Source organism: Bombina bombina, chromosome 5, assembly GCF_027579735.1.
Source record: "Bombina bombina isolate aBomBom1 chromosome 5, aBomBom1.pri, whole genome shotgun sequence".
NCBI classification, from domain to species: Eukaryota; Metazoa; Chordata; class Amphibia; order Anura; family Bombinatoridae; genus Bombina; species Bombina bombina.
The window spans coordinates 1,101,012,963-1,101,157,141 of record NC_069503.1 but is presented as its reverse complement, the minus strand read 5'-3'; positions in this window follow the sequence as shown (position 1 = coordinate 1,101,157,141).

Sequence of the window (144,179 nt, the reverse complement as noted above, 5' to 3'; positions counted from 1 at the left end):
CTACACTTTGTACATCTCACTGGTTATCCCCCTGTTCAGTGAGTGCATGCCTACACTTTGTACAGCTCACGTATTATCACCCTGATCAGTGAGTGTGTGCCTACACTTTGTACATCTCACTGGTTATCCCCCTGATCAGTGAGTGAATGCCTACACTTTGTACAGCTCATTGGTTATCCCTCTGTTCAGTGAGTGCATGCCTACACTTTGTACAGCTCACGTATTATTCCCCTGTTCAGTGAGTGCGTGTCTACACTTTGTACAGCTCATTGGTTATCCCTCTGTTCAGTGAGTGCGTGCCTACACTTTGTAAAGCTCACGTGTTATCCCCCGATCAGTGACTGAGTGCCTACACTTTGTACAGCTCATTGGTTATCCCCCTGTTCAGTGAGTGCGTGCCTACACTTTGTACAGCTCACTTGTTATCCCCCTGATCAGTTAGTGCGTGTCTACACTTTGTACATCTCACGTGTTATCCCCCTGATCAGTGAGTGCATGTCTACACTTTGTACATCTCACGTGTTATCCCCCTGATCAGTGAGTGCGTGACTACACTTTGTACATCTCACTTGTTATCCCCCTGATCAGTGAGTGCGTGCTTACATTTTGTACAGCTCTCTGGTTATCCCCCTGATCAGTGAGTGCGTGCCTACACTTTGTATAGCTCACTGGTTATCCCCCTGTTTAGTGAGTGCGTGCCTACACTTTGTACAACTCACTGGTTATCCCCCTGATCAGTGAGTGTGTGCCTACACTTTGTATAGCTCACTGGTTATCCCCCTGATCAGTGAGTGTGTGCCTACACTTTGTACATCTCACTTGTTATCCCCCTGATCAGTGAGTGCGTGCTTACACTTTGTACATCTCACGTGTTATCCCCCTGATCAGTGAGTGCGTGACTACACTTTGTACATCTCACTTGTTATCCCCCTGATCAGTGAGTGCGTGCTTACACTTTGTACAGCTCTCTGGTTATCCCCCTGATCAGTGAGTGCGTGCCTACACTTTGTATAGCTCACTGGTTATCCCCCTGTTTAGTGAGTGCGTGCCTACACTTTGTACAACTCACTGGTTATCCCCCTGATCAGTGAGTGTGTGCCTACACTTTGTATAACTCACTGGTTATCCCCCTGATCAGTGAGTGTGTGCCTACACTTTGTACATCTCACGTGTTATCCCCCTGATCAGTGAGTGCATGACTACACTTTGTACATCTCACTTGTTATCACCCTGATCAGTGAGTGCGTGCCTACACTTTGTACATCTCACTTGTTATCCCCCTGTTCAGTGAGTGCGTGCCTACACTTTGTACATCTTACGTGTTATCCCCCTGATCAGTGAGTGCGTGACTACACTTTGTACATCTCACTTGTTATCACCCTGATCAGTGAGTGCGTGCCTACACTTTGTACAGCTCACATGTTATCCCCCTGTTCAGTAAGTGCGTGCCTACACTTTGTACATCTCACTTGTTATCCCCCTGTTCAGTGAGTGTGAGCCTACACTGTGTATATCTCACTTGTTATCCCCCTGTTCAGTGAGTACGTGCCTACACTTTGTACAACTCACTGGTTATCCCCCTGATCAGTGAGTGCATGCCTACACTTTGTACAGCTCACTTGTTATCCCCCTGATCAGTGAGTGCGTGCCTACACTTTGTACATCTCACTTGTTATCCCCCTCATCAGTGAGTGCGTGCCTACACTTTGTACAGCTCATGTATTATCCCCGTCTTCAGTGAGTGCGTGCCTACACTTTGTACATCTCACTTGTTATCCACCTGATCAGTGAGTGCGTGCCTACACTTTGTACATCTCACGTATTATCCCCCTGTTCAGTGAATGCGTGCCTACACTTTGTACATCTCACATGTTATCCCCCTGATCAGTGAGTGCATGCCTACACTTTGTTCAGCTAACGTGTTATTCCCCTGTTCAGTGAGTGCTCACTGGTTTAGTGAGTGCGTGCCTACACTTTGTACAGCTCACTGGTTATCCCCCTATTCAGGGCAGGCCTTTGGGCAAGGCCCCGCACCGGATTAAAAAATAATTTATTTTTTTGTAATATTTTTTTAAATATATATTTATTTATTTTTGCCGCCATTTTTAATTTTTGCGCACCAGGAGTGCAAATTATCCAGGGGGATAATACAGCTCATGTATTATCCCCCTGTTCAGTGAGTGCGTGCCTACACTTTGTACAGCTCACTGGTTATCCCCCTGTTCAGTGAGTGCATGCCTACACTTTGTACAGCTCACGTATTATCACCCTGATCAGTGAGTGCGTGCCTACACTTTGTACATCTCACGTGTTATCCCCCTGTTCAGTGAGTGCGTGCCTACACTTTGTACAGCTCACGTGTTATCACCCTGTTTAGTGAGTACGTGCCTACACTTTGTACATCTCACTGGTTATCCCCCTGTTCAGTGAGTGCATGCCTACACTGTGTACAGCTCACGTATTATCACCCTGATCAGTGAGTGCATGCCTACACTTTGTACATCTCACTGGTTATCCCCCTGTTCAGTGAGTGCATGCCTACACTTTGTACAGCTCACGTATTATCACCCTGATCAGTGAGTGCATGCCTACACTTTGTACAGCTAACGTATTATCACCCTGATCAGTGAGTGCATGCCTACACTTTGTACAGCTCACGTATTATCACCCTGATCAGTGAGTGCATGCCTACACTTTGTACATCTCACTGGTTATCCCCCTGTTCAGTGAGTGCATGCCTACACTTTGTACATCTCACTGGTTATCCCCCTGTTCAGTGAGTGCGTGCCTACACTTCGTACAGCTCACGTGTTATCCCCCTGTTCAGTGAGTGCGTGCCTACACTTTGTACAACTCACTGGCTATCCCCCTGTTCAGTGAGTGCGTGCCTATACTTTGTACAACTCACTGGTTATCCCCCTGCTCAGTGAGTGCGTACCTACACTTTTTACAGCTCACTGGTTATCCCCCTGTTCAGTGAGTACGTGTCTACACTTTGTACAGCTCCTTTGTTATCCCCCTGTTTAGTGAGTGCATGCCTACACTTTGTACAGCTCACGTGTTATCCCCTGATCAGTGAGTGCATGCCTACACTTTGTACAGCTCACTGGTTATCCCCCTGTTCAGTGAGTGCGTGCCTACACTTTGTACAGCTCACTGGTTATCCCCCTGTTCAGTGAGTGCATGCCTACACTTTGTACAGCTCACGTATTATCACCCTGATCAGTGAGTGCGTGCCTACACTTTGTACATCTCACTGGTTATCCCCCTGTTCAGTGAGTGCATGCCTACACTTTGTACAGCTCACGTATTATCACCCTGATCAGTGAGTGCGTGCCTACACTTTGTACATCTCACTAGTTATCCCCCTGATCAGTGAGTGAATGAATGCCTACACTTTGTACAGCTCATTGGTTATCCCTCTGTTCAGTGAGTGCATGCCTACACTTTGTACAGCTCACGTATTATCACCCTGATCAGTGAGTGCATGCCTACACTTTGTACAGCTCACGTATTATCACCCTGATCAGTGAGTGCATGCCTACACTTTGTACATCTCACTGGTTATCCCCCTGTTCAGTGAGTGCATGCCTACACTTTGTACATCTCACTGGTTATCCCCCTGTTCAGTGAGTGCGTGCCTACACTTTGTACATCTTACTGGTTATCCCCCTGTTCAGTGAGTGCATGCCTACACTTTGTACATCTTACTGGTTATCCCCCTGTTCAGTGAGTGCGTGCCTACACTTTGTACAGCTCACGTATTATCACCCTGATCAGTGAGTGCGTGCCTACACTTTGTACATCTCACTGGTTATCCCCCTGTTCAGTGAGTGCGTGCCTACACTTTGTACATCTCACTTGTTATCCCCCTGATCAGTGAGTGCGTGCCTACACTTTGTACAGCTCACTGGTTATCCCCCTGTTTAGTGAGTGCGTGCCTACACTTTGTACAGCTCACTTGTTATCCCCCTCATCAGTGAGTGCGTGCCTACACTTTGTACAGCTCATGTATTATCCCCCTCTTCAGTGAGTGCGTGCCTACACTTTGTACATCTCACTTGTTATCCCCCTGATCAGTGAGTGCGTGCCTACACTTTGTACATCTCACGTGTTATCCCCCTGATCAGTGAGTGCGTGCCTACACTTTGTACATCTCACTTGTTATCCCCCTGTTCAGTGAGTGCGTGCCTACACTTTGTACATCTCACGTGTTATCCCTCTGTTCAGTGAGTGCGTGCCTACACTTTGTACAGCTCACGTGTTATCACCCTGTTTAGTGAGTAAGTGCCTACACTTTGTACATCTCACTGGTTATCCCCCTGTTCAGTGAGTGCATGCCTACACTTTGTACAGCTCACGTATTATCACCCTGATCAGTGAGTGCATGCCTACACTTTGTACATCTCACTGGTTATCCCCCTGTTCAGTGAGTGCGTGCCTACACTTTGTACAGCTCACGTATTATCACCCTGATCAGTGAGTGCGTGCCTACACTTTGTACAGCTCACGTATTATCACCCTGATCAGTGAGTGCATGCCTACACTTTGTACAGCTCACGTATTATCACCCTGATCAGTGAGTGCATGCCTACACTTTGTACAGCTTACGTATTATCACCCTGATCAGTGAGTGCATGCCTACACTTTGTACATCTCACTGGTTATCCCCCTGTTCAGTGAGTGCATGCCTACACTTTGTACATCTTACTGGTTATCCCCCTGTTCAGTGAGTGCATGCCTACACTTTGTACATCTTACTGGTTATCCCCCTGTTCAGTGAGTGCGTGCCTACACTTTGTACAGCTCACGTATTATCACCCTGATCAGTGAGTGCGTGCCTACACTTTGTACATCTCACTGGTTATCCCCCTGTTCAGTGAGTGCGTGCCTACACTTTGTACATCTCACTTGTTATCCCCCTGTTCAGTGAGTGCGTGCCTACACTTTGTACAGCTCACTGGTTATCCCCCTGTTTAGTGAGTGCGTGCCTACACTTTGTACAGCTCACTTGTTATCCCCCTCATCAGTGAGTGCGTGCCTACACTTTGTACAGCTCATGTATTATCCCCCTGATCAGTGAGTGCGTGCCTACACTTTGTACATCTCACGTGTTATCCCCCTGATCAGTGAGTGTGAGCCTACACTGTGTATATCTCACTTGTTATCCCCCTGTTCAGTGAGTACGTGCCTACACTTTGTACAACTCACTGGTTATCCCCCTGATCAGTGAGTGCGTGCCTACACTTTGTACATCTCACTTGTTATCCCCCTCATCAGTGAGTGCGTGCCTACACTTTGTACAGCTCATGTATTATCCCCCTCTTCAGTGAGTGCGTGCCTACACTTTGTACATCTCACTTGTTATCCCCCTGATCAGTGAGTGCGTGCCTACACTTTGTACATCTCACGTATTATCCCCCTGTTCAATGAGTGCGTGCCTACACTTTGTACATCTCACATGTTTCCCCCCTGATCAGTGAGTGCATGCCTACACTTTGTTCAGCTAACGTGTTATCCCCCTGTTCAGTGAGTGCTCACTGGTTTAGTGAGTGCATGCCTACACTTTGTACAGCTCACTGGTTATCCCCCTATTCAGGGCAGGCCTTTGGGCAAGGCCCCGCACCGGCTTAAAAAATAATTATTTTTTTTTGTAATATTTGTTTTTTTTTAAATATATATTTATTTTTGCCGCCATTTTTAATTTTGCGCGCACCAGGAGTGTAAATTATCCAGGGGGATAATACAGATCACGTATTATCCCCCTGTTCAGTGAGTGCGTGCCTACACTTTGTACAGCTCACTGGTTATCCCCCTGTTCAGTGAGTGCATGCCTACACTTTGTACAGCTCACGTATTATCACCCTGATCAGTGAGTGCGTGCCTACACTTTGTACATCTCATGTGTTATCCCTCTGTTCAGTGAGTGCGTGCCTACACTTTGTACAGCTCACGTGTTATCACCCTGTTTAGTGAGTAAGTGCCTACACTTTGTACATCTCACTGGTTATCCCCCTGTTCAGTGAGTGCATGCCTACACTTTGTACAGCTCACGTATTATCACCCTGATCAGTGAGTGCATGCCTACACTTTGTACATCTCACTGGTTATCCCCCTGTTCAGTGAGTGCATGCCTATACTTTGTACAGCTCACGTATTATCACCCTGATCAGTGAGTGCATGCCCACACTTTGTACAGCTCACGTATTATCACCCTGATCAGTGAGTGCATGCCTACACTTTGTACAACTCACTGGTTATCCCCCTGTTCAGTGAGTGCGTGCCTACACTTTGTACATCTCACTGGTTATCCCCCTGTTCAGTGAGTGCGTGCCTACACTTTGTACAGCTCACGTATTATCACCCTGATCAGTGAGTGCGTGCCTACACTTTGTACAGCTCACGTATTATCACCCTGATCAGTGAGTGCATGCCTACACTTTGTACAGCTCACATATTATCATCCTGATCAGTGAGTGCATGCCTACACTTTGTACAGCTCACGTATTATCACCCTGATCAGTGAGTGCATGCCTACACTTTGTACATCTCACTGGTTATCCCCCTGTTCAGTGAGTATATGCCTACACTTTGTACATATTACTGGTTATCCCCCTGTTCAGTGAGTGCGTGCCTACACTTTGTACAGCTCACGTATTATCACCCTGATCAGTGAGTGTGTGCCTACACTTTGTACATCTCACTGGTTATCCCCCTGTTCAGTGAGTGCGTGCCTACACTTTGTACATCTCACTTGTTATCCCCCTGTTCAGTGAGTGCGTGCCTACACTTTGTACAGCTCACTGGTTATCCCCCTGTTTAGTGAGTGCGTGCCTACACTTTGTACAGCTCACTTGTTATCCCCCTCATCAGTGAGTGCGTGCCTACACTTTGTACAGCTCACGTATTATCCCCCTCTTCAGTGAGTGCGTGCCTACACTTTGTACATCTCACTTGTTATCCCCCTGATCAGTGAGTGCGTGCTTACACTTTGTACATCTCACGTATTATCCCCCTGTTCAGTGAGTGCGTCCCTACACTTTGTACATCTCACATGTTTTCCCCCTGATCAGTGAGTGCATGCCTACACTTTGTTCAGCTAACGTGTTAAACCCTTGTTCAGTGAGTGCTCACTGGTTTAGTGAGTGCGTGCCTACACTTTGTACAGCTCACTGGTTATCCCCCTATTCAGGGCAGGCCTTTGGGCAAGGCCCCGCACCGGCTTAAAAAATAATTTATTTTTTTTTGTAATATATATTTTTTTTTTAAATATATATTTATTTATTTTTGCCGCCATTTTTAATTTTGCGCACACCAGGAGTGCAAATTACCCAGGGGGATAATACAGCTCACGTATTATCCCCCTGTTCAGTGAGTGCGTGCCTACACTTTGTACAGCTCACTGGTTATCCCCCTGTTCAGTAAGTGCATGCTTGGGGGTCGATCCGATATAAAGCGTCGCCCGCAAAAGCCGGCGACGCCAATAATTGCGCGGATTTGGTATCCTATATACGGCGTAAGCTAGAAGTTACGCGCGTATATTTCTGCCGTCGCCCGCAGTTTTTTGTGCCATAGGCAGGTATACCAAACCCGCGCAGTTTGGTATCCAATATGCAGCGTAAGGACTTACGTGGCGAAAATGGAGAAAACTTACTCCATTTTCACCTCGCCACAAAAAGCAGCCGTAAGAAGCCTTACGCTGACTATTGGAGCCCCGTAACTCCCTAAACTGGCTGCTAAAATAAACCTAACACCTAACGCATGCGCAATGTCTATCTCCCTGTCAACCGCGATCTGCTAAAATAAACCTAACACCTAACGCATGCGCAATGTCTATCTCCCTGTCAACCGCGATCCCCCCCCCCCCCCGAAATCCCTAATAAAGTTATTACCCCCTAAAACGCCGCTCCCGGACCCCGCCGCCATCTACATAAACTAACCCCCTACTGTGAGCCCCTAAAACCGCCGCCATCTACCTTATCTATCCCGTAATCTGACCCCTTACACCGCCGCCACCTATATAAAAATTATTAACCCCTAATTTAATCTACCTACCCCGCCGCCAGCTATGTTATCTATATTAACCCTAAGTATATTATAGTTAATATAGTTATTACATTATATATATTAACTATATTAACCCTAATTATATTAGGGTTAATATAGTTAATATAGTTACTATAGTATTTATATTAACTATATTAACTCTATCTAACCCTAACACCCCTAACTAAATTTATATTAAATTAATCTAATTCATTTATAAACTAAAATATTCCTATTTAAATCTAAATACTTACCTATAAAATAAACCCTAAGATAGCTACAATATAATTAATAATTACATTATAGCTATGTTAGGGTTAATATTTATTTTACAGGTAAATAGTTAATTATTTTAACTAGGTATAATAGATATTAAATAGTTATTAACTATTTAATATCTACCTAGTTAAAATAATTACCCAATTACCTGTAAAATAAATCCTAACCTAAGTTACAAATACACCTACACTATCAATAAATTTAATAAACTACAAACATCTATCTAAAAATACAATTAAATTAACTAAACTAAATTACAAAAAAAAACAAACACTAAATTACAAAAAATAAAAAAAAGATTACAAGATTTTTAAGCTAATTACACCTATTCTAAGCCCCCTAATAAAATAATAAACCCCCAAAATAACAAAAATTCCCTGCCCTATTCTAAATTAAACAAATTTCAAAGCTCTTTACCTTACCAGCCCTTAAAAGGGCCTTTTGTGGGGCATGCCCCAAAGAATTCAGCTCTTTTGCATTCAACAAATACAATCCCCCCCCCCCCCCCATTACAACCCACCACCCACATACCCCTATTCTAAACCCACCCAAACCCCCCTTAAAAAAGCCTAACACTACCCCCCTGAAGATCTCCCTACCTTGTCTTCACCACACCGGGCCGAACTCCTGATCCGATCCGGGCGATGTCGTCCTCCAAGCGGCAAAGAAGAAATCTTCCTCCGGCGATGAAATCCTCCAAGCGGCAAAGAAGAATTCTTCCTCCGGCGAAGTCTTCCTCCAAGCGGCAGCAAAGTCTTCATTCTTCCGGCGGCATCTTCAATCTTCTTTCTTCGCTCCGCCGCCGCGGAGCATCCATCCCGGCCGACTGCTAAACTTGGAATGAGGTACCTTTAAATGACGTCATCCAAGATGGCGTCCGCCGAATTCCGATTGGCTGATAGGATTCTATCAGCCAATCGGAATTAAGTTAAAAAAATCTGATTGGCTGATTGAATCAGCCAATCAGATTCAAGTTCAATCCGATTGGCTGATCCAATCAGCCAATCAGATTGAGCTCGCATTCTATTGGCTGTTCCGATCAGCCAATAGAATGCGAGCTCAATCTGATTGGCTGATTGGATCAGCCAATCGGATTGAACTTGAATCTGATTGGCTGATTCAAACAGCCAATCAGATTTTTTTAACTTAATTCCGATTGGCTGATAGAATCCTATCAGCCAATCGGAATTCGGCGGACGCCATCTTGGATGACGTCATTTAAAGGTACCTCATTCCAAGTTTAGCAGTCGGCCGGGATGGATGCTCCGCGGCGGCGGAGCGAAGAAAGAAGATTGAAGATGCCGCCGGAAGAATGAAGACTTTGCTGCCGCTTGGAGGAAGACTTCGCCGGAGGAAGAATTCTTCTTTGCCGCTTGGAGGATGACATCGCCGGAGGAAGATTTCTTCTTTGCCGCTTGGAGGACGACATCGCCCGGATCGGATCAGGAGTTCGGCCCGGTGTGGTGAAGACAAGGTAGGGAGATCTTCAGGGGGGTAGTGTTAGGCTTTTTTAAGGGGGGTTTGGGTGGGTTTAGAATAGGGGTATGTGGGTGGTGGGTTGTAAGGGGGGGGGGATTGTATTTGTTGAATGCAAAAGAGCTGAATTCTTTGGGGCATGCCCCACAAAAGGCCCTTTTAAGGGCTGGTAAGGTAAAGAGCTTTGAAATTTGTTTAATTTAGAATAGGGCAGGGAATTTTTGTTATTTTGGGGGTTTATTATTTTATTAGGGGGCTTAGAATAGGTGTAATTAGCTTAAAAATCTTGTAATCTTTTTTTTATTTTTTGTAATTTAGTGTTTGTTTTTTTTGTAATTTAGTTTAGTTTATTTAATTGTATTTTTAGATAGATGTTTGTAGTTTATTAAATTTATTGATAGTGTAGGTGTATTTGTAACTTAGGTTAGGATTTATTTTACAGGTAATTGGGTAATTATTTTAACTAGGTAGAAATTAAATAGTTAATAACTATTTAATATCTATTATACCTAGTTAAAATAATTAACTATTTACCTGTAAAATAAATATTAACCCTAACATAGCTATAATGTAATTATTAATTATATTGTAGCTATCTTAGGGTTTATTTTATAGGTAAGTATTTAGATTTAAATAGGAATATTTTAGTTTATAAATTAATTAGATTAATTTAATATAAATTTAGTTAGGGGTGTTAGGGTTAGATAGAGTTAATATAGTTAATATAAATACTATAGTAACTATATTAACTATATTAACCCTAATATAATTAGGGTTAATATAGTTAATATATATAATGTAATAACTATATTAACTATAATATACTTAGGGTTAATATAGATAATATAGCTGGCGGCGGGGTAGGTAGATTAAATTAGGGGTTAATCATTTTAATAGAGATGGCGGCGGTGTAAGGGGCTTACATTAGGGGTTAATAATTTTAATATAGATGGTGGCGGTGTTAGGGGCTCACTTTAGGGGGTTATAGATATAATATAGCTGGCGGCGGGGTACGGGAGCGGCGGTTTAGGGGTTAATAACTTTATTAGGTTGCGGCGGGGTACGGGAGCGGCGGTTTAGGGGTTAATAGCATTTTTATTGTTAGGCTAGTGAGGGGGGATAGCGGATAGAGGGTTAGACAGTGCGGGCTATGTTAGGGAGGCGTGTTAGACAGTGCGGGCTATGTTAGGGAGGCGTGTTAGACAGTGCGGGTGTTTTAGACTTTAGTCAGGTTTTATAGGCGCCGGCAGATTCTAACGTGGCGCAAGTCACTGGCGACGCCAGAAATTTGTACTTACGCAGATTTCTGGACATCGCTGGTTTGTCAGACTTACGGCACGTTAGCATCTGACGGCGACCTATATGGGATGGCTCGAGTTGCGAGCTGAAACTGCGGGCGACGCCGGTTCCCTCGCTTGCGCCGCAAACTGCGATCGATATCGGATCGCGCCCCTACACTTTGTACAGCTCACGTATTATCACCCTGATCAGTGAGTGCGTGCCTACACTTTGTACATCTCACGTGTTATCCCTCTGTTCAGTGAGTGCGTGCCTACACTTTGTACAGCTCACGTGTTATCACCCTGTTTAGTGAGTACGTGCCTACACTTTGTACATCTCACTGGTTATCCCCCTGTTCAGTGAGTGCATGCCTACACTTTGTACAGCTCACGTATTATCACCCTGATCAGTGAGTGCATGCCTACACTTTGTACATCTCACTGGTTATCCCCCTGTTCAGTGAGTGCATGCCTATACTTTGTACAGCTCACGTATTATCACCCTGATCAGTGAGTGCATGCCCACACTTTGTACAGCTCACGTATTATCACCCTGATCAGTGAGTGCATGCCTACACTTTGTACAACTCACTGGTTATCCCCCTGTTCAGTGAGTGCGTGCCTACACTTTGTACATCTCACTGGTTATCCCCCTGTTCAGTGAGTGCGTGCCTACACTTTGTACAGCTCACGTATTATCACCCTGATCAGTGAGTGCGTGCCTACACTTTGTACATCTCACTGGTTATCCCCCTGTTCAGTGAGTGCGTGCCTACACTTTGTACATCTCACTTGTTATCCCCCTGTTCAGTGAGTGCGTGCCTACACTTTGTACAGCTCACTGGTTATCCCCCTGTTTAGTGAGTGCGTGCCTACACTTTGTACATCTCACGTGTTATCCCCCTGTTCTGTGAGTGCGTGCCTACACTTTGTACAGCTCATTTTTTATCCCCCTTTTCAGTGAGTGCGTGCCTACACTTTGTACAGCTCATTGGTTATCCCCCTGTTCAGTGAGTGCGTGCCTACACTTTGTACATCTCACTTGTTATCCCCCTGTTCAGTGAGTGCGTGCCTACACTTTGTACAGCTCACTGGTTATCCCCCTGTTCAGTGAGCACGTGCCTACACTTTGTACATCTCATGTATTATCCCCCTGTTCAGTGAGTACATGCCTACACTTTGAACAGCTCACGCATTATCCCCCTGTTCAGTGAGTGTGTGCCTACACTTTGTACAGCTCACGTGTTATCCCTCTGTTCAGTGAGTGTGTGCCTACACTTTGTACAGCTCACGTGTAATCCCCCTGATCAGTGAGTGCGTGCCTACACTTTGTACATCTCACGTGTTATCCCCCTGATGGTTATGCCCTGTTCAGTGAGTGCGCGCCTACACTTTTCAAAGCTCACTGATTATCACCCTTTTCAGTGAGTACGCGCCTACACTTTTTAAAGCTCACTGATTATCACTCTGTTCAGTGAGTACGTGCCTACACTTTGTACAGTTCACTGGTTATCCCCTGTTCAGTGGGTACGTGCCTACACTTTTTAAAGCTCACTGATTATCACCCTGTTCAGTGAGTACGTGCCTACACTTTGTACAGTTCACTGGTTATCCCCTGTTCAGTGAGTGCGTGCCTACACTTTGTACAGCTCACTTGTTATCCCCCTGTTCAGAGAGTTCGTGCCTACACTTTGTACAGCTCACTTGTTATCCCCCTGTTCAGTGAGTGCGTGCCTACACTTTGTACAGCTCACTGGTTATTCCCCTGTTCAGTGAGTTCGTGCCTACACTTTGTACAGCTCACTTGTTATCCCCCTGTTCAGTGAGTTCGTGCCTACACTTTGTACAACTCAATGGTTATCCCCCTGTTCAGTGAGTGTGTGTGCCTACACTTTGTACAGCTCACGTGTTATCACCCTGTTTAGTGGGTATGTGCCTACACTTTTTAAAGCTCACTGATTATCACCCTGTTCAGTGAGTACGTGCCTACACTTTGTACAGTTCACTGGTTATCCCCCTGATCAGTGAGTGTGTGCCTACATTTTGTACAGCTCATGTTTTATCCCCCTGTTCAGTGAGTGCATGCCTACACTTTGTACATATCACTGGTTATCCCCCTGTTTAGTGAGTGCGTGCCTACACTTTGTACATCTCACTTGTTATCCCCCTGTCAGTGAGTGCGTGCCTACACTTTGTACAGCTCACTGGTTATTCCCCTGTTCAGTGAGTTCGTGCCTACACTTTGTACAGCTCACGTGTTATCCCCCTGATTAGTGAGTGCGTGCCTACACCTTGTACAGCTCACTGGTTATCCCCCTGTCAGTGAGTGCGTGCCTAGACTTTGTACATCTCACTTGTTATCCCCCTGATCAGTGAGTGCGTGTCTACACTTTGTACATCTCACTTGTTATCCCCCTGATCAGTGAGTGCGTGCCTACACTTTGTACAGCTCACGTGTTATCCCCCTGATCAGTGAGTGCGTGCCTACACCTTGTACAGCTCACTGGTTATCCCCCTGTCAGTGAGTGCGTGCCTACACTTTGTACATCTCACTTGTTATCCCCCTGATCAGTGAGTGCGTGTCTACACTTTGTACATCTCACTTGTTATCACCCTGATCAGTGAGTGCGTGCCTACACTTTGTACAGCTCATTAGTTATCCCCTTTTCAGTGAGTGTGCGTGCCTACACTTTGTACAGCTCCTTTGTTATCCCCCTGTTTAGTGAGTGCGTGCCTACACTTTGTACATCTCACTTGTTATCCCCCTGATCAGTGAGTGCGTGCCTACACTTTGTACAGCTCACGTGTTATCCCCCTGATCAGTGAGTGAGTGCCTACACTTCGTATAGCTCACTGGTTATCCCCCTGTTTAGTGAGTGTGTGCGTACACTTTGTACAGCTCACTGGTTATCCCCCTGTTCAGTGAGTGCGTGCCTACACTTTGTACAGCTCACGTTTTATCCTCATGTTCAGTGAGTGCGCGCCTACACTTTGTACAGCTCACTGGTTATCCCCTGTTCAGTGAGTACGTGCCTACACTTTGTACAGTTCACTGGTTATCCCCTGTTCAGTGGGTACTTGCCTACACTTTTTAAAGCTCACTGATTATCACCCTGTTCATTGAGTACGTGCCTACACTTTGTACAGCTCACTGGTTATTCCCCTGTTTAGTGAGTGCGTGCCTACACTTTGTACATCTCACTGGTTATCCCCCTGTTCAGTGAGTGCATGCCTACACTTTGTACAGCTCACTGGTTATACCCCTGTTCAGTGAGTGCGTGCCTACACTTTGTACAGCTCACTTGTTATCCCCCTGTTTAGTGAGTGCGTGCCTACACTTTGTACATCTCACTGGTTATCCCCCTGTTCAGTGAGTGCGTGCCTACACTTTGTACAGCTCACGTATTATCACCCTGATCAGTGAGTGCGTGCCTACACTTTGTACAGCTCACTGATTATCCCCCTGTTCAGTGAGTACGTGCCTATACTTTGTAAAGCTCACTGGTTATCCCCTTTTCAGTGAGTGCATGCTTACACTTTGTACAGCTCACTGGTTATCCCCCTGTTCAGTGAGTGCGTGCCTACACTTTGTACATCTCACTGGTTATCCCCCAGTTTAGTGAGTGCGTGCCTACACTTTGTACATCTCACTTGTTATCCCCCTGTCAGTGAGTGCGTGCCTACACTTTGTACAGCTCACTGGTTATTCCCCTGTTCAGTGAGTTCGTGCCTACACTTTGTACAGCTCACTGGTTATCCCCCTGTCAGTGAGTGCGTGCCTACACTTTGTACATCTCACTTGTTATCCCCCTGATCAGTGAGTGCGTGCCTACACTTTGTACATCTCACTTGTTATCACCCTGATCAGTGAGTGCGTGCCTACACTTTGTACAGCTCCTTTGTTATCCCCCTGTTTAGTGAGTGCGTGCCTACACTTTGTACATCTCACTTGTTATCCCCCTGATCAGTGAGTGAGTGCCTACACTTCGTACAGCTCACTGGTTATCCCCCTGTTCAGTGAGTGCGTGCCTACACTTTGTACAGCTCACGTTTTATCCTCATGTTCAGTGAGTGCGCGCCTACACTTTGTACAGCTCACTGGTTATCCCCTGTTCAGTGAGTACGTGCCTACACTTTGTACAGTTCACTGGTTATCCCCTGTTCAGTGGGTACTTGCCTACACTTTTTAAAGCTCACTGATTATCACCCTGTTCAGTGAGTACGTGCCTACACTTTGTACAGCTCACTGGTTATTCCCCTGTTCAGGGAGTTCGTGCCTACACTTTTTAAAGCTCACTGATTATCACCCTGTCCAGTGAGTACGTGCCTACACTTTGTACAGCTCACTTGTTATCCCCCTGTTTAGTGAGTGCGTGCCTACACTTTGTACAGCTCACTGGTTATCCCCCTGTTCAGTGAGTGCGTGCCTACACTTTGTACAGTTCACGTATTATCACCCTGATCAGTGAGTGCGTGCCTACACTTTGTACAGCTCACTGATTATCCCCCTGTTCAGTGAGTACGTGCCTATACTTTGTAAAGCTCACTGGTTATCCCCTTTTCAGTGAGTGCATGCTTACACTTTGTACAGCTCACTGGTTATCCCCCTGTTCAGTGAGTGCGTGCATAGACTTTGTTCAGCTCACGTTTTATCCCCTTTTCAGTGAGTCCGTGCCTACACTTTGTACAGCTCACGTTTTATCCCCTTTTCAGGGAGTGCGTGCCTACACTTTGTACAGCTCACTGGTTATCCCCTTTTCAGTGAGTGCATGCTTACACTTTGTACAGCTCACTGGTTATTCCCTTTTCAGTGAGTGCATGCTTACACTTTGTACAGCTCTCTGGTTATCCCCCTGTTCAGTGAGTGCGTGCCTATACTTTATACAGCTCACGTTTTATCCCCTTTTCAGGGAGTGCGTGCCTACACTTTGTACAGCTCACTTGTTATCCCCCTGATCAGTGAGTGCTTGCCTACACTTTGTACAACTCACATATTATCCCCCTGATGGTTATGCCCTGTCCAGTGAGTGTGTGCCTACACTTTGTACAGCTCACTGGTTATCTCCTGTTCAGTGAGTTCGTGCCTACACTTTGTAAAGCACACTGGTTATCCCCTGTTCAGTGGGTACGTGCCTACACTTTTTAAAGCTCACTGATTATCACCCTGTTCAGTGAGTGCGTGTTTACACTTTGTACAGCTCACTGATTATCCCCCTGTTCAGTGAGTACGTGCCTACACTTTGTACAGCTCACTGATTATCCCCCTGTTCAGTGAGTATGTGCCTACACTTTGTACAGCTCATGTTTTATCCCCCTGTTCAGTGAGTGCGTGCCTACACATTGTACAGTTCACTGGTTATTCCCCTGTTCAGTGAGTGCATGCCTACACTTTGTACAGATCATTGGTTATTCCCCTGTTCAGTGAATTCGTGCCTACACTTTGTACAGCTCACTTGTTATCCCCCTGTTCAGTGAGTGCGTGCCTACACTTTGTACAACTCACTGGTTATCCCCCTGTTCAGTGAGTGCGTGCCTACACTTTGTACAGCTCACGTATTATCCCCCTGTTCAGTGAGTGCGTGCCTACACTTTGTATAGCTCACTTGTTATCCCCCTGTTCAGTGAGTGCGTGCCTATACTTTGTACAGCTCACTGGTTATCCCCCTGTTCAGTGAGTGCGTGCCTACACTTTGTATATCCCACGTTATCCCCCTGTTCATTGAGTGCATGCCTACACTTTGTACAGCTCACTGGTTATCCCCCTGTTTAGTGAGTGCATGCCTACACTTTGTACAGCTCACATGTTATCCCCCTGTTCAGTGAGTGCGTGCCTACACTTTGTACAGCTCACTGGTTATCCCCTGTTCAGTGAGTTCGTGCCTACACTTTGTAAAGCACACTGGTTATCCCCTGTTCAGTGGGTACGTGCCTACACTTTTTAAAGCTCACTGATTATCACCCTGTTCAGTGAGTGCGTGTTTACACTTTGTACAGCTCACTGATTATCCCCCTGTTCAGTGAGTACGTGCCTACACTTTGTACAGTTCACTGGTTATTCCCCTGATCAGTGAGTGCGTGCCCACAATTTGTACAGCTCATGTTTTATCCCCCTGTTCAGTGAGTGCTCACTGGTTAATCCCCTGTTCAGTGAGTGCGTGCCTACACTTTGTACAGCTCACTGGTTATTCCCCTGTTCAGTGAGTGCGTGCCTACACTTTGTACAGCTCACTGATTATCCCACTGTTCAGTGAGTGCGTGCCTACACTTTGTACATCTCACTTGTTATCCCCCTGTTCAGTGAGTAAGTGCCTACACTTTGTACATCTCACGTGTTATCTCCCTGTTCAGTGAGTGCGTGCCTACACTTTGTACATCTCACTTGTTATTCCCCTGTTCAGTGAGTACGTGCCTACACTTTGTACAGCTCACTTGTTATCCCCCTGATCAGTGAGTGCGTGCCTACACTTTGTACATCTCACGTGTTATCCCCCTGTTCAGTGAGTGCGTGCCTACACTTTGTACATCTCACTTGTTATCCCCCTGTTCAGTGAGTACGTGCCTACACTTTGTACAGCTCACTTGTTATCCCCCTGTTCAGTGAGTGCGTGCCTACACTTTGTACAACTCACTGGTTATCCCCCTGTTCAGTGAGTGCGTGCCTACACTTTGTACATCTCACTTGTTATCCCCCTGATCAGTGAGTGCGTGCCTACACTTTGTACATCTCACTTTTTATCCCCCTGTTCAGTGAGTGCGTGCCTACACTTTGTACAGCTCACTTGTTATCCCCCTGATCAGTGAGTGCGTGCCTACACTTTGTACATCTCACGTGTTATCCCCCTGATCAGTGAGTGCGTGCCTACACTTTGTACATCTCACGTGTTATCCCCCTGTTCATTGAGTGAGTGCCTACACTTTGTACAGCTCACTGGTTATCCCCCTGATCAGTGAGTGCATGCCTACACTTTGTACATCTCACGTGTTATCCCCCTGTTCATTGAGTGAGTGCCTACACTTTGTACAGCTCACTGGTTATCCCCCTGATCAGTGAGTGCGTACCTACACTTTGTATATCCCACGTTATCCCCTGTTCAGTGAGTGCATGCCTACACTTTGTACATCTCACGTGTTATCCCCCTGTTAATTGAGTTCATGCCTACACTTTGTACAGCTCACATGTTATCCCCCTGTTCAGTGAGTGCGTGCCTACACTTTGTACAGCTCACTGGTTATCCCCCTGTTCAGTGAGTGCGTGCCTACACTTTGTACAGCTCACTTGTTATCCCCCTGTTCAGTGAGTGCGTGCCTACACCTTGTACAGCTCATTGGTTATCCCCCTGTTCAGTGAGTGTGTGCCTACACTTTGTATATCCCACGTTATCCCCCTGTTCATTGAGTGTGTGCCTACACTTTCTATAGCTCACTTGTTATCCCCCTCTTCAGTGAGTGCGTGCCTACACTTTGTGCAGCTCACTGGTTATCCCCTGATCAGTGAGTGCGTGCCTACACTTTGTACATTTTACGTGTTATCCCCCTGTTCAGTGAGTGTGTGCCTACACTTTGTACAGCTCACGTATTATCCCCCTGTTCAGTGAGTGCATGCCTACACTTTGTATAGCTCACTGGTTATCCCCCCGTTGAGTGAGTGCGTGCCTACACTTTCTACATCTCACTGGTTATCCCCCTGTTCAGTGAGTGCGTGCCTACACTTTGTATATCCCACGTTATCCCCCCTGTTCATTGAGTGTGTGCCTACACTTTCTATAGCTCACTTGTTATCCCCCTCTTCAGTGAGTGCATGCCTACACTTTGTGCAGCTCACTGGTTATCCCTTGATCAGTGAGTGCGTGCCTACACTTTGTACATCTCACGTGTTATCCCCCTGATCAGTGAGTGCATGCCTACACTTTGTACAGCTCACGTATTATCACCCTGATCAGTGAGTGCGTGATTTCACTTTATACAGCTCTCTGGTTATCCCCCTGATCAGTGAGTGTGTGCCTACACTTTATATAGCTCACTTGTTATCCCCTGATCAGTGAGTTGACTTTGTACAGCTCACTGGATGACTATTCTGTAGCTAGGCTGTGTGTCTGCCTTCTAGCATGACAATTGCAATTAGATGTCACAGGTCATGCATGCTTCACTTGTACAAGTCTACACATGAAATGCCCCTGGAGCTACACGCTGCTTCAACTTCAAACAATGCTCAACACTGACCTGTTCTTTATCAAAGGAAACCTAACTAGCCTGAGAACTCACTTCCACGTTTGTTTTTAAATGACGTAGTTTATAGAGAGACTGATAGGATTAAACATATATAATGCAGCATATTATTATACATTTTCATTTAAAAACAAAATATAGATTTCCTTTTGAGATGCCTATTAATGTTTATTATTAAGGGGACACATTTTTTCTTTCCTGATTTAGATAGAGAATAAAATTTTACAAATGTTTCCAATGTATTTCTATTATCAAATTTGCACGATTCTCATGTTATTCTATGTAGGTAGCTCTACATGACAGGAAATAGTGCTGCCATCTAGTGCTCTTGCTATTGTATAACATTAGTACTACATGACAGGAAATAGTGCTGCCATCTAGTGCTCTTGCTAATGTATAACATTAGTACTACATGACAGGAAATAGTACTGCCATCTAGTGCTCTTGTTAATGTATAACATTAGTACTATCTGACAGGAAATAGTTCTGCCATCTAAGGCTCTTGTTATTGTATAACATTAGTACTACATGACAGGAAATAGTGCTGCCATCTAGTGCTCTTGCTAATGTATAACATTAGTACTACATGACAGGAAATAGTGCTGCCCTCTAGTGCTCTTGTTAATGTATAACATTAGTACTACATGACAGGAAATAGTTCTGCCATCTAGTGCTCTTGCTAATGTAAAACATTAGTACTACATGACAGGAAATAGTACTGCCATCTAGTGCTCTTTTTAATGTATAACATTAGTACTATCTGACAGGAAATAGTTCTGCCATCTAAGGCTCTTGTTATTGTATAACATTAGTACTACATGACAGGAAATAGTGCTGCCATCTAGTGCTCTTGCTAATGTATAACATTAGTACTACATGACAGGAAATAGTGCTGCCCTCTAGTGCTCTTGTTAATGTATAACATTAGTACTACATGACAGGAAATAGTTCTGCCATCTAGTGCTCTTGCTAATGTATAACATTAGTACTACATGACAGGAAATAGTGCTGCCATCTAGTGCTCTTGCTAATGTATAACATTAGTACTACATGACAGGAAATAGTGCTGCCATCTAGTGCTCTTGCTAATGTATAACATTAGCACTACATGACAGGAAATAGTGCTGCCATCTAGTGCTCTTGCTAATGTATAACATTAGTACTACATGACAGGAAATAGTGCTGCCATCTAGTGCTCTTGTTAATGTATAACATTAGTACTACATGACAGGAAATAGTGCTGCCATCTAGTGCCCTTGCTGATGTATAACATTAGTACTATATGACAGGAAATAGTGTTGCCATCTAGTGCTCTTGCTAATGTATAACATTAGTACTACATGACAGGAAATAGTTCTGCCATCTAGTGCTCTTGATAATGTATAAGATTAGTACTACATGACAGGAAATAGTGCTGCCATCTAGTGCTCTTGTTGATGTATAACATTAGTATTACATGACAGGAAATAGTGCTGCCATCTAGTGCTCTTGCTAATGTATAACATTAGTACTACATGACAGGAAATAGTGCTGCCATCTAGTGCTCTTGCTAATGTATAACATTAGTACTACATGACAGGAAATAGTGCTGCCATCTAGTGCTCTTGTTAATGTATAACATTAGTACTACATGACAGAAAAAAGTGCTGCCATCTAGTGCTCTTGTTATTGTATAACATTAGTAGTACATAACAGGAAATAGTGCTGCCATCTAGTGCTCTTGCTAATGTGTAACATTAGTATTACATGACAGGAGATAGTGCTGCCATCTAGTGCTCTTGTTAATGTATAACATTAGTATTACATGACAGGAAATAGTGCTGCCATCTAGTGCTCTTGCTAATGTATAACAATAGTACTACATGACAGGAAATAGTGCTGCCATCTAGTGCTCTTGCTAATGTATAACATTAGTACTACATGACAGGAAATAGTGCTGCCATCTAGTGCTCTTGCTAATGTATAACATTAGTACTACATGACAGGAAATAGTGCTGCCCTCTAGTGCTCTTGTTAATGTATAACATTAGTACTACATGACAGGAAATAGTTCTGCCATCTAGTGCTCTTGCTAATGTATAACATTAGTACTACATGACAGGAAATAGTGCTGCCATCTAGTGCTCTTGCTAATGTATAACATTAGTACTACATGACAGGAAATAGTGCTGCCATCTAGTGCTCTTGCTAATGTATAACATTAGCACTACATGACAGGAAATAGTGCTGCCATCTAGTGCTCTTGCTAATGTATAACATTAGTACTACATGACAGGAAATAGTGCTGCCATCTAGTGCTCTTGTTAATGTATAACATTAGTACTACATGACAGGAAATAGTGCTGCCATCTAGTGCCCTTGCTGATGTATAACATTAGTACTATATGACAGGAAATAGTGTTGCCATCTAGTGCTCTTGCTAATGTATAACATTAGTACTACATGACAGGAAATAGTTCTGCCATCTAGTGCTCTTGATAATGTATAAGATTAGTACTACATGACAGGAAATAGTGCTGCCATCTAGTGCTCTTGTTGATGTATAACATTAGTATTACATGACAGGAAATAGTGCTGCCATCTAGTGCTCTTGCTAATGTATAACATTAGTACTACATGACAGGAAATAGTGCTGCCATCTAGTGCTCTTGTTAATGTATAACATTAGTACTACATGACAGAAAAAAGTGCTGCCATCTAGTGCTCTTGTTATTGTATAACATTAGTAGTACATAACAGGAAATAGTGCTGCCATCTAGTGCTCTTGCTAATGTGTAACATTAGTATTACATGACAGGAGATAGTGCTGCCATCTAGTGCTCTTGTTAATGTATAACATTAGTATTACATGACAGGAAATAGTGCTGCCATCTAGTGCTCTTGCTAATGTATAACAATAGTACTACATGACAGGAAATAGTGCTGCCATCTAGTGCTCTTGCTAATGTATAACATTAGTACTACATGACAGGAAATAGTGCTGCCATCTAGTGCTCTTGTTAATGTATAACATTAGTACTACATGACAGAAAAAAGTGCTGCCATCTAGTGCTCTTGTTATTGTATAACATTAGTAGTACATAACAGGAAATAGTGCTGCCATCTAGTGCTCTTGCTAATGTGTAACATTAGTATTACATGACAGGAGATAGTGCTGCCATCTAGTGCTCTTGTTAATGTATAACATTAGTATTACATGACAGGAAATAGTGCTGCCATCTAGTGCTCTTGCTAATGTATAACAATAGTACTACATGACAGGAAATAGTGCTGCCATCTAGTGCTCTTGCTAATGTATAACATTAGTACTACATGACAGGAAATAGTGCTGCCATCTAGTGCGCTTGCTAATATATAACATTAGTACTACATGACAGGAAATAGTGCTGCCATCTAGTGCTCTTGCTATTGTACAACATTAGTACTGCATGACAGGAAATAGTGCTGCCATCTAGTGCTCTTGCTATTATACAACATTAGTACTACATGACAGGAAATAGTGCTGCCATCTAGTGCTCTTGCTATTGTATAACATTAGTACTACATGACAGGAAATAGTGCTGCCATCTAGTGCTCTTGCTAATGTGCAACATTAGTATTACATGACAGGAAATAGTTCTGCCATCTAGTGCTCTTGCTAATGTATAACATTAGTACTACATGACAGGAAATAGTGCTGCCATCTAGTGCTCTTGCTAATGTATAACATTAGTACTACATGACAGGAAATAGTGCTGCCATCTAGTGCTCTTATAACATTGTTGCAGAACTGCTGCCAAATAGTGCTGCAGACACGTGCACACTTCTGAGCTTACATCCCTGCTTTTCTACAAAGGATAACAAGAAAATGAAGAAAAAATGATAATATAAGTAATATAAGTACATTGTAAAGTTGTTTAAAATTGTATGTTCTATCTAAATAATGAAAGAAAAAATGTGGGTTGTATGTCCCTTTAAGGTTAGTAATGGAAAGCTACTTCCTGTCAAGTAATAATGTAGGAAAAGTTGTACTTGTCATCCATTGAACAATAAATTATGTAACCTAAGTTGCGCAGAAACATGAGTTTTCTACTTAAAGCTACAGTCTACACCTTAGTGATCTTAAAGTCTTACCTTAGATTAAAGGGCCATAATATCCAAATGTTTAAACACTTGAAAGTGATGCAACATAGCTGTAAAAAGCTGACTAGAAAATATCTCCTGAACATCTCTATGTAAAAAAGAAAGATATTTTACCTCAAAAGTTCCTCAGTAGCCACCTCCCATTGTAAAGGATTTCTAAGCAGCATTTTAGTGTGTCTGTCCTGGGACAGCTGAAAGGATGAGCATCGTGAACTCTCATATTATTTCACCAATCAGGTAAAGGAAGCTTACTATGAAATCTCATGAGAGTTAAGTCAAATCTCATGAGATCACAGTAAGAGTTCATGACCTCAGCACTGCTGATGCTGATTGGCTGCTGTTCATTTCTTCATTTTTTTTTTATTTTTACCTGCAGCTGGGAGCAGGTGAAGTATAACTTTTTACACAGAACTTACTCTGTTGAGCTGAGGAGATTGTGAGGTAAAATATCTTCCTTTTTTACATAGAGATGCTGAGGTGATATTTTCCTGTCAGCTTTTTACAGTTATACTGCATAAGTTTCAAGTGATTTAGCATATGAGTATTATGTCCCTTTAAGCTGCTAATAGCCTTCTGCATCTCTTTCTATATCATGCAGCAGGAATGGTAAAAAAGTTATTTTAAAATGAATATTGTTTCTGGCCACTTTGAAATGGCTACAAAGCTCCGCCCACTGTTGACATCATGATCATGGCTACATCTAGACACTCTGCTGAATAGCATTGACAAGTCTGTTGAATCCAACTAGTGAGCCTTTTGTGATTGGACACCATATGCAGACCAGGTTGTGATGTCATGAGTGGGCGGTGCTTGGCAGCCATTTTATATTGGCCAGAAAAAATATTTTTTACTGTTACTGCTGCATGATATAGAAAGGGGGCAGTAGGATATTTGCAGCTTAATCTAAGTATAAAACTTTAAGATGACTAAGGTGTAGACTGACCCTTTAATGGGCCTTTATAGTCAAAAAAGTACATACTCTAATCCATTAGTGCTGATCATCATTACAAAAATAAAAAATATGATACAAATAAACACAAGATTCAGTGACATTATTTTAGAGCACTTGTGTTTATTTGTATCACATTTGTTTATTTTTATGTTTTAATTCACTGTCATTCTGTGAGTAGAAAGTGATTATTTACTGGGACAACACTCCCAGAAGTTTTAATCTGTATATGAAAATCTGTCTTTCAAAAAAACAAAGCTCTGAAATACATTTTCAAACATTCTTTTTTAGATAGAAGCCTCAAGTCTTTTTACTACATTTTAAATTAATATTATTATTATTATTATTATTATTAACATTTATTCGTAAAGCACCACCAAATTCTGCAGCACTGGGTACATAAGAAGTAGATAAATACGGGTATATGATGCCAATGTTAAAATAACACAAATACATAAACATTAAAGGTATAGAAAAGTAAAAAATAAAATGAGAATGATGTATTTCAATTTGAAATATGAACATTTTTGTATTATACTTCTATGAGCAAAAATGCTTTTAGTAAAAGTTAATGTTTTTCTGCAGCATACGCACATATCTTGTGAGGGTCCGTGCACCAGTATTCAAAGACCGCGCCCCAGAGAGTAAGTATTGACTTGTATGACACAAATTATGGACTAGATTACGAGTGGAGCACAAAATTGCAAGTGTGATATTTGTGCTCCACTCAGTAATACCGGCGCACGCAAATGTGCGCTGGTTTTACAAGTAAAGCGCAATGTGAACGTGACCTTGTGTTCTCATTGCATGGAAGCTTTGTGCTCACAAGAAGCTTTGCATATACATATATATTTACAGTGATAACACAGTCCCCATAGGCCGCTATGTAAAGGCACTTCACATGCCCTCACTTTAACCCCTCATAACTGCTTTGTGCAGTTATTATTATTTTTTTTAAATAATGATGCTGATATTTTATATTTTCATAAAGGGACTGTCCACTTTATTTGGGGGTCAATAGGGTCACATTTTTTTAATTAACTGATGTCTGACCTCTGGTTAATTTTCCTTAGTGCAAAGTGCTACTGCCAGCTCACTGTAGCATTAAGTAGCCACTTGAAATGGATGATTATTTAACGTGCACCCGTAAACGGGCACATTTTTAATCTAGCCCTATGCAATCAGAACCAATTCACACCACTGCCAGCTCTCTGAGAAGGCCTGGTGTTTGAATATTGGTGCATATGCCTTCACTGGATATGTGCATATGCTGCAGAATACCTATAATAACTTCTACTAGATGCATTTCTGCTAATGGAAGTGTATTGCAAAAATTCTTCTATTTCAAATTGAAATACATCCACACACATTTTATTTTTTACCTTTCTATCCCTTTAAACAAGACTCAATTCCAGCATCTGTCTATTTATCCAAAACATCTATATTTAATTATTGAAATTATCATTGACATAGTAAGATATCTAAATACATCCTTAAAAGTTCCTAATTACAGGCAGCATTATAAACACTTGTTGGAGTGTGTTGATACCGACAAAAATGAATTAAATACTCAGTCCTGGGGGCCGATCTATCAAGGGCCCAATGGCCCCTAGTGCCCCTGTTTCCGCGCGAGTCTTCAGGCTCGCCGGAAACAGCAGTTATGAAGCAGCAGTCTTAAGACCGCTGCTCCTTAACTGGTACGCTGCCTCTGAGGCTGAGGACGCCGATCCGCCCGATCCTATACAATCGGGGTGATTGACGGGGTGGCATTGCACAAGCAGTTCACCAGAACTGATACACATGATACACTACAGACTTAAATAAATCGCCCCCCTTGTGTGTACACAAACCAAAAAAAAAAAAATGTGCAATTGGACTTGGTGTTCCAAAACAAAAATCATTGTAGCCTGCAATATCAGAGAAGTAAAGTTTTGTGAGCAAATCTGTCACATTATGATCACATGATCAAAAGTACCAAAGATTATTTGAATAAACAGCCAGATGGTGGAATTGAGCTCTTTTGCGTTTTTGTTGTTTATTCGTTGTGATTATATATATATATATATATATATATATATATATATATATATATATATATATATATATATATATATATATATATATACAGTATTTATATATATATATATGCTTCTCCAGAAATGTAAATGTTTAGTGTGTGCCTGTCTTTTGTGATGTTATCGCTCAATTGATTGATGATGTCATGTATGATAAGATCAATAGAACCCACAGGGCACAGAGTTTATGTCTGAAATATTTTATCTTTTGCACATTTATGCTCTCAATAGTATTTCCTGGGTTTTTTTACCTGTGTTTTGGTTTTCACAATGTTTATTGACATTTTCAGAAATGTTTTACTTCTTGTGAGCTAAACATCTAAACTTACAGTAACTATATCCAACATTTCAAGATAATGTACCTCTTATTTCCAAAATGTTGTACCTTTCATCTATTAATAAAATGGAATGCATCATCTAAAGAAAAATATTTAAAGGGGCTAAATTATCACCATACTAAACCCATACTAATCATAGAAACTGTCCAACAAGGTTTCTGAGCTACTCAAATGTTTGTTATATTGTGTTGTGATTAGATGTAAAGTTTCAAGATAAAAGCGCAAGAACACATAGGTATGCAATGTCACTTTAATGTACTTTTTTGTCCAGACCACAGTAAATCACATAACCATTATCCATAGCCAGTTGTCAGTAAAACATTTATAGTTATGTTAATCACCTATTTTATATTTTAGCACCAGTTATTTTATATGCTATAATAATTTCTTTTTTAATTATTTTTTTGAATCACTGTAAAATATTCACCAGCTATTTAGTAATATTTTTCAGTCCATATGTATTGTTAAATCTATTAGATTGTCTTTATTCTTCTATGTCCCAATATAACTGTTTCAATATGACAAATAAATGACCCCCATATTAGGCACTATGTTTCGCTGAAATAAATACACTGACACCAAGAAATTGGATTATAAAGCCACAGCTTGCTTTATTGAAGACACAATAAATAATATTGAATTAATATTACCAATAAACATTTATATAAACCCCCAGGGTGCTTGCCCAGCCACATAACGTGCACCACCTTACAACCAAGATGGGCACGCCCCCATGTACCAAAGTTCTCCCCTGCTTATCAAACAGGAGGTACCAACAAACCCCATTCTGACCAAAGCCACAAATAGGACCCCCCCAAACACCCCCAAGCTGTGACATACCACTCAAGCCACATATACAGGGAGGGGGGGGTTGGAGCTTCTCCTTGCATGTTCAGGTCCTGGACTGCAGCTCACTTCCTATCTCTTCCTGTATACACCACTCACATAGCACTGCCCACTCTCCTCCTTCAATATTTTCATCACGGGTTTCTCTTGACCCCCATATTAGGTACCAGGGTGCCTGCTCACCCACAAAATGTGCGCCACCTTACAACCGAGATGGGCATGCACCCATGTACCAAAATTCTCCCCTGCTAATCAAACAGAAGGTACCAACAATCCCCATTCTGACCAAGGCCACAAATAGGCAAGCACCCCCCCCCCACAGCTCAACACCCTGTCAAGCACCGCCACAAAGAGGCCTTTATAATCCTAAACAAAAAGGATAGCAGATTCCAAACAACCACATGTCTGAAAATTGCTTCAAATGAAAACAGATACCAGAATCCCCTTCAATAAACCAAACAATATAGAAACTACCCCAAGAAACATAACAACAACCAGACACGCAAACCCACAAATTTGAATTTATGCCACTCTATTCACCATGCCACTATCAAAGCCATCCTGCAACCAATTCCCCTTCACTCCAACAAACTAATCCTTAACTGGTGAAAAAACAACCAATCATACTCTTGATCAAAACCAACAATGTTTCAACCTAACCCCCTTTTCCACACAATTTGGTTCAGACCTTCCTACAGCAAGGCCCAAAGTAAAACCCTTACCTATTACTATAACCCTGCACCCTGAACCTGAAAAAAAGGGGGGGGCAATAAACACTTAGCAATAACAAACATTGCTGATGATTCGCTATTAAAGAATATATCAGCCAATGCTTAAATTCTTATTTATTTATTTGTGACATATAGAGCTCTTTTTCTGTAATTACAAACCCAACTGGTGCTAAAAGTCCAGAAAAACAGGGGACGCCACTGAGTCCAGCTTGATAGTGAGAAAATATAAATCAAATTGAATCAAGTGAGGTGGATCCCAAAACAGGTAACCCAAATGATCAAAAGGACGGCTCTCTCCAATCACACAGATTTGTGAAAGTATTATACAAGAGTCAGACTAGAAGACAAAAAAGAAGAGGCGCTTCCATGTGTATATCGGCTATATACAAACAGGTAAATGGCTCAATCTCAGTTATACTAACAAAAGGAGCAGCACCCAGTTGTGCTAATAGAGGCAGACTGGAGTCTCACAGCGTTCCAGTTCGTTGAAACAGTAGCTCCAAAGATGCGGACACGGCACGTCTCAGGTGCAAAGCAGCTGCTGCTCAACTCGATCTAAGGGCACATTACCAGTGACCAGATCCGACTGGTCGTCAATGTAAGATGATCAAAGGAGATCAGGCAGTGATGGTTAAAAACACACTTTAATAAAATCATAAACCAAATTAAAACATGGTAGCACTCATAAGTGCATCAATGTGATACGCTATGAAATTTGAGTGCTACATTTTGAGTGCTACATTGTTTTAAGTTATAAGTGCTACATTGTTTTAAGTTGGTTTATAATTTTATTAAAGTGTGTTTTTAACCATCACTTCACATTGCCTGATCTCCTTTGATCATCTTACATTGCTGACCAGTCGGATCTGGTCACTGGTAACAAGCCCTGAGATCGAGTCGAGCAGCAGCAGGTTTGCACCTGAGACGTGCCGTGTCCGGATCTTTGGAGCTATGATGTCAGCAATTTTCTGTAATAAGTTGCAGATAGCAATACTCCACTATTCGCATATATATGAAAAGCCAATCTGGGCTTTAGTTTGCAAAAAATAATTCCAGTTACATGGACAAAGTTAGTCTAAAACACATGAATTGCAGCCGCAAACCGAGAAAACCAATTGAAAACCAATATATAGGACCGAAAGCCTTGAGGCAACATCATAATCCATTTCAAATGCAAAGAATTAAAAAAAAATCAATTTCCTAAACAAAATTTCAAGATAAAGAGGGGAAAAGACAAATACTGAAAATATAAAGCAAAGATGAGTCAAAAGACAAAACTAAACATTTTATATACCATGAACACAGTGATTACCATCAAATTAACCCCTAGAACACTAACCCAACAATGAATAATCTGCCAACCAAGTTAAATCAATACCTTACTACTATTTTATCTGGGAGACCTCTTCAAACCAAATTGAGCTAACTACCAACATGCATGAATACTGATCCAACACACTACACCTTAAAATCCCCCACAGCAGAAAAGGATTCCCCCTAACCAAAATAAACAAAATCAGAAAGAACCTCTGACAGATATGGATGCCCCAAAATATAAACTCAGCAATATCATAAGCCTTCAAACTTGAAAATAAATCCACAAGCAAGAAGCCACATTCCCCGCTTAACAACTAACCCAAATAACAGATTTGAATACTCAACTAAAATTTAATTAACATCAAATCTTAGCCAACTCCCTTACTTCCCCCTAAGAATCATTTCCCTTGAGAAAATTAATATTTCCCACATCAACCGAACAAACCAGATGGGTAACTACTCAAAGACCCCAGGTAACCCCATTCTTCCTATCCAACCTAAGGAACACTGTTTTAAATAACCAGTGTTCCCCAGGAGCTACAATCTGGAACCACCATGAACTACAACACCAGCATACATCCACCATCAGCGTACAAATATACGGATACATCCTTATCTACAGCACGTAATAGTACACTCCAAATGGAGCACCTCCCAACTCAACCAGCAAAGTCTCAGCCAAAATCACTACTACCCAACTAGAACCTCCAAAGCATCCCTACTGTCCACCCAATCCACTGCTAAATGCTGGCCATGATCCCAATGAGACCCCCTAACCAACCCCCACACCAATGCAATGTAAAAGAAAATACTTCAACCTCCTTACCAACCTACTACAAACTTTGTAATGAATATCCCATTTAAAACTATCTAGACCTGGTGTAAACATCCTAACACCTAGGCCCTCCTGCATAAACCTGCAATTTCCTTCTTACATTAACCTAATTCATGAGATTATTGCACAATCAACTGAACCACACCAAAACACCAGAGAACAATGACCTGAGAAAGAAATGAAAGTATAGGATAAACACAAATCAGTATTCTCCACTGGACCCCTTAATGTGTTCCCCACCTGACGGAACCTTGCTGCCCACCCAGCTAAAATTTAAGTCAGAATTCACGTAAAATTAGCCAATATTGAAATTTTCAATGTGTACTGCACAAATTATGATTAAATAAATTCATGTTAACTATGCAATAATTTGTGCTTAGAAGAATTGTGACAATATTGCAAAAATGGTGCTACCCCCACATGGCTATCATATGATGCCAACAAGCTGACAAATTTATTATTATTTTTTTTGTGAACTCTTCCCACCTTCAAATAATTATGTGGGGAACATAGCACGCTCTAACGATCTTGAGTGACAAGACCAGAAAAGAGAATTCTGCAAATTAGTTGCAGATCAAAAAGGCCTGAAAATCGATACGATAAGATGAGACACAAAAGGAGATGAAAAGGAATGGAAATAACTGGCAAATCAGGGAAATTATATAGAATAAAATGCAATTGCTAATAAGTGATGGTAACATAAAATGAAAAACTAACAGCTGCACATAGATTTGGAAAATTGACAGCTGCCAGAGAAACTCCACTGAAAGAACCCTCATAGAAGAAAACCAAACCTCACCACTTACATTTTACCAATCCAAAACCCCTAACCCAATATAACCGCTTGCAGCCACACAACAACCACACAACCTGAAAACCAACTATGCTACATCAACCAACCAACCAATGTTGGCCACCAGCAACTCTCTGCCACTGCACCAGAATACAAATCACTTTAAAAACACATACTGAATACAGAATATTAATCCCTGATGAGATAAATATATAAGAACACATGACCAAACCTACATAGACACACACATACAATTAAAGAGGCACACAAGTCAAAATCAAACTCCCATGATTCAGATAGAGCATTCAGTTCTAAACAACCTCCAATGTAATTCCATTTATAAAATGCCCACAGTTTATTATATTTACACTTTTTGGGGCTCCAGCTCCTACTGAGAATATGCAAGAATTTACACACAATTTGTGATTGGCTGATGGCTGCCACGTGATTCAGGGGGAGTGGAAATAGACATAACTTTGAAATTGGTCAGAAAATTCTAAAATTATTTGAAGATCAGACTATGAGGCCTATTTATGAAATGTCTGTCGGACCTGATCCGACAGTGCGGATCAGGTCTGACAGACATCGCTGAATGCGATGTGAGCTGCTGGTGCAACGCCGCCCCCTGCAGACTCATGGCCAATCAGCCACCAGAAGGGGGTGTCAATCAACCCGATCGTACTCGATTGGGTTGAATTGTGGCGATTCCTGTCCGCCTCATCAGAGCAGGGTCTTTAGACCACTGCTTCATAACTGGTGTTCCTGGCGAGTCTGCAGGCTCGCCAGAAACACGGGCCCTCAAGCTCCATATGGAGCTTGATAGATAGGTCCCTATGGAGCCGATTTGTCATGGCCTGTATTGTGCCTAATGCACCTGTTTCCGCGCGAGCCTTCAGGCTTGCCGGAAACAGGATTTAAGTAGCAGCATCTTAAGACTGCTGCGCCTTAACTCGTCCGCTGCCTCTGAGGCTGCGGACATCAATCCGCCCGAATTCATACGATCGGGTTGATTGACACCCCCTGCTAGCGGCCGAATGGCCACGAATTTGCAGAGGCGGCATTGCACAAGCAGTTCACCAGAACTGCTTGTGCAATGATAAATGCCGACAGCGTCTATTCATCCAAAGTACTTGTGAACTTACATTTGAAACTTACAAGCTCCCCTTGAGCTCCTAACAAAGAAACCTCGTAAAATTTGCTAATCCACAACCTGAACTGGTCTGCTGTCAAAACAGCCTTGTTTAGGAACCAGCACCGCCACTAGGCCATGGCAGCCTGCGCCAAAGTTATCCCCCTCCATCATACAGTCTACCAGCTTTTTTTATTATTAATATTGGTATTGGCTATTTGTAGAGCGGCAACAGATTCTGCAGCACTATAAACATAGGCGGTATATAAGGTAACATTTATAGGGATTAAATTGGTAGAGGGCCCTGCCGAGAGTCGCACTATTGTAGTCAGCTCTTATGAAGGTGATCTGCAAACAGTTGGGCTTACATGCTAAAGGGATTCATGGATAGTAATGGAGGAGAGGAACTGGTATTAGGAAAGGTTAGTGCAGGTTGTATGCATCCCTGAACAGTAGAGACTTTAGGGAGCGCTTGAAGATTTCAAAGCTATTGAAGAGTCTTGTGGAGCGAGGCAGAGATTTCCACAAGATGGGAGCCAGTCTGGAGAAGTCCTGTAAATGGGAAGGTGATGAGGTAACAAGAGAGGAGGAGAGTAGGAGGTTGTGAGCAGAGCGAAGGGGACAGGAGGGAGAGTATCTGGAGACAAGGTCTGAGATATAAGGAAGCAGTACAGTTGAGATTCTTATATGTCAGAGTCAGAATTTTGTGTTTAATCCTCTAGGCAAGCGGAAGACAGTGAAGGGATTGGCAGAGAGGTGCAGCAGATGAAGAGTGTCATGTAAGGAAGATGGGTCTGCGGGAGACATTCATTAAGGAGTGTAAAGGAACTAGGCGGCAGCTAGGGAGACCAGAGAGGACAGAGTTGCAGTAGTCGAGGTGGGAAAGGGTGAGAGAGTGGATTAAAATCTTAGTAGTGTCTTGTGTAAGGAAATGTCTAATTTTAGAGATGTTTTTAAGGTGGAAGCAACAGGATTTAGCCAATGATTGAATGTGAGAAGTGAAAGAAAGATCTGAGTCAAATGTGACCCCAAGACATTGGGGATGCGGGGTAATAATGGAGTTGTCGACCGTTATAGAGAGATGGAGGGTGGAGATTTTAGAAGAAGTAGGACAAAAAAGTAGCTCAGTTTTGGAGAGCTTTAGCTTAAGTTAGTGAGAGGATATCCAGGAAGAGATGTGAGAAAGACAGTTAGTGACATGGGTTAGCAAGTAAGAAGATAGGTCTGGTGCAGATAGGTAGATTTGGGTGTAGTTGGCATACAAATGATATTGAAACCCGTGGGACTTTATTAAGGAACCTAATGATGATGTGTAGATTGAGAATAGAAAGGGACTGAGGACAGAGCCTTGCGGTACCCCAACAGAAAGTGGCGATAGGGCAGAGGAAGCCCCAGAGAAGGCTACACTAAAGGTACGGTTAGACAGGTAGGAAGAGAACGTCCAGCACGGAGCGTCCTCTTCATACGGTCACCAACGTACACTGAATCTTCAATGCAAGGGAGCCTTTTCAAAATGGCGTGAGATGAGAGCTACTAAAATCCTACTGGCTGTTCAAATCAGCCAATAGGATGAGAGCTACTGAAATTCTATTGGCTATTCAAATCAACCCTGCCACTATCCATTCCCAGGGTCATGGAGCAGCGCTCCATTCCCCGTCTAGGTACGCCCCGTACCCAAAGCCGCTTGACACATCAGTGAATAGATGCAACGTCTGGTTGGAAATGGGCAGAGCCCTCCAGAGACAAACTCCATTAAAATGGACCAGAAACCTTTCCCACACTTTCAGGTCTTCCTTCATCTCTGAGGTGACCCTAATCCACTTTAATTGACCTCTGGGCCCTTTCAGCTGACCCTCCAAATGACGGTTAAAGACTCTGCCCATTGGGATGGCTCGTCACGTGAAATTAAGGAGACCGAGTAACGCCTGCACCTCCTTAATGGGGACCCTGTCCTCCCTGCGCACCTTCTGCACTACTTGCAAAAGGCAGGACACCTTGTCCTGCGGCAGTCTGCATACTGCCCACACCATATCTATCTCTATACCCAGAAATGTAAGACAAGTGCAAGGGCCTTGCGTTTTATCGTCCGCAAGCGGCACCCCAAATTTCGCCATCATGTCCTGCATTACCTCCATCAGCCTCTCACATTCAGCAGAACCCACCTGAACATTTGTTGCTGCCACTTACCCACTAGACCCAGATCCTCCCCACTCTCTGAGCCTGACCCGCTAGTGGATGACCCAGTGTCAGCATGTGTTATGTCAGGTGCACAGTACTCACTGTCCGCTGCCTGGGCTCCCTCATTCTTAGTCTGAAGTGCTGCTACTGTCTCCACCGGCTGCTCCCTGCTGGGTCCTGTAACCACCAAAGCACTTGGCGATCCTGTTTCCATAGTCGGTGCTTCTCTGTCACGTATCTGTGGGTACAAAATATTTTGGGGAGTACTCTGAGCCACAAATGAGGCCCCAAATTGGCCGCTCACATTTAGATCCCCCTGTCCTCTCCCCCCATTCATACCCAACGCTGCTGATCCTTATAAGCTCCTCTTGTCCCATCCCCTCCCGGGCGTGCGCACAAAACCCAGGGGAGGCCCAAGGCCTGTTGCCCTCACAGAGCGCGGCTTCCACCGCTCTCCTGATAATATCCTCTGTTATTCCCCATGGTTGTACATTCACCCCTGCACCCTGGAGACTTTGAGGCCCAAACATATTTTCCCCATGAGAAACGTGCCCCCTTGAGCCATCCTGCATACCATGCATACCAAAATGCATCATCGCCGCACTTTCCACCTCTTGCTGCACATAATCATCCCCTGCACCTGTATTCCTCCTTCCCCAGGTAACTGCAGGCATTCTGGGTGGACCACGCATGTCTGGTGCCCTCCCTTGAGCCCATCCACTCTCACTCAAGTCATCATGCCCCATGGGGCCCAAGTCAAAACCACTCCATGAGCCTTCCACCTCTCCTACGACATAGATCCCTTGATCTACACCACAAACCAGCTGACACCGCTGTGTCCCAGAGGCCTCCTCTGCTGTTTGGAGCTGCATCCGTGACCCGGAGACTTCCAACCTACCTGGGTTGCTCCAGTCACATGGGCCGTTGTGGAGTCATAGGCTCCTCCCCCAAGATGGCGCCTGTGCTCTTTCCCGCCCGAAGATCCCGAGGGGGAAGCTGCGTGACCCGCCATGCAAGGGGGCATGGCCAGATGTCCCTGAAGGGCCTGCCTGTGAAACCGGACATGACTCACCGCCACGCTCACCACCAGACCCAGGAGACTCCTGACCCTGTGCAACCCCCATCGGGCTCATCACCACGGTAAACATCACAAATTCTTTGCTTCATTCAAGGAAATGAATATTTATTCCTGGAATGAAACAAAAAATCAGTACAGAAAAGAATTCGGGAAATATTGCATAAAAACTGCAGCGAAAATAGCTGTATACGGTTTAAAATGTGGTACAAATCAAAGCCCTATAGAATTCCTTTCTATACTGAAAAATGCGTACAGTATGGCTGAAGACTACCCTATATTTGAAAGCTAAGAATTTGTGAATTTATTTTACGAAGCATTGCCCGGGCACATCAAGCTTAATTTGGCTAGAGATTTTGATGAGCACTGCTCTTGTGACTGGCTGATAAAAGAGAGTACAAAGTTATACTCTATTCAGCAGTCCGGTGAACAGGGGGTTAAAAAGGAACAAAGGACCAGCCCCAAAATTGTGTCAGAAACTAGGGTGTCACCTAGCCCCCTCAATTTGGAGTCTAAAAAGAAACCTGTTTGGAGGTGGCCTGAGAAAACAGGCCATCCCCACAAAGTGTTAACTCTGCCCCTCCCCCAACACAGTCTGAGGTGCAGAGAGAATATACTCAAAATGGGGGGTATACCCAAAAAATAGTTATCCGCAAAGAGATGAAAACCCACAAGGTTATCGGTATCCCCATAAAAATAAAAACCAAAAGTGGCGGAAATACTCTCAGGGTAGCCAGACACCCCTAATAAATAGTGCTCCCCCAAGACATTAACACTGAACAAATTGAACCCCAAAGACAACCACGTCAAAATAGGTACAATAGCTATGATTCTGAAGGATCCAGGAATCAATACCTTGGGATATAAAAAAATCGGTCCATGGGTAAAAATAGCTTGTCCGTTCAAGTGGGCCAACTCAGTACGCAAATAGGTCAATTGTGTACACTATTTTCTAATATGAGTCAAGCTTTGACCGCTCAGCACCCTAATAATCCTTTTTTAGGGGTACAGCCAGTGGCTAGCAGTGGGCCACAGACACAGTCATAAATACTGCAGTATTACCTGAAAGAGAGGGGAGAGATGATGAGCAACCTCAGGCTGGAAGCTCTAACAAATCTCTTCCCTTGCAGTTTTCTCCTAACTTTATTTCCACAGATGCAGTACACAGGAACCCTGTCAACCCTATTACAGAGGGAAGGACCGGTAAGAATGAGAATTCTTCTGCATCAGGTAACATGGCGTATTCAGGTAACACATGGCGAAGCCCCCAATTGTGTAAGCATACAAATTTTATGTGTGAAATAGTAGAAACTGCAGGGAGATATTATGTATTAGCTGAGCTCCAGGATTAAGTTACTAACCCTATCATGGGATTAATTGATACTGGATCTCAGGCAACTATTTTTATCCCACAGGTACTATACACAGCTAAATGAGCACCCCACACACCTAAGATAAAAGAATTTGATGGTTCACTAATATGTATTGGGGTGACTCTCTCAAAGTCTACGGTACGGCATGGTTAAAACTAAGGCTTGGGAACAGGGTAATAAGACACCCTGTCATTATAGTGGATCTGCCAACTGATTGTTTAATTATTGGTAGTGATCTCCTGAAACGGTTAAGCACCATAATTGATTGAATTATGTAATTTGGTCACAAGTAAAAAGACCTATTAATTATGAGCAGTCCAGTATATCTCACACCCGGCATAACTGTCACGTGGTGGAAGAGAAGCCAGATGCTGTCAAGATTAATTTCAGGAATGACTCTATACCTGAAATCACTATCCTACAAATAGATGATCAGACTCCTTTAAGTGGCTCTGATGGTAATACTTTTAAAATTTTGCCTGGAAAGATAGCAAATATTACCTTAGTTGGCGATGTATTAACCATATACCTCCACAAGGGGGACCCTAAATCCCCTAAAGGGGAAGATCATTTACAATTCCTCGCAGAAATTGCAAAAGTTAAAGAGGATCTATTTATCCCTATGCAAGTGCATGACCTTGGGAAAACCAAGTATGCCAAATTAAACTTAAAACAGGAAGCTAGCTACATAAACGAGAGTTTAGTAGCGCAGATCGCTGAACCTAAGGTGATTAAATATCTTTCTCCCCAAGACAACTGTGTCCATGACCTGGATGACAAGTGTGAAAGCTATAACATGACAGCTAAGTGTTTATTATCTATGTCCATAGGTAATAAATCAGAGAAGCACCTGTTTTTAGTTTTAAATACTCCTCATAATCAAATATATATTGGCAAACAATCTCTTACATAGATATGCCATACAAATAGATTTAATTAACCTTTGCCTCTGGAGCAGAACACAGAATTTTTAGGATGAAAATACAGCCCTAAAATCAAATCAACAATTGCCATATGCTGTGAATATGCAGGTGTCTATTGATGTTGTATTCCCTGCTGGGGCTGATAAATTCCTCTTACCCTTACAGGTAAAAAGAGGTCATAAATTAAAAACTTCTGAAACACTAATATGCATCTCCAATAGAATGCTAGATCTGAGTTTAACAATGACCCATACTTCAATGGTAAATATTGGAACTATTCCAATACATGTTATTGTGCATAACATGACCCCGCAGGATATAACCTTATCCAAAGGAACTACCATAGGATATGCATTGGAATCAAGTTATTACACTTTTGGATTCCAGAATGATGTAATTGGGCTAATACCTGAAGGATACTTAACTGAAGAACAATTAATATAACAATACTTTGCATCTATGCCAGAGGGACTATTTACAATTCAGTCTATTTATCCCTTCAGCTCAGAGGAAGGCATCTTTAAATTTGAAGAAGCCTCTCTAGTATTTGATCAGCCAATCAAAGATCAAGAATACCCCAATACCCAGAGTTATAGGGGCAATGTAATTTATGATCAAGGGGATCTCAAATCTAGATTGGAAGAAGCCTATGAGATAGGAGAGCCTGAAATCTTTCCTGGATTTCATCAAATAGTCGAAGAGCAAATATCTTTAGCTAATGGCTCTTCCAGTGATGATGAACGCCGACAGCTACGAGAACTCCTGATGAAGTACAAGGATATTTTTGCTAGGGATTCTTATGACTGTGGGACTACAGACTTGCACAATGCAAGAATCCAAACAGATCCCAATGCACCACCTATCTTTGTTAAACAAAACAGACTTCCTTTAGCCACATATGATTCTCTTGCAGAAATCATAAGGAATTTGGAAGAAAGAGGTATTATCAGACAGATGCATAGCTCTTATAACAATCCTATTCTAGGTGTTCTTAAGCCCAATGGACAATGGTGTTTGTGTACTGACTTAAGATAGATAAACAAGCGAGTGTACATGTCTGGCTGGCCTGTGCCATATATAGACCAGTGCCTAGCACAGATGCAGGGATCCAAAATATTCACTGCCATTGATTGTGCACAGGGATATTGGACCATAAAGGTACATGAAGAGGACCAGTATAGCTTGCATTCTTGTTCCAAAGGGTCCAGTATGCATTCCAAAGGCTCCCGTTTGGATACATAAATGCAGGACATAAATTTGCTGTATTCATGCATAAGGCTATGCTTGATGCACTGGAAAGGGGGACCTTATCTTATGTTGATGATGTTTTAATCAAAAGCACAGACTTTGAAAAACTTAAGAACTTAAACATGTCCTCAGCCAACTTAAAAGGGCAGGTGTCAAATTGTCCCTGCAAAAAGATCAATAGTGCCGCACTCGTGTAAACTTCTTGGGACATAAAGTTACTTCTGAAGGGTTAAATCCTCAGAAGAAAAAGGTGGAAGCTATAATAAATTCTAAGAGCCCAACTAACTTAAAGGAATTGAGATCATTCCTGGGTATGACAAATTATTCTCGCAAATGTATTGATAATTATGCAGAATTAGCTAAACCACTGCTGCTTCTTCTAAAGAAGGATGTGAAATGGCACCAGAGTGAGACTCAAGAGACAGTCATCAAGGCACTGAAGAGAAAACTCACTCAAGCACCTTGCTTAGCGCACCCTGAACGGGGTAAACCTTTCTACTTAGAGACAGGTTACACAGATATAAGCATGCGTGCTGTTTTATACCAAAAGCATGATAATATAAGCAAAGCCATTGCTTATGCAAGCAAAACTCTATCCCCAGTAGAAATAAAATTTAGCGATTGCAAAAAAGCCCTCTTATCTACTGTATGGGCTCTACAAAATTTTCACAGCTATATACATTATTTAATTATTGTAGAAATGGCCCACCAGCCTTTGCTATATCTGCAAAGTGAGAGAATAAGAGATGGGAATTTGTCTAATAGCCGCATAACAGCTTGGACTCTTTCCTTAAAAGGCTGGCCTTTAGAAAATCGTTACAAGCAAAATAAAAAGAATCCAGTCACACAGGGGCTTGCTGAGCTGCACGACTGTACTGCTTAGGATCATGGGGAAGAGTTATTAGAAGATTTCCTGGAGGAACAATTGCTTTCCCCGTATAAGATATACAATGAGGACCATTGTCAGATATTACCTGGGTATATGTTGATGGTTGTTCTTACCATGCCACTATTGAAAATGAGCACAGATTAGTCGCCGGCATTGGTATAACTTGGGCAAATGAATTCCCAGATATTTCTGTAGGTTTCAAAATTGGACCAAGATCCAGTCAAGTTGCAGAACTCAGTGCTGTTCTAAAAACCATTGAAATGGCTATTGAACAAGGTATTCATGAATTTGTGATCATTACTGACTCAAATTATGTGTGTGACAGTTTTGTTGAATACCTGCCAACTTGGAAAAGAAATGGAATGCAGAAAACTAACAAACCAGTCAAACATGGCAAGTTGTTCTGCGAGATTGATAATCTAGTGGTGACCAATGGGATAACCATACACTGGAAGAAGAGCAAGAAGCCTATTTATCAAGCTGTCAACCGCAAATACGCTGGAATTCCACAGCGTAATTGTGGCGAGCCTGATTCGCCCCATTTATCAAAGCCTATAGACCGGCAAAAGTTAAAATTTGTGACGTAACATACAATCCGCCGGTCTCAATCCGACACAGATCAATGCTTATGTCATTACAGATGTTCCGTATACAAATTTGGCACTATCTGACAACTTCTAACAGATACACTCACCACTATTCTGGCCCAGCGTACCGGGTTTTCAATCCGCCACCCTGGAGGCCGCGGATGCCATAGGAATCAATGGGAGTCTGAAAGCAGCGAAAGCTTATGTTCGATGCTGCCAGATATCCCATTGATTTCTATGGTAGAATAAAAATTACGTTTACACCTAATACCCTAACATAATCCCCGAGTCTAAACACCCCGAATCTGCCGCCCGACATCCCCGCCACCTACATAATGTTATTAACCCCTATTACGACACACCTGGACCCAGCCGCAACCTAAATAAATGTATTAACCCCTATCACGCCGCTCCCAGAAGAACCCGCCGTCACCTACATAATGTTATTTACCCCTATCCTGCTGCTCCCCGAGCCCGCCGCCACCTACATAATGTTATTAACCCCTATTCCGCTGCTCCTGGACCCCTCTGCAACTAAATAAATGTATTAACCCCTAAACCCCTTGCCTCCCACATCACTACCACTTACTAAACCTATTAACCCCTAAACCGCCAGCCTCCCACATTGCCATAAACTAGATTAAGCTATTAACCCCTAAACCTAGCAAGTCACCAACTTTAAATTAAAATTACAACATCCCTATCTTAAAATAAATTTAAACTTACCTGTAGAATTAAAATAAACTATTTTTAAACTATTAATTAACCTACACTAAATATTATACTAAAATTACATTAAATTACATCAAACTATTAATTAAACTACCCTAACTATTATACTACAATTACATTAAATTACATTAAAGTATATTAAACTAGTAATTAACCTACACTAACTATTATACTAAAAAATACATTAAACTATATTAAACTATTAATTAATCTACCCTATTATACTAAAATTACATTAAACTACAAATTAAATTAACTGTATTACATATTTAAACACCTACCCCTACTCAAATTATTTAAATCTACTATAAAGAATTACTAAATTACAAAAAAATAACAACTAAGTTACACAAAATAAAAAACACTAAGTTACACAAAATAAAAAATAAATTATCAAATATTTAAACTAATTACACCTAATCTAATAGCCCCATGAAAATAAAACAGCCCCCCAAAATAAAAAAAAACTTTAGTCTACACTAAATTACCAATGGCCCTTAAAAGGACCTTTTGCGGGGCATTGCCCCAAAGAAATCACCTCTTTTACCTGTAAAATAAAATACAAACACCCCACCCAAAACCCACCACACACACAACCAACCCCCCAAAAAAAAACCTATCTAAAAAACCTAAGCTCCCCATTGCCCTGAAAAGGGCATTTGGATGGGCATTGCCCTTAAAAGGGCATTTACCTCTTTTTCAGCCCAAATTTCCTAACCTAAAATTAAAACACACCCAATAAACTCTTAACAAAACCTAACACTAACCCCCAAATATCCACTTACAGTTTTTGAAGACCCGACATCCATCCTCAATGAAGCGGCAGAAGTCCTTAGCGAAGCCGGCAGAAGTCTTCATCCAAGCGGGCCAAAGTCTTCATCCAAGCCGGCAGAAGTCTTCATCCAGACGGCATCTTCTATCTTCATCCATCCGGCGCGGAGCGGCTTCATCTTCAAGACATCCGGCGCGGAGCATCTTCTTCTTACAACGTCTTTTGAAGGATGAAGTTTCCCTTTAAATGATGTCAACCAAGATGGCGTCCCTTACATTCCAATTGGCTGATAGAATTCTATCAGCCAATCGGAATTAAGGTGGAAAAAATCCTATTGGCTGTTGCAATCAGCCAATAGGATTGAGCTGATAATAGTTAGGGTAGGTTAATTAATAGTTTAATATAGTTGAATGTAATTGTAGGATAATAGTTAGGGTAGGTTAATTAGCAGTTTAATATAGTTTATTTTAATTCTAAAGGTAAGTTTTAATTTATTATAAGATAAGGATGAGTTAATATTTAATGTAAAGTTAGCGGGTTGTTAGGTAAAGGGGTTAATAGCTTAATTTAGTGGGGGGCTGGCGGTTTAGAGGTTAATAAGTTTAGTAAGTGGTAGTGATGTGGGAGGCCAGGGGTTTTTGTGGTTAATACATTTATTTAGTTGCGGATGGGTCTGGGCGCGGCAGGATAGGGGTTAATACATTTATTAGAGTTGCGGTGGGCTCAGGGAGCAGCAGGATAGGGGTTAATACATTTATTAGAGTTGCGGTGGGATCTGGGAGCAGCAGGATAGGGGTTAATATCTTTATTAGAGTTGCGGTGGGCTCCAGGAGCAGCAGGATGGGGGTTAATAACTATATTTAGTTACGGCGGGGTCCGGGAGTGATGGTATAGGGGTTAAACTTTTTAGTATAGGGGCTGTGTTTAGTGATGTCGTGAACAGTTCTGCCGCAAATAGTTCGCAGCGAACATAGCGCGTTCGCAGCGGACGGCGAACATATGCGATGTTCGATCCGCCCCCTATTCGTCATCATTGAGTAACTTTGACCCTGTAGCTCACAGTCACAAGACACATTCCAGCCAATCAGCAGCAGACACTCCCTCCCAGACCCTCCCACCTCCTGGACAGCATCCATTTTAGATTAATTCGGAGCCTGCATGCTTAGTGAGAGGAGGGACAGTGTAGCTGCTGCTGATTTAATAGGGACATCGATAGCTAGGCTAGTGTATTCAGTGTCCACTACAGTCCTGAAGGACTCTTCTGATCTCTGCTGTAAGGACAGCACCCCAAAAAGCCCTTTTTAGGGCTAGAACATCAGTCTGCTTTTTTTTTTTCCCTGTGTAATCTAATTTCAGCCTGCCTGCCAGCTCAGGCTCACAGCGTATACTGTGCCCACTTGCCCAGTGCGACCACTCATATCTGGTGTAACAGTAGTGTACATTTAAAAAAAAAAAAAAAAATTTTAATTTGAAATAATAGCAGTCATTTTCCTTCACACGTGTGCATTTGAGGTCCTGCCAGGGCACAGTGTGACACCAGTGCAAGTCATATCTGCTAAAAAAAGTAGTGTACATTTAAAATAAAAAAAAACTTTTTTTACTGTGAAATAATAGCAGTCAGTTTCCCTCACACATGTGCGTTCCAGGTCCTGCCAGGGCACAGTGTCACACCAGTGCAAGTCATATCTGCTAAAACAGTAGTGTACATACATTAACAAAAAAAAACCTTTTTTATTGTGAAATAATAGCAGTCAGTTTCCCTCACACGTGTGCGCTCCAGGTCCTGCCAGGGCACAGTGTCACACCAGTGCAAGTCATATCTACTAAAGCAGTAGTGTACATACATTTAAAAAAAAAAAAAAAACTTTTTTTACTGTGAAATAATAGCAGTCAGTTTCCCTCACACGTGTGCGTTCCAGATCCTGCCAGGGCACAGTGTCACACCAGTGCAAGTCATATCTGCTAAAACAGTAGTCTACATTTCAAAAATAAAACCCTTACACTACCTGAACGATACAACATCATACCTGATGTTTTAAAGCACGTTATTCCAAACAATTTAGGAATGTTAGGTGATTTATGCCCTTTATGGAATAAAACCAGACTCTGCATCAACTATGTAATTTTCCATGGGAGTTTGCCATGGATCCCCCTCCGGCATACCACAGTCCAGGTGTTAGTCCCCTTGAAACAACTTTTCCATCACTTTTGTCGCCAGAAAGAGTCCCTGTGGGTTTTAAAATTCGCCTGCCTATTGAAGTCTATGGGCGAAACGCGTCGTATGTGTTGGCAGTGCTGTTGTTATTACCATTGTAACAACTAACCATATCTTTGGAATCTCATTTGGAGTCTCACCTAATATTCCGGGTTACATTATTGGGACATTTTCTCTTAAGGAGCAGAGCCTCTGTATTGGGGAACACTGTTTTGGATATCCATTATACCAATCTGTTTTACAGCCCCCTGCGTGCTACTAGCACTAAGTGCAGGGCTTTCCAAAGAGGACCGGGAGTACAGCGCATAGAGGGGAGCGCAAGAATCGGCCTCTACCTTCAGCCGGAACACCTTTCTGTGACGTCAGACGCCAAAGCTGCAGTCAGCCCCGCTCGAGGTGAGGACCGGGCGAGGGAGTAAGACCAGCAACTGACAAGTCTACAACTTGGTAAAGTACACGGCTTTTTGGTGTTGACACACAAATATCTTACAAAGTAAGAGAACTTTGGACAACGGATTCTTTTCTCTAAACACTATATTTGGCAGCTACAGCTTTTCTCTAATAAGGCAGCTTGGTGGTATTTCAATTACGGAACACTGTCATTTGTTTTGGTGTTTTATAAATAACATTTATTTCTGCCTGAATCACAATTACTACATAGGCACTGCCGATTATCTTGTTTGTTTTTTAAACCTGAATTAGTTTTAGCGATCAATAGACTTTTTAGGATATTAGCGGTCAATAGACTTTTTAGGATATTAGCTTAATTTATTTTGGGGAGACGTCCCTTTGTATTTATATCTGTGATCATTAATATGTTTTATTAAATTTGTTTTAGTGTTGATACCTTTAGCTTTGAGCGCCTCCCTTATTTCCATTTTTATCTGTTCACTATAATCTAGACAATTGCAGGGATTTTTGTCTTTTAAGGGGGTGTGTGGTTATCAGTTTGGCCCAGCGCACCCATCTACCTTTTTTCGTTTGTTTTTAAAGTAGTGAGTGTACAGCCTGTATAACAGTGTAAATTTGCTGTCCCCTCAAAATAACTCAACACACAGCCATTAATGTCTAAATCGTTGGCAACAAAAGTGAGTACACCCCTAAGTGGAAATGTCTAAATTGGGCCCAAAGTGTCAATATTTTGTGTGGCGACCATTATTTTCCAGCAGTGCCTTAACCCTCTTGGGCATGGAGTTCACCAGAGCTTCTCAGACTGCCACTGGAGTCCTCTTACACTCCTCCGTGATGACATCACGGAGCTGGTGGATGTTAGAGACTTTGCACTCCCCCACCTTCCATTTGAGGATGCCCCACAGATGCTCAATAGGGTTTAGCTCTGGAGACATGCTTGGCCAGTCCATCAGCTTTACCCTCAGCCTCTTTAGCAAGGCATTGGTCATCTTGGAGGTGTGTTTGGGGTCGTTATCATGTTGGAATACTGCCCTGCGGCCCAGTCTTCGAAGGGAGGGAATCATGCTCTGCTTCAGTATGTCACAGTAAATGTTAGCATTCATGGTTCCCCCAATGAACTGTAGCTCCCCAGTGCCAGCAGCACTCATGCAGGCCCAGACACACTTGTCTTTGTACTCCTAACCTGGTTGCTGCCACACACTCTTGACACCATCTGAACCAAAAAAGTTTATCTTGGTCTCATCGGACCACAGGACATGGTTCCAGTTATCCATGTGCTTAGTCTGCTTGTCTTCAGCAAACTGCGGGCTTTCTTGTGCATCATCTTTAGAAGAGGCTTCCTTCTGGGACGACAGCTATGCAGACCAATTTGATGCAGTGTGCGGCGTATGGTCTGAGCACTGACAGGCTGAACCCCCCATCCATTCAACCTCTGCAGCAATGCTGGCAGCACTCATACGTCTATTTCCCAAAGACAACCTCTGGATATGATGATGAGCATGTGCACTCAACTTCTTGAGTGGAACCTCAAGAAGTTGAGTGCATATGCCTGTTCTGAGTGGAACCTGTCCTGTGACACCACTGTATGGTCTTGCCCACTGTGCTGCAGCTCAGTTTTAGAGTCTTGGCAATCTTTTTATAGCCTAGGACATCTTTATGTAGAGCAACAATTCTTTTTTCAGATTCTCAGGGAGTTCTTTGCCATGAGGTGCCATATTTAACTTCCAGTGACCAGTATAAGAGAATGTGAGATCGATAACATAAAATTTAACACACCTGCTCCTCATTCACACCTGAGACCTTATAATACTAACGAGTCACATGACACCGGGTAGGGAAAATGGCTAATTGGGCCCAATTTGGACATTTCCACTTAGGGGTGTACTCACTTTTGTTGCCAATGGTTTAGACATTATTGGCTGTGTGATGAGTTATTTTGAGGGGACATCAAATTTACACTGTTATACAGGCTGTACATTCACTACTTTACATTGTAGCAAAGTGTCATTTCTTCAGTGTTGTCACTTGAAAAGATATAATAAAATATTTACAAAAATATGAGGGGTGTACTCACTTTTGTGAGATACTGTATATATATATATATATATATATATATATATATATATATATATATATATATATATATATATATATACACACATACATGTATATATATGTGTATGATATATATGTATTGATGTGAAACATACTATATTGGATAAATGTCTGCTGTATAGAATAATAACTGCATTGGTATATATAAATATTAACCCATTTATTTCAAGATAAACACATTTTTCTTTGTTTTCCAGAAATCTAATGAACATTACAAGGGAGAACTGATGTGAAGATGAGATTTCTAAATAAGATGCTAAGAATTTACATATATATTTCATTGATTGATACTACCAGTCCTTCATAAAAATGCAACTGCTAAAATATGATAAGTAATGTACTCATGTTTCATATTAAAATAATCAGATAAAATGGCATTATATATTACCATATGTATTGAACACAGTTTATTAATACTGAAAATTAAAGTATATTTAATAAACATTAGATTACTAGACTGCAGCAGTATAGATGGCAAGACTGCATTTGTGATTATCTGCTGCCCCCTCATGGATTAAAACTGGTATGACAGCCAAACGAGTTGACTGTTTAAAACATTTGCAAATCCAAATGAGCCAATCAGGGAGGCGTCTCCCAAATAACCAATCAGGGACAAGCATCCGAAGGGCCTATCAGACAAGTTTCACAAATTATTAGAATAAAAAAGGGGGGGGGGTTGTATCACATGATATAGCCTCATGCAAGGGAATTTTGCACATTCATAGTGAAATCCATAGCCCAATGGTTATTAACCCTTTGAAAATATCAGTTATGTATTCAACAATGGGAATTAGAGCACCTATGCCAGTGTTGGCATCAATTTCTGTGCCCAAAACACCATTGGGCCAGGCTAAAAACAATTGCATGTCATGGAGGGGGATCTACTCTACATATATTAACAGAAAAATCAGTGGCCCAATGGTCATTAACACTTTGAAAATATCAGTTACTTATTCAGAAATGGGAATTACAGCACCTGTGCCAGGGTTGGCATTAATTGATGTGCCCAAAACACCATTGGTCCAGGCTAAAAACAATTGCATGCCATAGAGGGGGATCTACTCTTCATATATTAACAGTAAAATCAGTGGACCAATGGTCATTAATCTTTTGAACATATTAGTAACTTATTTAAAATGGGAATTACAGCACCTTTGCCAGGGTTGGCATCAATTTCTGTGCCCAAAACACTATTGGGAAAGGCTAAATAATCTACATGTCATGTAGGGGGGATCTACCCTACATATATTAACAGTAAAACTGGTGACCCAAAGGTCATTAACCCTTTTGAAAATATCAGTTACTTATTCAACAATGGGAATTACAGCACCTATGCCAGGATTGGCATTCATTTCTGTGCCCAAAACACCATTGGGCCAGGCTAAAAACAATTGCATGTCATGGAGGGGGATCTACTCTACATATATTAACAGAAAAATCAGTGGCCCAATGGTCATTAACACTTTGAAAATATCAGTTACTTATTCAGAAATGGGAATTACAGCACCTGTGCCAGGGTTGGCATTAATTGATGTGCCCAAAACACCATTGGTCCAGGCTAAAAACAATTGCATGCCATAGAGGGGGATCTACTCTTCATATATTAACAGTAAAATCAGTGGACCAATGGTCATTAATCTTTTGAACATATTAGTAACTTATTTAAAATGGGAATTACAGCACCTTTGCCAGGGTTGGCATCAATTTCTGTGCCCAAAACACTATTGGGAAAGGCTAAATAATCTACATGTCATGTAGGGGGGATCTACCCTACATATATTAACAGTAAAACTGGTGACCCAAAGGTCATTAACCCTTTTGAAAATATCAGTTACTTATTCAACAATGGGAATTACAGCACCTATGCCAGGATTGGCATTCATTTCTGTGCCCAAAACACCACTGGGCCAGGCTAAAAACAATTGCATGTCATGGAGAGTTATCTACCCTGTGTATATTCATAGTGAAATTAGTGGTCCAATTGTTATTAACCCTTTGAAAATATCAGTTACTTATTAAAAAATGAGAATTACAGCACCTATGCCAGGGTTGGCATCAAGTTATGTGCCCAAAACACCATTGGGTCAGGCTAAAAACAATTAAATGTCATGGAGGGGGATCTACCCTACATATATTAACAGTAAAATCAGAGGCCCAATGGTCATTAACACTTTGAAAATATCAGTTACTTATTCAGAAATGGTAATTACAGCACATATGCCAGTGTTGGCATCAATTTCTGTGCCCAAAAATCCATTTGGTCAGGCTAAAAACAATTTCATCTCATAGAGGGGGATCTACTGTGTGCATATTTATAGTGAAATCAGTGGCCCAATTGTTTTTAACCCTTTGAAAATAGCAGTTACTTATTAAAAAAAAAACATTTGCCAGGGTTGGCATATATTTCTGTGCCCAAAACACCATTGGGCCAGGCTAAAAGCAATTGCATGTCATGGAGGGGGATCTACCCTACATATATTAACAGTAAAATCAGTGGCCCAATGGTCATTAACCCTTTGAAAATAATAGTTACTTATTCAAAAAATGGGAATTGCAGCACCTATACCAGGGTTGGCATCAATTGCTGTGCCCAAAACACCATTGGGCCAGGCTAAAAACAATTGCATGTCAAGGAGGGGGATCTACCCTACATATATTGACAGTAAAATCAATTATATTAATCATATTGTTATTTAAATAAAACCTATATTTTTTATTTATTTTAAAGTCAATTTAAAGCAGTCTGACAAAAAATTGAATAAGAAACCAACTTCTATGAATAGGAAACAGAATATCATGAATAAGAAACAGCTTAAATAAGAAACCAACTTCCTTCTCGTCTCCATGGGGGCCATGAAACCACTTCTTCAATATTTTCATCCAGGGTTTCTCTAGATTGAAAATACTACAAGTTTTCAAATTCTCTTAAATGGCATTTGTCTAAGATCACCATAAACATTATAACATTTTCCTCTGAAGGAGAACATTTTAAAAATACTATTATTAAAATAAAAAAAAGCAATTTTGCTCATGCATTCAATGTGATCGTTTGCACACAAGCAGCATCAATTTAACTTGATGATGGAACTTTCAATAACTTGGTATCCTAAGTGAAATTTTAAATGAAACGTAAGTCCTGTCCTTCTCAATTCAAATTGATATGTATGAAAGAGAAATCTGAGGTTTATGTACAGTAGACCTATCATTTCAAGTAATGATACCCATGTGATGGTTAATGTAATTGGCCTTCTGATTCTTATCTGCTGTTAAAAGCTATGTTTCTTTTTCTACTATTTGAGTATTCTTGGATGTAATTTGTGGTTACCGTAGATCAGTCAACACTTCAGCATATTTTGAGTTAGAGATATAGGACAAAAATAGCAAAGCGCACAGTGATGACATCACTCTTCATCACAGTAGCACCTGCAACAGTTTGTAGCAAGTGAATTAACCAGAAGTCAGACCTCTGGTTAATTCATAAAATGTGCCTCAATTGCCCCCAAAATAAAGTGGTGTTCCTTTATAAAATAAAAATATATGACCATTTTTTTTATTATTAAATATAACTGCACAAAGAAGTTATAAGGGGTTAAAGTGAGTGGATTTGGGGTGTTAGAAAAAAAAAAGGCACTGAAATGTGCATTTACATTGTGGTCTATGGGAACTGTGTTTAAACTTGAAATATTTATGTATATGCTTATATACATATATCTTTTTGTGTTAATATATGAATATACACATATAAACACATAAATATATATGTATATACACATATAAAAACACACACATATATATATATATATATATATATATACATATAAACACATATAAACACATAAATATATATGTATATAAGCATATAAACACACACATATATATATATCTACAGTATATCTATATATATATATATACGTATATACACATATAAACACATAAATATATATGTGTATATTCATAACATATTTAAACTTTGCTGCCCATCGCTGCCTGACATACCCCCTATGCTGCACTAGGTTCTCTGCAGTGACTAAGAACGAGGCTCCCATTAGAGCCTAGCGAAGCACACTCTCATGAGCGCAAACCTTCCCTGCAGTGCAAACATGAGGTTGCATTTGCATTGCGCTTAACAGCAAATACCTGTGCACATTTGCATGCGCTGGTGTTACGAGTGGAGCACAAATATCGAGCTTGCAAAATTGCAATTTTGCACTCCACTCGTAATCTGTCCCTAATTATTTTCAATATGTTAATTGTTTTTTTTCACACACATTGGGCTAGATTACAAGTGGCGGGCTATTGTTAATATAGGTCACGATAACAAAATATCGTGACCATGCAGATTGCAGGTTAAAAGTAAACACGTTCACTCAAGCACAAACTATATTAGCGCATATCGGGTTTGCGCGAGTGAAGACCCAGTGTAAAGTGTAAGAGGTAAAAAAATAAAAAAAATATTAATACAAATTTGAATTATAAAATGTTATAATTATTAATAGGTATATGGTATATGGCAAGGTATTTGCCATATTAGGTATTAGTGTATGTCGCCCCTTGTGGATGCCCATAGTGGGTGTACATGCATTCGCAAAATATGGTACTAAAAAACTAAATTTTTGTATTGTTTTAGAGGAAGTGCAGAGGTAATTGTTTTCCCATTTTCCCGATGAATATTTTCTCAACTTTTATTTATGTTCTTTACAAAACTCAATCCATGATGTGTACATTGAACCCTATTAGCTTTTATTAATTATTGATTAATGATTTTTTATGCCCAATATAGTTCTAGTTTTACCACCTCTGCAGAGCCTGTAGTGTCTGCATAATATTTTAAAGAGATATTAATTATTAAATGTTTTCAGATTAAGATATACAATGTATTTGTAGTAAAGCCCCTTTGCAATACACTTTCATTATTTATTGTGCTTTTCCTGTAATTTAACGGGGCATGAAACTGATTTTTTTTTCTTTCATGATTCTAATAGAGTGTACAATTTAAACCAACTTTGCAATGTGTTTAATTCTCATCATACCCTGTGTTGATGCACTACTGGGAGAAAGCTAAGCATATTGGTGAGCGAATGACAAGAGGCATATGTGTGCAGAGCCACCAATTAACAGCTAGCTCACAGTAGTGTATTGCTTGTATGTCTTTTTTTAGACTTCCCCTTGGTGATCAGGATTGGACAGAAAAAGGTCACATATCACTTTCAGGCTTGACACTGACACACTTCTGAAACTACCAATCAAATGCCTGCACTTGGTTTTGTGTTATCGTGTAACTGCCTGCTTGTATAATTTAACTATAGGTAATATACAATGATAAATGAACAAATATATTAATTATTTTCTGCTTTTTCTTCAAATACACATTCATTGATTTGTTCTTACATTTTAAGGGCCATTTGTTAAATCTTGTATAAGAAATGCAGCAAATTACAAGAAAAACAATTAAAGGGACACAAAACCTATTTTTTCTCTCTCATGATTCAGATAGAGTTTGCCATTTTAAGAAACGTTCACCTAGATTATGAGTTTTGCGCTATAGAGGGTGCAAAATGAACAAAAGTTCTGTTATTTCACCCGCCATGGCGCTGCCATTACAAGTTTCTGAAAAGCCGCCTTGTCCGTTCGATATGGTGGCGATAAACTCTATACCACACAAAATCCAAGGGCTGTTTTCACGTGCTCATGCACGCTTTCACCATAGACATCAATGGGGAGAGAGTGTTAGAAACACCTGAAGAGCGTTACGCACCCCGTTGTTGTCTATGGGGAAAAAAAAATGTTACGTTTAAACCTAACACTCTGACATAAACCCCAAGTCTAAATACCCCTAATCTGCTGCCCCCAACATCGCAGACACCTAAATAAAGTTATTAACCCTAATCTGACACTCCCGACATCGCCACCACTAATTAAAGTTATTAACCCCTATTCCGCCGCTCCCCGACATCATTGTCACTAATAAAAGCTATTAACCCTTATTCCGTCGCTCCCCGACATTGCCAACACTATAATAAAGCTATTAACCCCTATTCTGCTGATCCCTGACATTGCCGCTACTAAATAAAGTTATTACCCCATAACCTCTGGCCTCCGACATTACTGCCACTAAATAAACTTATTAACCCCTAAACCGCCAGCCCCCACATCACAAAAAACTAAATTAAACTATTAACCCCTAACCCCCCTAACTTTAAATTAAAATTACAATATCCCTATCTAAAAATTAATAAAAACTTACCTGTGAAATGAAATCACAATTAATCAATTAAAATAAACAGGAGAACTTGCAAGCCTCCCAACATTTGTGGCTGGGAATAATGAACTCTGGAGGTTGATGAGGGCCTTCTGATTGTCAATAAATAATTGTATATAGATCATTTTGTTTAGATATAAATTCCTACATTTTAGTGCTTTGGGAAGGCGAAGTGATGATAAATATAAAGCCATATAATGTAAGCTTGAAATATTTAGAAAACAATGACCCCCATGGTGTTTAAAGGCTATTGGTAGTCTAGCATTAGATTAGGGGGTGTTTTTATTTGGGGGGGCTATTTTATTTTGATAGGGATTAATTTTAATTTTTTTATTTTGGATAATTTTGTTTATTATTTTCTGTAATGTTAGACTTTTTTATTTTTGGTAATTTTAGATTAATTTAATTTTTATTTTTTTATTTTTAAGTAATGTTATCTTTTTAATTTTAATTGCAACTTAGTATTTTTTATTTTAGGTAATTGAGATTAATTTAGGGGTGTTAGGTTAGGGGCCTTAGGAATTTAAATATTTTTTTGTGTTGTGGGGGTTTGGCGGTTTAGGGGTTAATATATTTATTAGGATTTATGCATTGTGGGTTAATGGCAGATTAGGGGTTAATAGTTTTATTAGGTTTATTGCGATGTGGATTAATGGCAGATTAGAGGTTAATACATTTATTAAGTTTGTTGCGATGCGGGTTAATGGCGGATTAGGGGTTAATACTTTTACTAGGTAGATCGCAATATGGGTGAATGGCGGATTAGGGGATAATAGTTTAATTCGGCATATTGCGTTGTGGGGGGTTGTTGTCGGTTTAGGGGTTAATATATTTATTATTAGTTGCAATGTGTCCGGATTGCGGATATAGGGGTTTTACGTGTCGGGTTTATTTTTGGGAGGCGGGTTAGACTTTAACAGAAGATTTGATATTTTTTTTATTTTCTTAGGCGCCGGCAGTTTCTAAAGTGCCGTAAGTCACTGGCGACTCCAGAAATTTGTATTTACGCTTATTTCTGGACATCGCTAGTTTATACGATTTACAGCACTTTATGAACTGCCGGCACCATATATGTGATACCCCGATGTGCGAGGAGAAATTACGGGCAGCAGTTACGCTGAAGCTTGCGCCGCATATGTAATCTCGCCCTATGTATAAATGCAAAGAGTGTTAAAGGGTTAATAAAGTTTGGTGGCAGTTAAAAGGTAAAGGGGCCTACTCACCCTAACCTGTTTTGCTATAGGGATTTTTTGTCAAAAAGAAAACTTTTTTCCACAAATGTTCAATTACTTATTTAATTTACTTGAAAATGTAACTAAGATTTTTTTTTTTAATATTGTCTATTTGCTTCTTATTATATAAATGCACTCTTTATAATAAAATGAATAGCTGCTGAAATGTGCATAAATGCATTCTAGTTTAAAATTAAATCATTTTTGCATTATATTTCCATTAGTACAAATGATTGTTGTAAATATTATAGTTTCAGAGGCATACACAAATATGCAACATGTTACTAGAGAATAAGGATTTAAACATCATGGCTGCTCAGAAAGCTGGTGGTGGTGTTTATTATGTGAGTGGTGACTTCATTTGTGTCATTCATGTCACTGCTGACTCTCTGAGAAAGGTGTAGTGTTTAAATGCTTGTGTAGAGCATACAGGATATGTGCGTATGCCGTGTAAAAACAATATTAACTTTTACTATAAGCTTTTTTTGTTCATGAAAGGACCTTTCTATCCTTTTAAATAAAACTATTTGATTTCATGGGTCAATTTATCAAGCTCCGTACGGAGCTTGATGCCCCGTGTTTCCGGCGAGCCTGAAGACCGCTGCTCCATAACCTGCTCTGGGGCGGTGAACAGAAATCAACCCGATCGAATACTTTTATGTTTCAGATAGGGCACGCTACATTGTATCATGTCCGCTCGCACATTAATAAATTGACCCCTATCTGTGATTCTACATTGACTTCTGTTATTTATTTTAAACAAACACTAAGAGGCCCATTTATCAAGCTCCGAATAGAGCTCGAGGGCCCATGTTTCTGGCGAGACTGCAGGCAGACAGAGATCGCTACAATTCAACCTGATCGAGTACGATCAGGTTGATTGACACCCCCTGCTGGCGGTTGATTGGCCGCAAATCTGCAGGGGGCGGCGTTGCACCAGCAGCTCACAAGAGCTGCTGGTGTAATGCTGAATACAGAGAGCATATTGCTCTCTCCAATCAGCAAGGTCTGTCGGACCTGATCCGCACTGTCGGATCAGGTCCGACAGACCTTTAATAAATAGGCCTCAATGTGTGAATGTTAAATATGCATGTTTTTAGATAAAATATATATAATTTGAATATATATTCAGAGTTCACTAAAAAATACAAAAAAATATGAATTTCAGAAGATTACTTATTGTTTATATTCTGACATTTACTTTAGCAAAAACAAAAGATTCCTTTGTTTTTTGTTATAGGGTCTTGGTTAGTCTCGCCCAGAATATTGTATGTAATTTTAAAAACCACTATCCCAAAAAAAGACACAGAATATATCATTTTTAGAAAGAAACATATATTTAGGATTTATTTTTTGTCCGATTGAACCACTTCAAAATTGTTACAAAATCTAAGGTTGTTATAACATCCAGCTTTACACTAGCATCACTTTATTTCAAGACAAGGGTTCAGTAAAGTTTTTCATAATCAAATAAAGCAATACACATTTGCTAATATGGTATATAAGTTTAAATTGTAATACATTTTACCTGTGTATATTAAATCATTCACATCTGGCCAAGCATTTGTCCTAATGTATGAACTGCACAGTTTTGAAGTGTTCCATCTCAATAAAGGGCTCACTATTCAGATGAAAGGTTTGGTTAAGGAATTCATTGTGCTCATTTATTTATTTTTAAATTTGGGTGCTTCTCTATCAGTTGCAAAATAATTGAGGTAGAAATTTCACAATAGAGAGATCTTACTAGACAGATAGGGCATGTGATTTTAAACAACTTTCCAATTTACTTTTATCATCAAATTTAATTTGTTCTCTTGGTATTCTTTGCTGAAAGTTAAACCTAGGTAGGCTCATAAACTGATTTCTAAGCCCTGAACGCTGCCTCTTATCTGAGTGCATTTGGACAGTTGTTACAGCTACACAGCGCTAGTTCATGTGTGCCATATAGATATCATTGTGCTCACTCCTGTGGAGTTAAATAGGAGTCAGCACTGATTGACTAAAATACAACTCTGTGAAAAGAACTGAAATAATGGGGCATTCTGCATACAATTGTAAACAACATTGCAATTTACTTCTATTATCAATTTTGCTTCATTCTCTTGCTATCCTTTCTTGAAGAAGCAGCAATGAGCTACTAGGAGCTAGCTGAACACAACGGTAGGCCAATCACAAGAGGCGTATATGTATGTGCCGCCACCAATCAACAGCCATGGACAGTTATGAGTTACACATGCTGCAGGGTGTGCAGGGAGGAACATGAATTGTGATGTCCAGAGCATAATGCATGTTCCACCCTGCACACCCTGCAGCATGTCTAACTCATAACTGTCCAGGAAAACATGACTGAAGAGGCAACTCTAGCTAGCTCCCAGTTCCTGAGCCTACCTAGGTATGCTTTTTAACTAAGCATACCAAGAGTATGAAGACAATTAGACAAAATAAGTACATTGGAAAATTGTTTAAAATGGTATTCTCTGTCTGAATCATAGAAAAAAAATGGGTTTCAAGTACCTTTAAAGAGACATAAAATCCAGAATTAAACTTTCATGATTGAAATACAGCATACATTAAAAAAAATCTTTTAAATTTGCATCTAATATCAAATTTACTTCATACTCTTCCTTTTTTTAAACATAGAGTTCAATTCTAATCTTTCTGATTTTTTCTCAAATGTTAGAAAAACAGGAATTACCATTTTCTCACAATCTTTCAAACACAGCCAACATTGTTAACCTATACTAGATTAGATCTCAATTCACTCTGAACTTCCTATAATGGAAGTTAATCACTGAAATAAAAAATGTGTCAATGGGGATAATGAAGTCTGTGTGTGTGTTTTGCAATTGGATAGAGTGGTGTTTATGATGAGTGTTAAAGGGACAGGCTACTCAAGATTTTTAAATTTTTCAAAAAAAGATAGATAATCCCTTTAATTAATATACTTTTTTCCTCTGGGGTCACCTTGTTTCTAAGCCTCTGCAGACACGCCTTATCTCAGTTCTTTTGACAGACTTGCATTTTAGTCAATCAGTGCGTACTCCTAGGTAATTCCAAGGGCGTGAGCACAATGTTATCTATATGGCAGACATGGAGTATCGCCCTCTAGTTGTAAAAAAAAATGTCAAAATCCCTTAAGATAAGAGGCGGCCTTCAAGGACTTAGAAATGAGCCTACCTAGGTTTAGTTTTCAACAACAAAAATACCAAGAGAACAAGGTAAATTTGATGATAAAAGTAAATTGGAAAGTTGTTTAAAATTGCATTTTCTATCTGAAGATCAATCATTGCATTTATGAGTAGCTAGAATAAGTTTACGCATTTCTTAAGATCCCGTATTCATAGCCTCACAGCATCATGGGTATACTGGGCATTTTATATCAATTATGTTTTTATTTAATTTTTAGTATTTTTTTTTTAATTTTATTTATAAATTATTAAGAAAACTTTGTTTCCCATTTTGTTGAGCTTTTCATATAAAATCAAGAACACTGCATGAAATTAATTTCCATAGAAATAAACTGGATTTAACAGTTCTCATGATTTAATTTGTGAAACCGCTAAGAAACATGTTTGAAATTATTGGTAAAAATTCCAAACCTCACTGTACAGAACAAGGTTTGCCGTTGCTAAATTTGTATTACTATAAGAATAAGGCAACACGAGATTTCAGAAACATGTTTTTTTTTAAAATCACACGGCTAGATTACGAGTTGTGTGTTAGGGTAAAAAAGCAGTGTTAAGAGGTCCTAACGCTGCTTTTTTAAGCCCGCTGCTATTACGAGTCTTGCAGGTTTAGGGGTACCGCACACTTCTTTGGCCTTACCACAAAACGACTTACGTAAACTTCGTAAAGTCTTTTTTCTATGGGACTTCCATAGCACTGATATTACAAGTCTGTCTTGGGAGGCCAAAAAGTGAGCGGTACACCCTACCGTGTCAAGAGTCCTAACGCATTTAAAAGTCAGTAGTTTTATGGTACAATGCCGTAACATAAAACTCATAACTAAAGTGCTAAAAATTACACTAACACCCATAAACTACCTATTAACCCCTAAACCTAGGCCCTTCCGCATCTCAAATACTAAAATAAACATTTTAACCCCTAATCTGCCGCTCCGGACACCGCCGCCACCTACATTATATGTATGAACTCTTAATCTGCTGACCCCAACATCGCCGACACCTACATTATATTTATTAACCCCTAATTTACCGCCCCCAAAATTAGCCGCCACCTACCTACACTTATTAACCCAAAATCTGCTGCCCCCAACATCACCACCACTATAATAAACATATTATCCCCTAAACCGCCGCACTCCCACCTCGCAAACATTAGTTACATTTTATTAACCCCTAATCTGCCGGCCCTAACATAGCAGCCACTATATTAAAGTTATTACCCCCTAAACCTAAGTCTAACCATAAACCTAACACTCCCTAACTTAAATATAATTTAAATAAATCTAAATAAATAACTAAATTATTCCTATTTAAAAATAAATACTTACCTATAAAATAAACCCTAAGCTAGCTACAATATAACTAATAGTTACATTGTAGCCAGTTTAGGATTTATTTTTATTTTACTGGTAAGTTTGTATTTATTTTAACTAGGTAGAATAGTTATTAAATAGTTATTAACTATTTAATAACTACCTAGCTAAAATAAAGACAAATTCACCTCTAAAATAAAACCTAACCTAAGTTACACTAACACCTAACACTACACTATAATTAAATAAATTAACTAAATTAAATACAATTACCTAAATTAAATTAGCTAAAGTACAAAAACAAACAAACACTAAATTACAGAAAATAATAAACAAATTACAGAAATTTAAACTAATTACACCTAATCTTATAGCTCTAGCAAAATAAAAAAGCCCCCCCAAAATAAAAAAACCCTAGCCTTAACTAAACTACCAATAGCCCTTAAAAGGGCCTTTTGCGGGGCATTGCCCCAAAGTAATCAGCTTTTTTACCTTTAAAAAAAAATACAAACAACCCCCTCAACAGTAAAACCCACCACCCACACAACCAACCCCCCAAATAAAATACTATCTAAAAAAAACTAAGCTCCCCATTGCCCTGAAAAGGGCATTTGGATGGGCATTGCCTTTAAAAGGGCAGTTAGCTCTTTTGCTGCCCAAACCATAATCTAAAAAATAAAACCCACTAAATACACCCTTAAAAAAAACTAACACTAACCCTTTGAATATCGACTTACCGAGAGATGTCTTCATCCAAGCCGGGCGAAGTGGTCCTTCAGACGGGCGGAAGTCTTCATCCAAGCCGGGCGAAGTGGTCCTTCAGACGGGCAGAAGTCTTCATCCAAGTGGGGCGGAAGTGGTCCTCCAGATGGGCAGAAGTCTTCATCCAGATGGCATCTTCTATCTTCATCCATCTGGCGCGGAGCGGGTCCATCTTCAAGACATCCGACGTGGAGCATCCTCTTCATCCGACAACTAAAACAGAATTAAGGTACCTTTAAGTGACATCATCCAAGATGGCGTCCCTTAGATTCTGATTGGCTGATAGAATCAGATGGCATCTTCTATCTTCATCCATCTGGCGCAGAGTGGGTCCATCTTCAAGACATACGATGCGGTGCATCCTCTTCATCCGACGACTAAAACAGAATGAAGGTACCTTTATGTGACGTCATCCAAGATGGCATCCCTTAGATTCCGATTGGCTGATAGAAATCTATCAGCCAATCGGAATTAAGGTAAAAAAATCCTATTGGCTGATGCAATCAGCCAATAGGATTGAGCTCGCATTCTGTTGGCTGATTGGAACAGCCAATAGAAAGCGAACTCAATCCTTTTGGCTGATTGGATCAGCCAATAGGATTGAACTTCAATCCTATTAGCTGATTGCATCAGCCAATAGGATTTTTTCTGCCTTAATTCCGATTGGCTTATAGAATTCAGCCAATCGGAATCTAAGGGATGCCATCTTGGATGACGTCACTTAAAGGTACCTTCATTCTATTTTAGTCGTCGGATGAAGAGGATGCTCCGCATCAGATGTCTTGAAGATGGACCCGCTCCGCGCCGGATGGATGAAGAGAGAAGATGCCGTCTGGATGAAGACTTCTGCCCGTCTGGAGGACCACTTCTGCCCAGCTTGGATGAAGATTTCTGCCCGTCTGGAGGACCACTTTGCCCGGCTTGGATGAAGACGTCTCCCAGTAAGTCGATCTTCAGAGGGTTAGTGTTAGGTTTTTTAAGGGTGTATTGGTGGGTTTATTTTTTAGATTAGGGGTTTGGCAGCAAAACAGCTAACAGCCCTTTTAAGGGCAATGCCCATCCAAATGCCCTTTTCTGGCCAATGGGGAGCTTAGGTTTTTTTAGAAAGTATTTTATTTGGAGGGTTGGTTGTGTGGGTGGTGAGTTTTCCTGTTGGGGGGTTGTTTGTATTTTTTTTTATAGGTAAAAGAGCTGATTACTTTGGGGCAATGTCCCACAAAATCCCCTTTTAAGGGCTATTGGTAGTTTAGTTTAGGCTAGGGTTTTTTTTTTGGTTTTTTTTTGGGGGGGGGGCTTTTTTATTTTAATAGGACTATTAGATTAGGTGTAACTAGTTTAAATTTCTGTAATTTGTTTATTATTTTCTGTAATTTAGTGTTTTTTTTTGTACTTTAGCTAATTTAATTTAGGTAATTGTATTTAATGTAGGGAATTTATTTAATTGTTGTGCAGTGTTAGATGTTAGTGTATCTTAGGTTAGGTTTTATTTTACAGGCAAATTTGTATTTATTTTAGCTAGGTAGTTATTAAATAGTTAATAACTATTTAATAACTATTCTACCTAGTTAAAATAAATACAAACTTACCTGAAAATAAAAATAAATCCTAAGCTGGCTACAATGTAACTATTAGTTATATTGTAGCTAGCTTAGGGTTTATTTTATGGGTAAGTATTTCGTTTTAAATAGGAATAATTTAGTTAATGATAGGAATATTTATTTAGATTTATTTAAATTTTATTTAAGTTAGGGGGTATTAGGTTTAGGGTTAGACTTAGGTTTAGGGGTTAATAACTTTAATATAGTGGCGGCGACGTTGGGGGCAGCAGATTAGCGGTTAATAAATGTAGGTAGGTGGCGGCGATGTTAGGGCCAGCAGATTAGGGGTTAATAATATTTAAAGGGACACTGTACCCAAATTTTTTCTTTAGTGATTCAGATAGAGCATGAAATTTTAAGCATATTTCTAATTTACTCCTATTATCACATTTTCTTCACTTTCTTGGTATCTTTATTTGAAATGCAAGAATGTAAGTTTAGATGCCGGCCCATTTTTGGTGAACAACCTGGGTTATCCTTGCTGATTGGTGAATAAATACATCCACCAATAAAAAAGTGCTCTCCAGAGTGCTGAACTTAAAAAAAAGCTTAGATGTCTTCTTTTTCAAATAAAGATAGCAAGAAAACGAAGAAAAATTGATAATAGGAGTAAATTAGAAAGTTGCTTAAAATTGCATGCTGTATCTGAATCACAAAAGAAAAAAATTGGGTTCAGTGTACCTTTAACTAATGTTTGCGAGGCGGGAGTGCGGCGGTTTAGGGATTAATATGTTTATTATAGTGGCGGCGACGTTGGAGGTGGCAGATTAGGGGTTAATAAGTGTAGGTAGGTGGCAGCGACATTGGAGTGTCAGATTAGGGGTTAATAAATTTAATGTAGGTGTCGGCGTTATTTATGGGCAGCAGATTAAGGGTTCAAAAGTATAATGTAGGTGGCGGCAGTGTCCGGAGCGGGAGATTAGGGGTTAATAATATAATGCAGGTGTCTGCGATGTTGGGGACGGCAGATTAGGGTTAATAAGTAAGATTAGGGGTGTTTAGACATGGGGTTCATGCTAGGGTATTAGGTGTAGATATAAATTTCCCCATAGGAATCAATGGGGCTGCGTTAGAGAGCTTTACACTGTTTTTTTGCAGGTGTTAGACTTTTTTTCAGCCGGCTCTCCCCGTTGAGTCCTATGGGGAAATTGTAGACTAGAAATACTATTTTGAATTTAAATGTCACATTCGACTTCGAATGTCACATTTGAATAAGAATATTACATTTATAAAACACTTATTAGACTAGAAATACTATTTAGAATTTATACAAACAAATGTGAAAACCAAAGACATCAACAGGAGTTGCACAGGTACTCACAAAAAAAGATGGCACTCAGATCGAGTGCAAGCGAGCAGTCTGACCTTTTGCAGCAGTCAATACGCTGTGAGGTTGAATCTTGTCAGGGACACACCAAACGATCATCGAAAAAGGCAAATCTTGATAGCCTCGCTGTTGGAAGAATCCCCTGCAGTTAGCATATGAGAGTCAGCGATCCTCCTAACAGGAAATCGGGAAAGCCACACAAGGCGCTATAGAGGACCGAACCAATGCGATCCGTGACGACTTTGTATCGCCAGTGTTAATATGTAACCAAAGAATACTTAGAGAGTATCATGTACATAAACATGTAACAAGTTCAGATGTACTGGTTAAAAAATAATATTACCTGATGAAACGGCCAGGAGCATAATGGCCGAGAAACACGTTGTATTGCTCTATTAAATATTTTTAACCAGTACATCTGAACTTGTTACATGTTTATGTACATGATACTCTCTAAGTCCTGTTAGGAGGATCACTGACTCTCATACGCTAACTGCAGGGGATTCTTCCAAAAGCAAGGCTATCAAGATTTGCCTTTTTCGATGATCGTTTGGTGTGTCGTCGCTTGCTGGACTGCTCGCTTGCACTCGATCTGAGTGCCATTTTTTTGTGAGTACCTGTACAACTCCTGTTGCTGTCTTTGGTTTTCACATTTGTTTGTACGACATCACACCATGAGGCGATCTCTTGTTTTTGTCTTCACCTTTTAGATTATCCGAATTACCACCGGTCTAAAGTGGAGCAGCCTTCATTTTGAACTCTTGAACTTCTCACATTGACTTTTTGGGATATACGTATAGTATTTTTTTTATCACCTTTTTAAATTTTTAGATTGGTATCCCCCCCCCCCTTTTTTTACACACCGTGTACCTAGGATATCATACCAAACTTTTTCTTTTTTTAGCATATTGCACACCAATCATTATAATTATTTTTCTAATATGTTTTATTAGCACAACATTGTCACATTGTACACTCTGTTTATATCACTTTTTATTGTATTCACATTTTATTTTATTATTTGCAACACTTATTTTTCTCCTCCAGCTGCTACAAATAGTTTTCAGGCGCACCCTATTGTATGCTTTATTGCCTACATTTTTTAACACTATTTAGAATTCGAATGTCACATTCGAATAAGAATATTACATTTATTAAACACAGTATTAGACTAGAAATACTATTTAGAATTCGAATGTCACATTTGAATTTGAAATAACACATTCAAATTTGAATATTACATTCATAAAACACAGTATTAGACTAGAAATACTATTTCAAATTCGAATGTTACATTAAAATTTGAATTTAGCATTCAAATTCGAATATTACATTTTTTAAACACAGTTGTAAACTAGAAATACTATTTCGAATTCGAATATTACATTTAAAAAACACAGTGTTAGACTAGAAATACTATTTCGAATTTGAATGTCACATTCGAATTTGAATGTCACATTTTAATTCGAATGTCACATTTGATTTCTAAAATATCATTTAAAAAAACACAGTATTAGACTAGAAATACTATTTCAAATTTAAATCTTACATTCAAATTTGAATGTCACATTTGAATTTGAATATTATATTTCGAAATTGAATGAATACATAGCTAAACTTACTATTATTCAAAAGAATATTTTCGAATTTTATTGAAAAATTCAAAAGACGAAAATTTGAAAATAGAATGTTAAAATGTTATATAAACATTTGATTCAAACAAACGAATGTATCAAAATTCATTTTAAATTTTGAATTTTTAGAAACATTCGCCCATCCCTAGTAAAGAGCTTGGTCGCCAATAAAAAGACTGAACGGTAATCTGATAAATTTTGATCACAAATAAGTGATTGCTGATAGAAATCCTGTTTAAAAAAATGAAATGCCTGCAACTTAGAATCATGAAAATAAGAGTAATAAAAGTAGGCTTGTGCATTCGTTTAGTTACAAATGCATATTATTAAAGAAAATACGGATATTCGTTTTATCTTCACAAAATGAATATCCAAACGAATGCACTAAATAAATTTAAAGGAAACTAGTATATACTAGCAAAATTTGTTAGGATACATTTGATTCCTTTAAATTATCTTTAAAGGCTCCCTTTATGAAGCAGGGAAAACTGCTCTGGAACCCTTGCGGGGCAAGTTCGCATATGCAAGCTTGCTTCTCGCAATGTAAGAAGCAGTAGTCATTAGACAGCTGCTTCTTACACCCTACGCCACCTCTGAGGTGGCAAGGGAAATCACAGAGAGCTTGCTCACTCTCTGTGATTGACAGCCCCTTTAGTAGCGCCACTGGTCGGGCGAATGAAGGGGCGGGCATTACACACTGCGATAAGAGTGTAGTGATATATACGGGCCAGCAGACGAACATATCCGCTGACTGTATGTAGCGAAGAAGGCAAGCGGACAGCTTTGCAAGTTGAGAAGCTGTCCACTCGCCTCTCTGTACATGGGCCCTATAGGTTAAATACTTACCTATGGGACGCTGGGGAGCAGCGCTTATCCTGATCATTAGCACACGCTACAATATTAGGAATTTTAGGAAAAGGTTCTAATGGGAGTCCAAAATTTTAGCAACAGGTTCTCTAACTTGTCTATAATACAGAACCTATAGCGTTTCTATATAATTTCTAAATTTTAGGAACAAGTTCTTAAGAACTGGTGAAAAGCTGCCTGGCTAATCAGTCTTTGCCCTGACATTGAGACTTCTCAGTCTGTGCCTCTGTTTGTGGAAGAAGAATCCTTTTGATATTTACTTTCTGGTTTTGTCCACAGCTGGTTCCTAATTCTGTTTATGTGTGATCCTTTTGCCTTAAAGTCTGAAGTGCCAAGGTATGAGCTTAACCTTTGCCCACCTGAACTCCCGAAGCCTGTGCTTAACCTATGCCTGCCTGGACTCCCGAAGCCTGTGCTTAACCTTTGCCTGCCTGAACTCCCGAAGCCTGTGCTTAACCTTTGCCTGCCTGAACTCCCGAAGCCTGTGCTTTACCTTTGCCTGCCTGGCCTGCCGAGGCCTGTGCTTAACCTTTGCCTGCCTGGACTGCCGAGGCATGTGCTTAAGCTTTGCATGCCTGGACTGCCGAGGCATGTGCTTAACCTTTGCCTGTCTGGACTGCCGAGCCCTGTGCTTAAGCTTTGCATGCCTGGACTGCCGAGGCATGTGTTTAACCTTTGCATGCCTGGACTGCCGAGGCATGTGCTTAACCTTTGCCTGCCTGGACTGCCTAAGTCTGTCCTTAACCTTTGCCTGCCTGAACTGCTGAGGCTTGTGCTTAACCTCTTGCCTGCCTGAACTTCTGTGGCTTGTGCTTAACCTCTTGCCTGCCTGAAATGCTGAGGTTTGTGCTTAACCTCTTGCCTGCCTGAACTGCCGAGGCTTGTGCTTAACCTCTTGCCTGCCTGAACTGCCGAGGCTTGTGCTTAACCTCTTGCCTGCCTGAACTGCTGAGGCTTGTGCTTAACCTCTTGCCTGCCTGAACTGCCGAGGCTTGGGCTTAACCTCTTGCCTGCCTGAACTGCTGAGGCTTGTGCTTAACCTCTTGCCTGCCTGAACTGCAGAGGCTTGTGCTTAACCTCTTGCCTGCCTGAACTGCTGAGGCTTGTGCTTAACCTCTTGCCTGCCTGAACTGCCGAGGCTTGTGCTTAACCTCTTGCCTGCCTGAACTTCTGAGGCTTGTGCTTAACCTCTTGCCTGCCTGAACTTCTGAGGCTTGTGCTTAACCTCTTGCCTGCCTGAACTGCTGAGGCTTGTGCTTAACCTCTTGCCTGCCTGAACTGCCAAGGCTTGTGCTTAACCTCTTGCCTGCCTGAACTGCTGAGGCTTGTGCTTAACCTCTTGCCTGCCTGAACTGCTGAGGCTTGTGCTTTACCTCTTGCCTGCCTGAGCTGTCGAGGCTTGTGCTTAACCTCTTGCCTGCCTGAACTGCTGAGGCTTGTGCTTAACCTCTTGCCTGCCTGAACTGCTGAGGCTTGTGCTTAACCTCTTGCCTGCCTGAACTGCCAAGGCTTGTGCTTAACCTCTTGCCTGCCTGAACTTCTGAGGCTTGTGCTTAACCTCTTGCCTGCCTGAACTGCTGAAGCTTGTGCTTAACCTCTTGCCTGCCTGAACTGCCAAGGCTTGTGCTTAACCTCTTGCCTGCCTGAACTGCTGAGGCTTGTGCTTAACCTCTTGCCTGCCTGAACTGCTGAGGCTTGTGCTTAACCTCTTGCCTGCCTGAGCTGTCGAGGCTTGTGCTTAACCTCTTGCCTGCCTGAACTGCTGAGGCTTGTGCTTAACCTCTTGCCTGCCTGAACTGCCAAGGCTTGTGCTTAACCTCTTGCCTGCCTGAACTGCTGAGGCTTGTGCTTAACCTCTTGCCTGCCTGAACTGCTGAGGCTTGTGCTTAACCTCTTGCCTGCCTGAACTCCCGAAGCCTGTGCTTAACCTTTGCCTGCCTGAACTCCCGAAGCCTGTGCTTTACCTTTGCCTGCCTGGCCTGCCGAGGCCTGTGCTTAACCTTTGCCTGCCTGGACTGCCGAGGCATGTGCTTAAGCTTTGCATGCCTGGACTGCCGAGGCATGTGCTTAACCTTTGCCTGTCTGGACTGCCGAGCCCTGTGCTTAAGCTTTGCATGCCTGGACTGCCGAGGCATGTGCTTAACCTTTGCATGCCTGGACTGCCGAGGCATGTGCTTAACCTTTGCCTGCCTGGACTGCCTAAGTCTTTCCTTAACCTTTTCCTGCCTGAACTGCTGAGGCTTGTGCTTAACCTCTTGCCTGCCTGAACTTCTGTGGCTTGTGCTTAACCTCTTGCCTGCCTGAAATGCTGAGGTTTGTGCTTAACCTCTTGCCTGCCTGAACTGCCGAGGCTTGTGCTTAACCGCTTGCCTGCCTGAACTGCCGAGGCTTGTGCTTAACCTCTTGCCTGCCTGAACTGCTGAGGCTTGTGCTTAACCTCTTGCCTGCCTGAACTGCCAAGGCTTGTGCTTAACCTCTTGCCTGCCTGAACTGCTGAGGCTTGTGCTTAACCTCTTGCCTGCCTGAACTGCAGAGGCTTGTGCTTAACCTCTTGCCTGCCTGAACTGCTGAGGCTTGTGCTTAACCTCTTGCCTGCCTGAACTGCCGAGGCTTGTGCTTAACCTCTTGCCTGCCTGAACTTCTGAGGCTTGTGCTTAACCTCTTGCCTGCCTGAACTTCTGAGGCTTGTGCTTAACCTCTTGCCTGCCTGAACTGCCAAGGCTTGTGCTTAACCTCTTGCCTGCCTGAACTGCTGAGGCTTGTGCTTAACCTCTTGCCTGCCTGAACTGCTGAGGCTTGTGCTTAACCTCTTGCCTGCCTGAGCTGTCGAGGCTTGTGCTTAACCTCTTGCCTGCCTGAACTGCTGAGGCTTGTGCTTAACCTCTTGCCTGCCTGAACTTCTGAGGCTTGTGCTTAACCTCTTGTCTGCCTGAACTTCTGAGGCTTGTGCTTAACCTCTTGCCTGCCTGAACTGCTGAAGCTTGTGCTTAACCTCTTGCCTGCCTGAACTGCCAAGGCTTGTGCTTAACCTCTTGCCTGCCTGAACTGCTGAGGCTTGTGCTTAACCTCTTGCCTGCCTGAACTGCTGAGGCTTGTGCTTAACCTCTTGCCTGCCTGAACTGCCGAGGCTTGTGCTTAACCTCTTGCCTGCCTGAACTGCTGAGGCTTGTGCTTAACCTCTTGCCTGCCTGAACTGCCAAGGCTTGTGCTTAACCTCTTGCCTGCCTGAACAGCTGAGGCTTGTGCTTAACCTCTTGCCTGCCTGAACTGCTGAGGCTTGTGCTTAACCTCTTGCCTGCCTGAACTCCCGAAGCCTGTGCTTAACCTTTGCCTGCCTGAACTCCCGAAGCCTGTGCTTTACCTTTGCCTGCCTGGCCTGCCGAGGCCTGTGCTTAACCTCTTGCCTGCCTGAACTTCTGAGGCTTGTGCTTAACCTCTTGCCTGCCTGAACTGCTGAAGCTTGTGCTTAACCTCTTGCCTGCCTGAACTGCCAAGGCTTGTGCTTAACCTCTTGCCTGCCTGAACTGCTGAGGCTTGTGCTTAACCTCTTGCCTGCCTGAACTGCTGAGGCTTGTGCTTAACCTCTTGCCTGCCTGAGCTGTCGAGGCTTGTGCTTAACCTCTTGCCTGCCTGAACTGCTGAGGCTTGTGCTTAACCTCTTGCCTGCCTGAACTCCCGAAGCCTGTGCTTAACCTTTGCCTGCCTGAACTCCCGAAGCCTGTGCTTTACCTTTGCCTGCCTGGCCTGCCGAGGCCTGTGCTTAACCTTTGCCTGCCTGGACTGCCGAGGCATGTGCTTAAGCTTTGCATGCCTGGACTGCCGAGGCATGTGCTTAACCTTTGCCTGTCTGGACTGCCGAGCCCTGTGCTTAAGCTTTGCATGCCTGGACTGCCGAGGCATGTGCTTAACCTTTGCCTGCCTGGACTGCCTAAGTCTGTCCTTAACCTTTGCCTGCCTGAACTGCTGAGGCTTGTGCTTAACCTCTTGCCTGCCTGAACTTCTGTGGCTTGTGCTTAACCTCTTGCCTGCCTGAAATGCTGAGGTTTGTGCTTAACCTCTTGCCTGCCTGAACTGCCGAGGCTTGTGCTTAACAACTTGCCTGCCTGAACTGCCGAGGCTTGTGCTTAACCTCTTGCCTGCCTGAACTGCTGAGGCTTGTGCTTAACCTCTTGCCTGCCTGAACTGCCAAGGCTTGTGCTTAACCTCTTGCCTGCCTGAACTGCTGAGGCTTGTGCTTAACCTCTTGCCTGCCTGAACTGCTGAGGCTTGTGCTTAACCTCTTGCCTGCCTGAACTCCCGAAGCCTGTGCTTAACCTTTGCCTGCCTGAACTCCCGAAGCCTTTGCTTTACCTTTGCCTGCCTGGCCTGCCGAGGCCTGTGCTTAACCTTTGCCTGCCTGGACTGCCGAGGCATGTGCTTAAGCTTTGCATGCCTGGACTGCCGAGGCATGTGCTTAACCTTTGCCTGTCTGGACTGCCGAGCCCTGTGCTTAAGCTTTGCATGCCTGGACTGCCGAGGCATGTGCTTAACCTTTGCATGCCTGGACTACCGAGGCATGTGCTTAACCTTTGCCTGCCTGGACTGCCTAAGTCTGTCCTTAAACTTTGCCTGCCTGAACTGCTGAGGCTTGTGCTTAACCTCTTGCCTTCCTGAACTTCTGTGGCTTGTGCTTAACCTCTTGCCTGCCTGAAATGCTGAGGTTTGTGCTTAACCTCTTGCCTGCCTGAACTGCCGAGGCTTGTGCTTAACCTCTTGCCTGCCTGAACTGCCGAGGCTTGTGCTTAACCTCTTGCCTGCCTGAACTGCTGAGGCTTGTGCTTAACCTCTTGCCTGCCTGAACTGCCAAGGCTTGGGCTTAACCTCTTGCCTGCCTGAACTGCTGAGGCTTGTGCTTAACCTCTTGCCTGCCTGAACTGCAGAGGCTTGTGCTTAACCTCTTGCCTGCCTGAACTGCTGAGGCTTGTGCTTAACCTCTTGCCTGCCTGAACTGCCGAGGCTTGTGCTTAACCTCTTGCCTGCCTGAACTTCTGAGGCTTGTGCTTAACCTCTTGCCTGCCTGAACTTCTGAGGCTTGTGCTTAACCTCTTGCCTGCCTGAACTGCTGAGGCTTGTGCTTAACCTCTTGCCTGCCTGAACTGCCGAGGCTTGTGCTTAACCTCTTGCCTGCCTGAACTGCTGAGGCTTGTGCTTAACCTCTTGCCTGCCTGAACTGCTGAGGCTTGTGCTTAACCTCTTGCCTGCCTGAGCTGTCGAGGCTTGTGCTTAACCTCTTGCCTGCCTGAACTGCTGAGGCTTGTGCTTAACCTCTTGCCTGCCTGAACTGCCAAGGCTTATGCTTAACCTCTTGCCTGCCTGAACTGCTGAGGCTTGTGCTTAACCTCTTGCCTGCCTGAACTGCTGAGGCTTGTGCTTAACCTCTTGCCTGCCTGAACTTCTGAGGCTTGTGCTTAACCTCTTGCCTGCCTGAACTTCTGAGGCTTGTGCTTAACCTCTTGCCTGCCTGAACTACTGAAGCTTGTGCTTAACCTCTTGCCTGCCTGAACTGCCAAGGCTTGTGCTTAACCTCTTGCCTGCCTGAACTGCTGAGGCTTGTGCTTAACCTCTTGCCTGCCTGAACTGCTGAGGCTTGTGCTTAACCTCTTGCCTGCCTGAACTGCAGAGGCTTGTGCTTAACCTCTTGCCTGCCTGAGCTGTCGAGGCTTGTGCTTAACCTCTTGCCTGCCTGAGCTGTCGAGGCTTGTGCTTAACCTCTTGCCTGCCTGAACTTCTGTAGCTTGAGCTTAACCTCTTGCCTGCCTGTACTGCCAAGGCTTGTGCTTAACCTCTTGCCTGCCTGAACTGCCGAGGCTTGTGCTTAACCTCTTGCCTGCCTGAACTGCTGAGGCTTGTGCTTAATCTCTTGCCTGTCTGAGCTGCCGAAGCTTGTGCTTAACCTCTTGCCTGCCTGAACTGCCGAAGCTTGTGCTTAACCTCTTGCCTGCCTGAACTGCTGAGACTTGTGCTTAACCTCTTGCCTGCCTGAACTGCAGAGGCTTGTGCTTAACCTCTTGCCTGCCAGAGCTGTCGAGGCTTGTGCTTAACCTCTTGCCTGCCTGAACTTCTGTAGCTTGAGCTTAACCTCTTGCCTGCCTGTACTGCCGAGGCTTGTGCTTAACCTCTTGCCTGCCTGAACTGCCGAAGCTTGTGCTTAACCTCTTGCCTGCCTAAACTGCTGAGGCTTGTGCTTAACCTCTTGCCTGCCTGAACTGCTGAGGCCTGTGCTTAACCTCTTGCCTGCCTGAACTGCCGAGGCTTGTGCTTAACCTCTTGCCTGCCTGAACTTCTGAGGCTTGTGCTTAACCTCTTGCCTGCCTGAACTTCTGAGGCTTGTGCTTAACCTCTTGCCTGCCTGAACTTCTGAGGCTTGTGCTAAACCTCTTGCCTGCCTGAACTTCTGAGGCTTGTGCTTAACCTCTTGCCTGCCTGAACTGCTGAGGCTTGTGCTTAACCTCTTGCCTGCCTGAACTGCCAAGGCTTGTGCTTAACCTCCTGCCTGCCTGAACTGCTGAGGCTTGTGCTTAACCTCTTGCCTGCCTGAACTGCTGAGGCTTGTGCTTAACCTCTTGCCTACCTGAGCTGTCGAGGCTTGTGCTTAACCTCTTGCCTGCCTGAACTGCTGAGGCTTGTTCTTAACCTCTTGCCTGCCTGAACTGCCAAGGCTTATGCTTAACCTCTTGCCTGCCTGAACTGCTGAGGCTTGTGCTTAACCTCTTGCCTGCCTGAACTTCTGAGGCTTGTGCTTAACCTCTTGCCTGCCTGAACTTCTGAGGCTTGTGCTTAACCTCTTGCCTGCCTGAACTTCTGAGGCTTGTGCTTAACCTCTTGCCTGCCTGAACTGCTGAAGCTTGTGCTTAACCTCTTGCCTGCCTGAACTGCCAAGGCTTGTGCTTAACCTCTTGCCTGCCTGAACTGCTGAGGCTTGTGCTTAACCTCTTGCCTGCCTGAACTGCTGAGGCTTGTGCTTAACCTCTTGCCTGCCTGAACTGCAGAGGCTTGTGCTTAACCTCTTGCCTGCCTGAGCTGTCGAGGCTTGTGCTTAACCTCTTGCCTGCCTGAGCTGTCGAGGCTTGTGCTTAACCTCTTGCCTGCCTGAACTTCTGTAGCTTGAGCTTAACCTCTTGCCTGCCTGTACTGCCGAGGCTTGTGCTTAACCTCTTGCCTGCCTGAACTGCCGAAGCTTGTGCTTAACCTCTTGCCTGCCTGAACTGCTGAGGCTTGTGCTTAACCTCTTGCCTGTCTGAGCTGCCGAAGCTTGTGCTTAACCTCTTGCCTGTCTGAGCTGCTGAAGCTTGTGCTTAACCTCTTGCCTGCCTGAACTGCCGAAGCTTGTGCTTAACCTCTTGCCTGCCTGAACTGCTGAGGCTTGTGCTTAACCTCTTGCCTGCCTGAGCTGTCGAGGCTTGTGCTTAACCTCTTGCCTGCCTGAACTTCTGTAGCTTGAGCTTAACCTCTTGCCTGCCTGTACTGCCGAGGCTTGTGCTTAACCTCTTGCCTGCCTCAACTGCCGAAGCTTGTGCTTAACCTCTTGCCTGCCTAAACTGCTGAGGCTTGTGCTTAACCTCTTGCCTGCTTGAACAGCTGAGGCCTGTGCTTAACCTCTTGCCTGCCTGAACTGCCGAGGCTTGTGCTTAACCTCTTGCCTGCCTGAACTGCTGAGGCTTGTGCTTAACCTCTTGCCTGCCTGAACTGCTGAGGCTTGTGCTTAACCTCTTGCCTGCCTGAACTGCTGAGGCTTGTGCTTAACCTCTTGCCTGCCTGAACTGCCGAGGCTTGTGCTTAACCTCTTGCCTGCTTGAACTGCTGAGGCTTGTGCTTAACCTCTTGCCTGCCTGAACTGCTGAAGCTTGTGCTTAACCTCTTGCCTGCCTGAACTGCTGTGACCTGCCATTGCTCAGCCTCTGCTGTATCCTGTGTTTAAGCATTGCTTATACTTGCCCGTGATACCTGTTGCTGTATTCCTCATTCGTCATTATGCCTAGCAGCAAGAAAGCTACATTAGCCCCATTCAATAAACTAGAGCCTGTACCCGAATATGCCTCTGCAAATGAGCTTCATTCTCCAGACCCGACACCAAGTGAGACAAATACAGTGCAAAACCCATGTTCAAGGGATTGTGATCACCAAAGCTGTTACTGTCCATGTTTATATGGCGGAATTTTACCCTATCCAATCCATAGTTCCTCTCCATGAGAGCATACTGACATAGGCTTAGGAGTGTGCACATTTGTCACCTAATATGGCAGGAAGTTGAGCGAGGTGATCAGTCTAACTGTACCATGTTATATGCTATGCTTCATATATTTTGGTGATTTTTGTGTAAAAAAGGAAAAGTCTAATGAAAAATATTATATTAAACCAAAGAGAAGGGACAGCACTCTGGTGACTTGGAAACATTAATTCTTTTATTTCAGCATATTAAAAACATGAATGACAGGAGGAAAGGAGGTCTAAGTATATTCTATTATTGTTTTCATTATTGACCATAGCTTACAGTGGCCTAGATTTGGAGTTTTGCGGCCAAGGGGGTGCGTTAGCTACGCAGGCTTTTTTCTGGCCGCACCTTTTAAATAACTCTGGTATTGAGAGTCCACAGAATGGCTGCGTTAGGCTCCAAAAAAGGAGCGTAGAGCATATTTAACGCAACTTCAACTCTCGATACCAGAGTTGCTTACGGACACAGCCAGCCTCAAAAACGTGCTCGTGCACGATTCCCCCATAGGAAACAATGGGGCTGTTTGAGCTGAAAAAAAACATAACACCTACAAAAAAGCCACGTTCAGCTCCTAACGCAGCCCCATTGTTGTCTATGGGGAAACACTTCCTACGTCTGCACCTAACACCCTAACATGTACCCCGAGTCTAAACACCCCTAACCTTACACTTATTAACCCCTATTCTGCCGCCCCCGCTATCGCTGACCCCTGCATATTATTTTTAACCCCTAATCTGCCGCTCCGTAAACCGCCGCTACTTACATTATCCCTATGTACCCCTAATCTGCTGCCCCTAACACCGCCGACCCCTATATTATATTTATTAACCCCTAATCTGCCCCCCACAAGGTCGCCTCCACCTGCCTACACTTATTAACCCCTAATCTGCCGAGTGGACCGCACCGCTATTCTAATAAATTTATTAACCCCTAAAGCTAAGTCTAACCCTAACACTAACACCCCCCTAAGTTAAATATAATTTAAAACTAACAAAATTAATTAACTCTTATTAAATAAATTATTCCTATTTAAAGCTAAATACTTACCTGTAAAATAAATCCTAATATAGCTAAAATATAAATTATATTTATATTATAGCTATTTTAGGATTTATATTTATTTTACAGGTAACTTTGTATTTATTTTAAGCAGGTACAATAGCTAAAATAGTTAAAATAATTACTAAATTGCCTGTAAAATAAATCCTAACCTAAGTTACAATTAAACCTAACACTACACTATCAATAAATTAATTAAATAAAATACCTACAATTACCTACAATTAAACCTAACACTACACTATCAATACATTAATTAAATACAATATCTACAAATAACTACAATGAAATAAACTAACTAAAGTACAAAAAATAAAAAAGAACTAAGTTACAAAAAATAAAAAAATATTTACAAACATCAGAAAAATATTACAACAATTTTAAACTAATTACACCTACTCTAAGCCCCCTAATAAAATAACAAAGACCCCCAAAATAAAAAAATGCCCTATCCTATTCTAAATTACTAAAGTTCAAAGCTCTTTTACCTTACCAGCCCTGAACAGGGCCCTTTGCGGGGCATGCCCCAAAGAATTCAGCTCTTTTGCCTGTAAAAAAAACACATACAATACCCCCCCCAACATTACAACCCACCACCCACATGCCCCTAATCTAACCCAAACCCCCCTTAAATAAGCCTAACACTAAGCCCCTGAAGATCTTCCTACCTTATCTTCACCATACCAGGTTCACCGATCGATCCAGAAGAGCTCCTCCGATGTCCTGATCCAAGCCCAAGCAGGGGGCTGAAGATGTCCATGATCCGGCTGAAGTCATCATCCAAGCGGGAGCTGAAGAGGTCCATGATCCGGCTGAAGTCATCATCCAAGCGGGAGCTGAAGAGGTCCATGATCCGGCTGAAGTCTTCTATCAACGGCATCTTCAATCTTCTTTCTTCCGGATCCATCTTGCAGACCTCCGACGCGGAACATCCTGCTGGCCCGACGGACTACCAACGAATGAAGGCTCCTTTAAGGGACGTCATCCAAGATGGCGTCCCTCGAATTCCGATTGGCTGATAGGATTCTAGCAGCCAATCGGAATTAAGGTAGGAAAATTCTGATTGGCTGATGGAATCAGCCAATCAGAATCAAGTTCAATCCGAATGGCTGATCCGATCAGCCAATCAGATTGAGCTCGCATTCTATTGGCTGTTCCGATCAGCCAATAGAATGCAAGCTCAATCTGATTGGCTGATCGGATCGACCAATCGGATTGAACTTGATTCTGATTGGCTGATTCCATCAGCCAATCAGAATTTTCCTACCTTAATTCCGATTGGCTGATAGAATCCTATCAGCCAATCCTAAAATAGTTATAATATAAATATAATTTATATTATAGCTATATTAGGATTTATTTTACAGGTAAGTATTTAGCTTTAAATAGGAATAATTTATTTAATAAGAGTTAATTTATTTCGTTAGATTTAAATTATATTTAATTTAGGGGGGTGTTAGTGTTAGGGTTAGACTTAACTTTAGGGGTTAATACATTTATTAGAATAGCGGTGAGCTCCAGTCGGCAGATTAGGGGTTAATGTGTTGAAGTTAGGTGTCGGCGATGTTAGGGAGGGCAGATTAGGGGTTAATACTATTTATTATAGGGTTAGTGAGGCGGATTAGGGGTTAATAACTTTATTATAATAGCGGTGTGGTCCACTCGGCAGATTAGGGGTTAATAAGTGTAGGCAGGTGGAGGCGACGTTGTGGGGGGCAGATTTGGGGTTAATAAATATAATATAGGGGTCGGCGGTGTTAGGGGCAGCAGATTAGGGGTACATAAGGATAACGTAAGTAGCGGCGCTTTGCGGTCGGCAGATTAGGGGTTAATTATTGTAGGTAGCTGGCGGCGACGTTGTGGGGGGTAGGTTAGGGGTTAATAAATATAATACAGGGGTCGGCGGTGTTAGGGGCAGCAGATTAGGGGTACATAAGGATAACATAGGTGGCGGTCGGCAGATTAGGGGTTAAAAAAATTTAATCGAGTGGCGGCGATATGGGGGAACCTCGGTTTAGGGGTACATAGGTAGTTTATGGGTGTTAGTGTACTTTAGAGCACAGTAGTTAAGAGCTTTATGAACCGGCGTTAGCCCAAAAAGCTCTTAACTACTGACTTTTTTCCTGCGGCTGGAGTTTTGTCATTAGATTTCTAACGCTCACTTCAGCCACGACTCTAAATACCGGAGTTAGAAAGATCCTATTGAAAAGATAGGATACGCAATTTACGTAAGGGGATCTGCGGTATGGAAAAGTCGCGGCTGAAAAGTGAGCGTTAGACCCTTTCCTGACTGACTCCAAATACCGGCGGTAGCCTAAAACCAGCGTTAGGAGCCTCTAACGCTGGTTTTCACGGCTACCGCAAAACTCCAAATCTAGGCCAGTGTGTTTAAAGGGAGAGTGTACTGTAAAATTTGCTCAGCTTTACTTTGTCCGCAGTAATCCGTTTTAGCTTTTCAAATCTATTAAATTGTTTACAAAGAGCTAATTTTTCTTTGTTTTGGTATTTAAAATAGCTGGTTTTGTCTGTGGTACCCTTCCTATGCTGAAAATTAGATTTACATAAGCAAAAATTGTATGATAAAAAGACAATGCAATAGCACTTGGTCTGAACTTCAGATGAGTAGCACATTTTTTTCTGACAAATTCCAAACTTATGTCTTTTTCTACTCCTACTGCATCATGTGACAGCTATGTTCTGGAAGTTTAAATTTGACTTTCCTGCCTCTTTAACCCTTGCAGGAAACAACCACTGAGATTGTCTCTGTGTGAGCATTCTGATCCTAACTGGCTCACTGGCCATTTCCTGTTCAGTAATTTAGCATTTAACAAGTGTGTGAGGGTTAAACAAAAATGTAGCTATCCCTTTTGCCTAGAAACATTCAGCTGAAATCAATCAAACATAACAGCATACAGCAAGCTGAAAGTTGTTAATGTGCTCAGTGTAAACTAATAGCAAATTATGAATGAAAAATAACCTTCTGCTGTCTTAGCTTGGTAAGTGTAAAATATAAATCTGACAGCTTTGCAAACAGCAAGATAGTGTTATCTGTTTTTTCTGCAGGCACCACCAATGTAAACTCGTCCCAAAGCGGCTATTTTTATTGTTAGTTCATTGTGCTTAAAGGGACGTGTCGCTCAACATAAATTCTCATTTATCCAACTGTGAGAAAGCAAATGCTTAAAGGAGAATAAAACTGCAAAACCAAAATGCTGGTTATTATTACACTATACAGAAAGACAAGTGCTTTACCAGGAACGGTTAACGGCTCAGTAGCTTGTTCTATAGAGAGCTACCACGCAGGAGCAGCCTATTTTAGCCCAATTGTACTTTTCACAGAGGAGAACTTTCCTGTAGAATATAAGTCTGATCCTGCTTCGTAAAGTCAATCCAGTGCTGAAATACCAGGCAATTCTCCTCTGAACAAGGAATACATACCCCCCCAACTGTCCCAATTTTCACGGGAAAATTCCGATTTTAGGGGTCTGTCCCGCTGTCCCAGGATGATTGACGCCTGTCCCGCATTGCCCCATGCATTTAAAAAAAAAAAAAAATTCTGTAGGGCCCATACATGGCCATCATGTGACCACATGCTACCAATACACAATCAATGGTTTTTGGCGCATGTGACTGCATGACATGTGCCGTGCTGAATCAGGCATGAGAAGGCAGTGACTGTGCCACAGTGTTGTCTCGAGGACTAACTTGGAAGTTCTGACTAGTCACCTCAGGAGCCTCGCTGTGTCTACTTACTAGTGGAGTGTGGCAGTGTGCTGCGAGTCTCTGAGGATGACGGTCAGGACTACTCTGGCCAAGGGTAAGATCTGAGAGAAGTTCAGACTCAGAGTCATATCATCAGCATCGCTAGAGATTTATCTCCCCTATAATCCCAGACTGTTTATACACAATGTATGCTTTACAGTTGTACGATGGGTTTTGTCACATACTCCTAGCCCTTTCCCTGCAGTGTGTGGAGTGACCATAGTCAGATGGATTAAACCGTTGCTATAGCTAAAAGTAGAAAAAAGTCAGATCACTGTGTGTAGCCGCGGTGTGGAAAGGGGAGGCGGTGCGGGGTTGGGGAGGGTGCCGGCACAGCAGCATCAGCAACCAGGACAATGTGTCAGCTATCTGCTCAGCTGAATATTTTATTTTTTTGCAGAGTAATCTGTAGTGGTCTCTGAACCGTTCAGCAGCATAAGTAAATTATTTTAAAGTTTTATACAGGGTTAAAGTTTTTGTGGGATTTATATACTGCTCTAAATGCCTTTTTTTTAAGCACAGCACTTAATACCTGCTAAACCTCAGGAGTATCATGTACAAACATGAGAAAAACACTGTACAAAAAAAAATAGCAGCTTTAATTCGTTAGGAATATTCATTCTGCTTCAAGCATTACATGTTGCAGACTGGGGAAGGAGGCTTGGTGTGGTTACCTAGGCAACCAGAAAGTGTCCCCCCCGGTAACAAAACTCAGTTATCAGAGTTCTTATACTTTAAAAAAAACAAAAAAAACAAAACTTCATGTGTGTTATGTTGTGCCCCTTGTTAAGCCCCCTCCCCAGACCCCATCCCTGCTCCTGCCCACCACATATCACACTTTTGCTCAGTGGGGTGGGGGTGAGGGGTGTCCCTCTTTTGGATTTTGAAATGTTGGAAAGTATGGGAACATGACAACCCCAGATGATCATTTTAGCCTTCATTGGGTCTCCTCAGTGAGGTGCAGCCACATTCCTCCAAACACATTGGGCAAATAGTCCACATCTGGTTCCCCCACTACCCTTAGGCAAACTTCTAGAAACAACAGCTCAGTAGCTTGTTCTATGGTGAGCTACCATGGAGGAGCACACTCTTTCCTCTTTTAGTCTAATCATGCTTTCCACAAAGGAGAACTTTCTTCTTATTGCACTGTTGCTTGCATTTAAAGGGACACTAAGCCCAAAATTTTTCTTTTATGATTCAGGTAGAGAATATGATTTTGCTTCTATTATCTAATTTGCCTCATTCTTTAGATATCCTTTGCTGAAGAAATAGCAATGCACATGGGTGTGCCAATTACATGATGCATCTATGTGCAGCCACCAATCAGCAGCTACTAAGCCTATCTAGATATGCTTTTAAGCAAAGAATATCAAGACAATGAAGCAATAAATAATAGAAGATTAATAGCAAGTTGTTTAAAATTGCTTGCTCTTTCTAAATCATGAAAGAAAAAAATTGGGTGTCATGTCCCTTTAACTATAGGTTTAACACCTGTAAAGAGGAAAAACATCTGGTGAAGCCAGTGACAAGAGGTATATGTTCACAGCCACTAATCAGCACCTAGCTCCCAGTAGTGCATGCTGCTCTTGAGCCTACCTAGGTGTGTTTTTCAACAAAGGATAATAGTAGAAAGAGACAAAGAAAAGAAAGAGAGAAAGATAGAGAGAAAGAAAAAGGAAAAAGAAAGAAAGAGAAAGAAAGAGAGAGAGAGAGAGAGAGAGAGAGAGAGAGAGAGAGAGAGAGAGAGAGAAATATTAAATTGGAGAGTCTGTGAAAATGACATGCTCTTTCTCAACTTGCACAATTTTAACTTCTTTGAATTTGCCCCATAATTGAATAAGCTGCCCTAACAACAACAACTAACTGTTAATAAAATATATTGTGTGTGTTGCACAGCTACTTACTGGCAACAGACCAAAGTCAGAAAAGGTAGAGTTGTAAAAATACAGGTGTTTTTACAGTGTAACTGATAATTAGATGGTGCTAAAATTAGTTTTTTATTAGGTGGTTGGAATTTAAACTGATTCCAGAAGGCAAAAGAATAAAGTGAAAGTATATAAAGCCTGCACTATAATACCAGATGATTATCTTCAAGGCTGCTTTATTATTAACAGGCAGTAAATAATCTAAGTTGTGCTTTTTTCAGATCTAACACTAACTAAGCCTCATCAGATGATCAAAACAAAGTGATACAGAATTGATTCCTATTTCTCTGTTGACAATAAACTCTAAAGTTAATATAATATATAAAGTATCCGTATTGAAAAGAAAACCGTTTTAAGAAATAATGGCTTGGATTGCAATCTTTCTGTCTAAAAAAAACAGTATAAGTCATTTAAAATCTTATCAAGTCAAACACAACTGAGCATGATATCTCCCTTGTTATTTCCCTGAAACAGCACTGTTAATCACTGATAATGGCTGTCAGTCAAAGTAAGCCAAATTGATACATGGAAAAAAAGAATACAATGACATTGCAAACATTCAAAAGTCAAAATGGTCAATTTGCGCTATTTCAACATTGAACCACAGTCCTATCTAGTTCACAATCTCCAAGATTTACAAAATTCTGAAGCCCTAGAGTAAAGTGTAAGGGTTAAAAAAAAAACCACAACATTAATACTTTAAATAAATAATTACACTATTACATACAGTTTCTGATAAAAAAATATTTCATATAAATATAAATAAAATTGGTGGTGGTATACACAACAATTATGTGGTATATGACAAGGTATTTGCCTGTAAAAGGATATATATCTATACTATAATTGCGTTTGTAATGTCCATCGCTGTCGGCAGTTGCGCACGCATCCTCAAAGGAATGTTGGCAGCACGGGGCAGAAAACAGAATGTTGGCTGCGCGCACAGCCAAATGAATTCACCTGCATCCCGTAAGCTGCATCCCGGTGGATTCTGAAAATGGCAGGGTGGTGAAAGAATCCACCACCCTGCCATTTTCGGAATCCACAGGGATGCAGCGAAGGCAAACGGAGGATTACAAAAAAACACGTAATCACAATGTATAGAAAAGAAAACCTAACCTCCAACACGAAGTATTAACAGAGTAATTAACCTCTAATCCGCAAATAACGTAACATATTAATCCCTTAACCGTCAACCACCCTGTAAGTATATACCAGGTTATTCAATTATTATTTATTATTATTCTTTAAAATAACCTCCAATTAAAATGTATATACAAAACAATTGAAATTAATATTTATTCCTAAATTCTTATTAGTTAAATGTATATACACACTGAATTATATTCAATAATAATCAATCAATTATGCACGCTTATTCCGTTAATAACAATATTCTTTACAAAGCAAACCAAAATATATCTCTAAAATGAACCTTACTTACAATAAACACCACACATGAGAATCCCAGCACAGTCTATAATTAGCCAATAACTCTAATTAAATGCCCAATATGGATTACAAGCTTACTCTGCTTAATTTACAACAATCAGAGATTTAACCACAATAACCAATTTATATGAAATTCCCCAATAATAAGCCTGACTTAGAGATATGAAATACAAAAGACCTTTATCTAGCAGATAAAATTATTTAGTACTAATGTGACTAGCTCTAAACTACGCAGGACTATGAATATAAATCCTGATGATCTCTTATCTACAAAGAGTGTCCCAATGAATTTGTCTTACAGAAAACTGTCTTTGCACATGCTGGTCTATCTGTAAGCAAAAATGTCAGCAAGCAGGATTGTAACAGTCACCCAGAAAAATTTCCAGCCATGACCTCTTTCTCTGTGTGTAAAGAGTTTTTGTCTGAGACCAAACTCCTCCCCATTTCTTAATCATTCAAAAAAAATTGGATACTCGCTTTTCTCTGATTGGCTACTGGGAAATGCCATTTTTAACAGCCAAATACTTTTTGGTTGTAATACTGGATTTAGGCCATGGGGGGCAGCAGACAAAGACAAACAGTTTCATTTTTAACACTGCTAACAGCTTACTATCGGCTAGATTATGAGTTTTGCGTTATGAGTGAAAAAGCTTCATAACGCTGCTTTTTCACTACCGCTGCTATTACCAGTCTTATAGGTATTGGTAGTTTAGCATTAAATTAGGGGGCGTTTTATAGGTACAGCTGTACCGCACAGTTTTTTTGGCCGTCACGCAACGTAATTACCGCACCTTTCAAAAAGTCCTTTTTCAATGGGACTCCCATAGCGCCGGTATTACGAGTTTGCCTAACACCCCCTAAATAAAACCCAATTACCTAAATTAAGATTACAAAATTACAAACAAAATTAAAAAAACTAACATTACTTTCAAAATAAAAAATTAAGTTTAAGCTAAAATTACAGAAAATAAAAAAGTCTAACATTACAGAAAATAATAAACAAATTATCAAAAATTAACAAAAAAAAAACTAATCCCTTTGAAAACAAAAATTTACGGCGAGATTACAAGTTTTGCGTTAGCCTTAAAAAGCAGCGTTGAGAGGTCCCAACGCTGCTTTTTACCTAACGCTGGTATTACGAGTCTGACAGGTAGAGGCTCACCGCTCACTTTTCTTCCGCGACACGAGGCTACCACAAATCCCCTTATGTCAATTGCGTATCCTATCTTTTTAATGGGATTTGCCTAACGCTGGTATTACAAGTCTTGGAAGAAGTGAGCGATACAGCCTCTACCTCCAAGACTCCTACTGCATTTAAAACTCAGTAGTTGAGAGTTTTATGGGCTAACGTCGGAACATAAAGCTCTTAACTAAAGTGCTAAAAAGTACACTAACACCCATAAACTACCTATTAACCCCTAAACCGAGGCCCCCCACATCGCAAACATTAAAATAAATATTTTTAACCCCTAATCTGCTGACCGGACATCGCCGCCACCTACATTATACCTATGAACCCCTAATCTGCTGCCCCTAACATCGCCGACACCTACATTATATTTATTAACCCTTAATCTGCTGCCCCCAACGTCGCCGCCACCTACCTACAATTATTAACCCCCTAATCTTCCGACCGGACATCACCGCCACTTTAATAAATGTATTAACCCCTAAACCGCACTTTATAAATGTATTAACCCCTAAACCGCCGCACTCCCCCCTCACAAACACTATAGTAAATTTTATTAACCCCTAATCTGCCCCCCCCCAACTTCGCTGCCAGCTACCTACAATTATTAACCCCTAATCTCCCGCCCCAATGTCACCGCTACTATAATAAAGTTATTAACCCCTAAACCTAAGTCTAACCCTTACACCCCCCTAACTTAAATATAATTTAAATACATCTAGATAAAATTACTATAATTAAATAAATTAATCCTATTCAAAACTAAATACTTAGCTATAAAATAAACCCTAATATAGCTACAATATAACTAATAGTTAAATTGTAGCTATTTTAGGATTTATATTTATTTTACAGGCAACTTTGTATTTATTTTAACTAGGTACAATAGCTATTAAATAGTTATTAACTATTTAATAGCTACCTAGTTAGAATAACTACAAAATTACCTGTAAAATAAATCCTGACCTAAGTTACAAATAGACCTAACACTACACTATCAATAAATTAATTAAATAAATTAACTACAATTATCTAAAATAAAATACAATTAAATAAACTAAACTATATTACCAAAAAAAAACAAACACTAAATTACAAAAAAAAAAAATTAAATTCCCTATCCTAAACTAAATTACAAAGTAATCAGCTCTTTTACCAACCCTTAAAAGGGCTTTTTGCGGGGCATTGCCCCAAAGTAATCAGCTCTTTTACGCTGCAGATACGCCTTTAGAAAAGGGAAAAGTATAGGTAACATGTTGGCACCCACTCAGTTGAGGCCAGATACAAAAACTCAAACCTCATCATGGTTAAGATTCAAGGCCACATACAGGTGTAGTTACACACAGTGCACAGCGTGTATATACTTACAACAAGGTAATGGCTTTTCCAGTACAGCAACAGGAGAGCAATTTGAACATCTCTCTTGTTTAAATTGCAGAACCTCTTATGCTGTGTATCTCCTGACTTGTACTGAATGTGAAATTCCGTACACAGGACTCACAACTAGAGAAACAAGGGAAAGGATAAGGGAACATCTCACCAACATAAAAGCAGGCAAATTAACCACACCGCTAGTGCGGCATTTCAAGGAGAGGCACAATAGTAGTCCCCAGTCATTGAAATGGACCTTAGTTGAGCTGGTGAGATGTAAATCAAGAGGAGGAGATAGGGATAAATTATTGTCCAAAAGGGAGGCATACTGGATACACAGACTGAAAACAAGGGTTCCTTATGGATTAAATTCGGAGTTTGATCTGATAAATTTTTGGGAGTAATAACCTTTTGGCCTGTGTATCCAGCATCCTGAAGGTGCCATTATTATCTTCATTATCATCATTTCTGTCTATTTGACTTTGAAATTCCCTTTTTCAATCCCTGTGTTACTGGGAAGCTAGTGACTTTCTAGTGACACTAAGAGTCCCATGAATTCTAAACATGGTTTATAACCTTTTATTTTCTATCATTGTAAACCCTTAGATTGGATTAAATCCTCTATATATGTTTTCACATTAATTGGGAATTGATCAAATTTAGGTTATAACAAGGGAACGTATTTGACTTATACTCTCCTTTCCCTTTGTGTATTATCATTTGTTTTTGTTTTTGTAATTTCACAATTTTGTATATATGTATCTATTTTGCAATGTATTTAAATATATTGAAAAGTTGCAATTATCGCTATATGCAGTATGTACATAAATTTGTTAATTCAGACCATGTGTCCATATATGCAATATAGAGTTTAGACTTTAACAGGTGTATTTTGTCCCGCCCCAGGTAAAAGAAGGGTGTAACTGTTTTAACCTATTAGCTGGCTTTAACTGATATTTAAGGATCATTAAGGCAAGTGACTGCAGCTACGATTACGGCCCTTTGAGCCGAAACGCGTCAGCAAGCAGTTCCTGGGGTGGAACAAGCACCTCTCACTTGTCTATGGAATGAAGTTTGTTCAGTGATGAACTTTTAAATGTTTTCTTCAATAAACGTTTTGCAAAATCTACCAGCTACCAGTGTATCCTTGAATCCCTCATTTGCTACAGCTTTTTTTCCAGCCAGCTCAGCCCCATTGTTTCCTATGGGGAAATCGTGCATGAGCACATTTTAGCCAGCTTACCGCTGACTTAAGCAACGCTGGTATTACAGTGAGATGTGGAGCTAAATTTGCTCCACGCTCACTTTTCTGAGGCTAACGCAGCTATTCAAAAAACTTGCAATACCAGCGTTGTCTTAAAGGGATACTAAACCCAATTTTTTTTATTTCATGATTCAGATAGAGCATGACATTTTAAGCACCTGTATAATTTACTCCTATTATCAATTTTTCTTTGTTCTCATGCTATCTTGATTTGAAAAAGCAGTACTGTAAGCTTTAGAGCCAGACCATTTTCTTTCAGCACATGGGTAGTACTTGCTGATTTGTGGCTAAATGTAACAAACCAATCAGCAGCTCTACCAAGGTGCTGAACTAAACATTGGGCCGGCTCCTAACCTTTTATTACTGCTTTTTCAAATAAAGACAGCAAGAGAACAAAGAAAAATTGATAATAGGAGTAAAATAGAAAGTTGCTTAAAATTGCATGCTCTATCTGAATCATGAAAGAAAAAATGAAGGGTTGGTATCCCTTTAAGTGAGCGGTGGAAAAAAAACGGCTCGTTAGCACCGCAGGTCTTTACCGACAAAACTCGTAATCTGGCAGTTAGTTTTTTTTTTAAATTTGGAGGGTTTGATTTTTTTAGATTAGGGTTATGGGCACTTCTTAAAAGAGCTGAATGCCCTTTTAAGGGCAGCAAAAGAGCAGAATGCACTTTTAAGGGCAATGCCCATACAAATGCCCTTTTCAGGGCAATGGATAGTTTAGGTTTTTTAGTGTTAGGTTTATTTATTTTGGGGGGTTGGGTGGGTAGTGGGTTTTACTGTTAGGGGGGACTTATAATTTTTTGTAACTGCAAAATAACTGTTTAACTTAGGGCAATGCCCTACAAAAAGCCTTTTTAAGGGCTATTGGTAGTTTAGCCTTAGATTAGGGGGTGTTTTTATTTTGGGGGGGCTTTTTATTTTTTATAGGGATTAGGTTTATTTTTTTTAATTTTTGGGGGTTTGTTTTTTTTTAGATTAGGGTTATGGGCACTTCTTAAAAGACTCAAAGCAAACAAATGTCCTTTTAGACACAAAAATAGTAACTGCTCATCTGTAAATGGGTTCCCAGATATGACAACCACTGTATCAAATATGTAAAAAATGTAAATATAGCACTAGTGATGTCGCGACTAGTTCGCCGGCGAATAGTTCCTGGCGAACATAGCATGTTCGCGTTAGCCGCGGCAGGCGAACGTATGCGATGTTCAATCCGCCCCTATTCGTCATCATTGAGTAAACTTTGACCCTGTATCTCACAGTCTGCAGACACATTCCAGCCAATCAGCAGCAGACCCTCCCTCCCAGACCCTCCCAGCTCCTGGACAGCAGCCATTTTAGATTCATTCGGAAGCTGCATTGTTAGTGAGAGGAGGGACAGTGTAGCTGCTGGTGATTTAATAGGGAAATAGATAGCTAGGCTAGTGTATTCAGTGTCCACTACAGTCCTGAAGGACTCATCTGATCTCTGCTGTAAGGACAGCTCCCCAAAAAGCCCTTTTTAGGGCTAGAACATCATTTTTATTTATTTTTATTTTTTCCTGTGTAATCTAATTGCAGTTGCCTGCCTGCCAAGCCACTTGCCCAGTGCCACCACTCATATCTGGTGTAACAGTAGTGTAAATTAAAAAAAATAAATAATCTTTTTACTGTGAAACATCAGTCTGCTAGTGTAATCTAATTGCAGTTGCCTGCCTGCCAGCGTGTGTGCCAGGCCCACTTGCCCAGTGCCACCACTCATATCTGGTGTAACAGTAGTGTACATTTAAAAAAAAAACTTTTTTGACTGTGAAACATCAGTCTGCTAGTGTAATCTAATTGCAGTTGCCTGCCTGCCAGCGTGTGTGCCAGGCCTACTTGCCCAGTGCCACACCACTCATATCTGGTGTAACAGTAGTGTAAATTTAAAAAAACAAATTTTTTTTGACTGTGAAACATCAGTCTGCTTGTGTAATCTAATTGCAGTTGCCTGGCTGCCAGCGTGTGTGCCAGGCCCACTTGCCCAGTGCCACCACTCGTATCTGGTGTAACAGTAGTGTAAATTTAAAAAAAAAAAACTTTTTTGACTGTGAAACATCAGTCTGCTTGTGTAATCTATTTGCAGTTGCCTGCCTTCCAGCGTATGTGCCAGGCCCACTTGCCAAGTGCCACCACTCATATCTGGTGTAATAGTAGTGTAAATTTAAAAAAAAAACACTTTTTCGACTGTGAAACATCAGTCTGCTAGTGTAATCTAATTGCAGTTGCCTGCCTGCCAGCGTGTGTGCCAGGCTCACAGCGTATACTGTGCCCACTTGCCCAGTGCCCACACTCATATCTGGTGTAACAGTAGTGTAATTAAAAAAAAAACTTTTTGGACTGTGAAACATCAGTCTGCTTGTGTAATCTAATTGCATTTGCCTGCCTGCCAGCGTGCGTGCCAGCCTCACAGCGTATACTGTGCCCACTTGCCCAGTGCCACCACTCATATCTGGTGTAACAGTAGTGTAAATTTAAAAACAAAAAACTTTTTGGACTGTGAAACATCAGTCTGCTTTTTTGTGTCAGGCTCACAGCGTATACTGTGCCCACTTGCCCAGTGCCACCACTCATATCTTGTTTAATAGTAGGGTAAGTGTACATTTAAAAACAAAAAAAACTTTTTGGACTGTGAAACATCAGTCTGCTTTTTTGTTTCAGGCTCACAGCTTATACTGGGCCCACTTGCCCACTGCCACCACTCATATCTTGTTTAAAAGTAGTGTAAGTGTACATTTAAAAAAATAAAATTGTTTGGACTGTGAAACATCAGTCTGCTTTTTTGTGTCAGGCTCACAGCGTATACTGTGCCCACTTGCCCAGTGCCACAACTCATATCTTGTTTAATAGTAGTGTAAGTGTTCATTTAAAAACAAAAAAAAACTTTTTGTACTGTGAAACATCAGTCTGCTTTTTTGTGTTAGGCTCACAGCGTGTACTGTGCCCACTTGCCAAGTGCCACCACTCATATCTTGTTTAATAGTAGTGTAAGTGTACATTTAAAAAAATAAAAACTTTTTGGACTGTGAAACATCAGTCTGCTTTTTTGTGTCAGGCTCACAGCGTATACTGTGCCAACTTGCCCAGTGCCACCACTCATATCTTGTTTAATAGTAGTGTAAGTGTACATTTAAAACTTTTTCAACTGTGAAACATCAGTCTGCTAGTGTAATCTAATTGCATTTGCCTGCCTGCCAGCGTGTGTGCCAGCCTCACAGCGTATACTGTGCCCACTTGCCCAGTGCCACCACTCATATCTGGTTTAACAGTAGTGTAAATTTAAAAACAAAAAACTTTTTGGACTGTGAAACATCCCTTTGTGTATTATCATTTGTTTTTGTTTTTGTAATTTCACAATTTTGTATATATGTATCTATTTTGCAATGTATTTAAATATATTGAAAAGTTGCAATTATCGCTATATGCAGTATGTACATAAATTTGTTAATTCAGACCATGTGTCCATATATGCAATATAGAGTTTAGACTTTAACAGGTGTATTTTGTCCCGCCCCAGGTAAAAGAAGGGTGTAACTGTTTTAACCTATTAGCTGGCTTTAACTGATATTTAAGGATCATTAAGGCAAGTGACTGCAGCTACGATTACGGCCCTTTGAGCCGAAACGCGTCAGCAAGCAGTTCCTGGGGTGGAACAAGCACCTCTCACTTGTCTATGGAATGAAGTTTGTTCAGTGATGAACTTTTAAATGTTTTCTTCAATAAACGTTTTGCAAAATCTACCAGCTACCAGTGTATCCTTGAATCCCTCATTTGCTACAGCTTTTTTTCCAGCCAGCTCAGCCCCATTGTTTCCTATGGGGAAATCGTGCATGAGCACATTTTAGCCAGCTTACCGCTGACTTAAGCAACGCTGGTATTACAGTGAGATGTGGAGCTAAATTTGCTCCACGCTCACTTTTCTGAGGCTAACGCAGCTATTCAAAAAACTTGCAATACCAGCGTTGTCTTAAAGGGATACTAAACCCAATTTTTTTTATTTCATGATTCAGATAGAGCATGACATTTTAAGCACCTGTATAATTTACTCCTATTATCAATTTTTCTTTGTTCTCATGCTATCTTGATTTGAAAAAGCAGTACTGTAAGCTTTAGAGCCAGACCATTTTCTTTCAGCACATGGGTAGTACTTGCTGATTTGTGGCTAAATGTAACAAACCAATCAGCAGCTCTACCAAGGTGCTGAACTAAACATTGGGCCGGCTCCTAACCTTTTATTACTGCTTTTTCAAATAAAGACAGCAAGAGAACAAAGAAAAATTGATAATAGGAGTAAAATAGAAAGTTGCTTAAAATTGCATGCTCTATCTGAATCATGAAAGAAAAAATGAAGGGTTGGTATCCCTTTAAGTGAGCGGTGGAAAAAAAAACGGCTCGTTAGCACCGCAGGTCTTTACCGACAAAACTCGTAATCTGGCAGTTAGTTTTTTTTTTAAATTTGGAGGGTTTGATTTTTTTAGATTAGGGTTATGGGCACTTCTTAAAAGAGCTGAATGCCCTTTTAAGGGCAGCAAAAGAGCAGAATGCACTTTTAAGGGCAATGCCCATACAAATGCCCTTTTCAGGGCAATGGATAGTTTAGGTTTTTTAGTGTTAGGTTTATTTATTTTGGGGGGTTGGGTGGGTAGTGGGTTTTACTGTTAGGGGGGACTTATAATTTTTTGTAACTGCAAAATAACTGTTTAACTTAGGGCAATGCCCTACAAAAAGCCTTTTTAAGGGCTATTGGTAGTTTAGCCTTAGATTAGGGGGTGTTTTTATTTTGGGGGGCTTTTTATTTTTTATAGGGATTAGGTTTATTTTTTTTAATTTTTGGGGGTTTGTTTTTTTTTAGATTAGGGTTATGGGCACTTCTTAAAAGACTCAAAGCAAACAAATGTCCTTTTAGACACAAAAATAGTAACTGCTCATCTGTAAATGGGTTCCCAGATATGACAACCACTGTATCAAATATGTAAAAAATGTAAATATAGCACTAGTGATGTCGCGACTAGTTCGCCGGCGAATAGTTCCCGGCGAACATAGCATGTTCGCGTTAGCCGCGGCAGGCGAACGTATGCGATGTTCAATCCGCCCCTATTCGTCATCATTGAGTAAACTTTGACCCTGTATCTCACAGTCTGCAGACACATTCCAGCCAATCAGCAGCAGACCCTCCCTCCCAGACCCTCCCAGCTCCTGGACAGCAGCCATTTTAGATTCATTCGGAAGCTGCATTGTTAGTGAGAGGAGGGACAGTGTAGCTGCTGGTGATTTAATAGGGAAATAGATAGCTAGGCTAGTGTATTCAGTGTCCACTACAGTCCTGAAGGACTCATCTGATCTCTGCTGTAAGGACAGCTCCCCAAAAAGCCCTTTTTAGGGCTAGAACATCATTTTTATTTATTTTTATTTTTTCCTGTGTAATCTAATTGCAGTTGCCTGCCTGCCAAGCCACTTGCCCAGTGCCACCACTCATATCTGGTGTAACAGTAGTGTAAATTAAAAAAAATAAATAATCTTTTTACTGTGAAACATCAGTCTGCTAGTGTAATCTAATTGCAGTTGCCTGCCTGCCAGCGTGTGTGCCAGGCCCACTTGCCCAGTGCCACCACTCATATCTGGTGTAACAGTAGTGTACATTTAAAAAAAAAACTTTTTTGACTGTGAAACATCAGTCTGCTAGTGTAATCTAATTGCAGTTGCCTGCCTGCCAGCGTGTGTGCCAGGCCTACTTGCCCAGTGCCACACCACTCATATCTGGTGTAACAGTAGTGTAAATTTAAAAAAACAAATTTTTTTTGACTGTGAAACATCAGTCTGCTTGTGTAATCTAATTGCAGTTGCCTGGCTGCCAGCGTGTGTGCCAGGCCCACTTGCCCAGTGCCACCACTCATATCTGGTGTAACAGTAGTGTAAATTTAAAAAAAAAAAAACTTTTTTGACTGTGAAACATCAGTCTGCTTGTGTAATCTATTTGCAGTTGCCTGCCTTCCAGCGTATGTGCCAGGCCCACTTGCCAAGTGCCACCACTCATATCTGGTGTAATAGTAGTGTAAATTTAAAAAAAAAACACTTTTTCGACTGTGAAACATCAGTCTGCTAGTGTAATCTAATTGCAGTTGCCTGCCTGCCAGCGTGTGTGCCAGGCTCACAGCGTATACTGTGCCCACTTGCCCAGTGCCCACACTCATATCTGGTGTAACAGTAGTGTAATTAAAAAAAAAACTTTTTGGACTGTGAAACATCAGTCTGCTTGTGTAATCTAATTGCATTTGCCTGCCTGCCAGCGTGCGTGCCAGCCTCACAGCGTATACTGTGCCCACTTGCCCAGTGCCACCACTCATATCTGGTGTAACAGTAGTGTAAATTTAAAAACAAAAAACTTTTTGGACTGTGAAACATCAGTCTGCTTTTTTGTGTCAGGCTCACAGCGTATACTGTGCCCACTTGCCCAGTGCCACCACTCATATCTTGTTTAATAGTAGGGTAAGTGTACATTTAAAAACAAAAAAAAACTTTTTGGACTGTGAAACATCAGTCTGCTTTTTTGTTTCAGGCTCACAGCTTATACTGGGCCCACTTGCCCACTGCCACCACTCATATCTTGTTTAAAAGTAGTGTAAGTGTACATTTAAAAAAATAAAATTGTTTGGACTGTGAAACATCAGTCTGCTTTTTTGTGTCAGGCTCACAGCGTATACTGTGCCCACTTGCCCAGTGCCACAACTCATATCTTGTTTAATAGTAGTGTAAGTGTTCATTTAAAAACAAAAAAAAACTTTTTGTACTGTGAAACATCAGTCTGCTTTTTTGTGTTAGGCTCACAGCGTGTACTGTGCCCACTTGCCAAGTGCCACCACTCATATCTTGTTTAATAGTAGTGTAAGTGTACATTTAAAAAAATAAAAACTTTTTGGACTGTGAAACATCAGTCTGCTTTTTTGTGTCAGGCTCACAGCGTATACTGTGCCAACTTGCCCAGTGCCACCACTCATATCTTGTTTAATAGTAGTGTAAGTGTACATTTAAAACTTTTTCAACTGTGAAACATCAGTCTGCTAGTGTAATCTAATTGCATTTGCCTGCCTGCCAGCGTGTGTGCCAGCCTCACAGCGTATACTGTGCCCACTTGCCCAGTGCCACCACTCATATCTGGTTTAACAGTAGTGTAAATTTAAAAACAAAAAACTTTTTGGACTGTGAAACATCAGTGCCACCACTCATATCTTGTTTAATAGTAGTGTAAGTGTACATTTAAAAACAAAAAAAACTTTTTGGACTGTGAAAAATCAGTCTGCTTTTTTGTGTCAGGCTCACAGCTTATACTGGGCCCACTTGCCCAGTGCCACCACTCATATCTTGTTTAATAGTAGTGTAAGTGTTCATTTAAAAACAAAAAAAAACTTTTTGGACTGTGAAACATCAGTCTGCTTTTTTGTGTCAGACTCACAGCGTATACTGTGCCCACTTGCCCAGTGCCACCACTCATATCTTGTTTAACAGTAGTGTAAGTGTACATTTAAAAAAATAAAAACTTTTTGGACTGTGAAACATCAATCTGCTTTTTTGTGTCAGGCTCACAGCGTATACTGTGCCCACTTGCCCAGTGTCACCACTCATATCTTGTTTAATAATAGTGTAAGTGTAAATTTAAAAAAATAAAAACTTTTTGGACTGTGAAACATCAGTCTGCTTTTTTGTGTCAGTTTCTTAGCTTATACTGGGCCCACTTGCCCAGTGCCACCACTCATATCTTGTTTAATAGTAGTGTAAGTGTACATTTAAAAACAAAAAAAACTTTTTGGACTGTGAAACATCAGTCTGCTTTTTTGTGTCAGGCTCACAGCTTATACTGGGCCCACTTGCCCAGTGCCACCACTCATATCTTGTTTAATAGTAGTGTAAGTGTACATTTAAAAAAATAAAAACTTTTTGGACTGTGAAACATCAGTCTGCTTTTTTGTGTCAGGCTCACAGCGTATACTGTGCCCACTTGCCCAGTGCCACCACACATATCTTGTTTAATAGTAGTGCAAGTGTACATTTAAAAAAATAAAAACTTTTTGGACTGTGAAACATCAGTCTGCTTTTTTGTGTCAGGCTCACAGCTTATACAGGGCCCACTTGCCCAGTGCCACCACTCATATCTTGTTTAATAGTAGTGTAAGTGTATATTTAAAAAAATAAAATCTTTTTGGACTGTGAAACATCAGTCTGCTTTTTTGTGTCAGGCTCACACCGTATACTGTGCCCACTTACCCAGTGCCACCACTCATATCTTGTTTAATAGTAGTGTAAGTGTACATTTAAAAAAATAAAATCTTTTTGGACTGTGAAACATCAGTCTGCTTTTTTGTGTCAGGCTCACAGCTTATACTGAGCCCACTTGCCCAGTGCCACCACTCATATCTTGTTTAATAGTAGAGTAAGTGTACATTTAAAGAAAATAAAAACTTTTTGGACTGTGAAACATCAGTCTGCTTTTTTGTGTCAGGCTCACAGCGTATACTGTGCCCACTTGCCCAGTGCCACCACACATATCTTGTTTAATAGTAGTGCAAGTGTACATTTAAAAAAATAAAATCTTTTTGGACTGTGAAACATCAGTCTGCTTTTTTGTGTCAGGCTCACAGCTTATACTGGGCCCACTTGCCCGGTGGCACCACTCATATCTTGTTTAATAGTAGTGTAAGTGTACATTAAAAAAAAAAATGACATGCAGAGGCAGGCCACCCCGCAGGTGCATTCGTGGCCGTGGTGCTGTGATTCCCTTTGGCCCTAGAATAATGCCCAGTGTTCAGAGGCCACGTCCCATGAACTCGAAAAATTCTGAGGACATAGTTGACTTTTTAACACAGGACACCCAATCTTCTATAGCTTCCGCTCCGAACCTTGACGCACCATCCTCCTCCAGCTTATCTTCGGGCACCTCTCAAGTTACCACTCGCCCGCCTGCCGCCACCACCAACACTAGCACCACAGCCGCATCACTTGATCTGTCAGAGGAGTTTTTTACACATCAGTTGGAAGAAATGAGTGATGCGCAGCCATCATTGACAGAGGATGTAGATAACAGTGATATGTCTCAGTCAGGCAGCATTACAGACATGGACGTACGGTGTGATGATGATGATGTTGTACCCGCTGCTGCTTCCTTTGTTGATTTGTCAGATACAAGTGAAGTGGTTGATGATGACGATGCGTCTGTGGATGTCACGTGGGTGCCCGCTAGAAGAGAAGAAGAACAGGTGGAAAGTTCAGATGGGGAGACAGAGAGGAGGAGGAGGAGACGAGTTGGAAGCAGGGGGAGGTCGTCGCAAGGAGCTAGTGGCACAGTCAGACAGCATGCATCGGCACCCGGGGTCAGCCAGACAGGACGCCAATCAACGCATGCTGTTGCCACCACCAGAATGCCGTCATTGCAGAGATCAGCAGTGTGGAATTTTTTGTGTGTGTCTGCCTCTGACAACAGGGATGCCATTTGCAACCTGTGCCAAAAGAAACTGAGTCGTGGGAAGTCCAACACCCACCTAGGTACAACTGCTTTGCGAAGGCACATGATCGCACATCACAAATGCCTATGGGATCAACACATGAGTAGAAGCAGCACACAAACTCAAAGCCGCCATCCTCCTCCTGGTCCAGCATCTTCAGCCACGTCAACCACTGCTGTCCTCCTTGCCCCCTCTCAACCATCCGCCACTCCGTCTCTCTTTCGGAGCAGTTCCTGCTCACCTGCCCACAGTCAGGTGTCTGTCAAGGACATGTTTGAACGTAAGAAGCCAATGTCACAAAGTCACCCCCTTGTCTGGCGTCTGACAGCTGGCTTGTCTGAACTCTTAGCCCGCCAGCTTTTACCATACAAGCTGGTGGAGTCTGAGGCGTTCAAAAAATTTGTAGCTATTGGGACACCGCAGTGGAAGGTACCCGGCCGAAATTTCTTTGCACAAAAGACAATCCCCAACCTGTACTCAATTGTGCGAAAGGAAGTAATGGCATGTCTGGCACACAGTGTTGGGGCAAGGGTCCATATGACCACTGATAGCTGGTCTGCAAAGCATGGTCAGGGTAGGTATATCACCTACACTGTGCATTGGGTAAACCTGCTGATGGCTGCCAAGCATGGAATGCGTGGTTCTGCAGAGGAGGAGTTGGTGACACCGCCACGACTTGCAGGCAGGCCTGCTGCCACATCCTCTGCTCCTACTACTCCATCCTGTTTCATAACCTCCTTGGCTGAGTCCTCTTCTGCTGCTGCGTCTTGCTCCACATCAACGGCACCCCCCCAGCTCCACAGGTACTATTCCATCCTGGGTACGGCAGTGTCATGCCGTCTTGGGGTTGACTTGCCTGAAAGTAGAGAGTCACACCGGCACTCCTGTCCGCCCTGAACGCACAGGTGGATCAGTGGCTGACTCCGCACCAACTGGAGATCGGCAAAGTGGTTTCTGACAATGCAAGTAATTTGGTGGCAGCATTGAAATTGGACAAGTTGACACATGTGCCGTGCATGGCACATGTGTGTAATCTGATCGTACAACGCTTTGTGCATAAGTACCCAGGCTTACAGGACGTCCTGAAGCAGGCCAGGAAGGTGTGTGGCCATTTGAGGCGTTCCAACACAGCCATGGCGCACTTTTCCGATATCCAGTGGCAAAACAACATGCCAGTGAGGCGCTTGATTTGCGACAGCCCGACATGTTGGAATTCAACACTCCTAATGTTCGATCGCCTGCTCCAACAAGAAAAAGCCGTTAACGAGTATTTGTATGACTGGGGTGCTAGGACAGCCTCTGCGGAGCTGGGAATTTTTTTGCCACGTTACTGGACGCTCATGCACAATGCCTGTAGGCTCATGCGTCCTTTTGAGGAGCTGACAAACCTAGTCAGTTGCACCGAAGGCACCATCAGCGACATCATACCATTTGTTTTCTTCCTGGAGCGTGCCCTGCGAAGAGTGCTGGATCAGGCCATAGATGAGCGTGAAGAGGAAGAGTTGTGGTCACCATCACCACCAGAAACAGCCTTATCAGCATTGCTTGCTGGACCAGCGGCAACGCTGTAAGGCGATTGTGAGGAAGAGGAGTCAGAGGAGGAATGTGGCTTTGAGGAGGAAGACCAACCCCAACAGGCATCCCAGGGTGCTCATTGTCACCTATCTGGTACCCGTGGTGTTGTACGTGGCTGGGGGGAAGAAGATACCTTCAGTGAGATCACTGAGGACGAGGAACGGGACATGAGTAGCTTGGCATCCAACCTTGTGCAAATGGGGTCTTTCATGCTGTCGTGCCTGTTGAATGACCCTCATATAAAAAAGCTGAAGGAGAACGATCTGTACTGGGTGTCCACGCTACTAGACCCCCGGTTTAAGCATAAAGTGCCTGAAATGTTACCGAATTACCACAAGTTGGAGAGGATGCAGCAGTTCCAAAATAAATTTAAAAATATGCTTTTCACAGCGTATAAGGGAATCTAACAGGGGAAGAGGTGAAAGTAATCCTCCTCCTCCCACGACCACGCCGGCAAGGACAGGATTCTTTACAGACGTGTTGTTGATGGAGGACATGCAGAGCTTTTTAACTCCTATGCATCGCCACAGCCCTTCGGGGTCCACCCTCAGAGAATGACTCGACCGACAGGTAGCAGACTGCCTCGCCTTAACTGCAGATCTCGACACCCTGAGGAGCGATGAAACCCTTGACTACTGGGTGTGCAGGCTTGACCTGTGGCCTGAGCTATCCCAATTTGCGATATAACTTCTGGCCTGCCCCGCTTCAAGTGTCCTGTCAGAAAGGACCTTCAGTGCAGCAGGAGGTATTGTCACTGAGAAGAGAAGTTGCCTAGGTCAAAAAAGTCTAGATTACCTCACCTTTATTAAGATGAATGAGGGATGGATCCCGAAGGGACTGATATTGGGCGATACATTCGAGTAAAAAAGGCCTGATGAGATGAGCTGCCTTTGGCTAAAAATGGTTCACACGCTGCTGTATTTTATCTTCGAATGCCGGATGACTTGCGTGACTTATCCGCCACCAACTAGGGTTCAAGCCGCAATGTTTTAGGGCACTTTCTGCCTGGGAAACAAACATAAATTTTTCTGCAACAATACCTAATTTTTCAGGCATGTGTACATGCCAAATTTTTCTGGCCTCTTGTGCTGTACTGTGGCTTCAAAAAACAAAATGATAAGAATAGTACAACTTAACACACCACTCCTATCTGGTGGCACATTAGATTGCACGTTCAGTGCCCCAAATTTGAAGTAGGAGGACCAACCAAGCATCTTTTTCCATCTCCCGGTTCCTAAAATCCATGCCATATACACGTCCCCTGGCGCCGCAACTGCCTCTGGGAACCTTACCATGGGTCCCAGACCGCACATCTTGTAATTCTCTGTCTGGGAAATTATCTATCTATCAAATCTATCTATTTATCTATCAAATCTATCTATCTATCTATCTATCGTATCTATCAAATGTATCTATTGCATCTATTGATCTATCTATCTAATCTATGTATCTATCTATCTATCAAATCTATCTATCTCATTGCCGGACTGTTATCTGACAGCCACTTGTGTTTCGGCCAAATGTCCGTCTGCCAAATGTCCGTCGGCTAAAAGTCCGGCCAGGATTGCATGCGCAGTGCCCCAAATTTGAAGTAGGAGGACCACCAAGCATCTTTTTCCATCTCCCGGTTCCTAAAATCCATGCCATATACACATTCCCTGATAGGGGACACCGCAGTGGAAGGTAACTGGCCGAATTTCTTTTTTCACAAAAGGCAATCCCCAACCTGTACTCGATTGTGCAAAAGTAAGTTACCTTACCATGGGTCCCAGACCGCACGTCTTGTAATTCTCTGTCTGGGAAATTATCTATCTATCTATCAAATCTATCTATTTATCTATCAAATCTATCTATCATATCTATCAAATGTATCTATTGCATCTATTGATCTATCTATCTAATCTATGTATCTATCTATCTATCTATCTATCAAATCTATCTATCTCGTGGCCGGACCGACCAAGCATCTTTTACCATCTCCCGGTTCCTAAAATCCATGCCATATACACGTCCCCTGATAGGGGATGTAACAGGGATTAAACTGATAAGAATAGTACTACTTAACACACCACTCCTATCTGGTGGCACATTAGATTGCACGCGCAGTGCCCCAAATTTAAAGTAGGAGGACCGACCAAGTATCTTTTTCCATCTCCTGGTTCCTAAAATCCATGCCATATACACGTCCCCTGATAGGGGACACCGCAGTGGAAGGTACCCGGCCGGAATTTCTTTGCACAAAAGGCAATCCCCAACCTGTACTCGATTGTGCAAAAAGGAAGTAACCTTACCATGGGTTCCAGACCGCACGTTTTGTAATTCTCTGTCTGGGAAATTGTCTATCTATCAAATCTATCGATTTATCTATCAAATCTATCAAATGTATCTATTGTATCTATTGATCTATCTATCTAATCTATGTATCTATCTATCTATCTATCTATCTATCTATCAAATCTATCTATCTCGTGGCCAGACCGACCAAGCATCTTTTTCCATCTCCCGGTTCCTAAAATCCATGCCATATACACGTCCCCTGATAGGGGACGTAACAGGGATTAAACTGATAAGAATAGTACTACTTAACACACCACTCATATCTGGTGGCACAGTAGATTGCACTCGCAGTGCCCCAAATTTGAAGTAGGAGGACCGACCAAGCATCTTTTTCCATCTCCCGGTTCTTAAAATCCATGCCATATACACGTCCCCTGATAGGGGACGTAACAGGGATTAAACTGATAAGAATAGTACTACTTAACACACCACTCATATCTGGTGGCACAGTAGCTTGCACGCGCAGTGCCCCAAATTTGAAGTAGGAGGACCGACCAAGCATCTTTTTCCATCTCCCGGTTCCTAAAATCCATGCCATATATACGTCCCCTGATAGGGGATGTAACACGGATTAAACTGATAGGAATAGTACTACTTAACACACCTTATAATAACGCAGAGAGAGGCAATGCAGAGAGAGGAGACTGAAGAAGAGGAGTCAGAGGAGGAAGGTGGCTTTGAGGAGGTGGAAGACCAAACACATCAGGCATCCCAGTGGGCTTGTTGTCACCTTTTGTGGACCCTTGGTGTTGTACGTGACTGGGTGGAGGAAGAGACCTTCAATGATATCAGTGAGGAGAAGGAACGGGACATGGTTAGCTTGGTATCCAACCTTGTGCAAATGGGGAGTTTGCGGTTGTGCAAATGGACTGTTTGCGGTTGTTTGCGGTGCGTTAAACGGGGAGTTTGGTCTGTCTCTGTGAAGCGGGCGTAACCCTTACACTACCTGATCGATACAACATCATACCTGATGTTTTAAAGCACGTTATTCCAAACAATTTAGGAATGTTAGGTGATTTATGCCCTTTATGGATTAAAACCAGACTCTGCATCAACTATGTAATTTTACATGGGAGTTTTGCCATGGATCCCCCTTCCGGCATGCCACAGTCCAGTTGTTAGTACCGTTGAAACAACTTTTCCATCACTATTGTGGCCAGAAAGCGTCCCTGTGGGTTTTAAAATTCGCCTGCCTATTGATTCAATGGCGGTTCGCCCGGTTCGCCCGTTCGTGGACATTTGCGGAAATTCACATTCGCCGTTCACGAACGGAAAATTTTAAGTTTGCGACATCACTATATAGCACATATATAAATAGTATAGTTCTGTAAGCATACACTGTAAGTTAGGTTCCTGCGTGTCAGTTCCTTATAAGCTGGTATTCGTATGACAAAATATGGTGAAATGTAGAAAACATGATATGCATAGACACGTTCAGCTCCTTAAATCCATGGTGTCCCCCGGTCACTCCGGACCCCCACAATCAAAAAATGTGTGTTACCGTTGTTCCTTTTGTTTAGGACCGGTTTTCTCACCACTCTGCAGCTGTTGCTCCCGGATTCTGGTCTGTCCACCAAACACGGTTGAGCACTTTCTCTGCTCCTCATGGTGCTGGTGATGTCACTGAACCAATGGCTCACACTTCCTGCTAGTAGCCGGTCCTTCAGAATGAAAGAAGGGGGGTGCTCACGGCGTTCCATTCCTATGGTTCCACTGTCTTGTCTCCGGAGCGATATGCATCCAGCTGATACGATTCTTCACAGGTACTCCTCTAACAAGTGCAGTTTGCACATCAACGATTGTGCTATAGATTCAGATGGCAGTACAGCAAATTTACTGGCTTACTGGCAAAAAATGTAAAAAGCAGAAAAAATAGATAGCGCCAGTAAATAGAGTATAAAAAAGTTAGTTTTATTTAATCATTAAAACTTGGAGGGACAGGGGCGGAGCCATCAACCAAGCATGGAGGACGTGTTTCATAGAGCTCCAGAAGAAATGTATCTAATATAATGGCTAATCAGAGCTAAACTTTAGTAGCTCTCTCTAAGAATAACTCTGTGAAAGTAGGATTACCCCTACAATACTAGTTGACCTCCACACTTAGTTTTCACGCCAGTTTATACCCCTTACTCCAATTGCAGACTAGGAAATGCCCAGGCTTCTGAGGCCTACTACCGTTATGACTTCTGATATGGAGGCGGCCTCGTCGACCATATATGAGGCTCTGCAGGAGCTCGGTATGCGAATGTCAGCTGGATATAAAGACATTACCGCTTGTTTAAAGACCGCTATGGCACAACCGTTGTATCCAATACAAGATAGTCTGGACAATGCAAACCTTCTGACCTGTACAGAACAATCTACTCTATGTGAGGTACAGACAATGGAGACTACGGTAGATTATATTGCTGAAATGCCCCGTGTTCCTGTGTGTACCTTACTTTACAATTACTCTGCACTAGTGGATTCGGCTAAGATACGGAGAGCTGGACTATTACTCAAGCAGAGGGAGCCCCTCATAGACCTCCGCTGTCTGACCGCCTTCCCTATCTCAAGAAATCTGAAGGAGACTGCCCCACCAGTTAGCACTGCCGCATTCAGTCACATCGGTTATATGGCTGCAAGAGTGATCGCCGAAGAGTCCTCCCATAGCACTGTGACCCCACGGAGCTACAACTGCTGCATTGGCTCTGAAATATCTGCCCCGAGAAGCTGGGGTATGTATAGACACCTGGCCCAGCTTAGCGGTAGAAGGGTGATGTGTTCCTCCGCACCCATACTGAATACTCCGGGAGCGGGGATATCTAGGTCCTGCGAGTTGCTTCCCTCACGTTGCATCTGCATGGCATGGGGCTCTTTCGATCCGGGAGGATGCATTGATTGATTCCTACTTGGTCTACATGGTAAGACTGAGGGACTTTTATGTAAATTAGACCGATTGCCACATTTCAGTCAGTTCTGAAGTGTCGATGTGGAGATCTGCACCGGAATGACCGCAGTCTATCTACATTTAGCCCACGTAACAGGAGACTCACTACTGATAGACCGCTATAATCTACTACAAACTGATCTGGGTTACCCATGTAATAACTGTCTCTAGCTGCCATATTCTCTCAACTTTAAGTTAGAACCCAGATCCTTAGGACGCTGAGAATTTGATATTGGTGGCAAATTTGGGAGATTTGTTTTCAGGATACTGAACTTTGGACATGTTTTATGGTACTACTTGCATAGTTTTCCCAGGTTGTTATCATTACCACTCCCTACTACTACCTTCTAATATGCTTGTAAGAACACTGATAAAGTTTGCTATGTTTGGTATCCCACTAATAATTAAGGTATCTCATTATTCCCTGTATCCAATTATCCTTAAGGCACATTCTATATCTGCGTTTTTTATTATCTGATCTTGGTTATTGTTATATATTCCTGGGCATTTCTATCTATACATTATTGTGATATACTACCCTCATTAGTCCATATATTAAGGTATATTTCACCATATTTGCTAGACTACAGGGCTCTTACTGACGATTTGTTTCATACTTTTCCTAGGTTTGTTGCTACTAAAACTGTTTCATAACTATACAATCCATCTATTTTTGCTGCTACTCCTTAGTTGCCACTAATGCTTTATGTGTTTCAGAATAGTTTATACCTGACCTCATATCAGCCTACACTGCAGAAAAGGAGGTAGTATTTTTTAAAACATTTTACATTCATGTTGATTATAGTTTGTTGCTTATGCTGTTTAACTATTGAAATCTCTACAAGTAAGGCAACACTTATTAATATCTCTATGACAATATGGGTCTCTAACATTAACATGGCTACTGAATAGGTTTGTGCCTACTTGCTTCACACATTAGATGTTTACACCCTAAATGGCTCTGCCCTCCTCCCCCTCCCCCCCCTTTTAAACCTTATTTTGAGCGGCTCTTGCCCGCTGCATTCCCCTTCCCCTAATCCTAAACAACCAACCAACCCCCCCCTTGCCTCTCTATATCTCTTAAATGAATATTTTAATATATGTTTTCCTATTGCAAGGCGGGATCAGTTTTCATTTTCATATTATGCAAAAATATAAAACCAAAGTCTCAATTTTGATAGTCCAAATTCCTTGCTAATACTTTAAATGAATGGGCTTTATGTGCCCCTTCTGTTTACCTTTACTGCATAGTCAACCTCCTTGCTCCTCCATATCCCTAGTCAATTATAGCCTCTGCACTCTGTTAATAATCCTCATCATTTATCACTCTTTAAACTTATAAATGTATTTTGGGTTGACATAATTGGTATTGTTGACTTTGCAATATCTCTGTTTTAGCTCTGTATACTCTTTATTTGTCATTGTTTTTGGATGAACCCCCAATGTTATATTTGTTTGTGACTTCAATAAAAATTGTTAAAAAAACAAACAAAAAAACTTGGAGGGACAAACCCCTTAGAACAAACAAAAGACTAACATGTTTTGGCCGGAGCCATATTCGTAGTCCAGCTGAACGCCCTTTTAAGGGCAGCAAAATAGCTGAATGCCCTTTTAAGGGCAATGCCCATACAAATGCCCTCTTCAGGGCAATGGGAAGTTTAGGTTTTTTAGTGTTAGGTTTATTTATTTTCGGGGTTTGTTGGGTGGTGGGTTTTACTGTTAGGGGGGACTTGGAATTTTTTGTAACAGCAAAAGAGCTGTTTAACATAGGGCAATGCCCTACATAAAAGCCCTTTAAGGGCTATTGGTAGCTTAGCATAAGATTAGGGGGAGTCTTATAGGTACAGCTGTACCGCACACTTTTTTGGCCGTCACACAACGTAACTACCGCACCTTTCAAAAAGTCCTTTTTCAATGGGACTCCCATAGCACCGGTATTACGAGTTTGCCTGTTCGGCCAAAAAGTGAGCGGTACAGCCCATAACTACAAGATCTGTACCGTCACCTGAAAGTCAGTAGTTATGGGATTTACGTTACAAAGCTGTATCATAAAACTCATAACTAAAGTGTTACAAAGTACACTAAACACCCATAAACTATTAACCTCTACTATTAACCTCTACACCGCAGCCAATAGAATGTGAGCTCAATCCTATTGGCTGATTGGATCAGCCAATAGGATTAAAGCTTAATCCTATTGGCTGATTGCATCAGCCAATAAGATTTTTTACCCTTTAATTCCGATTGGCTGATAGAATTCTATCAGCCAATCAGAATTCAAGGGACGCCATCTTGGAAGACGTCATTTAAAGGAGGCTTCATTCTTCAATAGCCATCGAAAGAAGAGGACGCTCCGCGCCGGATGTCTTGAAGATGGAGCTGCTCCGCGTCAGAAGGATGAAGATAGAAGATGACGTCTGGATGAAGACTTCTGCCTGCCAGGAGGATGACTTCTTGCCGCTTGGATGAAGACTTCTCCCGGCTTAGTTGAGGACTTCTTGCCGCTTGGATGATGACTTCTCCCGGCTGGAGGAGGATGGATGTTCGTTCTTCAAAAACTGTAAGTGGATCTTCGGGGGTTAGTGATAGGTTTTTTTAAGGGTTTATTGGGTGGGTTTTATTTCTAGATTTGGGACTTTGGGCACCGTAAAAGAGCTATATGCCCTTTTAATGGAAATGCCCATCCAAATGTCCTTTTCAGGGCAAAGGGGAGCTTAGGTTTTTTTCAGGTATGTTTTTATTTGAGGGGGTTGGTTGTGTGGGTGGTGGGTTTCACTGTTGGGGGGTTGTTCATATTTTTTTTTACAGGTAAAAGAGCTGATTTCTTTGGGGCAATGCCCCGCAAAAGGCCCTTTTAAGGGCCATTGGCAGTTTAGTGTAGGCTAGGGTTTTTTTATTGTGTGGGGGCTTTTTTATTTTGATAGGGCTATTAGATTAGGTTTTTGAATTTTTTATTTTGTGTACTTTAGTGTTTATAATTTTTTGTAATTTAGATAAATGTATTTTTTTAATTTACTTTATTTAATTTTAGTGTAATGGTAGGTTTTAGTGTAAGACAGGTTAGGTTTTATTTTACTGGTAAGTTTGTATTTATTTTAACTAGGTAGTTATTAAATAGTTAATAACTATTTACTAACTAGTCTACCTAGTTAAAATAAATACAAACTTACCTGTAAAATAAAAATAAAACCTAAGATAGCTACAAAGTAACTATTAGTTATATTGTAGCTAGCTTAGGGTTTATTTTACAGGTAAGTATTTAGTCTTAAATAGGATTTATTTAAGTAATAATAGTTATTTTTATTTAGATTTATTTTAATTATATTAAAGTTAGGGGTGTTAGGGTTAGACTCAGGTTTATGGGTTATTATATTTATTTAGTGTTAGTGTTACCAACTCTCTTCTTAACCCACTGCAATCTGGATTTCGTCCCCATCACTCTACAGAGACAGCAATTGTCAAGGATAACAATGACCTACTTACAGCAAAATCCAAAGGCCACTTCTCTCTGCTTATCCTCCTTGACCTGTCTGCAGCCTTTGACACCGTTGACCACCCTCTTCTGCTGCAAACCCTCCAATCCTTCAGCATCTGTGACACAGCTCTTTCGTGGTTCTCTTCCTATCAAACTAACCGTACATTTAGTGTAGCCTTCTCCAGAGCATCCTCTGCCCCGTTACCACTTTCTGTTGGGGTACCTCAAGGCTCTGTCCTTGGTCCCCTTCTCTTTTCAATCTACACGTCATCATTAGGTTCCTTAATAAAGTCCCATGGGTTTCAATATCTTTTGTATGCCGATGACACCCAAATCTACCTCTCTGCACCAGACCTACCTCCTTCCTTACTAACCGTGTCACTAACTGTCTTTCTCATATCTCATCTTGGATGTCCTCTTACTACCTTAAAGGGACACTGTAACCAAAATTTTTCATTCGTGATTCAGATTGAGCATGAAATTTTAAGCAACTCTCTCATTTACTCCTATTATAAAATTTTCTTCATTCTCTTGGTATCTTTATTTGAAATGCAAGAATGTAAGTTTAGATGCCGGCCCATTTTTGGTGAACAACCTGGGTTGTCCTTGCTGATTGGTGGATAAATTCATCCACCAATAAAAAAGTGCTGTCCAGAGTACTGAACCCAAAAAAAGCTTAGATGCCTTCTTTTTCAAATAAAGATAGCAAGAAAACAAAGAAAAATTGATAATAGCAGTAAATTAGAAAGTTGCTTAAAATTGCATGCTCTTTCTGAATTACAAAAGAAAATTTTTGGGTTCAGTGTCCCTTTAAGCTAAATCTCTCCAAAACTGAACTCCTTATTTTTCCCCCTTCTTCCAATGTCTCCACCCCCAAAATTTCTATAACTGTTGATAATTCCATCATTACTCCTACCCCACATGCCTGATGTCTTGGGGTCACACTTGACTCAGACCTTTCCTTCACTCCTCACATTCAGTCCTTGGCTAAAGCCTTCCACCTTAAAAACATCGCTAAAATTAGACATTTCCTTACACAAGATACAACTAAGATTTTAATCCACTCTCTCATCCTTTCCCGCCTCGACTACTGCAACTCCATCCTCTCTGGTCTACCTAGCTGCCGCATAGCTCCTTTACAATCCATTTTGAATTCCTCTGCCAGGCTCATCCTCCTTACTCGTCGATCTTCATCTGCTGCACCTCTCTGCCAATAACTTCACTGGCTTCCTCTTGCCTCTAGGATTAAACACAAAATCCTCACTCTGATATACAAAGCTCTCAACTGCACTGCTCCCCCCTACATTTCAGAACGTGTCTCCAGATACTCTCCCTCCCGTCCCCTTCGATCAGGTCAGGATCTCCTCCTCTCCTCTTCTCTTGTTACTTCCTCACATTCCATCTACAAGACTTCTCCAGACTGGCCCCCATCTTGTGGAACTCCCTGCCTCGCTCCAGAAGACTCTCCCCTAGTTTTAACAGCTTCAAGCGCTCCCTAAAAACTCTACTATTCAGGGATGCTTACAACCAACACTAACCTTTCCTAACTCCATTGCTTTCCCCTTGAACCCCTTAGAATATAAGCCTATGAGCCCAGCTGTTTGCAGATTGCCTTCATAAGAGCCGACTACAACAGTGAAACTCTCGGCAGGGCCCTCTACCCACTTGATCCCTGCAAAGCTATCCTGTATATTGACTATGTTTACAGCGCTGCAGAATCTGTTGGCGCTCTACAAATACCTGATAATAATAATAATAATAATAATAATAATAATAATGTGGGAGGCCAGAGGTTTAGGGGTTAATAACTTTAGTAAAGTGGTGGCGACGACATTGGGGGCAGCAGATTAGGGGTTAATAAATGTAGGTAGGTGGCGGTGACATTGGGGGCGGCAGATTAGGGGTTAATGAGTGTAGGTGGGTGGCAGTGACATTGGGGGCGGCAGATTAGGGGTTAATAAGTGTAGGTAGGTGTCAGCGATGTCGGGGGCAGCAGATTAGGGGTTAATAAGTGTAATGTAGGTGTCGGCGATGTTGGGGGCGGAAGATTAGGGTTTTTAGACTCAGGGTTTATGTTAGGGTGTTAGGTTTAAACATAAATTTTCTTTCCCCATAGTAATCAATGGGGCTGCGTTACGGAGCTATACCCTCCGTCATTGCAGGTGTTAGGTTTTTTTAGCCGGCTCTCCCCATTGATGTCTATGGGGAAATCGTGCACGAGCACGTCAAACCAGCTCAAAGCGCTGGTATTTGTGTGCGGTATGGAGCTAAACGCAGTCTTATCGCCCGCAAAAGCATTTTTTTGCAAACCAGTAATAGGAGCACTAATAAAGGTGAGTGGTGGAAATAACTTGCAAGTTATTACCAAGCCACTCATAACGCAAAATTCGTCATCTGGCCGTATATATTTTATTGGTATATTTAATATACTCACTATTTCCTGATATGAATAAACTTATCTGGTCAACATATATGCCCCATCTAATATAATTTAGCATGTATTCATAGAGACTAAACATGAGCATAGCTCTAGTAATATTTTAAAATGCATTTAAAAATTAGATGTTCTATGAAAGGATTTAAAAGGATTATAATACCTTCAGTATGGCTCTAATTAATATTTAAGTTTTCATCTTAATATCACATACATACCTAGAGATTAGCAATTGTTTGTAATTTCATATAGCTATATTTATATTGGATTATTATCCCATATTAATATAAATATTGCATATCTGTATGTCTCTTGCTGAGTGTATAAAAACATATGATATAATTTACAGCACCAAATGCACTTATTAAATGCCTGAAAAATATAAGAATATGTTATCCATTTTGAAACAAGTTGATTCAACATTTTACATTGACTATACAGCTACTCATTAAAGTTATCAAATACTTATCTAATATGTTACTGTTAGGCACTTTTTCTCAGATCCACAATTATACATTTATACAATTTATTTGGACAGTCTGAGGCACGCATTAAATATTTGAAAACTATATAGATATTTTGTCTAAACTTTAACTCTCCAAGACCTTTATGTTTTCAAAGTACACATTCTGCTATTTAAAATCTAAGTTGTCACCAAGTCTGGTAAACAGGAGATCTTGTGTATTCAACTCAGTAGGGGATAATCAACTCTTGTATGTAAAGTGGTTCCCCCTCATGAAAAACCTGTTTCTTGTGCATATACTTTAGCTTCAAAGAGTTCAGCCCCAGACCCACCGACTGTTTATCCACAGGGGTTAGTTATCTTCAATAATTAAAACAAATGTTTCCCTTTTGTCCTCAACTTGTCTTAAAAAATATTGACGGTGAGACCAATTCATATCAAATTAGATGTTAGCTAAAATGAAATATTAAATTATGTTGTACATCTGTAGTTTATGTAATGTTACTTCACAGGTACCCTGACAACCCACATCACAATAAATCCAATTACCCTATTAACCCCTAAACTGCAAAAACCCCACATCGCAAAAAAACTAATTAACCTATTAACCCGTAAAACGCAAACCCCCCACATGGCAATAAACCTATTTAACCTATTAACCACAAAACCCCCACATAGCAATAAACCTAATTAACCTATTAACCCCTTAAACCGCAAAGACCCACAATGCAAATAACTAAATAAATTACTAAGCCCCCTATCCTAACACCGCCTAACCTAACACCCCCTAAATTAAACCCAATTACCTAAATTAGGATTACAAAATTCCAAACAAAATAAAAAAAACTAACATTACTTTAAAAATAAAAAAATTAAGTTTAAATTAAGCTAAAATTACTGAAAATAAAAAAGTCTAACATTAAAGAAAATAATAAACAAATTATCAAAAATTAAAAAAATAAACCTAATCCCTTTTTAAAATAAAAATTTACGGCCAGATTACGAGTTTTGCGTTATGAGCTGTGCGGTGCTAACGTGCAGCTTTTTCTCACCGCTCACTTACTTGCAGCGCTGGTATTACGGGTTTTTACAAACCCAGCGTTAAAAGGCAAGAAGTGAGCGTAGAGCAAAATTGAGCTCCGCACTACACTCCAATACCAGTGTTGCTTAAGTCAGCGGTGAGTTGGTCATACGTGCTCATGCACAATTTCCCCATAGACATTAATGGGGAGAGCCGGCTGAGAAAAAGTCTAACACCTGCCAAAAAGTAGTGTAAATCTCAGTAACGCAGCCCCATTGATTCCTATGGAGAAGCTAAAGTTATGTTTACACCTAACACCCTAACATGAACCCTGAGTCTAAACACCCCTAATCTTAAACTTATTAACCCCTAATCTGCCACCCCTGACATCGCCACCACCTACATTATACTTATTAACCCCTAATCGGCTGCTCCGGACATCGTCGCCACCTACATTATATTTATTAACCCCTAATCTGCTGCCCCCAACATTGCGCAACCTACATTATATTTATTAACCCCTAATCTGATGCCCCCAACATCTCCACAACCTACCTACACTTATTAACCCCTAACCTGCTGACCCCAACGTCGCAGCCACTATTCTAAATCTATTAACCCCTAAACCTACGTTTAACCCTAAACCTAACACCCCCTAACTTAAATATAATTTAAATAAATCTAAATAAAACCTACTATCATTACCTAAAGTATTCCTATTTAAAACTAATGTGTAGAACTATAAACAAAGAATCCTCTAACTGAAATAAGGCTTACCATAAGACTCTTGATAAAGGCCTAGAGAGGGCCGAAACACATAGACCTGCAGTGGTAAGCCTTATTTCAGTTAGAGGATTCTTTGTTTATAGTTCTACACATTTGTTATAGCTTTTTTTCACAGGTTTTTATCACAGGATTTATATTTTTGCCCAGCACCTTGTTGACATCGCAGCGACCAGCAGCATCAGCATTGGACACACTCACATTCCTTTTCACACTTTTTCTTTTTGGATTTCACTTTCATTGTTTTTATTTGTGGTTTATTCACTACACCATTTCACAGGATCAACACCACTCAGTGGCACACAATTCGTGGACACATTGCGTCATCTATTTGATATTTTTTTGTAAGTTGTGACTTTGGACTTATATTTTGGACCACGATTGACTTTTTGCATTTTTTGCACATTAATTTTTTAGCACATTCATTTTTGCATTTTTCTTTTTTGCATTTAAAAATCTGCGATTGTTTCATTATTTTTATCTGCACTTGCTCATGCCAGTCCTCATCGTTACCATTGTAATTTTTAGGGAACTTTGTTTTTAGCATTTGTCATTGTATTCATCACATGCCACATTTTTTATACATGCATGGATCCACTGCAGTGTTATCATTGTTTTAACTATATTGAAATCATTGTTTTAACTATATTGTTTTAAACATATTGTAATTATTTTATATTAAACACATTTATCTATTTATCAACCTTAGCCTCCATTTGTCTGGCGCCTAGGTAAATTCTTATTTTTCCACTGATTTCTGTTAGTGATAGCTAGGTATTACTGCCCTGGGCTTAAAAGGTTGAAGTTGGCACTGGGGTATACATCATTTACATAAGAATCTTATCATAAGCATTTTTTCCCATTCCTGAAACTGCTATATTGAGGAAATTGGATATTTTGTTTCAGTTATTTTTCCTTTTTTGTTAAATTTTGCAAGATGTCTCAAACTGATCCTGCCTCTGATGTTACTGTAGGAACTAAGCTGCCTGAACACAATTCTACCAAAGCTAAGTGTGTTTGTTGTAAACAAGCTGATCTTATTTCTTCAGTTCAATTATGTCGCATTTGTTATGACAAATTATTACATGCTGATAATGTTTCTATGAGTACAAATACATCTACCATTATTCCCTCTCAGTTGAAAATACCTGATATTCCTGCATATATGAATTTTTTTATTGCTGCAGCCATAGAAAAGGCTATGACTGCTATTCCGCCTTCAAATAAATGTAAAAGGTCTTTCCAAACTTGTCATAGATCTAATGAATTTGTACTGACCGACAGCATACTGAAATATCCTCTACTGATGAGGGTTCCTCTGACTCAGAGGATCCTGCATGAGAGACAGAAATTGACAAATCTGCTTTTTTATTTAAAATTGAACATATTCATTCTCTATTAAAAGAAGTATTGTTTACTTTGGGTATTAAGGAGTCTAGTCCTCCTGATAGCAAAGCTAATAATCATTTAAATTCTGTATTTAAGATTTATGAGGTTACTCCTGAAGTTTTTCCTATTCCAGATTCTATCTCCAATATGATTGCTAAAGAATGGTCTAAACCTGGTACCTCGTTTAACCCTTCTTCTAGGTTTAAGAAGTTGTGTCCTTTACCTGTGGCTAGTCTATAGTTTTGGGAAAAGGTCCCTATGGTTGATGGGGCTATTTCCACTCTTGCCAAATGTACTACTATTCCTATGAAAGATAGTACTTCTTTCAAGGATCCTATAGATAGGAAGCTTAAAACGTACCTTAGAAGAGCATATTTACATATTCACTATTTTCTTAGACCAGCTATTCCTATGGCTGATGTTGCTGCTGCTTCAACTTTTTAGTTAGACAGTTTAGCACAGCAGTTATCAGATCCTGAACTATCTAGCATTATTCTTTTACTTCAACATGCAGATCATTTAATTTGTGATGCTATATTTGATGTCATTAAGATTAATGTTAAATCTATGTCTTCAGTTATTCTAACTAGAAGAGCTTTATGTCTTAAATCTTGGAATGCTGATATGGTGTCTAAATCGAAATTATTATCTCTATCTTTTCAGGGTAATAATTTGTTTGGTTCTTTATTGGATTCTATTATCTCAACTATCACTGGGGGTAAGGGAGTTTTTCTGCCCTAAGACAAGAAATCTAAGGGTAAATTTAAAGCTCCCAATCATTTCCGTTCCTTTCGTCAGAATAGAGAACAGAAAACCTCTCCTTCCCCTAAGGCTTCTGGCTTTAATTGGAGACCATCTCTGAATTGGAATAAATCCAAGCCTTATAAGAAACCACATCCAGCCCTTAAGACTGCATGAAGGTGCGACCCTTAAACCAATTCTTCTGGTGGGGGGCAGACTAAAGTTATTTCAAGACATTTGGACCGATTCTGTCCAAAATCAGTGGATTCCGAATATTGTTTCTCAAGGGTATTGAATAGGTTTCAGAATAAGACCTCCCATGGGAAGATTCGTTTTTATTCATGTTCCAACAAACCCTGTGAAGGCTCAGGCTTTTCTGAAGTGTGTTTCAGACCTAGAGCTTTCAGGGGTGATTGAACCAGTTCCTCAGCAGGAACAGGGATTGGTTTTCTATTCAAATATATTCATTGTCCCAAAGAAGTAAGATTCTTTTATACCAATCCTGGATCTGAAAACTTTAAATCATTTTGTAAGAGTCCCAACTTTCAAGATGGTGACTATAAGGACTATTCTATTTTTTTCAGCAAGTTCATTTCATGTCCACAATAGACTTACAGGACGCTTATCTTCACATTCCGATTCATCGAGACCATTATCATTTTCTGAGATTCTTTTCTAGACAAGCATTACCAATTTGTTGCTCTTCCATTTGGCCTAGCAACAGCACCAAGAATTTTCTCGAAGGATCTCTTTGCCCTTCTATCTGTAATCAGAGAGTAGGGTATTGCAGTGTTTACTTATTTGAATGATATCTTGGTATACTAGCTCAATCTTTTCATTTAGCAGAATCTCACACAAAAAAACTAATGTTGTTTCTTCAAAGACATGGTTGGAGGAGCAATTTACCAAAGAGTTTTTTTTATTCCTCAGACAAAGGTCACCTTCTTAGGTTTCTAAATAGATTCAGTGTCCATGACTCTTTCTCTAACAGACAATAGACAAATGAAATTAATATTAGCTTGTCTAAACCTTCAGTCTCTATAATTCTCTTCAGTGGCTATGTGCATGGAAGTTTGTGGTCTCATGATTGCAGCATCGGACGCAATCCCCTAGCTCATGGACTCTTGCCACCTATATGAATGAAAACATAATTTGTGTAAGAACTTACCTGATAAATTAATTTCTTTCATCTTTTCCATGAGACCCACCCAATTTTTTGGGGTTATGATTTTTTTATATAAAGCACTTTATTTGTCCTGATCCTTTTTTTTATGCTTTTACTCCTTTTACACCTCACTAACTTGGCTATACGTTAAAATGAGGTATGAGTGAGGTGGGAGGTGTATTTACAGGCATTTGAGGTTTGGGAAACTTTGCCCCCTCCTGGTAGGAATATATATCCCATACGTCACTAGAGCATGGACTTATCAGGTAAGTTCTTACATAAATTATTTTAGTATTTATATGTGTATTTATTTCTGTATAGATGTATATATTTATACACATATAAACATATAAACACACACACACACTACATATATACACTTTGAAGCCCTTTCCACTCAAATACATTTAAACATGAAAATCATTTTTAATTCATTTTAATATTTTTAAATATGTTTTACAGTGTTTTTACTGTAAATATTTTATGTTCCAATGTTCTTTGCATTTTTAAATATTTATTTCTATATATATATCTGTATAAACATATTTATATCTGTATAATATTCACATATTTAAAAATTAAAAAAACATTTTCTTCTCAGCATTGTGGGGCAAAACGCGCGTCGACTGACATTTATAAACAGCTAAAGCGGTTCTTAGAAGTTCAGAGGAAAAAGTACACAGGCAACTATACTCTACCCATCACAGTCGGGGTCTCTATGAGCAATGAGACACGACTATATGTGAAGGAGGATCAAAAAAGTATTGGATGTCGGAGGCTGTCGTCCCGGTCCTACACGATTGCCTGGAACAGAAATACCTGGTCTTCTTATCATTTACCACAACATTCTGTAAGGCTGCATATGTCACTTGTTTTTAGCATTTGTCATTGTATTCATCACATGCCACATTTTTTTATACATGCATGGATCCACTGCAGTGTTATCATTGTTTTAACTATATTGAAATCATTGTTTTAACTATATTGTTTTAAACATATTGTAATTATTTTATATTAAACACATTTATCTATTTATCAACCTTAGCCTCCATTTGTCTGGCGCCTAGGTAAATTCTTATTTTTCCACTGATTTCTGTTAGTGATAGCTAGGTATTACTGCCCTGGGCTTAAAAGGTTGAAGTTGACACTGGGGTATACATCATTTACATAAGAATCTTATCATAAGCATTTTTTCCCATTCCTGAAACTGCTATATTGAGGAAATTGGATATTTTGTTTCAGTTATTTTTCCTTTTTTGTTAAATTTTGCAAGATGTCTCAAACTGATCCTGCCTCTGATGTTACTGTAGGAACTAAGCTGCCTGAACACAATTCTACCAAAGCTAAGTGTGTTTGTTGTAAACAAGCTGATCTTATTTCTTCAGTTCAATTATGTCGCATTTGTTATGACAAATTATTACATGCTGATAATGTTTCTATGAGTACAAATACATCTACCATTATTCCCTCTCAGTTCAAAATACCTGATATTCCTGCATATATGAAATTTTTTATTGCTGCAGCCATAGAAAAGGCTATGACTGCTATTCCGCCTTCAAATAAATGTAAAAGGTCTTTCCAAACTTGTCATAGATCTAATGAATTTGTACTGACCGACAGCATACTGAAATATCCTCTACTGATGAGGGTTCCTCTGACTCAGAGGATCCTGCATGAGAGACAGAAATTGACAAATCTGCTTTTTTATTTAAAATTGAACATATTCGTTCTCTATTAAAAGAAGTATTGTTTACTTTGGGTATTAAGGAGTCTAGTCCTCCTGATAGCAAAGCTAATAATCATTTAAATTCTGTATTTAAGATTTATGAGGTTACTCCTGAAGTTTTTCCTATTCCAGATTCTATCTCCAATATGATTGCTAAAGAATGGTCTAAACCTGGTACCTCGTTTAACCCTTCTTCTAGGTTTAAGAAGTTGTATCCTTTACCTGTGGCTAGTCTATAGTTTGGGGAAAAGGTCCCTATGGTTGATGGGGCTATTTCCACTCTTGCCAAATGTACTACTATTCCTATGAAAGATAGTACTTCTTTCAAGGATCCTATAGATAGGAAGCTTAAAACTTACCTTAGAAGAGCATATTTACATATTCACTATTTTCTTAGACCAGCTATTCCTATGGCTGATGTTGCTGTTGCTTCAACTTTTTAGTTAGACAGTTTAGCACAGCAGTTATCAGATCCTGAACTATCTAGCATTATTCTTTTACTTCAACATGCAGATCATTTCATTTGTGATGCTATATTTGATGTCATTAAGATTAATGTCAAATCTATGTCTTCAGTTATTCTAACTAGAAGAGCTTTATGTCTTAAATCTTGGAATGCTGATAGGGTGTCTAAATCGAAATTATTATCTCTATCTTTTCAGGGTAATAATTTGTTTGGTTCTTTATTGGATTCTATTATCTCAACTATCACTGGGGGTAAGGGAGTTTTTCTGCCCTAAGACAAGAAATCTAAGGGTAAATTTAAAGCTCCCAATCATTTCCGTTCCTTTCGTCAGAATAGAGAACAGAAAACCTCTCCTTCCCCTAAGGCTTCTGGCTTTAATTGGAGACCATCTCTGAATTGGAATAAATCCAAGCCTTATAAGAAACCACATCCAGCCCTTAAGACTGCATGAAGGTGCGACCCTTAAACCAATTCTTCTGGTGGGGGGCAGACTAAAGTTATTTCAAGACATTTGGACCGATTCTGTCCAAAATCAGTGGATTCCGAATATTGTTTCTCAAGGGTATTGAATAGGTTTCAGAATAAGACCTCCCATGGGAAGATTCGTTTTTATTCATGTTCCAACAAACCCTGTGAAGGCTCAGGCTTTTCTGAAGTGTGTTTCAGACCTAGAGCTTTCAGGGGTGATTGAACCAGTTCCTCAGCAGGAACAGGGATTGGTTTTCTATTCAAATCTATTCATTGTCCCAAAGAAGTAAGATTCTTTTATACCAATCCTGGATCTGAAAACTTTAAATCATTTTGTAAGAGTCCCAACTTTCAAGATGGTGACTATAAGGACTATTCTATTTTTTTCAGCAAGGTCAGTTCATGTCCACAATAGACTTACAGGACGCTTATCTTCACATTCCGATTCATCGAGACCATTATCATTTTCTGAGATTCTTTTCTAGACAAGCATTACCAATTTGTTGCTCTTCCATTTGGCCTAGCAACAGCACCAAGAATTTTCTCGAAGGATCTCTTTGCCCTTCTATCTGTAATCAGAGAGTAGGGTATTGCATTGTTTACTTATTTGAATGATATCTTGTTATACTAGCTCAATCTTTTCATTTAGCAGAATCTCACACAAAACAACTAATGTTGTTTCTTCAAAGACATGGTTGGAGGAGCAATTTACCAAAGAGTTTTTTTGATTCCTCAGACAAAGGTCACCTTCTTAGGTTTCTAGATAGATTCAGTGTCCATGACTCTTTCTCTAACAGACAATAGACAAATGAAATTGGTATTAGCTTGTCTAAACCTTCAGTCTCTATAATTCTCTTCAGTGGCTATGTGCATGGAATTTTTTGGTCTCATGATTGCAGCATCGGACGCAATCCCCTAGCTCATGGACTCTTGCCACCTATATGAATGAAAACATAATTTATGTAAGAACTTACCTGATAAATTAATTTCTTTCATTTTTTCCATGAGACCCACCCAATTTTTTGGGGTTATGATTTTTTTATATAAAGAACTTTATTTGTCCTGATCCTTTTTTTTATGCTTTTACTCCTTTTACACCTCACTAACTTGGCTATACGTTAAAATGAGGTATGAGTGAGGTGGGAGGTGTATTTACAGGCATTTGAGGTTTGGGAAATTTTGCCCCCTCCTGGTAGGAATATATATCCCATACGTCACTAGAGCATGGACTTATCAGGTAAGTTCTTACAAAAATTATTTTAGTATTTATATGTGTATTTATTTCTGTATAGATGTATATATTTATACACATATAAACATATAAACACACACACATATTACATATATACACTTTGAAGCCCTTTCCACTCAAATACATTTAAACATGAAAATCATTTTTAATTAATTTTAATATTTTTAAATATGTTTTACAGTGTTTTTACTGTAAATATTTTATGTTCCAATGTTCTTTGCATTTTTAAATATTTATTTCTATATATATCTGTATAAACATATTTATATCTGTATAATATTCACATATTTAAAAATTAAAAAAACATTTTCTTCTCAGCATTGTGGGGCAAAACGCGTGTCGACTGACATTTATAAACAGCTAAAGCGATTCTTAGAAGTTCGGAGGAAAAAGTACACAGGCAACTATACTCTACCCATCACAGTCGGGGTCTCTATGAGCAATGAGACACGACTATATGTGAAGGAGGATCAAAAAAGTATTGGATGTCGGAGGCTGTCGTCCCGGTCCTACACGATTGCCTGGAACAGAAATACCTGGTCTTCTTATCATTTACCACAACATTCTGTAAGGCTGCATATGTCACTTGTTTTTAGCATTTGTCACTGTATTCATCACATGCCACATTTTTTTATACATGCATGGATCCACTGCAGTGTTATCATTGTTTTAACTATATTGAAATCATTGTTTTAACTATATTGTTTTAAACATATTGTAATTATTTTATATTAAACACATTTATCTATTTATCAACCTTAGCCTCCATTTGTCTGGCGCCTAGGTAAATTCTTATTTTTCCACTGATTTCTGTTAGTGATAGCTAGGTATTACTGCCCTGGGCTTAAAAGGTTGAAGTTGGCACTGGGGTATACATCATTTACATAAGAATTTTATCATAAGTATTTTTTCTCATTCCTGAAACTGCTATATTGAGGAAATTGGATATTTTGTTTCAGTTATTTTTCCTTTTTTGTTAAATTTTGCAAGATGTCTCAAACTGATCCTGCCTCTGATGTTACTGTAGGAACTAAGCTGCCTGAACACAATTCTACCAAAGCTAAGTGTGTTTGTTGTAAACAAGCTGATCTTATTTCTTCAGTTCAATTATGTCGCATTTGTTATGACAAATTATTACATGCTGATAATGTTTCTATGAGTACAAATACATCTACCATTATTCCCTCTCAGTTCAAAATACCTGATATTACTGCATATATGAAATTTTTTATTGCTGCAGCCATAGAAAAGGCTATGACTGCTATTCCGCCTTCAAATAAATGTAAAAGGTCTTTCCAAACTTGTCATAGATCTAATGAATTTGTACTGACCGACAGCATACTGAAATATCCTCTACTGATGAGGGTTCCTCTGACTCAGAGGATCCTGCATGAGAGACAGAAATTGACAAATCTTCTTTTTTATTTAAAATTGAACATATTCGTTCTCTATTAAAAGAAGTATTGTTTACTTTGGGTATTAAGGAGTCTAGTCCTCCTGATAGCAAAGCTAATAATCATTTAAATTCTGTATTTAAGATTTATGAGGTTACTCCTGAAGTTTTTCCTATTCCAGATTCTATCTCCAATATGATTGCTAAAGAATGGTCTAAACCTGGTACCTCGTTTAACCCTTCTTCTAGGTTTAAGAAGTTGTATCAGCTTAAAACTTACCTTAGAAGAGCATATTTACATATTCACTATTTTCTTAGACCAGCTATTCCTATGGCTGATGTTGCTGCTGCTTCAACTTTTTAGTTAGACAGTTTAGCACAGCAGTTATCAGATCCTGAACTATCTAGCATTATTCTTTTACTTCAACATGCAGATCATTTCATTTGTGATGCTATATTTGATGTCATTAAGATTGATGTCAAATCTATGTCTTCAGTTATTCTAACTAGAAGAGCTTTATGTCTTAAATCTTGGAATGCTGATAGGGTGTCTAAATCTAAATTATTATCTCTATCTTTTCAGGGTAATAATTTGTTTGGTTCTTTATTGGATTCTATTATCTCAACTATCACTGGGGGTAAGGGAGTTTTTCTGCCCTAAGACAAGAAATCTAAGGGTAAATTTAAAGCTCCCAATCATTTCCGTTCCTTTCGTCAGAATAGAGAACAGAAAACCTCTCCTTCCCCTAAGGCTTCTGGCTTTAATTGGAGACCATCTCTGAATTGGAATAAATCCAAGCCTTATAAGAAACCACATCCAGCCCTTAAGACTGCATGAAGGTGCGACCCTTAAACCAATTCTTCTGGTGGGGGGCAGACTAAAGTTATTTCAAGACATTTGGACCGATTCTGTCCAAAATCAGTGGATTCCGAATATTGTTTCTCAAGGGTATTGAATAGGTTTCAGAATAAGACCTCCCATGGGAAGATTCGTTTTTATTCATGTTCCAACAAACCCTGTGAAGGCTCAGGCTTTTCTGAAGTGTGTTTCAGACCTAGAGCTTTCAGGGGTGATTGAACCAGTTCCTCAGCAGGAACAGGGATTGGTTTTCTATTCAAATCTATTCATTGTCCCAAAGAAGTAAGATTCTTTTATACCAATCCTGGATCTGAAAACTTTAAATCATTTTGTAAGAGTCCCAACTTTCAAGATGGTGACTATAAGGACTATTCTATTTTTTTCAGCAAGGTCAGTTCATGTCCACAATAGACTTACAGGACGCTTATCTTCACATTCCGATTCATCGAGACCATTATCATTTTCTGAGATTCTTTTCTAGACAAGCATTACCAATTTGTTGCTCTTCCATTTGGCCTAGCAACAGCACCAAGAATTTTCTCGAAGGATCTCTTTGCCCTTCTATCTGTAATCAGAGAGTAGGGTATTGCAGTGTTTACTTATTTGAATGATATCTTGGTATACTAGCTCAATCTTTTCATTTAGCAGAATCTCACACAAAACAACTAATGTTGTTTCTTCAAAGACATGGTTGGAGGAGCAATTTACCAAAGAGTTTTTTTGATTCCTCAGACAAAGGTCACCTTCTTAGGTTTCTAGATAGATTCAGTGTCCATGACTCTTTCTCTAACAGACAATAGACAAATGAAATTGGTATTAGCTTGTCTAAACCTTCAGTCTCTATAATTCTCTTCAGTGGCTATGTGCATGGAAGTTTTTGGTCTCATGATTGCAGCATCGGACGCAATCCCCTAGCTCATGGACTCTTGCCACCTATATGAATGAAAACATAATTTATGTAAGAACTTACCTGATAAATTAATTTCTTTCATTTTTTCCATGAGACCCACCCAATTTTTTGGGGTTATGATTTTTTTATATAAAGAACTTTATTTGTCCTGATCCTTTTTTTTATGCTTTTACTCCTTTTACACCTCACTAACTTGGCTATACGTTAAAATGAGGTATGAGTGAGGTGGGAGGTGTATTTACAGGCATTTGAGGTTTGGGAAATTTTGCCCCCTCCTGGTAGGAATATATATCCCATACGTCACTAGAGCATGGACTTATCAGGTAAGTTCTTACAAAAATTATTTTAGTATTTATATGTGTATTTATTTCTGTATAGATGTATATATTTATACACATATAAACATATAAACACACACACATATTACATATATACACTTTGAAGCCCTTTCCACTCAAATACATTTAAACATGAAAATCATTTTTAATTAATTTTAATATTTTTAAATATGTTTTACAGTGTTTTTACTGTAAATATTTTATGTTCCAATGTTCTTTGCATTTTTAAATATTTATTTCTATATATATCTGTATAAACATATTTATATCTGTATAATATTCACATATTTAAAAATTAAAAAAACATTTTCTTCTCAGCATTGTGGGGCAAAACGCGTGTCCACTGACATTTATAAACAGCTAAAGCGATTCTTAGAAGTTCGGAGGAAAAAGTACACAGGCAACTATACTCTACCCATCACAGTCGGGGTCTCTATGAGCAATGAGACACGACTATATGTGAAGGAGGATCAAAAAAGTATTGGATGTCGGAGGCTGTCGTCCCGGTCCTACACGATTGCCTGGAACAGAAATACCTGGTCTTCTTATCATTTACCACAACATTCTGTAAGGCTGCATATGTCACTTGTTTTTAGCATTTGTCACTGTATTCATCACATGCCACATTTTTTTATACATGCATGGATCCACTGCAGTGTTATCATTGTTTTAACTATATTGAAATCATTGTTTTAACTATATTGTTTTAAACATATTGTAATTATTTTATATTAAACACATTTATCTATTTATCAACCTTAGCCTCCATTTGTCTGGCGCCTAGGTAAATTCTTATTTTTCCACTGATTTCTGTTAGTGATAGCTAGGTATTACTGCCCTGGGCTTAAAAGGTTGAAGTTGGCACTGGGGTATACATCATTTACATAAGAATTTTATCATAAGTATTTTTTCTCATTCCTGAAACTGCTATATTGAGGAAATTGGATATTTTGTTTCAGTTATTTTTCCTTTTTTGTTAAATTTTGCAAGATGTCTCAAACTGATCCTGCCTCTGATGTTACTGTAGGAACTAAGCTGCCTGAACACAATTCTACCAAAGCTAAGTGTGTTTGTTGTAAACAAGCTGATCTTATTTCTTCAGTTCAATTATGTCGCATTTGTTATGACAAATTATTACATGCTGATAATGTTTCTATGAGTACAAATACATCTACCATTATTCCCTCTCAGTTCAAAATACCTGATATTACTGCATATATGAAATTTTTTATTGCTGCAGCCATAGAAAAGGCTATGACTGCTATTCCGCCTTCAAATAAATGTAAAAGGTCTTTCCAAACTTGTCATAGATCTAATGAATTTGTACTGACCGACAGCATACTGAAATATCCTCTACTGATGAGGGTTCCTCTGACTCAGAGGATCCTGCATGAGAGACAGAAATTGACAAATCTTCTTTTTTATTTAAAATTGAACATATTCGTTCTCTATTAAAAGAAGTATTGTTTACTTTGGGTATTAAGGAGTCTAGTCCTCCTGATAGCAAAGCTAATAATCATTTAAATTCTGTATTTAAGATTTATGAGGTTACTCCTGAAGTTTTTCCTATTCCAGATTCTATCTCCAATATGATTGCTAAAGAATGGTCTAAACCTGGTACCTCGTTTAACCCTTCTTCTAGGTTTAAGAAGTTGTATCCTTTACCTGTGGCTAGTCTATAGTTTTGGGAAAAGGTCCCTATGGTTGATGGGGCTATTTCCACTCTTGCCAAATGTACTACTATTCCTATGAAAGATAGTACTTCTTTCAAGGATCCTATAGATAGGAAGCTTAAAACTTACCTTAGAAGAGCATATTTATATATTCACTATTTTCTTAGACCAGCTATTCCTATGGCTGATGTTGCTGCTGCTTCAACTTTTTAGTTAGACAGTTTAGCACAGCAGTTATCAGATCCTGAACTATCTAGCATTATTCTTTTACTTCAACATGCAGATCATTTCATTTGTGATGCTATATTTGATGTCATTAAGATTAATGTCAAATCTATGTCTTCAGCTATTCTAACTAGAAGAGCTTTATGTCTTAAATCTTGGAATGCTGATAGGGTGTCTAAATCTAAATTATTATCTCTATCTTTTCAGGGTAATAATTTGTTTGGTTCTTTATTGGATTCTATTATCTCAACTATCACTGGGGGTAAGGGAGTTTTTCTGCCCTAAGACAAGAAATCTAAGGGTAAATTTAAAGCTCCCAATCATTTCCGTTCCTTTCATCAGAATAGAGAACAGAAAACCTCTCCTTCCCCTAAGGCTTCTGGCTTTAATTGGAGACCATCTCTGAATTGGAATAAATCCAAGCCTTATAAGAAACCACATCCAGCCATTAAGACTGCATGAAGGTGCGACCCTTAAACCAATTCTTCTGGTGGGGGGCAGACTAAAGTTATTTCAAGACATTTGGACCGATTCTGTCCAAAATCAGTGGATTCCGAATATTGTTTCTCAAGGGTATTGAATAGGTTTCAGAATAAGACCTCCCATGGGAAGATTCGTTTTTATTCATGTTCCAACAAACCCTGTGAAGGCTCAGGCTTTTCTGAAGTGTGTTTCAGACCTAGAGCTTTCAGGGGTGATTGAACCAGTTCCTCAGCAGGAACAGGGATTGGTTTTCTATTCAAATCTATTCATTGTCCCAAAGAAGTAAGATTCTTTTATACCAATCCTGGATCTGAAAACTTTAAATCATTTTGTAAGAGTCCCAACTTTCAAGATGGTGACTATAAGGACTATTCTATTTTTTTCAGCAAGGTCATTTCATGTCCACAATAGACTTACAGGACGCTTATCTTCACATTCTGATTCATCGAGACCATTATCATTTTCTGAGATTCTTTTCTAGACAAGCATTACCAATTTGTTGCTCTTCCATTTGGCCTAGCAACAGCACCAAGAATTTTCTCGAAGGATCTCTTTGCCCTTCTATCTGTAATCAGAGAGTAGGGTATTGCAGTGTTTACTTATTTGAATGATATCTTGGTATACTAGCTCAATCTTTTCATTTAGCAGAATCTCACACAAAACAACTAATGTTGTTTCTTCAAAGACATGGTTGGAGGAGCAATTTACCAAAGAGTTTTTTTGATTCCTCAGACAAAGGTCACCTTCTTAGGTTTCTAGATAGATTCAGTGTCCATGACTCTTTCTCTAACAGACAATAGACAAATGAAATTGGTATTAGCTTGTCTAAACCTTCAGTCTCTATAATTCTCTTCAGTGGCTATGTGCATGGAAGTTTTTGGTCTCATGATTGCAGCATCGGACGCAATCCCCTAGCTCATGGACTCTTGCCACCTATATGAATGAAAACATAATTTATGTAAGAACTTACCTGATAAATTAATTTCTTTCATATTTTCCATGAGACCCACCCAATTTTTTGGGGTTATGATTTTTTTATATAAAGCACTTTATTTGTCCTGATCCTTTTTTTATGCTTTTACTCCTTTTACACCTCACTATCACTAACTTGGCTATACGTTAAAATGAGGTATGAGTGAGGTGGGAGGTGTATTTACAGGCATTTGAGGTTTGGGAAACTTTGCCCCCTCCTGGTAGGAATATATATCCCATACGTCACTAGAGCATGGACTTATCAGGTAAGTTCTTACATAAATTATTTTAGTATTTATATGTGTATTTATTTCTGTATAGATGTATATATTTATACACATATAAACATATAAACACACACACATATTACATATATACACTTTGAAGCCCTTTCCACTCAAATACATTTAAACATGAAAATCATTTTTAATTAATTTTAATATTTTTAAATATGTTTTACAGTGTTTTTACTGTAAATATTTTACGTTCCAATGTTCTTTGCATTTTTAAATATTTATTTCTATATATATCTGTATAAACATATTTATATCTGTATAATATTCACATATTTAAAAATTAAAAAAACATTTTCTTCTCAGCATTGTGGGGCAAAACGTGTGTCGACTGACATTTATAAACAGCTAAAGTGGTTCTTAGAAGTTCGGAGGAAAAAGTACACAGGCAACTATACTCTACCCATCACAGTCGGGGTCTCTATGAGCAATGAGACACGACTATATGTGAAGGAGGATCAAAAAAGTATTGGATGTCGGAGGCTGTCGTCCCGGTCCTACACGATTGCCTGGAAAAGAAATACCTGGTCTTCATATCATTTACCACAACATTCTGTAAGGCTGCATATGTCACTTGTCTTTGCAACAATTTAATTTGGCTGTAACAACTACCTTTCACCACTTAACACTCACCTTGCTGGCTAAAGAGGACGTTCTTAACTTGGTGTATTAGCTGGCTATACCTGATGTATACACTGGATGTATGTTTGATTGAGCTCACTATACCTTGAAACCTAAACCTGCAATATTTGGAGGACTTTTTCACCTCTTTCTTCAGCCTTGATTTGATAAGGACTCTGAGCTCCCTATGGCTACTACTGCCTAGTGCATCCTATGGAGGACATTATCAATCATAATGATCAGGTTGTATACTAACATGCTTTTTGTGTTATTTGTGTTGTAGCAGTGTGTTCATTATTTTGTTACATACATAGCCATACTCTTTCCCATTAAGGAATGTATCCTTTGGTTGTTGCTACTTAGTACTACATATTTTAGTTAGTATTTTAGTCCAGTAGTCGCTATCCACTGCAGTGGTACATTTTTTTTTAGTTACTGGTTTGACACTATGCTTTATTCCTTTACTAGTGCTGCTTTTTATCTGTAATAAAACTGTTGCACTTGCCTGAGCCCGTGTGTACCTGTTTTTTGGTCTGTAAAATCTCCCAGCCATATATCTACATCTTAGATTTGTAAGGAACCCCTTTTTTATTGAGTGCTGCCATCCCCCACCTTTTTTTCACAGTATCTCATATAGCTCTACTGTGTATTATTCTTTTTCTAAACAATTCTGAATATATACACATTTAAATACATATGTACACAAATACAGGCATATAACTATATATATATATATATATATATATATATATATATATATGTATATATATATATATATATATATATATATATATATATTTACACACAGTATGTATATATAAATATATATATATATATATATATATATATATATATATATATATATATATATATATCCAAAATAGAAATGGCTGCAGCACACCAAATGAAGTTTAAAGCATATTTATTACAAGCAGTGAAATACAGGCAACGTTTCGGGCTTCTGCCCTTTCTCAAGCCTACCATTGTGTCTATATAGCTGAACCTCAAATAATATCATTGGTTCACTATTCATATATTGGCAATCAAGGAAGGGCATGTAATCTAGTTTAGTTAACACCTTATAATGACTTATATATGGACCAGAACTAAACTAGATTACATGCCCTTCCTTGATTGCCAATTATGAATAGTGAACCAATGATATTATTTGAGGTTCAGCTATATGGACACAATGGTATCCAGACACAAGGAGGTAATACTGTTAAACGAATGTTATGCTAATAAGTATCCTGAGATATATACTCATTGTATTAGTCTGTATCAGATGTATGCTTAAGATTGGAGTAACAAGACAATATGCTACCTTATTTGATGAGGTATGTGGGATACCATAATGTGTTGGACCATGTTATGTTGCTTCTAGTGGAAGCCTTAGATGTATCGGTATTTACATTTAGTTTTATCTTTATGTACATTTTTGTTTCTTTTTCATATGACCCATTTGCTATCACAGCTGCGGTAACCTAACAAGGGATTTATTACTAGAGCCTTAGCAACTACCTCACAATAGCTATATGGGTGACAATACACTTTAACTATGCACTATAAGTTGTGCACTATGTAAATTATTCCCCACCGGTGGAAGCCTTAATACCTTGCCCTTTTACATCTGTTGTAACCGTTCTGATGACATTGGGTGAGCTACTGCGGTATTGTTACATGGCCACTTAACACTCACTAATGTGTTCACATCACTCTGATAATACTGTCAGGGCTTGATGCTGTATAAACGCACCGCGGTTACCATGACTACAAGCAGTAGCGCAAGCCGGGTGACGTCAGCCGCATATGCTAATTAGCCATGCGGTTTGAGGAATTACACCACAGACGCCGGAGTTCACTGCTCAGCGTCTCTGAGACACATAACTTGGCACTTGACAGCAACACATCTTTTTGGCAGATCACTAGTCAGACTGGGGATACTGGCATTTTTACATAAGGTATGTTCCTATACGGAGGTGTCTGCTATGAGTATCAGCAATAATCTAGATCTGTTATGACCTGACAAACATGATGCGTGTACAAAAGCAGTGGCAGAGATTTACTAGGATTCTCCAATTCTGGGTAACGCTTATTTAAACAATATATGATATGATGACTGTGTAATAACCTTAATTATGGACACATACAGACTCATATAAGTAACCAACTAGCTATAAATTAGGGATAGATTATTGTGACTCAATTGTTCCATGCTTAATGTGACTTTATAACATGAATCACGTGCTGAATTATTGTTAACACAGTGTAACCTGATACTGCAAATGTTGGTCCACATGGATATACATTGCTATAATGATATGTTTGTATTTCTGCTCTATATATTTTACTATTTTATTAGCTTAGTAGTATGGCAATATTGTTTGGTTGAGGGGGTCATCACCATGACAACCATGTTTTTGGCGCAATTCACACAGGTATTGTTAGATGGGTGGGGCTTATTGTATATATCAGGCACTATGTTCACTTGCATGTTTGTACTGGTCTGAGGAAGGAGTCTGTGGACTCCGAAACGTTACCACAATAAAATAAAATAAGTTTTATGCTTAAATCCAGCGAGTGCAGTCCTATTTTGAAAATACTGTGAATATTACTGACCTGGCACCCTGGTTGATGACTGGAGGAGATTGAGAGTGCAGATACACATGGAGGATATATATATATATATATATATATATATATATATATATATATATATATATATATATATATATATATATATATATATATATATATATATATATATATATATATATGTGTGTATAGTAGTAGATAAAAAACTTGCACTCACTGGTATTTTCAAAAAACTTTTACTGTGAAAAAGTGTAACATTTCGGGACAGAGTTTCCCCTTCCTCAGATGAGGACGTCTGAGGAAGGGGATACTCTGTCCCCGATACGTTACACTTTTTCACAGTAAACGTTTTTTGAAAAGACCAGTGAGTGCAAGTTTTTTTATCTGCTACAATCAATTCCACTAGCACCCTGGCAGTTATTTAAGAAAGTGAGAGTGCACATCTCAGCTATAAATATATATATATATATATATATATTGTACCAAAATACTATAAGATATATCTAGAAATATGTATTTATGAATAAATCGAACATATTCTGCTATGTGAAGAACATTGGAATATGAAATATTCATATTTTCATGTTGGGTTAGCACACAAGAGAATATGTGATCGGGTTTGCATGCGAGTTGGGACACTTTTTTTGCTACATTGAATTCTATGGGGAAATAGGTTATTGCGCGCAATATTTTCAGTTCGGCTTTTTGAGCCTTTCCGATTAGCACACAAGTGAAAACAGTTTACTTTCAACTAATAATACGAGCTCAAACCAACGAGTGTAAAAAGCTTACTTCTAGCGCAGTTAACGCTCAAGCGGGAGCTTTAGATAGCACTCCACTCGTAATCTGTACCAAAATGGGTACACAATAACATCATGTCTCCTACAAAAATGTACCTAATTAACAAAACAGCTTATTGCATTTTGAAATACATAATTATGAGATATCTAATATACTTGCACAATAGTTATTATTTAATTTCTAGACTTTACTCCCCAACAAGAAGGCCACTAAGAGAAAATATTGCACAGCTCTGAACATCATAGAGATGACAAATATTCCTTCCTTATTCCTTATAAACCTTATAGAGTGAAATTGGTCCATGTGATTGGTCTGCTGGAAACAGTATTTTTCTAGGAAAAGTAATAACGTAACTTGATTTCTCCATTCCATCACTGTAGGTGTAGAAGGTTTCCTTAACAATTGTGGAATTAACTGCCTAGCACCACTAAGCATGATGTATAACTGCAGTTTACATTTCATGTTGGGGGGTTTGTTAAATAAATATAAAAATGGATAAAGTTGCCAATGCCAACTCCAGTTCCTTTTGTATATTCTGCTGATACCTCACTATTCCCAGGCTTTGCCACCAGATATGAGCTACAGTACCGTTCTTACCACAACCCCTCCAGCAGGTGCAGTCTGTTTCTGAGAATAGTTTAGATAATCTTTGTGGGGTTAAGTACCATCTACATAACAAGTTCATATTTGTTTTTAGAGATGGACATTGAGGAAGGAGATTAATCCATATTCTTCAAAAAATACTTTCCATTCTTTCGGCTAGATTTAGAATTTTGTCTGTAAAGACCCGCGTAGCTAACGCTGCTTTTTTTCCCAACGCACCTTTCCAACAACACTGGTATTTAGAGTTGTCTGAGGGACTGCGTTAGGATCAAAAAAGGGTGCGTTGAGCCTAACTTAGCTCCACTTCAACTCTCAATACCAGCGTTGCCTACGGTAGCAGTAAGCTGGGAAAACGTGCTTGTGCACGATATCCCCATAGCAAACAATGGGGATGAGCTGCTACTATAATAAATGTATTAACCCCTAAAGCTAAGTCTAACCCTAACCCTAACACCCCCCTAAATTAAATATAATTTTAATCTAACGAAATAAATTAACTCTTATTAAATAAATTATTCCTATTTAAAGCTAAATACTTACCTGTAAAATAAACCCTAATATAGCTACAATATAAATTATAATTATATTATAGCTATTTTAGGATTAATATTTATTTTACAGGCAACTTTGTATTTATTTTAACCAGGTACAATAGCTATTAAATAGTTAATAACTATTTAATAGTTACCTAGTTAAAATAATTACAAAATTACCTGTAAAATAAATCCTAACCTAAGTTACAATTAAACCTAATACTACACTATCATTAAATTAATTAAATAAATTACCTACAATTACCTACAATTAAATACAATTAAATAAACTATTCTATAATACAAAAAAAAACCCACTAACCGCTAGATTTAGAGTTCTGCAGCCAAAGGGGTGCGTTAGCTACGCGTGTTTTTTTCCCCCCGCACCTTTTAAATACCGCTGGTATTGAGAGTTCACAGAAGGGCTGCGTTAGGCTCCAAAAAGGGAGCGTACAGGCATATTTACCGCCACTGCAACTCTAAATACCAGCGGTGCTTACGGACATGGCCAGCTTCAAAAACGTGCTCGTGCACGATTCCCCCATAGGAAACAATGGGGCCGTTTCAGCTAGAAAAAAACCTAACACCTGCAAAAAAGCAGCGTTCAGCTCCTAACGCAGCCCCATTGTTTCCTATTGGGAAACAGTTTCTAAGTCTGCACCTAACACCCTAAAATCTGCCGCTCCGTACACCGCCGCAACCTACATTATCCCTATGTACCCCTAATCTGCTGCCCCTAACACCGTCGACCCCTATATTATATTTATTAACCCCTAATATGCCGCCCCCATTGTCGCCTCCACCTACCTACAATTATTAACCCCTAATCTGCCGACCGGACCTCACCGCTACTATAATAAAGTTATTAACCCCTAATCCACCTCACTCCCGCCTCAATAACCCTATAATAAATAGTATTAACCCCTAATCTGCCCTCCCTAACATCACCGATACCTAACTTCAAGTATTAACCCCTAATCTGCCGACCGGACCTTGCCGCTACTCTAATAAATGTATTAACCCCTAAAGCTAAGTCTAACCCTAACACTAACACCCCCCTAAATTAAATATAATTTTTATCTAACAAAATAAATTAACTCTTATTAAATAAATTATTCCTATTTAAAGCTAAATACTTACCTGTAAAATAAACCCTAATATAGCTACAATATAAATTATAATTATATTGTAGCTATTTTAGGATTAATATTTATTTTACAGGTAGCTTTGTATTTATTTTAACCAGGTACAATAGCTATTAAATAGTTAATAACTATTTAATAGCTACCTAGTTAAAATAATTACAAAATTACCTGTAAAATAAATCCTAACCTAAGTTACAATTAAACCTAACACTACACTATCAATAAATTAATTAAATAAAATACCTACAATTATCTACAATTAAACCTAACACTACACTATCAATAAATTAATTACATACAAATACCTACAATTAAATACAATTTAATAAACTAACTAAAGTACAAAAAATAAAAAAAGAACTAAGTTACAAAAAAAATAAAAAAATAATTTACAAACATTATAAAAATATTACAACAATTTTAAGCTAATTACACCTACTTTAAGCCCCCTAATAAAATAACAAAGCCCCCCTAAAATAAAAAAAATGCCCTACCCTATTCTAAAATAAAAATAGAAAAGCTCTTTTACCTTACCAGCCCTTAAAAGGGCCTTTTGTGGGGCATGCCCCAAAGAATTCTGCTCTTTTGCCTGTAAAAAAAAACATACAATACCCCCCCCCCAACATTACAACCCACCACCCACATACCCCTAATCTAACCCAAACCCCCCTTAAATAAACCTAACACTAAGCCCCTGAAGATCTCCCTACCTTATCTTCACCACGCCGGGTATCACCGATCCGTCCAGAAGAGGCTCCGAAATCTTCATCCAAGCCCAAGCGGGGGCTGAAGAGGTCCATCATCGGGCTGAAGAGGTCCATCATCCAGCTGAAGAGGTCCATCATCCGGCTGAAGAGGTCCATCATTGGGCTGAAGAGGTCCATCATCCAGCTGAAGTCTTGATCCAAGCGGGGGCTGAAGAGATCCATCATCAGGCTGAAGTCTTCTATCAAGCGGCATCTTCAATCTTCTTTCTTCCGGATCATCTTCATCCCGCCGACGCGGAAAATCCATCCTGGCCGACGACTTCCCGACGAATGACTGTTCCTTTAAATGACGTCATCCAAGATGGCGTCCCTCGAATTCCGATTGGCTGATAGGATTCTATCAGCCAATCGGAATTAAGGTAGGAAAATTCTGATTGGCTGATGGAATCAGCCAATCAAATTCAAGTTCAATCCGATTGGCTGATCCAATCAGCCAATCAGATTGAGCTTGCATTCTATTGGCTGATCGGAACAGCCAATAGAATGCAAGCTCAATCTGATTGGCTGATTCCATCAGCCGATCAGAATTTTCCTACCTTAATTCCGATTGGCTAATAGAATCCTATCAGCCAATCGGAATTCGAGGGACGCCATCTTGGATGACGTCATTTAAAGGAACTGTCATTCGTCGGGAAGTCGTCGGCCAGGATGGATGTTCTGCGTCGGCGGGATGAAGATGGATCCGGAAGAAAGAAGATTGAAGATGCCGCTTGATAGAAGACTTCAGCCGGATGATGGATCTCTTCAGCCCCCGCTTGGATCAAAACTTCAGCCTGTTGATGGATCTCTTCAGCCGGATGATGGACCTCTTCAGCCCCCGCTTGGGCTATGATGAAGACTTTGGAGCCTCCTTTGGACGGATTGGTGATACCCGGCGTGGTGAAGACAAGGTAGGAAGATCTTCAGGGGCTTAGTGTTAGGTTTATTTAAGGGGGGTTTGGGTTAGATTAGGGGTATGTGGGTGGTGGGTTGTAATGTTGGGGGGGTATTGTATGTTTTTTTTTACAGGCAAAAAAACAGAATTCTTTGGGGCATGCCCCGCAAAAGGCCCTTTTAAAGGCTGGTAAGGTAAAAGAGCTTTTCTATTTTTATTTTAGAATAGGGTTGGGCATTTTTTTATTTTGGGGGACTTTGTTATTTTATTAGGGGGATTAGAGTAGGTGTAATTAGCTTAAAATTGTTGTAATCTTTTAATAATGTTTGTAAATCATTTTTTTATTTTTTGTAACTTAGTTCTTTTTTTTTTTTGTACTTTAGTTAGTTTATTTAATTGTATTTTTTTGTAGGTATTTGTATGTAATTATTTTATTGATAGTGTAGTGTTAGGTTTAATTGTAGATAATTGTAGGTATTTTATTTAATTAATTTATTGATAGTGTAGTGTTAGGTTTAATTGTAACTTAGGTTAGGATTTATTTTACAGGTAATTGTGTAATTATTTTAAATAGGTAGCTATTAAATAGTTATTAACTATTTAATAGCTATTGTACCTGGTTACAATAAATACAAAGTTACCTGTAAAATAAATATTAATCCTAAAATAGCTACAATATAATTATAATTTATATTGTAGCTATATTAGGGTTTATTTTACAGGTAAGTATTTAGCTTTAAATAGGAATAATTTATTTAATAAAATATTTAATTTATTTCGTTAGATAAAAATTATCTTTAATTTAGGGGGTGTTAGGGTTAGACTTAGCTTTAGGGGTTAATAAATTTATTAGAGTAGCGGTGAGGTCCGGTCAGCAGATTAGGGGTTAATACTTGAAGTTAGGTGTCGGTGATGTTAGGGAGGGCAGATTAGGGGTTAATACTATTTATTATAGGGTTATTGAGGCGGGAGTGAGGCGGATTAGGGGTTAATAACTTTATTATAGTAGCGGTGAGGTCTGGTCGGCAGATTAGGGGTTAATAATTGTAGGTAGGTGGCGGCGATGTTGGGGGCGGCAGATTAGGGGTTAATAAATATAATATAGGGGTCGGCGGTGTTAGGGGCAGCAGATAAGGGGTACATAGGGATATAATGTAGGTTGCGGCGGTGTGATTAGGGGTTAAAAAAATTATTAGAATGGCGGCGATGTGGGGGGGCCTCGGTTTAGGGGTACATAGGTAGTTTATGGGTGTTAGTGTACTTTAGAGCACAGTAGTTAAGAGCTTTATGAACCGGCGTTAGCCCAGAAAGCTCTTAACTCCTGGATTTTCTCTGCGGCTGGAGACTTGTCGTTAGATTTTTAACGCTCACTTCAGCCAAGACTCTAAATACCAGCGTTAGAAAGATCCCATTGAAAAGATAGGATACGCAATTGACGTAAGGGGATCTGCGGTATGGAAAAGTTGCGGCTGGAAAGTGAGCGTTAGACCCTTTCCTAACTGACTCTTAATACCAGCGGGTGGCCAAAGCCCCTAACGCTGGTTTTGATGGCTAACGCAGAACTCTAAATCTAGGCGTAAATTACAAAAAATAAAAAAGAATTACAAGCAGTTTAAACTAATTACACCTAATCTAAGCCCCCTAATAAAATAAAAAATCCCCCAAAATAAAAAATTCCCTACCCTATTCTAAAATACAAAAGTAATCAGCTCTTTTACCAGCCCTTAAAAGGGCTTTTTGTGGGGCATGCCCCAAAGTAATCAGCTCTTTTGCCTGTAAAAAAAATATAACCCCCCCAACATTAAAACCCACCACCCACATTCCCTACTCTAACCCACCCAAACCCCCCTTAAATAAACCTAACACTACCCCCCTGAAGATCTCCCTACCTTGAGTTGTCTTCACCCAGGCGGGCTAAAGTCTTCATCCGATGGGGCAGAAGAGGACATCCAGACCGGCAGAAGTCTTCATCCTATCCGGGCAGAAGAGGACATCCGGACTGGCAGATATCTTCATCCAAGCGGCATCTTCTATCTTCATCCATCCAACGAGGAGCGGCTCCATCTTCAAGACCTCCGGCGCGGAACATCCTTCTTCACCGACGACTACCCGACGAATGAAGGTTCCTTTAAGTGACGTCATCCAAAATGGCGTCCCTCGAATTCCGATTGGCTGATAGGATTCTATCAGCCAATCGGAATTAAGGTAGGAAAAATCTGATTGGCTGATTCAATCAGCCAATCAGATTCAAGTTCAATCCGATTGGCTGATCCAATCAGCCAATCAGATTGAGCTTGCATTTTATTGGCTGTTCTGATCACTTCAGCCAAGACTCTAAATACCAGCGTTAGGAAGATCCCATTGAAAACATAGGATACGCAATAACAAGAGTATTGCATTGAGCAATGATACTTTTTTTATTGGACTAACTATACATTTATAAGTTGACAAGCTTTCGGAAGAGTTCCTTCCTTTATCAAGTCTGGAGCAATACTCCAGACTTGATAAAGGAAGGAACTCTTCCGAAAGCTTGTCAACCTATTGCTCCAGACTTGATAAAGGAAAGAACTCTTCCAAAAGCTTGTCAACTTATAAATGTATAGTTAGTCCAATAAAAAAGTATCATTGCTCAATGCAATACTCTTGTTATTTTGATATCTAAATCTCTGGACTAACACGGCTACTCCAATCAACGTATATATATATATATATATATATATATATATATATATATATATATATATACACATACATACATATTCATCTTTGTATGCATATGTATGTATCTCTATGTTAAAGTCCTTTGCATGCATTTTTTTCCTTCTAACACATGAACCTCATATCTTTGAGCCTTCATAACTTTTGTGTGCAATATTTTTTTTTAACATGTATTATTAGTTGGTGTTATTATGAGTGTAACTGTACTTTGTAATGCATTTTTTATGTGTTTTGTGACATTTTTTAGTTTGGCGAAACAGTTAACCGGAGCTCTGATATTGTAGTAATCATTCTAGCATATATTGCAATTATACTCACAAGTTTGCATTTACTTTCAACTTGTAATAAGAGCGCAATTTAATTTGATCACAAACATGAAAACCCGATAATGCTTGTGCACAAACGATAGCGCTCCACTCCTTATCTGGACCTGAGTATAAAAATTAAAAACACTGAACAAAGAAAGTGGCATCTAAATCCTGCTCACCAAAGTGCATCTATCCAGCAGTTTTTAATTGGGATCTACTATGCCTAGATGTATGTTTGTGTGATGGCATTATTTAGCTTTATGTACTTTCACTGACACATATGCCATCCAATCTAATTCTGTACTATACACAGTTTTGTGACCTTCTAGTGATTCCATAAACTCATTTACTTTTCACAATCTACAAATCACAGAGTGCCCACTCAGCAATGTCGGGGGAAGTGCTTCTCTGCAACTGTCTGATTTCTGCCCTGGGTGGGACGGTCTATACCTTTGTAATCTATAATAATATATATCACCGAAACTTCACTCATTTGAAGCTTGTCTATAAAGAAATACATATTTGTCTCACATATAGCTAGATTGTGCGCAACGGACACAGCGTGCATATTATAAGTAGTAAATAAATGTGATCACTCTCTAAGCCTCATAATTTAACTCCTTAAGGACCCTGTATGTCGCTGGGCTTTCTTTGAGGATTACATTTTTAATAGCTTGGTCTCGCCGCCAGCAGGTAGACTGCGCTTTCTCCAGTGGCCAACAGGAAAAAGGGAGGGTATAATAGTCAAGAAAACCCTTATTGACCAGCGACGTACAGGGTACGTTGTGGCCGTTTAGGGGTTAAAGGAAACTATTGAATTTTGTCAGTATTTATTTGTTTTCTTTTAAATGTTGTGGTGCATTTGTTTGAATATTTGTTTCGTGAAAACAAAATTAATATATGTGTTTCGTTAACAAAGTTGGATTTGTAACAAAAAAATGACACACAACTAATAAGAAGCCACCAATCACCAGCTAGCTCACAGTAGTGCACTTCTTCTCTTGAGCCTACCTTTAAACAGAATACCAAGAGAACAAAATAAATATGATAATAGAAGTAAATTGGAAAGTATTTTTAAAATGATGCTCATTCTGAACTATGAAAGTTTCATTTTGACTTTTACCATTAAAGGGACATGGTACACAATATTTTTCTTTACATTGTTTTTTTAACAATGTATATAGTTCAGGCTCCTGCTTGCTCCTGTTTGTGTGGGTCATTTTTTGTAGGGGAGGAAGGAGTGTCTGCTCTTCCTGCTTTCCCAGCCCCTTTCACTGGGTGTCCCAGCCTAACCTCATCAACAGTGCTCAACTGGGAGCTTCTAAGTAAGTTTTTAAAAGGTTTTATACTGGATTTTTAGATCAGTATCTGCACATGTTCTTTTTTATAGTGGTGTCTATTACATGCAGTTATATGAAAATCAGTGTCCACTATCCCTTTAAGATATTGATCTTCATGTTAAAATGATTGAAGCAGATTTACATTGAAAAAAAACACATTTTATACTGTAAAGTGTGCACCAATAGTATGAAAGGAACTGTACTGAAAAATAATTAAAGTAATAGGCACTGTCATGCTGTAACCTAGTTTTCCCTAGTTTTAAAAGTATGTTTCCTTACCTTATCTCCTCTGCAGAAGCCAGCTAGGAAAGTTATAAATGAGCTGCTAAATTAACAATCTCTGTTTATTGTTTCTTAAAAAAAAAAATACAGCCCATAGAATCTGATTATCCAAGGCATTAAGAAAAACTCATGAAAGGGTTAACCTCTAAGAGTAAAAAGGACAGAAAACCACAACATTTTAGTTCATGATTTGGATAGAACATATCATTTTAAATAACTTCCCAGTTTACTTCTATTATTATCAAATGTGCTTCCTTCTCTTGTTATCCTTTGCTGAAGGAACAGCATTGCACTTACTGGCAGCTAGCTAAACACATCTCGTTAGCCAATCAAGAGAGACAAATGTGTGCAGGCACCAATCAGCAGCTAGCTCTCACTAGTGTAGGATATTTGCATATTCTTTGTCAACAAGGGATACCAAGAGAACTAAGCACATTGGAAAATAGAAGTGAATTTAAAAGTGTATTAAAATTGTATGCTCTATGGGCAAGTTTAATTTTGACTTTCCTATTCCTTTAAGTGATTATCTACATTCTAAAATAAAACACATGAAGGGTGGTGGATTTAAAGGGACAGTCTGCACCAGAATTTTTTATTGTTTTAAAAGATATGTAATCCCTTTATTGCCCATTCCCTAGTTTTGCATAACCAGCACAGTTATATTAATACACTTTTTACCTCTGTGATTATCTTGTATCTGAGCCTCTGCAAACTGCCCCTTTATTTCAGTTCTTTTGACAGATATGCATTTTAGCCAATCAGTGCTGGCTCATAGGAACTCCACGTCCATGAGCACAATGTTATCTATATGGCACCCATGAACTAACACCCTCTAGTGGTAAAAACCTGTGGAAATGCCCTGAGAGAAGAGGCGGCCTTCAAGGGCTTAGAAATTACCATATGAACCTCCTAGGTTTAGCTTTCAACTAAGAATACCCAGACAACAAAGCAAAATTGGTGATAAAAGTAAATTGGAAAATTATTTTAAATGACATGACCTATCTGCATCATGGAAGTTTATTTTGGACTAGCCTGTCCCTTTAAAGGCTTAGAGCTGCCTAAACCACAGGTATGTGTAGGTAAGAAAGCAAACATAGCTAAAAGCAGCACAGAACTGTCAGTTTCATTATCTGAAAGAAAGCCATAAATTTCAATCTGGACAGCTAGATTTACAGAGGACAGGTCTTATTTTTGATTTATGAAACATGAACTTTGTTTCTGGAATGTTAGATGTCACTTGTTCTGAAATGTAACATAAACATCTGTTGTGGAATATTTTCTTAGAAGTAATATCGTCAATATAAAAATAATATGATTCCCTGGGGTGTGAATAATTTAAACTGCAAAGTAATTATTTCTTTTTTTCCCCCAAGGTACTGAAAATATATTTTTGTTTTGTCTGTTCTGATTGAAAAAATGTATAGGGCTATATTACAAATGAGGAGCAAACAGTTTCGCACTTGCACAATTGTGTTTTTGCAAGCCATTTTCATTTCGGTAGCGCAATCTACCTTTACGCTTCAATCCTTACTGCATCCTCAGAGCTGTGGTTAACTGTTTTCCAAAACAAAAAAGTTGAACAAAACACTTCAAAAATACATTACAAAGTACAGTTATACTCATATTAACAATGTTTAATAAAATTATTAAAAAAAATATTGCACAAAAAAGTTACAAGGGCTCAAAGATAGAAGATCTCATGTGTGCAAAAGGTGTTAACATTGAGACACATACAGTACATATATATTGCTAAACATGTATTTGTATATATATATATATATATATATATATATATATATATATATATATATATATATATATACAGTATATATATGTGTGTGTACATAAATATTGTGTTTATATGTGTATATATGTATAATCAGTCATATATATATATATATATATATATATATATATATATATATATACATATAAAAACATTAATACATATGTACACATATATAAACATATATATATATATGTGCATTATAGCCCTTTGCCATTAATCAGCTAAAAACATGATAAAACATACAGGTATATATATGCAATATTCATATTTTTTTTAAAGATTGTAACTATGTATTTACTGTAAATATTTGCTAATGTGAATATGCTGTTGTATGTGTGATGGGTGTTTGTTTTTTTTCAACAATTTTTTTTCCCATTGACTTGGAGATGCGAAAAGGCGATGGTGTTTATCCGATCATGGGTGTTAGGGGTTTTTTTCTACTTTTTTCCCTCCATTGATTACTATGGGGAAATACATGCATTTTTTGGAACTTGTAATACAAACGCAACAAGAAAAGTGCAAAAATTTAAATCCTAGCTGAGTGTTCACTTACACAGAAAAAAAAAATACCTCGCCATTTATAATCTAGCCGATATTGTTTTAACAGCTAAGTATCAAAATATTACCGAAATCTGCTACACATGTTGACCAAAATAGACATTAAAGTAGGAGCTAATGCTACTGCTACAAGCCAGAAGCAGATAGCATTTTTTAATGGGGTCTGAAACACTGGTCAGGAATGGCTAAAAACAAAGTGAAGCTTATAAACTTATTGGCTGACAATCATAGGAATCAATCAACTGACTAGAACATTGCTTAAACTTTTATGAATAGTGTAAATGTGTTTGATGACTTTCCCAGTGACATAAATTACTTACCTGCCTTTAGAGTATTGGATTTTCACTGTATAAACAAATCAACTACATCTTTTTATTAAAGTGCATTTATTCATTTGTTGTTTACTTAAAGGGGACATTTGTTTATTGGTTTTAGACAAATGCAATAAATATGGAAAAATGTGCTTTATACAGTCTGCCAAAAAAGGAATGCCCATGTTTATTATATTACCTTTGTATTCTAGTATAAGGAAGTCATTTCACAGTTTGCAGTAAAGGAAAAGGATAATGTTATCGAAGCCTTTCTCGATACAGAACATCCCAAAATGTGAAGCAATTTCTACCAAGCAAATGATGGAAGAACATAGCCAGACATAGTAAGGCATGAAAGACAAAGCGCTATAGATTTTGTCATTCACTAGTTTTATCCTCAGTGAATCTAAATAAAACATTGCATATTACTTTGTTTATTCTGGACATTAGCTCAGTGACCCAATCTTCAACTGACGTATTAGTTCAATGACCCATTCCTCAATTGCAATGTCAGCTTGATGACCCAATATGCAAGTGCGAGATAAGCTCATTCTCCATTCTAGTAAGTATTTCCTGAAGTGTAATATCAGTTATCATTAAGCATGGTTATCCCATGTTCTAAGTGTAATACTGATCATTTCTTTTAGTGGTTCAACACTCTAATAGCAAGAGTTCAACACTCTATGGTATAAGTCATGTTCTGCCTATGACCCAACTGTTGTGGTTTATCACCCTCCTATACTCTCCGATTACCCATTAGCATATATATATATATATATATATATATATATATATATATATATATATATATATACATACCTATACATATATAAATATATATATACATATATATATATATATATATATATATATATATATATATATATATATATATATATATATATATATATATATGTGTGGAGTCATGATGCGGACATGCAGATAGTCATAGCCAACAGGTCCAAAACTGAGACAGCTCTGTTGTTCACAGGTCATTTTATAACCATGTTCATGCAATTAGGCTAATTGGAAGTCTCAGGAATATTAAATTTTGTTTAAATTTTCTAACTTGCGTGTCAGTGATCACAGGTGTATTCACTTTTCTTGCATTAAGTTTCTACTTTTGGACCTGTATTTTCAATACTGCCTTACTAAAGTATTTGTTTTTGATTGTTCATAAACGTATAAAAATAAATACCATGCTTGTCAACTTAGGTGATATAATTTTGAATCATTTGGCATTTACGTGATATTGTATATATTCTATATATACACACACACACACACATATATATATATTTATATATATATATATATATATATATATATATATATATATATATATATAAAACAACATTAGACCATGCTAAATTGATCACATTTTTGAGAAGCAATGACTTTATAGGTTTAGGTAGAGTAATTTCCTTATTTTACCAAAGTCTTTCTTTCTCTTTCTGTACTGGTCAAGCTATTTTTCAGACACACTGGAGGGACGAACTACATTGCCTACACTTGGTCTCTTTTTCCATCAACCAAAATAAAATTTACTATAAATTCTGGTAATGTTTATCATCTCATCTACAAAAAAAGTTTTACCCAATGCTCCCAGGCTTCTAGACAGTGTGGTGGGAGCAGGAAACCCATTAGATATGCTATGGATGGTTATCTATTAAAACCTTTTTTATAATAAAGTTATAACTTGATAAGGAACATAATGACAACAACCCTGTCAACCTGTCCTTTACAGTCTTTATGACAGAAACCACAGTAAACAGTTAATGGTAAGGCCAGATTTACCTAAGGATAAATAATAAAGAAAACTACTACCAAATGTTAGTGATCCCCTAGAATTACAATGGCTATTTTTTTCACACAAATGAATAGGTAATCTAATATGGTATAAATGATGGTCCAAATAAAGAACAAATGGATCCTATGAGTTGTGCTAGGGAGTATCTGAACATCCTGGTTGATTGACAAACCAGATGCAAGGTGAACTGATTTCCTTGAACCATTTAGAGCTGTACATGATTTGCCTGGTCTTTGATGGTCTTTACTGCTTCACTCGCTTTTCTCTCCTCCCAATTTAGGAAATTTCTCTGCAGTATCATAAAAACCTTATCACAAGTAACCAGTTCTGTATTTATGGCTGATTAACTTGTGACCTCTATTACAAAATTCCTTGAAACTAATTGATCAACCTTCTGTTTGTCATATGTTGTTCATTTATTTTACTCTATATCACTTTTTACAAATTGTTAAAAAACCAAACAAAACATTTAACAAAAATGTAAAGCAAAAGAGATGAATAATATGTAAAGAATATTTACTGTTTAATTTTTTTTCTTCAAAAATGTTATGTTATTTAGTTGAACTCTTTAATTGCAATTTCCTCAATAAGCCTTTCCTTGCTTTCACTTAGGTCAATGGTCTAAAATGTTATGTCAGGATTTCTAATGGCCTAAGGCAAGTCTAGATTAAGTACCAAAATGAAATTGTTACATTTACAATGAATTATAAAACAGAGATCAGCACTATACTCATTCAATAGCATTTAAACAAAGTTTAATTTGAATCAGAACTCATATTTGTATTGTGATATCCACTTGAAAATGAAGAAAACAGGGCTAATATACTTTACCATATTACCTCAGATGCAACACATAATTGTGAAAGCTTTTGCAAGAGTGTTCAATCAGCATACTAGCTAGTAAATCTCTCTAACATAAAATATATAAAAGGAAAACATATACAAATGGCAGACTGGCATTTAGTCCTGAGTTAATGTTTTTACTTGAAGCTTTTCTGAAATTGTGTATTTCATTATCCATCTATCCTTTTCACTTTAAATGGTATTCTGCAATCTGAGTCCAGAGGCAAGGATTATCTGATAATGGCCAAGTAAAAGAGGAATTAATGATCTATAGGATTATATCTATCCAAGGTCACTTGTTCAAAAGCCAAGCATATTTGTAAACTCCCCAGAAGGTGTAAGATATCTCCAGACAAGCTACTTAGACATGTTCATACACATCCTTACAAAACTAAACTTTATATTTGATAATGTTGGGCTAGTTTACTGAAACTCATCTTTGTCTCCATATCAGACATAAATATGCTTCTAAATTAAATTCTTACTTCTCCAAAATAGAATCCCTTGTAAAATTAGTAGAAAAGGCAGAGGTAAAAAGTAACGTATACAAAAGTAATATCAAAAACATATAGAAAAATATTTAGTAGAAAAAAAGAAGAAATATTTAAAAAGGCACCTGGAAATGTGCAGATATTTTAATGCATGTGTGATAAAAGACATTTAATTAATCAATAAAATAAAAATGATGTGTCATATTAGATGCACATAATTTATTGAAAGAAATACAACAGTATATGCAAATATCATTACTAAAAATTGACTACAGATTTTATATATTTGTTATTTGTGTAATTTGCATAGTTTGTATCAAATTAAGGTATATGATTAAAGCAATGCTATAAAAACACATTCGGCTAGATTAAAAGTTTTGTCGGTAAAAACTTGCGGTGCTAACGAGCCTTTTTTTTCCAGCGCACACTTTAAACAATGCTGGTATTACAAGTTGTCTGAATGGCTGCGTTAGCCTCAGAAAAGTGAGCGTTGAGCAAGTTTAGCGCCACTTCTAAATGTAATACCAGCGCTGCTTACGTTAGCGGTAAGCTTGCAAAATGTCTGTCTGAAAAAAAACCTTACACCTGCAAAAAAGCAGCGTTTAGCTCCTAATGCAGCCCCATTGTTTCCTATGGGAAAATACTTTCTAAGTCTACACCTAACACCCTAACAAGAACCCTGAGTCTAAACACCCCTAACCTTACACTTATTAACAACTAATCTGCCGCCCCGACATCCTCGCCAACTGCATTATATTATTAACCCATAATCTGCCGCTCCGGACACCGCCACCACCTACATTATACCTATGAACCCCTAATCTGCTGCCCCTAACATCTCCAACACCTACATTATATTTATTAACCCCTACTCTGCCGCCCCCAACCTCGCCGACACCTAACTACAATTATTAACCCCTAATCTGCCTACCGTATGCCGCCACTATAATAAATGTATTAACCCCTAAACCGCCGCACTCTCGCCTCGCAAACACTAGTTAAATTTTATTAACCCCTAATCTGCCCCCCAACATTGCTGCTACTATATTAAATGTATTAACCCCTAAACCTAAGTCTAACCCTAACACCCCCTAACTTAAATCTATTTTTAATAAATCTAAATAAAATTACTATAATTAAATAAATTAATTCTATTTAAAACTAAATACTTACCTATAAAATAAACCATAAGATAGCTACAATATAACTAATAATTACATAGTAGCTATTTTAGGATTTATATTTATTTTATTGGCAACTTTGTATTTATTTTAACTAGGTACAATAGCTATTAAATAGTTAATAACTATTTAATAGCTACCTAGTTAAAATAATTACAAAATTACCTCTAAAATAAATCCTAACCTAAGTTACAAATACACCTAACACTACACTAACAATAAATTAATTAAATAAATTAAATACAATTATCTAAAATAAAATACAATTAAGTAAACTAAACTATAGTACAAAAAAAACAAACACTAAATTACAAAAA